Source organism: Equus caballus, chromosome 30 (genome assembly GCF_041296265.1).
Source record: "Equus caballus isolate H_3958 breed thoroughbred chromosome 30, TB-T2T, whole genome shotgun sequence".
NCBI classification, from domain to species: domain Eukaryota; kingdom Metazoa; phylum Chordata; class Mammalia; order Perissodactyla; family Equidae; genus Equus; species Equus caballus.
The window spans coordinates 9,399,515-9,543,693 of record NC_091713.1 but is presented as its reverse complement, the minus strand read 5'-3'; the positions used below and the strand labels follow the sequence as shown (position 1 = coordinate 9,543,693).

Sequence of the window (144,179 nt, the reverse complement as noted above, 5' to 3'; positions counted from 1 at the left end):
TGAGAATAAATAGGATTAAGAAATATTTACATTTTAGACCAGTTGAGTGTTTCAGGTGTCATGTTTTGCAGGTTCCACATTTAATATAATTCTACTTCCGATATTCATTTTTATTACTCCACAAACTAACCAAAAGTAATAAGGTCTTAAGAGCTAGAAAGCATGTATTTGGCTTTTCTCATCTGTTTGAGTCCATGTTAGGATTTCTAAGGTATCATTAAGTATTGATGAAGTCAATCCATAAGTCGTTTGTTGCTTGCCAGTTGTATTGCTTATCAATAATGCTATTACCACTTTTCTCTAAAGCATCCAGATTTCCTACCAAAAAGAAAGCTATGCAATTGTAATGTTCACCTTTTGTCATAAGATTATGGGGTACAGGAAATGCAGGAGCAGAGACGTCTTCAGCTTCCCTGCCTTACTGTAATGTTCCTCGCCCTCTAGGAGGTGGAGAATGTGTGAGACAACAGAACACCTCTGCTCTCCCAGGTGATGATGGGTTTGCTCTGAGCTATTGACACTCATACCTGGGCCTCTTGTGATCAATGACACGCAATTTGGAGACGGCTGACTGGGGTTAATGGTGCAATCTGTGGCTTTGGAACAGAGTTCTTCTCTATGTGAAACTAATTGGCCCATATGGGGATTAAACTGGTAACAGTGTCCTCATTTGTCAACCCATCCATTCAGTGTTTGAATCTGGTTGCGTTTGAGTACTGCCCCAAATTCAACCAATGTATTTTCAAATCAAAATATCATAAGTTCAGAAAGAGGAAGAGGTAGTTTTTTAAATATATAAGCTATTTGTGAACCCAAATCACAGTAAGAAAATCATTAAAAATTAAATAATAATTATCCTGTTGCCAATTATTCTTAAATGGATATCCCCGAGCTGTGGGAAACAGAACAGGAAGCGAGTCTGCTTCCCTGTTAAGTAATTTATTCCATTGCAAATTCCATAATTACCTTCAAAATTGTCAAGACGTGCCTTCAGAGTACCCTACTGACTGCCCAATGACTGCTTAGAGGGTTACCACCCCAACCTCAGCTCTTTCCCAAAATGTCAGGTTTCCAACTGAGACCTGCCTTTCTTTCCGTATTTTTTCTTCGTTTCTACATGCATCAGAAGGCTTTCTTTAATCCTGACCCCAGACTATTTTTAAAATCCATTTACCAGTTACATGATTAATGTCCTGACTTTGAAAAACAAGCCACTCTCTGCCACAAAATAGAGGCCCACTCTTCAATACAAACTTCAATTCAGTTGAGGACCTATCTCAACAATACAGTACATTTAAATTCAAAACTTCTTTTTAGATCAACTTAGATTTTTCTCTCTCAATTTTCTTCTTGATTAACTTGATGACTTTCTCCGATTCAACTGATGCTTAATATCTAACACAAACACATAAAAACAAGCCCCGAGTTGTCAATCAAGTGTGCCATGGTAGATCTTACAGCACAGTGGAAATGAAAAAGTCAAACTTCTAAAAAACAGAGAGTGAAAGGGTGGTTACCAGAAGATGGAGGTTGAGGGGACAAAATGGCTGTTGTTTAAGGGTACAAAGTTGCAATGAGTACTAAATAAGCCATAAAGATCTGATGCACAGTATAATGAAAGTAGATAATATTGTATTATAATTATGTGATAGAATAAATATCTCTACAACAGCAATCATACTACAGCATATAAATGTATCAAAGTAACACATGGTACACCTTAAATTTACACAATTTTGTATGTCAAATTTTTTTATTTTTTTTTTTAAAAGATTTTTATTTATTTATTTATTTTCCTTTTTCTCCCCAAAGCCCCCCAGTACATAGTTGTATATTCTTTGTTGTGGGTCCTTCTAGTGTGGCATGTGGAATGCTGCCTCAGCGTGGTTTGATGAGCAGTGCCATGTCCGCGCTGGGATTCGAACCAACGAAACACTGGGCCGCCTGCAGCAGAGCGTGCGAACTTAACCACTCGGCCCCGGGGCCAGCCCCTCAAATTTATTTAATTAAAAAAAGTAAAGGGGGAAAAACCAAGAAATTGAAAAAAAAGGGGGTCGGGGTTGAATAGGGAGCCCAGAGGGGATGGACAATGATGCACCAGGGTGTCAAGGTGACACATTTCTATGCAGTAAAAAAGCATTTTTTTTCACTTAAACCCTCAGTTAGAAGATATTTTTTTCCTGCCAAAAAGATCTTTAAAATAAGCGGATTTTGAGCAGTTACAGAAATAGAGAACATTTCCCACAAATAGTAGTAAAGACCCAAACATAGGAAAGTGACAGAGCGGGGTGGACCAGTAAGGGTGTGGGACTCGGGAGAGCATCATCAGAACCGTGACAAGCAAAGCCGAGCTGTGCCGACCAGACTCCAAAGAAGGACCTGATTTTAGCCCGACTGGTGAGAGTTTTCACCAGCTCATTAGTGAAGAGAAATGGAATCTAACATCCAAACTCGAATGTCTGTAATGGATAGAAGGATTTATATCTGCTTAAATTAACAGATGATTCTCTCTTTGTCTTCATAAATTCTTAATCAGAAAGGCTACTTTAGATAAATATATGTATAGGATATATGCGTCTCTGCTAATTCCAAGAGGAGACAAAATCAGCTCTACTGGTTTCCTTAGAAAAGAAAGCTTTATTTAGTCAGAGTGCGCAACAGATTATATTTGCACGAGAGAGAGAGAGACTGAACGAATAAGTATGAAGTGAAGAATACACATAGGACTTTCTTTTTAGCCCTGTATTGATTTTTTTATCTTCATTTTTTAAGTTTTGAAATATGATATTTATGCAGAAAGTACATAAAACATATACATAGATTGACCAATAATTTTAAAGCAAACACCTGTGTAACTACTATCCAAGTCCAAAAAACAGAATATGAGCTACAGCCTTGAATCCAGTGTGCTCATCCCGACCATAGTCCCTTTTCCCTCAAGGATAACCACCACCCTGTCTTTTGGAGTAATCGTTTCCTTGGATTTCATTATAGTGTTTCCTCCAATTTGTCAGCCCATAAATAATGTTTTTGTTTGACTTTCTCCTTGTTCTGAATATTATGCATTTAAGGTTCATCCATGTTGTTGTGAGTGGCTTTATTTTTTCATTTTTACTGCTGTATAATATTCCATTGTATAAACATATCATGAGTTTTTAAAAGGAGTTTTCTATTTCATCTAAACTCTAGAATTTAATGATATAAAGTTTTAAAAAAATATCTCCTTATTTTCTTTTTAACATCTGAAGAATCTGTGATGTCCTCTTTTTCACTCCTCATAATAGTTATTTATGAGGTCTCTCTCTTTCTTGATTGATTCTCACCAGAAGTTTGTCAATTTTACCAGTGTTTTAAAAAATAAACTTTGGTGTTAGTTGAATGTGTATTTTATGCTTGTTCTGTAATTCATTAATTGCTGCTACCTTTATTATTGTCTATCTTCTAACTTGCTTTGGTTTTATTTTGTAGTTCTTTTTCTAACTTCTTGAGATGGATGATGAGCTCAGTCATTTTTAACCTTCCTTTTTTTTCAATGGATGTATGCAAGGCCATACATTTTTCTCTAATGACTTCTTTAGGGATGTCTCATATGTTTGAGATGTCATATTTCCATTGTCTTTTAGTTCAAAATAATTTTTATTTGTGTTCAGATTTTTTCTTAGAATTGCATTTCTTAATTCCCCAAAATTTGGGAACATAATTTGTATGACTTCAACCCTTTAAAATCTATTGAGACTTGTTTTGTATCCCAGCTTTTGCTCAATTTTTGTAAATGTTCCACATGTGCACTTGGAAAAGATATATATTCTGCAGTTGTTGGGTGTTGTGTCCTATATACATATCTATGTATGTCCTATATTTAAGTCTTTAAAAATCATATTGTTAAAATCTTTTTGGGCTGGCCCCATGGCACAGTGATTCTGTTCAGTGTGCTCCACTTTGGCGGCCTGGGTTTGTGGGTTCAGACTCCTGGTGCGGAACTACGCTGCTTGTCAACCATGCTGTGGCGGTGACCCACATAAAAAAACAGAGGAAGATGGGCACAGATGTTAACTCAGGACAGATATCAGCTCACGGTTAATCTTCCTCAAGGAAGAAAAGAGGAAGATTGGCAACAGATGTTAGCTCAGGGCGAATCTTCCTTGAAAAAAAAAAAAATCTTCTATATCTTTACTGATTTTTTTGGTCTCCATAGTCTATCAATTACTGAGAGAGGTATATTAAAATCTCTTTACGATGTAAATTCATCTATTTTTCTTGAAGTTTTGTCAATTTTTGATTTATATATTTTAAGACCATGTTATTGGAAACATACAAATTTAGAATTCTTATAGCTTCCTGATGAATTGAACCTTTTATCATTATGAAGACATGCTCTTTATTTCTAATAGTGCTTTTGACCGTAATGTCTATTTTGTGTCATATTAAAGCTATACATGTGTACACACACACATATATGCACACAGAGAGAGAGAAGGGGTTATAGAGTGACACACACATATACATATGTGTATACATATATACTGTATGTAGACATTTGTATATATACATATGTGCACATACGTATATGTATACATACAAGTTTGTGTAGAAAGCTATACCAGCTTTCTTTCAGTTAGTATTTACATTATTTTTTCATCCCTTTACTTTAAATCTTTCTTCAAACCTTTCTGTATACTTATGCTTTATGTGGATTTTTAAAAATCAAATCTGACAATTTGTCTTTTAACCAGAGCATTTAGTTAATTTACATTTCATATAACAATTGACAAAATTGGGTTTTAGAAAAATCTGCCGTCTTCTTTGATGGTTTCTGTTGTTTCCTCCTGCTTCCTGTAGCTTAACAAGAAGCCCACTCAGCAGACCCTGGTTCCATGGGAGGACACGCTGCAGCTGAGGTCAGAGGCATTCTGTTGACCAGGAATTTCCCACTGTTACAGAGCTGACCTGCTGTCCTCTCCCTCCTTCCAAGTTCCTCAGAAACATACAGAGTCGCCCAGGACATGGCCTTCTCGCAGAGCCCTGCTCCTCAGGCCTGCCTCTCCATGGGAGAATATGCACTGGGGCCTGCGGGGTACCTGCAGCTGCTCTGTGCCTTCAGGTTTCCCTAAGAAAACCTGACCCCACATTTATGTCCTGTCATGCCAGTGATATATATGTGCACACCCCTGGGCCCAATGCCTTTCTTATCTTCTTTTTGACTGTTTACTTTATGTCATTTTCTTTTTGGTCCTCTGTTGATTTGGCAATTATTTTCTTTGTCTGCTATTTTAGTAATTATGTTAGAAATCACAGTATTTGAAATTAACATATCAATATCTCAAGCTGATCAATACCTTTATCTTCCTCCTGGAGTGATGAGTGGACAAAAAACAAAAAACTTTGCTTGAACTGAATTCCCTCCATACCCACCAAATTAATATGTTTTTGCGGTTGTGAATCTTAATTAAATATCTTTAAAAAAATTCCTACAGGCCATTATTATTAATGTTTATACACGTTTTATTTATCTAAATATTTACCTTTTTCTTTTCTCCCCATTCTTTTGTGTATCTTGAGTTGTCCTTCCTCCAGAAGCACATCCTTTAGCAGAGTGCTTCTTAAACTATCTGTGGTGACAGACTTGTTTCTTTTTTCTTTTGATGATTACAGACTTTTTTTTAAGTACAATAAAGTGAATTACTGGAAAAATTAAATAAAAAAAGCGAAGACACAAAACACAAGACTCACATTTTTATTATTAGATTCAACAGATACAAAAGTACTCTGTCAAATTGGTAGAAGTTTTCTGAACACTTCCTCCTGGTTCCCGGACTTCTCCCACCTGGACCGGCAGCAATGCTCACGGGCGGGCGTGAGTCACACACCTCGCTTTGAGTGGAGCTTTAACATAAAGTACAGCTTTAACATTTCCTTCATGAGGACCCATCTACTAGTAACGTACTCTCAATTTTTGTGTGTCTGAAAATGTCTTTTCATACCCTCATTTTTAAAAATGAACTTTTTTATGTAGTACAGTAAAACAGAAAACAGCACATATGTGTGTGCTGCTAAATAAGTTATGACAGAGCAGATCCACCTGGGTAATCGCCAACTAGGTCAAGATATAAAACATTACCAGCACTCCTGGAGCACCCTCCCACCTCAAGTCATCACTCTACCTCTCTGCCCAAAGGTAACCACTGTCCTAACTACTAATATCAGAAATTAGTTTGCCTGGCATTTAACTTCATATAAATGGAATCCTACTGTGTGTATTGTTAAGAATCTGGCTTATTTCTCTCAATATTTGTTAGATTCATGTGTTGTAGTCCATGGCAATACTTTTTACATTGTCATTGCTATATAATATTCCATTGTATGAATATGTCACACTGAAAAATAAAATCCATTCCGTTGTTGATGGACATTTAGCTTGTTTGTAATTTGGGGCTGTTATCAATACTGCTTCTATGGCCATTCTGATTCATCATTTGCTTACACATACGCATGCATTTCATTTGGGTAGACACCTAGGAATGGAAATGTGGTGTCATGAGATATGTGTACGCTAGGCTTTCTGCCAAAGAGGTTCCTCATGTGGAAACCCACCTTCATCAGAAACTGGAATTTCTGTTATTGCATTTATATTTTGTAGCAAGAGAATCTTTCTCTTTTTCTAGATTGATTAATCATTCTTACTTAGAAATATATTTGGAACTTCAATATAAATTCTATTAGGTTCCAACGTTGTCTTGAGTGCAGTAACACTGCAGCACATATGTGTATGCAGATTATAAGCATAACAATTCACAGATAAATTGTTGTATTTGTCTTATTAATGAATGTTGTTTTGCATTGTTTTGCCATTTGATAAGTAACTTCTTTTCCAATGACCCACCTTCACTGGTACAGTATGGAGAAGGCGTGTTTCTTCTGGAGATGAAATATTAATTAATTGTGTAACATTTTATGCTTCTTTATTCTTTAGTTAGATCCTGGAGACTAGACCCTCAGCTACCATGTTACACTTGTTAACAGTATGTGATACAAAAAGAGACTGTAATCCTGTGAGTACAAAATGAGGGAAATCGCTAAGAAATTTTTAAGGACAGAAACTTGGGTTAGAGAGAGACAATGCAAGGAACCATTACAAATTCAGTAAATATAAAGGACCCAAGGGAGGTATGCTGATACCAAGAACAATTTTAAGACTATTCCTGTTGAACAAAAGAAAAAAAGGAAATAAATTTAGCTTGGGGTCACTTGCTCATTAATTTCTTCAAAGCATTAAGGAAGAAGAGGCTTAGGATTATTAATATGTTTTCTAGAAAAGCCTGCAAATAAATACATAATAGAGTGGAATGGATAAAGGATTGAAAACTCAAGATTTTGGTTTGAGTCCAAGCTTTGCTATGCACTAGCTATGTGAAATTGGACAAATCATGTAATAAGACTTCAGTTTTGTCATCTGTAAAATGGAGATAATAACAGTACTTAGATCAATGGTGGTTGTAAAGTTAACATTTAAGAGACTTGTCAGAACTTGGTAAACAATAGATCCAGAATTGTGTCTCACAGATGTGTTACCTTAGTCTCATGTGGGTATTTTTCTAAAAGTTTTAATAGCTGTCACATTTTTAAAATTTGGATTTCCAGCTTCTTTTTTTAAATATCAACTTTATTCAGGCATTATTTACATAAAATACAAGTGTGTACAATGGTAAGAGATTTATACAAATGTCTAGACCTCTGTAACCACCACCATAGTCAAAATAACGATCATTTCCATCGCTGCACAATCTCCCTTCTGCCTGTCAGCCGTCAGTCCCTTACCTGACTTCCGAAACCCCAGGTGATTCTGCTTTCGGTGACTGCTGCTTTGTTTTGCCCTTTCTAGAATTTCACGTCAGTGGAGTCACACAATATACACTCTTTTGTATCAGGCTTCTTTTGCCCATCATACTGTTTTTGACTCATCTACATTGTGTATATCAGTTGTTCATTCTATAATACCGCTGGGTATTACCCATTGTATGGATATAACACATTTTGTTTGGATGTTGTTTCCAGCTTTTGGGTATTATGAATAAAACTGCTTACATTCCTGTTTAAGTCTTTGGTGGACATACGTTTTTGTTTCTCTCTGGTAAATACGTAGGAGTGTAATAGCTAGGTCACTGTGCATTGTATGCTTAACTTTGTAAGAAACGGAGCTTCTTTCCAAAGTGGCTGCACCATTTTACATTCCCACCAGCAATGTATGAGAGTTCCAGTCGCTCCACATGCTCACCAACACTTAGTATTATCAATCACATTAATTCTCACCATTCTAATAGGTGTGTTATGTTATCTCATTAAGGTTTTAATTTTAATGATGTAGAGTATCTTTTCATATATTTGTTGCCTATGCTTTTATCTTCTTTTGGGAAATGTCTTATTAAACCATTTCCCAGTTTTTTTATTAGAATGTTTGTCTTGTTATTAAGTTGTAAGGCTCATTATATATTCTGGATGCAAATGCTTTGTTAGATAAACGAATTGCTAATATTGTCTCCCAGTTGGCAGCCTACCTTTTACATTCTTAATGGTGGTTTTTGAAGAGCAAAAGCTATTAATTTTAATGAAATCCAGTTTATCAATATTTATGCTTTTTTGTGCTGTATCTAAGAAATCTTTGCGTGAAGATTTTCTCCTATGCTTTCTTCTACACATTTTACAATTTTGCCTACTAAAATTAGGTCTATGAGCCATCTGGGGTTAAATTTTTGTGTGTAGTGTGAGGCAAGGATTGAGGTTCATTTTTTTCCCCTTAAGGATATCTAGTTACTCCAGCATCTTTTGCTAAAAAGACTATTATCCCCACACCTTTGTCAAAATCAAGTGTCTATGTATATGTGGGTCTATTTCTGGATTCTCTATTCTATTCCATTGATTTATACATTCTTACTCGTGCCAATACCACACTGTGATGATTATGGTAGTTTAATATGTAGTAAGTTTCAAAATCAGGTAAAGTCCTCTAACACTGTTTCTCTTGTTAAAAATTGTCTTGTCTGTTCTAGGTTACTTCAATTTCCATAAAAATTTTACAGTCAGCTTGTCAAGTCCTGCAAAAAAAAAAAATCCTTTTGGTGTCTTGATTGGAATTGTATTGAATCTTTAGATCAATTTGTGGTGAATTAATATCTTAAAAATATTGAACTTTCCAAGTCATGAACGTGGCATACTTCACCACTGATTTAGGTAGTTTAAATTTTTTCTCAACAATAGTTTTTAGTTTCAAGGTAGGATCTTACATATATTTGTTAATTTTTATCCTTAAGTGTTTCATGGTCTTTGAAGTTATTGTAAATGGTACTCTTAAAATAAATTTGATTTTCTTATCATTTATTGTTAGCATATAGAAATACAACTAATGTTTGTATATTGACCCTGTATCATAGGACTTTGCTAAATTAGCTTATTAATTTCTAATAACTTTTGTGTAAACTCCATATGTATCTGATCATGTTATCTGTAAATAAAGAAAGTTTTATTTTTTCTCTCAAATCTCTATACTTTTTAATTTCTTTTCTTTGCTTTATTACACTGGTTAGGACTTCCAGTATAACACTGAATAGAAGTGGCGAAGGAGGTGGGGTGGGGGGAGCATTCACTATTTCACCATTAAGCAAAATGTTAGGCATAGGTTTTTAATTGCAGCCTTTTATAAGATTGAGAAAATTCCCTTCTATTCTTAGTTTGCTAAGAATTTTTATTATAAATTTATGTTAACTTTGTTAAAAGTTTTTTCTGCATCTCTTGGGATGCGTGTTTGATTTTTCTTCTTTGTTCTCTTAATCTGATGAATTACATTTGTTGAGTTTTGAATGTTAAACCAACCTTGCATTTCTTGGCTAAACCTCACTTGGTCATAACGATTTATCCTTTTTATATTTGCTGAATTTGATTTGCTGACTTTTTAAAAAGATTTTGTATCTCTGTTCACAAAGCATATTGACCTGTAGTATTCTTGTAATGTCCTATTTTGTTTTGGTATCAGGGTTATGTTGTCCTCATAAAATGAATCAGAAAGTATTTTCTTTACATCTATTTTCTGAAAGATCTTCTGTAGAATTGGTATTATTTCTACCTTAAATGATTGATAGAATTCAGCAGCGAAGGTATTTGGGCCTGGAGTTTTCTCCAGGGTTTCTTAAAAATTCAATTTCTTCAATGTATATAGGAATATTCAGATTTTTAACTTCATCTTGTGTCAGTTTTGGCATTTCATGTCTTTTAATGAATTTTTCTATTTCATGTAAATTGTTGGATTAATTGCAGTAAAGTCAATCACAATATTCTTTTGCTCTCCTCTTAATGTCTGTAGGCTGATAGTGACAGCTCTTCTTTCATTCCTGTTATCGGTAATTTGAGTCTTATTTTTTGATCAGTTAAGCTACAGGTTTATTTGTTTCATTGGCTTTAGTTTTCATAAAAGTAGCTTTTGATTTCATTAATTTTTCCCTATTGCTCATATGTTTCCTATTTTATTAATTTCTGATCTTTATGATTTTCTTGCTTCTAATTGTGTTGGGTTTAATGTATTTTAGTTTCATAAGATAGAAGCATAAGTCATTGATTTAAACTATTCTTTTTTCTAAAAAAGAGCATTTAAATTTCCCTGTAAGCACCGCTTTAGTGGCATCATACATATTTTGGTGTGTTATGTTTTCATTATCAATCAAAATATTTTATAACTTCTATTATTTTTTGACTGTGGTTTACGTAGTTGTATGTTTAATTTCCACATATTTTGGGATTTTCCAGATAACTTGTTATTGATTTGTAATTTAAATCCACTGTGAGTAGAGATCATACTCTGTATGATTTCAATCCTTTTAAATGTATTGATAATTGTTTTATGACTCAGTATATGATCTATCTTGTTGAATGTTCCATTCACTTGAAATGAATGTATATTTTGCTGTTGTTGGATATAGTGATTTATAAATATCAGGTAGGTCAGGTTTGTTGCTAATGTTCGAGTCTTATACATCCTTACAGATATTGTCTGCTTGTTTTATTGATATGTTCTCAAGCTCAGAGATTCTTTCCTCCGTCGTGTCTAGTTGGCTAATAAGCCCATCAAACGTGTTCTTTATTTCTATCACGGTGCTTTTTATCTTCAGCATTTCTTTTTGCTTCTTTCTTAGGATTTCTGTCTCTCTGCTTACATTGCCCATCTGTCCTTGCATCCCGTCTACTTTATCCATTACAGCCTTTCACATATTAATCACAGTTGTTTTAAATTCCTGGTTTGATAATTTCAAGATCCCTGCCGTGTCTGGTTTTGATGTTTGCTCTGTCTCTTTAAATTGTGTTTTTTGCCTTTTAGTACGCCTTGTAAGTTTTTCTTGATAGCCAGACACGATGTACCTGGCAAAAGGAACTGCTGTAAAGAGCCCTTTGTTTTTTTATTTGTTAAAGATTGGCACCTGAGCTAACATCTGTTGCCAATCTTCTTCATTTTTTTTCTTTCTTCTTCTTCTCCCCAAAGCCCACTGGACATAGTTGTATTTTCTAGTTGTAGGTCCTTCTGGTTATGCTATTTGGGACGCTGCCTCAATGTGGCCTGATGAACAGTGCCAAGTCTGTTCCCAGAATCCGAACCAGGGAAACCCTGGGCCACCAAAGTGGAGCGTGTGAACTTAACCACTCAGCCACAGGGCTGGCTCCAAGAGCCCTTTAGTAATGAGGTGGTGAGGTATGAAGAAGTTGAAGTGTCTCTTAGTCCTATAATTAAGTCTCAGTCTTTTAGGGGGCCTATGTCTCTGGACTGTGAACTTCGTAAGCGTTTCTCAGTTTTTCCTCCCCTCTTCGGTGGGACAGGATGTCTAGAGTGGGCTGGAGTTTGTTATTTCCCTTCCCCAGGTCAGTTAGGCTCTGATAATATGCCAGCACATTAGGCTCTGGTTAACTAGTTTCCCCTGAAGACAGGCCTTGTTAAGAATAGAATGTTCTGGCATATTTTAAGATGGTTCCTTTTCTCCTCTCCCTGCTGGCAGCATGAGGGGATTTTTTCTACTATATTTACTGAGAACCTGGTCGAGCTCCTGGGGGTAAATTCCCTGTGACTGGGTCTTCCTGGAGGTTTAACTCTCAGACCTGTCCATTTGGAACCCCTGGCAATTCATCGAGTCCAGTTTAGGTTTCCCTGCCCCCACGCTGGTTCCCAGGCAGTTTCTGTCCATGAGTCTCTGCTTCGGGAAGCTGTGACTCTGCTGGTGTCTGTCTCTCCAGTCTTGGGGGCAGAGATTTGCCCTGTGTCCTCCCCTGTCTTACAGATCCGAGAAGAGTCGTTGGTTTTTCAGTCTGCTCAACTTTTTACCCGTTAGGATGGAGTGGTGACTTCCAAGATCCTTACATGTGGAGCTAGAAACTAGAAGTCTACTTGTTTTATCAATTGATGAGAGGAATGTTGAAATTTCCAAATATAATTGTGGATTTCTCCATTTCTTCTTTTAGTTCAGCCATTTTTTTCTGTATGTTTTCAATATCTTTGTTATTGGGTGCATACATTCAGGATTATAATGTCTTCTTAACAAATTTATCCTTTATCATTATGAAATGTCCCTTTTTATCCATGGTAGTATCCTTTTTCACGATGTCTATTTTGTCTGATATTAATATAGCCACTCCAGCTGCCTTAGGATCAGTGTTTGAGTGGTATATTTTTATTCTTCTTCTACTTAACAAATTTGTGTTTTTATATTTAAAGTGTGTTTCTTGTAGACAGCATATAGATTGGTCTTGCTATTAGACCAGAAGTCATTAATGTGTAGTCCTTGGACCTCTGGAAGTACCCAAGTCCCTTTCAGGGGTGTTTGTGAGATCTAACGATTTTCATAATACCACTAAGATGCTATTTTCCTCTTTCTCTGTGGGAATGTTTGCACAGATTATGCAAAAGCCATGGTGGATAAAATTGCCTGAGCATGAATCAAGGCAGTGGCATCAAACTGTACTATAGTTACTGGTGTTCAACATGTACTTGCAAACAAAAAAAGAAGAAAGTTTCACTAAAGAACCTCCTTGATCAAGGAGTAAAATGTATCAATTTTATTAAGTACATATCATTTAAATACTCTGTTTATTGAATTGGAAGTACACATAAAGCACTGCTACTACACATTGAAGTATGAGGCCCTCAGTAAAAGCACTTGTGGAATTATTTGAGTTGCAAGCTGAACTAGCCACTTTTTAAATGGAGCACTGTTTTTACTTGAAAGACAACTAAAAAATATGGTCATTCAAACTTGGCTATTTGGCAGCAATTCTTTAAAAAATAAATGTAGTGATTCTATCACCTCAAGGAAAACTACTGATGCATTCTTTGCCAATGACAACATCTGTACTTTCAAGTAAAAATTAGAATTTTGGAAAACTTGCACTTGCCATCATGAACTTGACAGTTTGCCAATAGATAAGATCAGTAGTGATATGAACAATTGTAATTGTTTCAATGTTGCATATTGAAATGTGCCAACGTTTGGAAGATCTTCAAAACTCAGTGACCCAATATTTTCCAGGTGATTAGTAAATGATGTTATGTGGGTAAAGGAAACATTCAAGGTGGTAGATAGACAAATGGATTTTAATGTACTTGACAATGAAAAGTTCATTGATATGATTTCATTTTCTATATTGCAACTAATCTTTAAGCAACTATCACTTGTCAAGTTTTGGTGTAGTATCAGAGATGAATACCCACAATTTCATGAAAAAGCTATTACCATAACTTTCCACCTACATTAAAACTCTCAAGATACCACTAAAATGACAACAAAGGGCAGTAAAGAGAGGAAAATTGTGGGTGAGAGAGAATTCATTCATTCAAGGAATTGGTGGAACAGTAGATATCTGAGTTAGTGAAGCAGAGTCAGCTAAAATGCAATAGTTGAAAGAAGGAGATACCGAGGAGAAGCAAGGAGCTCGGGAACAGATCCTCCCCCAGCTGAGCCTTGAGATGACTACGGCTCAGGCTGGCATGTTTATTGTAGCCTTGTGAAGTCTCTGATCTAAAGGCACCCTTTAGACTGAATTCCTGATGCACAGAATCTGCTAGATAATAAATATTTGTTGTCTTAAGATTCTAAATTTGGGGAGAATTTGTTACACAGCTATTGATAACTAATACATAACAGTTTGTCTATTTTTTAAAATGTGATTGCAAAATCAGCTTTGAATTTATTCTGCTGATTTTTGTTTCTGACATTAATGTCTGCTTTCATTTTTATTAATTCCTTCTTTCTGTTTTTTTTGGTTTTTTTTTTTTTTTGGTCTTTGTATAAGTATTTTGAGTTGGGTTTTTATTTACTTTTTAAAAACTTTTATTGATAATAAGTATTTAATTCTATAAGATTTCCACGACGACTATGTTAATTGTATCCCAGATTTTGATATGTCTTTGATATGTCATCATTATTTAAAATAAATTCTACAATTTCTCTCTGTATTTCCCCTTTGATGCAATTTGACCCAAGTGGTGGTTACTGGCATGTTTTAAGTTTTTCAGAAGGAAAGGACTTTCTGTTTGTTTTTTTAATCTCATTACTTTTTAGTCAGATTTCATTATTGTCAGATAATTCTTTGGAATTTATTGATGTTTTCGTTATGGCCTGAGATATGATCACTTTTCGTGAGTATTGATTTGCTTTTGAGAAGTATGTATATTCTTGAGTATTAGGCTTTAGAGCTCAATATTTATATGTCTTTATCTATACCTACCTCATTGATTTTGTTCTTTAGGTCTCCTGTGTCCCTACTAAATTTTTTATCCACTTGATCTGTCTTGGTTTGAGAAGTATGTTACGTTCTTCTATTATTGGTTTATTTCTGTCTTAATTCTTCTTTTATCATCTATGGTTTATGCTCTGTGAAAATTGTTACTGTTATATTGGGTATATAAATATTAATAACTGTTATATCTTCATTGTGACTAGAGCTTTAGCATTACAAAATGTTTTTCTATATCTTTTTATGCTTTTTGTTTTGAATTCAGCCTTATCAGATATCACGATTGTGGATCCTATCATTTAATCTTAGTTCTACCTGTGAATATTTATGTGTCTAATGCTCAACCCTAGTTCTTGTTTTGACGTCTCGCTAGTCTTTTTGATTCTTTGAAGCTCCAGTAGATTTTTCTGCAAGTCTTATGGCAACAGTATTATGGGACTTCCTGCATGTTTATAACAGTTTATCTGTGACTTCATTCTTGAAATTAATTTTGCCTGGATATTAAATGCATAATTTCCATTTTCTTCTGAGTATCTTTAAGATGTAGCTTCACTGTCTTCTGGCATTAAGCTTTGCTGTAGAAAAGTCGGATGATGACAATCTGCCTTTTTAATCTTCATTACAAGATGTTATAATTTATAATATTATATTATGATGTTATAATTTTTTTTCTTAAAGTTTGGCCCTGAGCTAACATCTGTTGCCAATCTTTTTTTCCTTCTTCTTCTCCCCAAAGCCCCCCAGTACATAGCTGTATATTCTAGTTGTAGGTCCTTCTAATTCTGCTATGTGGGACACTGCCTCAGCATGGCTTGCTGAGTGGTGTTAGGTCTGCACCCAGGATCGGGACCAGTGAAACTCTGGGCTGCCAAAGTGGAGTGCGCCAACTTAACCACTTGGCCACAGGGCCAGCCCCCATAGTGTTATAATTTTTAGCATTTGTTCCGTTCCAATCCTTTTGGTTCCTGTTATATGTATGTTGACTCTTTTGGTCTGTCTTCCATATCTATGTCTTTCTTTTCAATCCTTATTATCTCTTTCTTAATTTCTTTTTTTATTTTTTTAAAACTTTCTATTTTCCATCTTCTATTTATCTTAAAGCGCTATCCATTTTGTGTTCCCCCTGGTTTTTTCTTTATTTTGAAAAATACTTTTCTTTTTTATAATGCTTTCTTGGGTTCTGTCATCTGCCTTTTTAAATATTTGTTTTCAACAATCACCTGATTTCTGAATTTTTCTAATTCTGATTTATGTTGTTTTTTCATAATTTCTATCATGTTTTAATTTTTTAATTTTTTAAAAATACTGAATTATAGTTTTCACATTTTATAGGCTTATTTTGATGGCATGATTTTATTGTCCACAGGGATGTCATTCTACTCCTTCTATTTTTTTCTTATAGTAACTTTATATGAAATTCAACTATGATCTTTTTCTGATGCTCACTCTTTAAGGAAACAAACTTTCCTGTACTTTCAGAAGAGGAGTAGAAGATTTTCTCTTGCTTTATAGCTCTAGAGCTTTCTCTGTGTTTGTTTTTTTTTTAAAGTGATTAGAAGTTTCTGATTTCTGATCTTTGTCTCCTTGCTTCCCAACTTTTAACCAGTTCTTTTTTTATTTGCCCATATCATTCCTATCTTGCTCAATTTGACTTCTCCTTTCAGCAGCTTGTCTTCAGTGTGGGCTTTGTCTTGTAGGGGAGATGTGTTTTATTAATTTTGAGAGTTTATAGGACCCAGACAGCTCCATTGGACTTTATTACAACACGATCCCCTTGAATTTACCCGTGAATTTTGTCCGGCAGAACGTCCTCCCGTCTCAGCTGTTCTCAGGTTGGCTCAGGCTTTGTAGTGAGTGCGACGTGGTGATTTGAGGGTTTGACCTCAGTGCCATTAGAAGCTCGTTCTTCGTTGCTCTTTTTCTGCAACGTAAATGCTGATATTGCTCAGGTCTTGTAGCTGAGGGTGTTGTGTACCTGGGGGATCACAGGAATACTTGTCCTCTAGATTTATTGCAGATATCATCCGTGGGTCTTTTGTTTTGCTATCCTAGTTGCTCTTTATGTTTTTAGAGGAATTTAGGAGATTGGAACTATACTGCCTCTGCTGCCACCTTCTCAGTCAGTCTTTTGCTTCTTAATTTGTGCCAAGTTAGACCAGCAGAAGTGCATTCGATTAGGCTTCTGTTTCCTTTAGACATGATCCTATTAGTCCTTGATAGTTTTCAAAAAGATATTCAAGGCTTGTCTTAGATATTTCCTGCCATGGACTTTGAATCAACATTTCTACAAAGAGCTTTAATTCCCTTTATCCGTTAGATTTTTACATTAAATATGTCCACTTGGGCTGTGAAGCATTATGTTGAAAAACCTAAGTGAGTCCTCTCCAGGAAGGTTCATAATTGTAGAAACTGTCTCAGTTAAGGCCACCTTATCTTGACCAAAGAAATATGTTATGTCAGAGAGAATAGGGGAAAATGATATAATGGAGCCAGAACAGTCCTTGAAACCCAACTGGAAATAAAGACTTTTCAAGTAGTGTAATACAAAGTGAAAAAAAGCAAGAAGGAAAGAAAGAAATTAATGTCTCCTGAGTATTCAATATGTAACCTTGTTTGACCCTTAGGAAAACCCTGTGGGCATGTGAGGTAAGCATAATTATCCCGATTTTACAGCTACAGAAACAGAGGTTCAGAGAGTTTACTCAGGGTCATCTCACCAATACATAGACTGGGTAGTGATATGGAAATATTCTCACCCTAAATTAGTGGCTTTAAAATTTATTTAAAAGAAACAAACAGAGCACCTGACATTTATAGTAATTTTACCAGGAAGTAGATAAATACAGAAATACACACACACACACACACACATACATCTATATTCAATTTTAAAAGCTTTTTATATTGAAAATAGTTGTAGAGTCACAGCAACTTGGAAAGATAGTACAGGGAGTTCTTCTGTATTCACCCAGTTTTTCCCATTGCTTATGTCTTATATAACCATAGTACAATTTCAAAACCAGGAAATTGACACTGTCATGACATGCGTGTACCATTCTACTTCATTTTATCTCATGTGTAGATTTGTATCACCCCCATCACAATCAAGATACAGATCTGTTCCATCACCTCAAAGATCTTGTTTGTGTTACCTGTTTGTAGTCACACACACCCCATTCCCACCACCCATAACCCCTGTCAGTCATTGACCTGTTCCACATCTGTATAATTGTTTTCATTTTAAGAATGTTATATAAATGCAATCATGCAGTATGTGACCTTTTGAGATATGCTTTTTTCACTTAACCTAATGCTCTTGAGATCTATCAAAATTATTGCATGTATCAGTAGTTTGTTCCTTTTTTGTTGCTGAGTAGTATTCCATGGTACGGATTTACCACAGCTAACTCCTGCCAATCCTCCTCTTTTTGCCGAGGAAGACTGGCCCTGAGCCAACATCCATGCCCCTCTTCCTCTACTTTACATGTGGGATGCTTGCCACAGCATGGCTTGCCATGTGGTGCCATGTCCACACCTGGGATCTGAACCAGTGAACCTCAGGCCGCCGAAAAGTGGAATGTGCGAACATAACCACTGCGCTACTGGGCCAGCCCGTTTCTAGTTTTTGACTATTCCACATAAAGCTGCTATCAACAGCCATGTATAGGTCTTTGTGTGCATGTAAGTTTTTATTTCTCTAGGGAAATGCCCAAGAATGCAATTGCTGAATCATAAAGTAGGTGTAGTTTTAGCTTTTAGGAAACTGCCAGATTATTTTCTAGAGTGGTTTTACCATTTACATTCCTACCAGCAATGTATGAAAGATCCACTTTCTTTGTATCCTTACCATCATCACTATTGTTTATTTTAGCCATTCTAATGGTGTACAGTGATAGCTCATTGTGGTCTTTTTTTTTTAAAGATTTTATTTTTTCCTTTTTCTCCCAAAGCCCCCTGGTACATAGTTGTGTATTTTTAGTTGTGGGTCCTTCTAGTTGTGGCATGTGGGACGCCACCTCAGCATGGCCTGATGAGCGGTGCCATGTCCCCGCCCAGGATTCGAACTGGCAAAACCCTGGGCCGCTGAAGCAGAGTGTGAGAACTTAACCACTCGGCCACTGGGCTGGCCCCTCATGTGGCCTTAATTTGGGTTTCCCTAATGGCCATAATGATGAACATTTTTTTCATGTGCTTATTGCCATCTATATATCTTCTTCAGTGAAATGTCTCATATCTCTTACCTTTTTAATTGGATTTTGTTGTTTTGTTTTGTATTAGCTGTTGAGTTTTGAGAGTTCTTCATACACTCTAGAAACTAGTCCTGTATCAGATATGTGATTCGAAAATATTTTCTACTCTTCTGTGGCTTGTCTTGTCATCCTCTTAACACAGTCTTTCACAAAACAAATGTTTTTAATTTTGATAAAGTCCAATTTATCAGTTTTTTATTTTATAAACAATGCATTTTGTATCATATTTAAGAACTCTTCATCGAGCTCTAGGTCGTGAAGATTTTCTCCTATGTTTTCTTCTAAGGATTTTACAGTTGTAATTTTACGTGTCAATTTATGATCCACTTTGAGATAGTTTTGTATCAGGTGTGACGTTGAGCTCGAGGCTCCTTTGTCTGCATGTGGACGTATCTAATTGCTCCAGCACCGTTTGTTGAACAGCTCTCTTTCATTCTTCGAGTTGTCTATTCGCCTTTATAAACAATCCATTGTCTACACTTGCGTGGGGTTATTTCTGGATTCTTATTCTCTTCCCTTGATCTGTGTCTGTATTTCCACTGATACCACAGAGTCTTCTTGAAATTGGGTAGAGTGATTCCTCCCTCTTTATTCTTCTGTTTTAAAATTATTTTAGTTATTCTAGTGCTTTTGCTTTTCCATATAAATCTGAGAACAATCTTGTCTAGATCTTTAAAAGATCTTGTTCATATCTTGATAGAAACTGAATTAAACCTGTGTATCAATTTGGAGAGAATTGACCTCTTTACCGTGTGAAGTCTTCCAATCTATGAACACAGTCTGTGTCTCCATTTATTTAAACCTTTTATTTTTTTCATCATCACGCTTTAGTTTTTGGCATACAAGTCCTGTACATGTTTTGTTAGATTTGCACTTAAGTATTTCATAGTTTTGAAGAGCTTGTAAATGATATTGTATTTTTAATTTCAGTGTCCACATGTTCATTGCTAGTACCTAGAAATACGATTGATTTTTGTATATTGATCTTGTATCCTGCAACTTTGCTGAACTCACTTATGAGTTCTATAGGTTTTTCTGTTCTGTTTTTTTTAAATGAAATATAATAGACATATAACGATATATTAGTTTCAGGTGTACAGCATCGTGATTCAATATTTGTATGTATTGTGAAATGATCACCATAGAAAGTTTAGTTAACACTCATCACCACACAGTTATAAGTTTTTTTTCTTGTGGTGAGAACTTTTAAGATTTACTCTTAGCAGCTTTCGAATATATAGTACAGTATTATTATCTATAGTCACCATGCTGTACATTACATCCCCATGACTTATTTAGTTTATAACTGCAAGTTTGTATCTTTCGACCACCTTTACCCATTTCACCTACCACATATCGCCCACCTCTGGCAACCACCAATCTGTTCTCTGCATCTAGAAGTTTAGTTTTTTGTTTGTTTGTTTAGATTCCACATATAAATGAGATCATATGCTATTTATCTTTCTCTATCTGACTTATTTCACTTAGCATAATGGCCTCAAAGTCCATCCATATTGTCACAAATGGCAAGATTTTATTCTTTCCTATGGCTGAATAATATTCCATATATATATTTATGGAATATTATTCCATATATATAATATTCCTATGGCTGAATAATATTCCATATATACATAATATTCCATATATATATATTTATACACACCACATTTTCTTTATCCGTTCATCCATTGATAGACACTTAGGTTGTTTCTGTATCTTGGCTATTGTCAATAATGTTGCAATTAACATGGGGGTACATGTATCTTTTTGAATTAGTGTTTTGGCTGCCTTCAGATAAATACCCAGAAGTAGAATTGCTGAATCATATGGTGGTTCTATTTTAAAATTTTTGAGGATCCTCCATACTCTTTTCCATAGTGGTTACACCAATTTAAATTCCCACCAACAGTGCACAAGGGTTCTCTTTTCTCCACATCCTCACCAACAGTTGTTATTTTTTGTCTTTTTGATAATAGCCAGAGTTTTATAAGTTTTATTTTCTTTGATTTCTTGGGAATTTCTGTGTAGACCATTATTTTATCTGTAAATAGAGACAGTTTTTCTTTCTTTCCATTCTGTATGCCTTTTGTTCCCTTTCTTTCTTTCTTTAGTTCAGTTCGGCATGACTAGAACTTCCAGTACTATGTTGAATAGCCATAGTGAAAGTGAACATCTTTACTTTATTCTTCATCTTTGGGGAAAGCATTCAGTCTTTCACCGTGAAATATGATGTTAGCGGTGGGTTTCTTGTAGATATTCTTTATCAAGTTTAGAAATTTTTTCTGAGAGTTTTTATCGTGAATAGTTATTGAATTTTGTCAAATTTTTTTCTGCATCAGTTTATGTAATGTCAGGTTTTTTATTCTTTAACCTATTAACATGGATTACATTTATTGATTTCAAATATTGAACCAGCTTTGCATCTCAGGAATTAAACTTTCTTGGTCTTTTCACATATAGCTGAATTCTATTTGATAATATTTTTGTTGAGAATTTTTGCATCTATATCTATGAGAGAGATTCTTCTGTACGTCTCTTTTTTTGTGCTGTCCTTGTCTGATTTGGTATCAGTGTTATACTGACTTCATAAAATGATTTGAGAAGTGTTCACTCCTTTTTAATTTTCTGGAAGAGACTGTGTAAAGTAGGTGTTAAACGTTTGATAGAATTCACCAATGAGTCAATTTGGACATGGATATTTCTTTCATCAGTTTTAAAATTACAAATTCAATTTCCTTAATAGTTGTAGGGCTATTCAAAGCATCTAGTATGTGCTTTTCAAGGAATTGACCCATTTCATCTAAGGTTGTCAAAGTTACATGTGTAGACGTATTATCTTTTTGATGTCTGCAGGGTCTGTAGTTGCATTCCATGTTTCATTTCTGGTTGGTCAGTTGTATCTTCACTCTTTTTTTTCTTTGTCAGTCATGCTAGAAGTTTATCGACTCTGTTCATCTTTTTAAAGAACCAGCTTTTTGTTTCTTTGATTTTCTCTATTGTTTTTTGGCTTTGAGTATCAATTTCTGCTACTATATTATAATTTCCTTCCTTCTGCTTGCTTTGGGCTTATTTGCTCTTTTTTTTCTAGTTTCTTAAGATGAGAACTTAGATTATTGATTTGAGGCATCCTGCCCAACTAAGATAAGCATTTTTGTACTATAAATTTCCCTCTCAGCACAGCTCTAGCTGCATCCCACAAATTTTGATACGTTGTGTTTTCATTTTCATTCAGTTATGTGTATTTTTTAAATTTCCCTTGACTTCCTCTTTGGCCCGTAGATTATTCATTTGTATGTTGTTTAGTTTCTAAGTATTGGGCAATTTTCCTGTTCCCTTGCTGTTAGTGATTTCTACTTTGATTCCACTGTGGTCAGAGAACATACCGTGTATGATTTCAATTCTTTTTTAAATTTTTGAGGCTTGTTTTATAGCCCAAGATGGGGTCTGTTTTGGTATTTGTTTTGTGGGTCCTTGAAAAGAATGTGTGTTTTTCTGTCATTGGGTGGAACATTCTATAAATGTCAACTAGATCCTGTTGGTTGATGGGGTTGTTGAGTTATTTTATATCCTTGCTGATTTTCTGTCTAGTTGTTCCATCAGTTTTTAAGAGAAGTGTGTTAATGTCTCCAACTACAATTGTGCATTTGTCTGTATCTTATTTAAGTTTTCTGAGTTTTTGCTTCACATATTTTGTAGTTCTGTTGTTGGTGCATAAACATTTAGGGTTGCTATATCTTCTTGGTGGATTGACTCTTTTCTCATTATGTATGTCCCTCTCTGTTCCTGGTACTTTTCTTTGCTCTGAAGTCTACTGTAATAAACTTCATAGTTATTTCTGAAGTCTACTCTAATAGACTTAAACAGAGTATTTGCTCTGAAGTCTACTTTATCTGACAGCAATATAGCCTTTCCTGCCTTCTTTTGATTAATGTTTGCATGGTATATCTTTTCCCATCATTTTGTTTTCTACCTTCCTACATTATTATATTTGAGGTGAGCTTCTTGTAGACAGCATAAAGTTGAGGTTTTTTCATACACTTGGCCAATCTCTGTCTTTAATTGATATATTTAGACAATTTACATTTAAGGTAATTATTGATATTTCAGGGCTTAAGTCTACAATTTAATTTTTTGTTTTATGTTTGTTCTCTCTGTCTTTTGTTTTTCTGTTTTCTTTTTTCTGCCTTCATGGGGGTTACTTGAACATTTTTAGAATTCTATTGTGATTTATCTAAGTATTTTTGAGTGTATCTCTTTGTATAGCTTTTTAGTGGTTGCTCTATGTGTCACATTATATACACATAATTTATCACAGTCTACTTGTCTTGACATTTTACTCGTTTGAGTGAAGTGCAGAAATCTTACCTCCCTTTACATCCCTTATACAATAACTGTCTTAAACATTTCCTCTATATACACTGAGAACCAAATCAGACAGTGTTACAATTTTTGCTTCAACCATCAACCACAATTTAGAAAACTCAAAAAGAGAGGGAAAATCTGTTATGTTTACCATATTTTTACTCTTTCCATTGTTCTTCTCCGATGTCCCAAGATTCTTTCTTTTATCGTTTCATTTCTGTTTCAAGAACTTCCTTCAGCCATGCTTTTAGGGCAGGTCTTCTGGGGACAAATTTATCTTCCTTTATTTGAAAATGTCTTGATTTCCCCTTCCTTCTTGAAGGGTCTTTTTTGCTGACTGTAGGATTTGGGATTAACAGGTCCTTTCTTTTGGTACTTGAAAAATGTTGTGCCACTTCCTTATGGCCTCCCTGCTTCCTGATGAGAAATCTCTATCCTTTGAAATGTTTTTCTCCTTTAATATAAGGTGATGTTTCTCTCTTGCTACTTTCAAGAGTTTTTCCTTCTTTTAGTTTCAGAAGCTTGACTATGATGTGTCTTGACAATGATTTCATCATGTCTATTTTTTGGGGGGGCTTACTCAGCTCCTTGAATCTAGTTTTACGTCTTTTGCCAAATTTTGGAAAATTTCTGGTATTATTGCTTTGAATACTTTTAGCCTCATTTTCGTTCTTTTCTTCAGAAATCCAATGACATGAATACTAAGTCTTTTGTTATAGTCCCACAGATCTCTGAGTCTCTGCTCATTTTTAAATTTTTCAGTGTATTTTCTCTTCACTTTCAGATTGGTTATTTATATTGTTCTACGTTCAAGTTCACTAAATATTTCCTCTGCCCTCTGTATTTTGTTGTTGAGCCCATCAATTGAGTCTTTTATTTCGGCTATTGTATTTTTTAGTTGGAAAAATCTCCATTTTTCTTCTCTACATTTTCAATTTCTTTACTGAGACTTTCTATTATTTTTTCATTTATAGGGGAGGAGCTTCTCATTACTGTTGAGGTGGGTGGGAGTTCTGGCTCCCCACTAGGTCTCCTCTGATACACCAGGGCTCGGTGGGGCAGAGGTGTCTCATTATTGCCCCCCCCCCATGGCCTCCACTGACACTGAAGTCGGGGGAGGTTTGCCTTGTTACTGATGGGTCTTAGTCTGTCAGGCTGCCACAATAAAATACCATAGACTGTTTGGCTTAAACAACAGGAATTTATTTTCTCACAGTGCTGGAGCCTAGAAGCTCAAGTTCAAGGTTCCAGCAGGATTTGGTTCCTGGTGAGAGCTCTCTTCCTGGCAGATGCCACCTCCTTGCTGTGTCCTCACTTGAGAGAGAGAAACAGGGAGAGAGAGATAGAGTTCTCTTTGGATCCCTTCTTATAAAGACACTAATTATATCATATCAGGTCCCTGCTCTTATGGCTTCATTTAACTTTAATTATCTCCTTATAGAACTTATCTCCAAATACAGTCACATTTGGGGTTATGGCTTCAACATAAGAATTTTGGGGGGACACAGTTCAGTCCATAGTATGACGGATGGTCATGGAAGTCCCATATCTCTTGTAGGCTTCCTCTGACACAGCCCCAAGGGGAGAGGGAGGAGCAGCTCATTACTGCTTGGTGGGGGGGGGGGTCTCCATTGACACAGCAGTGCCACAAATGTGATAGAGGTAATTACTCGAGTGATTACCCTAGGTCATCTAAGACTCCACCTATTAGAATGGAGTGAAATTCCCCTGCTGCCCTGGAAGAGGTAAGTTGTCACGTGAGAGGGCCTGTGAGGGGACACAAGGCGAGAAATTGTACGTGGCCTCTGGGAGTCAAGAGTGGCCCTGCTGACAGACAGTAAGAGGATGGGGACCTCAGCCCTATAGCTGCAAGCAATGGAATTCTGTTGACAACCACACGAGCTTGGAGGAGGACCCTGAGCTCCCGACAGGAAGCAGCCTCGCTGACCCCTTGACTGCAGCCTTGTGAGATCCTGAGGAGAAGGCCTGGCTAAGCCATGCCCAGACTCCTGACCCGCAGAAACTGGGAGATGATGAATGTATGTTGTTTGAAGCTGCTAAGTTGATAGGAATTTGTAATCATGCAATAGATAACGAACACAGCCTCCAATTCCCAAGTCACATTTGTGATCTCTTCTCCCCACCCTATACACTGGATCAATGACATAAATAAGCAGTAAGTATAAACATTTGGGGCTATGCTTAATGATTTATCTGCAGCAAAAGCTGATAGCTTGATACATTTCTTGCCACCTGAAGAAGTGAGTGGGCTTATTGGAGAATAGTCTCTTTGCCAAAAGTTGGAGGAAACAACAAAGGGTAATAAAATTTAATATCAGAGGAGATGCTAACAGATGGACTGTGGGCTTTAAAAAAACAAATGTTGGAATCTCTAAGGTGAATGAATCCTTTATGACTAAAAGTGGAAGATAGGTTTTATGAGTATACAGCAAAAAGAGTAACCAAGCAAAGTTGAACTATCATGAAAAAGATTGAAAATAAAAAGTTAAAAGGAACAAATCTATGATTAGCATCAAAAAGTACATCTGTGCCAAGAAGTTAATCGAAGAATAAAGCAAAACAATTTTAATAATGAAGATAATAATAACAAAATACCTCATGTTAAGAAACCTGAAAATCAAGACAAGTCACCATGGGTCAGATACTGCCGCTGCTGGCACGGGTGTGGAGATGCCACCAAAGAAACAAGTTTTCAGCGCAGAAGCACAAACATGTCAGTCATTTCTTGCCCATTTCAAAATTCCAAAAGAAGTTGTGTCCAAGATACAGCATGAGTCTCATGCTAGCCAAACATCATATTATTTTCTCCTCAATTAAATCTTCTTGGTGAGCTACAAATGTTTCTTTTGTCGCTAACCGCTCCAGGTGGGCCTTGTTAGCTCCCAGTTCGTTGCCAGATTGTGAAGCCCACTGCTCAACCCAGCGCTGTCATTTCCTTCTCTTCCCACAGTCGCTACCTCCACGCTCTTAAATCACAACTGCTTGCCACTCCCGCTCTCCCCTGCGCTCCCACCTCCTCATGTGCCTCCACATGGCCCTGTGCGGTGGAAACAAAATTCGCTCATCCGCCTGACGTCACCTTTCTCCTCCATCCTCCTCCAACAAAGCTCGCCTCTTCTAGGAAGGTGATTCTGAAACTATTTTAATGACAAATTTAAGAAGCACAGAATCTGCTAATAAAAATAATCTACATTTGATCTCATGGAGGTCCATACTTCCCCCCTTAAACAACCCCCTCCTTTCCATATGTCCCTGGGTCTCAACTGTGAAGCAAATATGAATTACCAGACCAAGAGGCAGAGCCCACGAGACTATATTCTAGGTGGTGTCTCTCTTGCTGTTGGAGAATAGCTTACGTAATTCTTAACTGGCTGGTAAAAAGTGTTTTGGGGAACTTAGCCTCCAGTTCTGAAAATTCTATTGTTTCATCGATTGGTTTAACTATTAATTCAATAAATGCTTCTTGCTGTTGATGAAGTGCTGACAGGGCTCTGTGCTGGATGCACCCTGGGGAAAAGCAGACTTTCTAGTGTGGGAGGTAATCAAGATGAAAAATAAAGGAAACACGCAGATTGTGATAAGTGTTTTGAAGGAAGTGAAGAGAGTTTGGGGATGGGGACAAGGAAGACGGGAGGGAGGTTAGGAAGTCTTCAGTAAAGTTGTTTTCAGCGACCACATTTGACTGTGTCCCTTTTTTTGGCCTCTGCGCTCTTTGTCTCTCTGTTCTTCGTGACTTTCGTTCTCCATTGTATCGGTTTTCTCTTTTTGACTCAGAAGCTGGTACCCACCTGCTGCTTAAAACTCAAGGAAGGAGACAGGTTTGAGCTGTGTCTCTTCTGGAATCGGAGCTCCTCTGGCCTGGAGTTCTGGCGTTTCCACTTGCCAACTGTGCAAGCTTGTGCAAATTTCTTCTCAGTTTTCTCATTTATAAGATGTTGGTAATTATGATTCCTAGATTCTAAGGTGGTTGAGAGAATTAATTAAAATACAATGTGCAAAATAATTAATACAGTGCCTGGCATATAGCACATATCAGCAGATGTGAGCTGTCCTGTTGTTTCATCTGGTCCGCATTTAAGATAAGCTGCCTTTACAGATACGTATGTGTAGGGAGGGTGCTGATTTATGGTACTATGGCCCCCAAAGATCCAAGCACCCAATAAGCATAATTAACAGAGTTGAAAAGCCTATTAGTTGCAGTCTCATACATTTTTATACAAATATATTTCCTTATTGCAATGGCTTTGCACACATGTTAAGGAGCAGGACAGTCAGATGGACTACACTAGAGTAAAATTTAAAGAAATATTAAGACCTAGGCATCTGTAGCATCTTTAGAACCAATCTATTTGTAAGCACTATTTGTCCCAGCCCCAATTTTCCTTTAGGATTCAACCATAGCCAATAGGAGGAAGGAGATCAAACCCATCCTGAACCTCCTTTGGAGTGAGACCTCTTCTGAAAAGTTCTGAGACTTTAAGCCAGGGTGGCATTAAAAGGTTTCTGGGCTACAATACTCAGCTGCTCTAATTAAACGGTGACCTTGTTCTCTCTGACTCCACTGAGCTCGTCTACGTAGGGTTGTGTTCTATACTCTTGGGCTTCGACGCAGCTCCCGAGCTTTAGCGCGAAGTCCCTGCAGCCTCCTTCGCGGTGCTCGTTGTATGCGCTCAGCCTCTGCTTTGCTTTGCTACTAAAGCGAGTCCCTGAGACTTTGAGCATCTTTCCCTGTGGGCCTCAACCTTGCTCTTCGGGAAAAGATCGTGGCCACACTGTTAATCTCCATATGCGGGTCACAAGAATCTCCGTGCTTTTTTTAAATTTAAAGGACAGTCATCATCGGCCAAACTGCCTCTCCTAATTTTAACTCTTTGCCCTTTGAAACTGAAGCCTTTATAATTTCTAATTTGTGCACAATTTGCTCAATGGCTGTTCCCTCAGACTTTCGGGAAGCATTTGCTCTGATGCTCCCGTATCACGTCTGTTTACACGCTACCTCTATTCTGACGCACCTCCTTCAACACACACACTCTGCCTTTTTCTTTGGTCACCACAGCATCGAGAGTAGTGCCGGCGATAGTATTAGTACATAGTACTGTATACTAGTATACTGGTACTAGTACTCTTATAGTGTAATAGTACATAGTAGGCACTCGAGAATATTTGCTGAATAAACAATGCTTACGTATATTCATATGCTTGCTTCAGTCTCTAATGGGATTATTTGTTTTACATAGAGCAAGACCTACTACGCAAGTCTAATTACATGTAAAATTTGACAAGGTCTAAAAAAATAGACATATAACTGGTTTCATCACTGTTTTTATAGTTTAGTAGGTGGTATTTAGATCAGCAGTGCAGAAGTATTTTCCTGCCTTAAAAGTTGTGACAAATATTGAGGTGGACCTCAAGTGTGTCAGTAGAATGTGATGGCCTGTCTGCACTTCTGTGTGAGTTAGAAGACACTGTACCTTTTGTGTATCTGTGTTGTCCGTCAAGGTCCATTCCGCGTCTGACTCCATAGTAGATTTTGAATGTATAAACACCATAGCTGAAGCACTGAAACACATATAGGGGAAACTATTAAAAAATTTAGGTACAAAACTAATAAGCCTTAATAAATATTTTTGAAATAAAATGCAGTCCATCTGGGAGAAGCATAAATTTTATTTCCATTCATTAGGGTGATCCACTCACTGACTCATAGTTCTAACTTCCTCTCCCACTTTGAAAAATTAGTCACTCTATGTGATGGAACATTGCAACTAAAGGTCTATTATATTTTCGATTTGCATAACTTGTGAATACTATCTATAAATACTAGTATTTTCCTCAATTTTGGAAATTATATAATGACAAAAAAACCCTCAAACCAACTATTAGTGTGATGTGTCTCGGTTTATCTTCAGAGGCCTTAAATGGAGGGCTTTATCTGAAATGGATACAAGAAGCAGTGGCAGCTTTTTGCCTGAGCAATGCTTTCCTTAACGACGTTTGTATCAAGATCCACTCTTTTAGCAAAATGTTTACCTTTCTGCATCTCTTACTTGCTCTCCCCAGATAGACTTAATAAGGAAAAAGGTGTTCTAGAAAAACCCTGCCCTTTTTAAACTTCCGGGGGTTGCTCTGTTCCCCAGTCAGCTATGATCTCACTCCAGCAACCAGTGAGTATTCCAGAAGAGCAGCAGTAGCTTCGCGTGTGCTTCTCTTTGAACAGGAGCTCCTCTAATGCCGGCTTGCTTGGAGCAGGTCGGGTGGGGTCTCATCAACCTCTTCGTGTAAGGAGTTTTAATGGTGGGCATAGTTTTTCCTAAACTTTCTATCCCAAAGCTTCCAGAGTACTCTTCTTGATAAATTTACTAAAACTATTCAATGCTACTGCCTCTCAGAAGCATGTACTATCCAGAATATCATTACGGAAGCGGGCAGTGGGAGAAATGACAGAGGGGCAAGCTTCACTGAGCAACTGGGGACCAGGGGACTGGGTTTCCTACAGACAGAGGAGCAGATGGAAATCACAGGCTCATCACTGTGCAGTCTGAGGGTTTGGTTCAACAAACAAGAGACTGCCCGGTGCAGGCTCGTTTCTCTCCACCGGGCGTGGCCGAAGCACGCTTTCTGACTTGGCATGTGGAGTGGTAGTAGTGTGGAATCTGCAGCAAAGGGCTTGTTTGCAAATCTTCTTTGGATGACGCGTTGGGTTTGCAGAGAGCCGCACTGTAATTTTCCTCTGCGGCACTTTAAGGATGTGGAATTGAACGCCTGAGCTAATTCTCTAATGCTAACCGCCTTCCTCTGCGAGGAGAGAAAATACATTGCAGAGCCGTGCTATGAATTACAGTAGCTGAAAAGTCAATCGCCAAAAGGCAGCCTGCTCCAGATCCCCTGGTTTCAGGTTTGAGGACAGAGAGGAAGGCTTGAGGATGTGTGAGTCATGCTGCGCTCTTAGAGCTTTCGCTGGAGCTTCTGGGGTGAGGTGCTTGGTGCCCGTACTGCCCGTCTGGATGCAGTGAGAGCTTTAGTGGTTCCTCAAGAAGGCTTATTAATAGCAGAGGACTGAAGTAGTAAGTGTGCCATGTATAGCACTTGAGGGAATGAGCAACGCCAGAGAAGGCTCATCAGGACTTGCTGTTTGGTTTTTCTCTGGCCCTGGGGAAACAAATGTATTGATCAGATCTTTAGAGAAAAAGAGCGTGCAGTGGGCTTACTGCACGGAGATATGACAGACCAGGAGTGGTTTTTTTGATGAAATATCCTGCCAGAGAGACTCACAAGGCTGCTGACCCGAGTGGCAGAGGGAAAGTAAAAGACGTCAAGGTTGGTTTCTGCTTTAAATTCTCTTAACCTCTTAAGGTAACAATGCTGACTTTGAATATATCTTACTCAAAATCATAAATTCCAAACTTAAGAGTCACTGATGGAAATAGTCTTAAAGATTAACCACCTTTCCCTCCCATCCCTGCTGCTGAGTCTCCAGCACTGGATAATACACCGGGAAGTAAAAACATTTTGTGTAGCAGGGAAACTGAAAAATGAGATATACATGATTAAAGATGTCAAACCAAAACTTAGCGACAAGATTAGTGGCTACAACTTAAGTCACATTATATTTGTATATGTACAAGCTGTAACATTTCCTGGGTTTTTTCCTTGACTGAACCCATTACATAAGGAAACACACATAACTGGGTATAAATCGAAAACATGAATTTATTGGCTCATATAACTGAAAAGTTCAGGGATCTGGCTTCAGGCACAGTTGGATCTAGCTGCTCAAGTGATGTCATCAGGATCCTCTTTCTCCATCTTTCAGCTTTGTGTTGCTTTGCGTTGCCTTCATCCTCAGGAAGGTCTCCCTATGTGATGGTTTCTAGCAGTTACAGATTTATGTTTTGAACTTGGTAGCCCCAAAAGAAAGCAAGTTTCTCTCTACCAATATCACAGGCTTAAGTCTGGGCCCATCCCTGACCCAGTTACTGCAGCCATAGTGCTGGATCGCCCTGATTGGCAGGCCTGTGCTGTCCACCCCCCCAGGAAGCAAATACACTGAAAGTGGGTGAGGGAGTTGTTCCTCAAGGAGATCAGTGTACTGTCATCAGAAGAGGAAAGGGGAAAACAAGTCCTTCAGTCCTTTACACCCAAACGTGAGTGGCCTCCTTAGGAAGCTCCGTGCTTGTTCAAATCATGTTGCCTTTTACTCAATATGTTTGTTTTGTTTTTTGGTAAGGAAGGCTGGCCCTGAGCTAACATCTGTTGCCAATCTTCCTCTTTTTTGCTTGAGGAAGATTATCACTGAGCTAACAACTGTGCCAGTCTTCCTCTATTTTGTATGTGGGATGCCGCCACAGCATGGTGTGATGAGCAGTGTGTAGATCCGCATCCAGGATCTGAACCTGCAAACCCTGGGCTGCCAAAGTGGAACATGTACACCTAACCACTATTCCACTGGGCCAGTCCCAACATGTTTTTTTTAACTCCATTTTTTAATTGCCTCCCGAGTCACTTTACAAACTGTAAAATAAAATTTGTCTCATTAGTTTATAATTACATAACATTTTTACATGAAATATCTAACCATATTAAATAGATTAGGATTCTTTCCACTGTTTGAGAGTGAATATACAAAGCAATGCAAAAGAAAATTCCAAAACTGGATTTGAAAAAATGATCTAAATCAAAGAATTATTGAGTTATTACTAGAACCCCCCGAGGTACCTACATTGAAAGGCACATTACTCATTTGGGTAGATGAGTCATGTTTAACGAGGCCCTTGTCCTTAATGAAAGCTTGGCTTCGCTGAGGTTCTGACTGTAAATGCAAAAGGAGGCAGAACTTTTATGAGCTGAGTCCTCAGACTGAGCTTCCTCCTGAGCATTTGAAAGATGGAATGATTCAATGCTGAGGAGCACCTCTCCAGCACAAGCGTGGAAAGCACTCTGCTCCCCTCCTCAACGATGCCGAGATTCGGGAAGGCGCTCCTGAGCAGATGGCTGGACAGACTCAAGCATTAGTTGCTGAGCCTGCATGCTTGCTAATTAATTCTTCAGTTTACTAGGATTAAAACGACTGCAAAACAAGGCATCCCTTAAAGTCAGCGCCAGGTGAGCATCTCAACCCCGTATCTATTGTGAGGACAGTTATTTCAAACAGCTGAGGGCTGCCGTCAACTCACAGACTTGCCTTACCTGCCCTGTTGGTTTAATTAAACTGGTTTCCATTTGTGAAAGGACCGTCTTCAGCTGTAATACTCCCGTTCTCCTGGCTGCGTTTCCCAGCTCTCCAGCTACAGTGGTGAATGGGATCCATAGGAGGTTTCGTTTGACAATTCGGATGGACAATGCGGTTGATGCTTATTATTGAGAAAGCAGAATTTGCAGGACCGTGGCTCAAATACCCTGGGTTTGAGAATTAAAAATTGTCAATTCTGGGGCCGGCCCTGCGGCCAAGTGGTTAGGTTTGTGCGCTCTGCTTCGGTGGCCCAGGGTTTGCTGGTTTGGATCCTGGGCACGGACCTACACACCACTCATCAAGCCATGCTGAGGTGGCATCCCACATAGAGGAACTGGAATGATCTATATCTAGGATATACAACTATGTACTGGGGCTTTGGGGAGAAAAAAAAGAGGAAGATTAGCAGTAGATGTTAGCTCAGGGCCAATCCTCCTCACTAAAAGAAAAAAAAGCAGTGCATATCACTTAAAAAAAGAAGCTGTAAATTCTAGTCTTGACACAGCTGCTTACTATGTTACCACATGTCCCCAAACTTCTGGATATTCCTTCCTGGGAAAGAGGTGAACTGAATACTGACTGACGTCACTCAGAGCAGGGAGAGCGCACTGAGTATCTGCTGTGGAGGATATTGAGATCAGGCAGTATTTTCACTCTACAAAAGGTTATGGAAAAATCTAAGGCTTAAGATTTTTATTGTATAGAACTCTTCAAATTTGTTAAAGGAGTTTTGGGGAGGGTTCTTTTCCTATTGGAATTCTGATGTTGACAGTGGGTGTGCCGATGTGAACCACACAGCTCTTTGTCCCGAGCTGTAAAGGGACTCTCCAGAGTGGTTGTGTGACAAGACTGGCTCTTCAAGAGCATCATTCCCTAAGAAGAACAAGCACATTTTGAAGGATGTCATAATTCGGACACATTGCTAGGCTATTGTTGTCATTTGAAAAACGAGCACTATAATCCAAAGCCCTGAGGTCTAAAAAGATTCAGGGCACAATCATTTTTTTTATTATGGCATCAGACACACAAGATAAAAATAGGTTAGTGGGTATAAATGAAGTCAAGAGACACTCCTTCTCTTCCTACTCCATTTGCTCATTATCATAAGCATCTCTCTTTGGGAGGGAACTTTAGATGACATTTGTAAAAGCAGATTCTTGTGTTCACTTAATCTGGTGAAATGGGAGGGGTAATGTGATGAGAATATCAAAGGTCTAATTGGGACTAGAGAGAAGGGTATTATCTTTTTAAAAAAATGTTTTTGGTGAGGAAGATTGTCCCTGAGCTAACATCTGTGCCAATCCTCCTCTATTTTGTATGTGGGATGCTCTCACAGCATGGCTTGATGAGCAGTGTGTGGGTCCACACCTGGGATCTGAATCTGCGAACCCTGGGCGACCAAAGCAGAGTGTGCGTGAACTTAACCACTATGACACTGGGCCAACCCCGATGTTATCTTTTTTAAATATAGAAATTAGGATAGATTTTGTAGGCTCACTGAAACTTGTATGTTCTAGTAAGTTATGAAATTTATTAGAAAGTTGGGTTATCAATAAGCAACTAGCAAACTAAGTGCTATTATCGTGATCTAAAACACTAAATTAGCTTCTCAACCATTCAACATTTTATAATGATCACTATATACTAAATAAGAAGAAAAAGTAATTCTTAAGATTTTTATTGTCTAGAATTCTTGAAATGTGCTAAAGAGGTTTTGGTTGGGTTCTCTTCATTTTGACATTCTGTTATCATAACTCGGTTTGCTTGCTGCTGTTTGCCTGACTCTCAAGCTCGGACCCACCTATTTGACCCCCTGTTGGACTGAAGGTCTTGCATGTACTGCCAACTCAGTGTGTCCATAACAGGATTCTTCACCTTCCCTTCAAACCTGCTGCTTGCCCAGGGGTCCTATTTCTATAAATAACATTACCATCCTTCCAGTTGCCCAAGTCTGAAACCTAGAAATTATTCTTGATTCCTGTCTCTCCCTCAACCCCTGCTGTATCAATCAGAGTTCAGTTGGAGAAAAGAGCCATCAGAAGATATTGGTAATTACACATATCTTCATCTATAGATTGATACAAGTAGGTAGACATTTACATACACACACACACACATATATTCAGGGATTCGATTTCACACAATGTGAGCACTGGTTATGAGTCACTGAAAGGCTATTCTCTTTGCATCTGATATTGGAGCTTCAAGTCCACAGGATGGACAGTCAGGAAGGGAAAGTGAATGTAAAGAGAAGGAGAAAAGAAGAATCTGGAACTCATAAGCATGAGCTGGAGAACTTTAGGAGAGACTGAAACCCATGTCAGGTCATGCTGCCTCCGACCTGGATGGTGTGCGTACCCCACCTGAGCCGAGCGCTCTGCCCACAGCTGGACCAGCAGAGGGAGAAGCCGAAGCATGTCCAGGGCAGGGTGGCACAGAGGCCGGCCTGGCCTCTGCCTCACACAACGCTGTGTATGAGCCTGCAGATAAATGACAACATGTGTGAACTAAAAAATTGTCGTTGCTTCACACCATTAGAAGATAAAGCGAAGTGTATTTAAAATTGTAAGAGTTTATTCGAGCACTTCTGAATCCCAACCAGGTAGTGCCAAACCGGAAGTGGTCAGGCGCACTCCACCCCAGGAGCCAGGGGAAAGACATTAGTACAGAGAAAGTGCCACAAGCAAAGACGAGACTATTTGACTGGCTAAATTTTAAAGCCCCGTTGGCTGTTTGTGATTGGCTGTCCTTAGTGGTTTGATTTTGTAACCTGGAGGCATTTATAGGATTAGATTTTGGTTTGCTTGCGTCTGTCGCCAGGGCATTAGAGCCACCTCAGTCTAATGGCCTCCCTGTTTAGTCAACTTAACAACCTCCATCCTCCAGATCTCCCACAAGAACCTCCCATGGAGCTCCCCTTAAGCACACGGGAAAGGGAATGCTCGGGAAGGTGGTTGAGCCCAGCCAGGTGGACGCGCTCCAAAGCCGCACCTGCACGGAGTCGGTCGCATGGGAATCTTCATCTCCCAACTGCACTGGCTTCTCTCGCCTGTGCTCCACCGCAGCCTGCCGCGACTCCTCTACCTCACTTCCTGCCCCTCCCCTCGAATTGGTGCTCAAGCGAGGTGATCATTCAAAATAAAATCTGCTGAAAAGCCATCGCTGCCCATAGAAGAAAATGCCACGTCAGTAGAATGACCGATACAGCCCACAGTGAGTTGACCACTGCCACCTCTGCCATCTCATTGCCTGCCACTCACCTTTGGGCACTCTAAGCTCCAAGGAACTTTCTTTTTCTATGAACTCACTACGCTTTCTCTCACCTTAATGGTTTTACATTTTCTCTGTTCTCCTTGCCTCGAAACTCTTTCCCGCTGAGCTCTGCTCCTTTCCCAGGTCTCATGTGAATATCACTAGTCACCAAGGCCATCCACAAACGTGCTGTTGCCTTCCCTGGTGCCCTGTGCCACCCTTGCCATAACACCCATCACATTGTATTATTTAATGCGGATCTTGCGTGCCAAGCTGTAGGAGGGCAAAGACTGTGCCCATCTTACTTATTGTTGTATTTTCAGAGGCTGGTGGATAGTAAGTGTTCAATAAGTAGTTGCTTAATAAAGGAAAGAATTAAAGGCTTCTAGGAATTACAGGCAAAGCCCTGCCTTCCCATCCTAGCTGGAGACGGACAAGACTGAGGTTTGTCACCATTGACAAAGCACATGATCGCATTCATGGAATTTTATGGAAGGCGCTGTCTTGGAGACAGGAAAGGGGTTACTGAGGGAAAGTATGCAAGCTGAGATTTAACAAATGAGTGAGTCTATCAAGGGACAAGTGGCAGGGATTGCGGCAGAGGGAGGAGGTCTATGGAGTCTCGTGTGTGAGAGATCACAGCATGGGTTAGAGCTCACCGGGGCTGGTGGGCAGACGCTGAGGCCCGGGGAGAGCAGGCGGGACCAGACACCATGATACACTCCGGACTTGAGATTTTTCTCCTGTGGGGAAGGGGAAGCCTGAAAGAACTGTGAAGCAGGATGCACCTCCACACGCGTGGTGGAGGCTCATCTGCAGCCCTATAGGAAAGGGATTGGCAAAGGTGAGCAGTGGCAGGCTCTTTCAAGTTTTAAGGGATAGAGACTTGCTTAGCTCATGGGGACCATTGAAAAGATTCGTGGTGAAATTAGGGAAGACACGTAACCTTGTCAGCCACTGCCCACCCAGACCTCATGACAATTAGAGCAGTGTTGTTCCTGCTTCTACACGGCTCGGGTCCCTGTACTCTCTTGTTGCCCCCTGGGCTCCAGACGCTCCCTGTGTCTCCCCGGGCAGAGATGCAGCAGCTCTCTGCAGCTTCTCTGTGTGTCTCAGCTCCCCAATAGAGAGGACCTGATTGGCAGCTAGTTTTAACCCAGTGTGGAGCACCCACTCCTACCCCAGTTTGGGCAGGTCCTTGATGCTCGACCTCCTCCCAGGCCTGTGATTGGCTGCCTTTGGGTCAGATCCTTTTATCAGCTGTGGCCACTGTGAGGCTTGCAGTATAACATATAAGCAATCAGCCTTGAGAACCTCTAGGAAGGGGGCTGTAGGTGTGGCGGGCACTCCAAGGTGTCTCAGAGAAGAGAGCAGAGCTGCAAGGGCCCTCCCAGGGCCTGTACACTCTCGGGGAGGGAGGGTGGTGGGGGGGCTCGTCCAGAGACAGGAGGTCAGCTGAAAGGCTCTTGCACCAGTGAGAAGTGGTGAGGGCCGGAACTAAGACAGAGACAATGTGTGTGAAGAACAAAGGGCAAATTAAAACACGTGTTGAGAAGGTAACATTGGCAGAACTTGGGGACTCGACTGATTAGGTTTGGGACACGACAATGCACGACTCCTGCGTAGAAATGGGCTGGTTCTGTCTAGTAAAATTTAGTGCGTTAGGAAGCACAGGAAAAGAAGATGCTGATTCACCACGGAAGAGATGGAGTTTGGCTTAGGATATGTTTGCTTTTGGGGCATCTATAGGACCCCCAGATTGACTGGCCTAACAGGCTGCTGGTTAATGCGTCTGAGATGTGGGTTGGTTATATGGTCAGCACATTCAGGAGAGAGTCCACAACAAGAGAACAGATGGATCACCTGAGGAGAACATGCAGACTGGAGGAAGAGCGGCCGAGGGAACAGCCCAATGGAGGTAGACAGCCCAATGGAGACAAGCAACTAGGCATGGACAGCCCTGAGAAGAATGTGATGCAGCCAAAGCATGAATGTTTTAGACGTTCATGAGGCAATTTATCAATTCATCTCTGAACGTGTTTCATACAATGATATTTATATCTCAGATTTCTCTCTGCTGCTTCTTGCAAGATTTGGATATATGTCTGAAAACCAACTGTATCAGATGTTTGCATTGCCTTCATCTTAGACTGTAAAAAATGTGTGTGCAAGAGTGTTGAATGGATGTAGAACAGGAGATTAAATTCAAGTAATTTTTAACTATTCATTTTTTTCCATATTTACCACTACTTGCAGTATAATCAAAGCCTAAAACTCTCCCGCTTTAGTTAGTACTTTTGTGAAGTGGTACTTTTTTAGATCCAAGCTTATCACTTCCATGTCAAAGAATGTCCCATATTTTCCTGTGGTTCATATCTTTCTTAAGGTACATTAGCCTAAATACTCTAATATTATTTTAGTAATGTCTTTTGTTTTTACTTTCAATATACTTCTTGGCAATTTTCTTGGTATCCTTAGCTGCATACTGGCCTATCTCAAACCACTGTCGTTCAACTCGCATGTTGTGACACTGGGCTCGGAAATCAATTCAGGTGGTCCTGTCAGCATTTAAAAAAATTAAATGAAATAGAACAGAAAATGTTGCAGTATATCACAGGTAGAAAGGATAACTTTGATTTGTAAAAATTATGTTTCACTTGAGTGTTTGTTGCATGATTGTTTGCGTGTGTACGCATGAAGGTGTGTATTTGTGTGTATATGAGTACTGAATTAAGATATAAAGTTTATTTCTTACTGTGGATTATAGTAAAAAAAAGTTTTGATTTTGAGAAATACTGTCCTGACCATTTTGGGGATGACACAAGCTAACTCAGATGCTGTTACACCATGAACTCTTTCTTCATTTGGTAATCCCAGAATTTAGCACAAATGCTTTGCATGGAGTGGACATTAAACAAATGTGCGTGGAACAAATGAGTGAATGAACGAATGAAAGAGCATTAATGTAGTATGGGTTAATTTTCCCTGAACTCATTATCCTACATTTGCTAATGTTCAGGATAGGCTGTGATACAGGAAAAAAATAAGGACAAGAAACCAACTCAGTCCCTTCAGGAGCTTTAAAAAAAGAAACCTGATTTTGCCAGAAACAATTACTAGGCATTGCAGCCACTTCGCTGGGCAGAGAACGCCTGGAACACTAAATGGAAGTGCTATGTATAGCACATTTATAAAGTTTTGAAATATTATCGCACAGCTACAATCTTGTTCATTCCATTTATCGGAAATACATCACTTGTTTTAAAAAATTCTTAGTTCTGTTAAGGAACAATTTTTCCTGATTCTTGAGCTTCCTTATAAAATCGTCCAGCCTAGTGAGTATCTGATTATGGCTAGGAAAAACAAAGACAGATATTTTAGTATGTTTTTTCTCTTTCATGATGAACAAAGTTGCGGGACTTTCTATTTCTCAGGTACCCAGGTCGTGAGACATGCTCCAGCGACACCTTTCCATGGGAGCTGTTCTCTCTGAAAGGAGCTAAGTTTAGTTGGGTTGTCAGATGGAACTTGAACGCAGAGGAATTTAGAGCTAATAGAAATAGAAAACAGCAGATGAATTCCACACTCCTGGCAAAGAGCAACTGAAATCACTGGTGCGACATCCTGAAAAATGGAACCTTCCTCCTCCTTCTACCTGGGGGGAAGTGTCCAATGTCCTCTGTTACAAGATCTGAACAGCTTGTGCAATTTTATCAATAGAGAAAATCTGGAATAGGTTTTTTCCTAGTTTATTTTTCTCTTCCTATTTTTCTGTTAGCTATTGAAGTGAATTCACTGTATGATGGTGAATGACCAGAATTTAGTGATGAAAATATCTAACCATTTTTCATCAAGACTCTAAATGATGGCAGAGGCTCTCAAAATTTTAAATTATCCATAGCCTCACAAAGAGCTGGTCACACACTCTAACCGAAAAGTATTATTTTGTGCTCATAGAATAATAAATATTTTGGTTTAATATGTTTTTGTGGTCGCAGTTTCTCAAGGTTGAAAGGACTCCTAGATTACTCCCAAATATTGGCCCAACAACCAGAGCCGGCTTCAGAGGAGGTTTTCCTGGTTTGCAATAAAAAGAAAATCTAGGATAATGTAGTGATTTTTTCCAAAAAGCTAAATGACTATATTTGTAGGACTATTTTTCTTCCTGTGATTTTATAGCTATCCTACTTTTTTTCATGTGGAGATAACCCTTTTTTTAAAAGAATGAAGTTATGGCTATAGTTGATTTTTTTTTTTAACTTGGGAGAAAATGTTGGTGACCCAAAACTGGGAGTTGCTGATCTAGTCCAAAGCTCCATGTAGCATTCGAATGCCCTCCTCAGTTCCTCTCTGGTAATTTCACTCAGCCTCTGCCAGACCACTGCCAGCAACAGGGAGGGAACCACCTCCCAGAGAACATACATCTGAAGAGAATGCTCTTAGAATGCTCTCTAATGCCTCTTAGAACTCTCTTCATTGAGAATAGAACTCTCTGGAAGTCCTCCTAATGGTCTTATTCAACATTTGGTGCCTGAGAGGAGGTAACTAATCAGAAAATGTGTAGAATTGCTTCATTTTTGATGAGACACTTTCAGATGTATTCTAAATATTTTAACAATCCTTCTTACAGTATATGCATTATAAAGCACATTGTTAAAATGAAAAGAGCTTTGTTGAGCCAAATTACTTCCAGCGCCTACTAATGATTTTTCAGTTTTAATTTGTGCAATGGAATGAAATCCCAGAAGGAGAAAATGGAAGCATATTTTGAATTTACTATAATAGTATTAGCTTGTACTTGGGGAAAATACATTGACAATTTCAAAAGGCCATTCTCTGAATTGTGATCCTTAATCCTGACAGCTTGTGCATTTCATAGTCACTGTGTTAAATTATTATCATAGTTTCTAATCCCTTATGTTGTAGGGTATTTTACAGTTTACAAAGCTGGTTCACATCACGGTCTCACTTAATCCTTACAATAATCTTGTGATACAGTCAGGGCAGGATTTTTACCTTTATTTTAGAGATGCTAAACTATAAATCAAAAACAGTAAGTTACTTGCTTAAGCTCAAGCAATTTGTAAGTAACAGGACCAGGATTTAATCCTAGATCCCCTGACTCCAAATCCATAGCTTTCCCACCAAACCAGGAAAACTTTCATTTGGGTACAAGGATTAATACTTTTCCTCTTATCTTCAAGTTTGCTAACATCTGATGTTAAATCCACTAAAGAGAAGGTACATCAGAGAATACATGATCGATGGAGAATCTCTGGTCAACAGACTTTCAGATCAGTTTGTTCTATTTAAATGGAGTCAAACAAATAATAAGATCAGCCTTCTACAGTTCTGTGTACACATGAGCCCCTGGTAAATATTGTTGACAGACTGCTGTGACAAAGTTAGCACACAAAACTTAAATGATAACTAAAAAGTCATGATACTTCTGACTTGGCACAAACCCAAAGGCATTTCAGTAAAAATTCTGGAGATAAATATATTTGGTACACAGAATTTCTCCCAACTCAGCTTATGATTTTGAGTGACCAACCTAAAATAAGCTTTTCTCTCACATTTTTTCTTTCACAAGAGAGATCAGTTCAGAATAGTCACAGCAATTAGTATTCTGTACGCAGCAGCCCATCTTCAGCTGCAATGGCAGGGTCCAAACAGCCGAAGCCAGAATCCATATGACAGAGCTCAGTTCTTTTTATTTATTTATTCTCAACACATGTGGTCTCTGTAACTTGTGGCTTGGGATTGTGATTATAAGGGCAGGATGACAATTTCTGCAAAGGAAAATGGTTGTTTGCCTAGCTAAAGTTTTAAGGCTGCTGAACAGACGACAATGAACATAGGATTAGCTCACACTTTTACCTGCTGGTTCGAGCAAGTCAGCTACGTTCAACAGTTTCTCAAGGACAAGAGAAAATTCGTGCTGGCTTTATATCAAGACGCTAACTCCAAATAGACAAGAGAAACAAAAGCGGGAGCAGGACCAATAGATAAAAGAGCCCTTGTTAGTGGACTGAAGCGGTTGCTACAAATAGGACAGCGGAAGGAGAGTTGGGAGGGGGAAGAGGAAAGCAAGGTCAAAGAAGGATGATATCAATAGAGTATCTCCAAATAGCACAGAATGCAGCAAGAAGTAGCAGCAGATGTCAGTCCAGCCCAATGTCAACCCCCATGGAGCTATGTAGAAAGACTTGGAAAGAAACAGCATCGCTGCAGTTGGTATTAGGAGTAACGAGAGAGCAGATGATACCTTTCTCCCCATGAAATGAAAGCCACGTCTTGCCACTGGCCATAGCCTCATCTCCTTTCTGGCCGGCCCCCTTCAAGCTTTTAGGTTTTTTTCTCTTTATTTCAGATCTTTTCTCCCCTCCTTTTCTTTTGATTTCCTTTCTTCTTCCAGACTCCCTTGCTGCCAATTCTAACTCTGATCCTCACCCCACTGGCTGTTTCTTGCTTATGCCGCCAGGCACTCTGGTTCCAGATGCTTACCCTGGCCTCAGCAACATTCCAGGGCTGATGATGCATAACCAGGAGGATCTACTTACTGCAGCACACAGAAGTTCCCATCGTGATTTCAGACATTACTGGCATGGGTTGACTTTTATAACTGTGGAAGAAAGCCAAAAATGCATAAAGGAACTCTGTTTTCAGAGTTCACATCCCTTAATTTTAGTGAATGGATGTGGGTGTGTTGAAGACTCAGTTTCTTAAGAGTTGCCTAAATTTCATAATTATTTCATTTTCCTCCACTCACAGATGGCCTTGCCCTGGGTGTAAAAATTGAAGAGCCAATATAAAATGATGATACCTTCAGTCTGGCGGTTAAATTTTAAATTTCAAACATTGGTTTTCAGAACCTTGGAGAGCGTCAAGCTCAGCCCTCCATTTCCCTCCCTGGAGTCAGCTCAAGCATAAACTGATTTCTTGTGCAAAAACGTGAAATAAGAAATAATGGGATAAGTTGACTGGGAAACTAGTAAATTTTGTAATAGAAATGCTTTCCACAATAACCTATTTTTATTGTTTAAGTTTCTGTTGTATAGTGTTGCATAGTTCTTAAGAGGGTGGATTTGGGGTCAATAAGACTTGGGTTCAAAGCCAGGTTCTGCCAATTCCTAGTGATACAGCCTTAGGCAATCTCCCTAAGCCTTAGCTCTTCTCTTCGGTAAAATGGAGCTACAAATAGTAGCCACTTCTCAGAGTTGTTCTGATGGTTATGAGATAATGCATATAAAACCTTTAGCACATGGCAGGCACTCACTGCTTTCTCATACTTTTGAATGAGTTCTTTCTGACCTAGTTGACAACAGTTATGGTGACCAGTACTGAGGGTTTGGGTCTCTCCTGGGGCATTCTCTTCCAGTGTTTTCTTGCTTTTCCTTGTGCCGCTCCCAGGGACAACTGAGTCATACCCTCATTTGTTCATTTAGTATATATATTTATTGAATATCTCCTTAGTACCAGTATTATGCTAAATGCTTGAGTTATGGTGATGGATGAAAGGAAATGATCCTTTTCTTCTTTGGAGGAAATTTCTCACCATAGGAATCTTGGTGAGAAATTTCTTGGCAAGAAATTCCCCCTTGGTGAGAAATTAGAGCCCACCTCCCACGATTGAAGCTTAAAGGGTCAGATTACTCATTTCTCAGTCTTCCTTGAAGTTGGGGCCCAGGCATATAACCTAGACTCGGTCAATTAGACTGACTTGCCCCAGACTTCTGATCAGGATCTGGTGATCTGAAAACACAGGTAGAGTGAAAGATTCTTTCTGGTGCAACACCCAGTTTCTAGGGCTCCAAGAACAGTGGTGCTGGCATCAGTGTCTGGTGCCCAGTGCTGGCACTGTTGGGGCTGTAAGTTGCCGTGACTCGTGTCTAACATGACTGTACAGCAGAATCAATCAGACTAGTTTAGTGGCATGATTTGGGCTGCGGTTCTGCCTGCATAGCCTCCTGCATGGCCTCCTTTTGCTCCTGGGTACGATTCTGTGGCTGTTTCTGTAGCCCTCCTGGAAATTCTATAAGTACTCTATTACCCTTTGAATATTTCTTTTCTTTTTGATAATATCAGGTAGTCAGTTTCTATTTTTCCAGCTAAGAATCTTGACTGCCTCACCAGAGACTCAAATCCCAGATCCAGACTTGAAAGCTGGGTGGTCTTGGGCAAGTTCTCCCTAAGCCTCACGCTTTTTATCTATAAAATGGAAACTACAGCAGGTGAAAGAATATACATACTGTGCTTATCATACCGTATCTAGAACACAGTAGGTGCACAATATATGTTAGCTCCTATGGACACATTTAAAAAAGATAAATGAATACAGGAGAAAGGCGGCAGAACTTGTGAGTGAAGCTCTTGACTGCAACATCTGCTACTCAAACATGAAAGAAATTGACTAAATTTATTTTAAATTATTTCAGTGATTGAAAATATGATTGAGCTAAAAGGAGGCAGGCAAACTTTAAGCCTGTAAACTTTAATTTCTTTCTGTGTTCAGAGCATAAAATGAGATTTTTAGAAATCTCCAATAGAGAATACATCAGAATGATTGATTGAATTTTTAAATTTCAACTTGATATTTAAGTAACACATATATACAGATATAGAATCCTTAGGTATAAGGACCCTCAAAAAAGTCGTTACAGGTGTGAGAGGCTATTACAAGCTCTTGCAACCAGCTAGTATGGTCCTAAACATTTGAAATTAGTGTTTACCTCTGCTGTTTTTATTTATTTTATTTTATTGTTTTTTTGAGGAAGATTAGCCCTGAGCTAACATCTACTGCCAATCCTCTTCTTTTTGCTGAGGAAGACTGGCCCTGAGCTAACATTCATGCCCATCTTCCTCTACTTTATATGTAGGTTGCCTACCACAGCATGGCTGGCCAAGCCGTGCATAGGTCTGCAACAAGGATCTGAACCGGCGAACCCCAGGCCGCCAGAGTGGAACGTGTGAACCTAACAGCTGTGCCACCAGGCTGGCCCCAAACCTTTCCTGTTATTAAATGACTCCATTTGTGTTTCTTACAACCTTTCCCCCAAAGAGTGGGCTCCTGACTTTGGATTGTCACTGTCCCAGCCGCTGCTGCAGTGGCCTTTCTCGTCACACTTGTACCTTCATTATCAGGAACTTGCGTCTTCCATCCGATAGCAAATGGGACCAATGTGCCTTGTACTGGTCACAGTCAAAATCAGCTCAGACCAATAATGTCAGTCTGTTGGAGTATTTCTTCATGAGAAACATAAGAGACATAGAGCTAGAATTAACATGATAATCTTTCACTTGAAACCAGCATCCTTCAATACTCTTTTTAAAAAATTCCAAATTTCAGTGCAAATTATTGCTTTACCGTTTGACATGGCTGTTGTGTTTCCTGTATTATTAATGCCACTATGTGGATAGCAGTCATAAACTGTGCATAATTATTCATTATCTAAGTAACTCTGCGGAAACATTTTGGAAGTTCGACAAAAGCCTTGACTTTAGGCCAAACAACGGAAGTGTCCATTACTCTGGAAGCGCCTAGGTGGACGGCATTCTTAGCGGGCACCGGTAGTCTTCACTTAAATTAACTTCCTTTCCATAACTAGCCACCAAACCAAAAGAGCTTGATTAATAAAAGCCCTAATATGCGTAAACAAAACTCAGGGCGTGAAGATCTGAACAGCCGCAGGAATGGGTTGCTGGGAATGAAAGTCCTAGCTTATTGCCCATGTGAAGCTGTTTCTAACAGGAAAGATAATTTCTTTTTTAGGACAGGGAGATGGAATGTGGAGCAGTATTAACAAGCCAACATTAAGCAGTGGAATGGCAAGTGATTAAAAAAGAAGAAGAAGAAACTTAAGGATAAATTTATGTAAACTATGAAGGGTTGCTAAGAAATAAATTCTTGGGGAAAAGGGTTTCATTTAATCAAGAAACTTGTTTTGAGGGCTTTGGTCAACAAGAAACTCCCTTCTAAAGTCAAGATGTGTTTTGAATTCTTTTTAAAAAATTCTATTATCATGAAAACAAACAAACCAAACAAAGGCTGCAGGTCAAAATTGTGTTGGGACACTTGTGGTGGGGCTCACAGATCTTACCTGGGAGCACCAACACATTATTTGGTCCTTCACTGAACAGAATATCTGGGTGATTCACATTTTGGTTTAGTTAGCGGTTAGACTACAGCTTAATTTCTTATCTCTATTTATTTGAAGTTATAATTTTCATTAAAATTACCAATGGAAAATCACCTGCAATGAAGGACTATGTTTGTGTATTAATTCCAGCCATTGGTTCTCATTATCCTGAAATTCTGAAAAAAGGAGACAATTTTTCAAAGGGAGAAGCTGCTGGTTTGAAATATGGCTTTTCCTGTCTCATTAATATTGTCATGTCACTCGGAACTCTCACACCTAGAATGCAGCTATACTCCCATTTTCTACTTTTAATAAATGTTTAGGTTCCCATTTTCCCTTTTTTAGCTATCTCTTGATCTTTTCTATTCTTTTTAGTTTGAGAGTTCTTTTATTCAAGTGCTATCTCTTTTACTCCAAAGCTCATTTTTTCCTTTATTCCTGTTATTTGACATTTTTTCAGAAGTGTGGTTTGAAAATACCCTCTTCCTTTAGACGAATTACTTTCTTAAACACAAAAAACTTCTTCAGGGTAGTGATTGTCAAAATAGTACGCAGGGGGCAACAGCACTCAGGCTATTTATCAATGGGAATTGTGTCGACTTGTGTAGAAAGATTTGAAAATGACCCCTAAAGAACAGTGGGAGATTAAGCTGAATACAGATAGGAATCCTTGTCAGCATGATTACTGGGAAAAGGATTCATTCAAATGCAATGCTGCTAAGAAAGAAAAAAAAATTTATGACACAAAGAAATACTTGGTAAATTCTCCTTGCTTGCAATAGCTTATTCCATGAAGTGTGTGGATTAAAACAAACAAAACTGTATTAGGTCTGACATTAAATATAAAAAATGAGACAACACAGGAGCTCCGTCAGTTTCCTTCAATCTACGTTCTTGATTTTTAAAGGGGTCTTGCTATAGCCGTGAATGAAAATGATGAGACAGGGACCGGCCCTGTGGCCGAGCGGTTAAGTTTGCCCGCTCCACTTCAGCGGCCCAGGGTTTCGCCGGTTCGTATCCTGGGCACAGACATGGCACCGCTCATCAGGCCATGCTGAGGTGGCATCCCACATGCCACAACTAGAAGGACCCACAACTGAAAAAATATACAACTATGTACCAGGGAGCTTTGGGGAGAAAAAGGAAAAATAAAATCTTGTGAAAAAAAGAACATGATGAGACAGAGGGGGTCTGCTCCGTGTTGAGTCCTTTTCGCCTGTCGTGTCTCTTGGCTCCCTCAACCTAGAGAATAGACAACGGCACGGATGGTGTTATCCTGTGCACAGGAAGGACGCGGATGCTCAGGGACCCTGAGGAAGGCGCCAACATGCAAATCTGGAAAGGGAAGGAACCGGGGCTGGAAAGCAGGGCCACCTCCCTCTGGAAGCCCTACTCTTTGTGACTAGCACTTATTTTAATAAACAGACCCTGCATTTATTTTAACTTTGCCCAAGAGCATTTCTATCTGTGCACGCAGTGTCCTCTTCTGTGGTTTAACCTGAATTCCAGCTTATGTTTGCGTCCTCAGGAGAAGACGTCTGTCAGACCCCCGGGACTGTCGGCACAGTGGTGCTGCCCACCAGGAGAAGGGCAGGCGCTGCAGGGCAAGCGCCCCAGGCTCCCAGGCGCTGGGGCCCTGCAGAGGGACGAACTCACACGATTTCAGTTGATCTTCAGAATAGCCACATAGAAATTAGTTGGTTAAATACTTATTCATTCCATAGGTTTTTATTGATTGATTATGTGGTCCATATCTAGGCTCTGGGGATGCAGCTGGGAACAGGCAGGAGCCTTGCACTCGTGGAGCTCATATTCCAGAGGGGAGACAAACAAGAAACAAGCAAGATACACAGCAGTGCGAGTTACAGGTTGTAAAAGACGCTGTCCATGACACTTGAGTTGAGGCCTGAGGATAAGGAAGTGAAAGCTGTGTGAGAATCTGGAGGTGCAAATGGAGGCGGCAGTGAGTTCAGAGCCCCGGAGGCAGAGCAGGCCCAGAGGGGCCAGGGTCAGGAGCCAGTTCTGGGAGGCTGAGGGCAGTGGTGGGAAGCAGGAAGGCAGCGGGTGGCCCGAGAGGCTTGGCAGGTCTAACTCCAGAACTTGGTAGTAGGGATTGAGAGAAAGGGAGGAACGAAGAAGGACTGCTCGGTTTCGGTGTAAATGGATGGTAGGGCCATCTACTGAGATGTGAGTGACCAAGGGGAACAATAGGAGTTGGGAGGAAAATCAAGAGGCCTGTTCGAGATCTATTAACTTTGAGACATTTGTTAGACACTCCGCTAGAGAAGACAGGAGGCAGTTGGCTCTATGAGTCTGGAGCTTGGGGGAGGGGTTTGATAATGAATATAGTTAAAAAAAGATAAGTTTACTATATAGTAGTGTGTGTTTCTTTATTAATGTATTACGCTACAAGATCTATCAGTGAGCCTACAACTACCGTAATTTTGAGGTTGTGTGGAAGCATAAATGCTATTTGGAGATACCTGCAAAACTAGTGTAACACCCAAACATCTGACTTCTACTACTGATAAAGGTAAAAAGTCTTGATAATACCACTGTGGCTGTTCAATTAATGAAAATAGAGATATAATATTTTTCCCATCTAAGTTCACAAAACTCCTGAATTTTCTCCATGGACTCCCTGTGGGCCTGTGGACACTTCTTCCATTGTGACCAGAGAGATAGCAAAGACCGGTACGGATGAATGCTGGTTTGTGGATTTGGTGCCTTCTATTTTCTCCTGGAAGGCAAGGTCATCAGCTGGGAGCAGGGAGGGAAGAGCTGGGTAAGGAGGAACCAGGAAGAAAAGGCTCAGCTCTCAGGGGAAGCCAACTCTCAGGAAAGAGCAGCAGGCTCGCGGGGCTGTGTAGGACTGTCATCAAGGAAGTGGGCTCAGAAGGCAGTCTTCTGTGGTTTGAATCCAGGCTCTGTCACTTTTTTATTGCGTGACCTTGAGAATATTATTTAATGTCCATGTGCTTCATTTGCTCATCTCCCAAATCAGAATAATAATTTACCTAGCACATAGAGCTGAAGTCAGAATTAAAACAGTGAATACAAACAGTTTAAATTACACCTGAGATAAATTAAGTGCTCAATAAATGCTAATCTTTATTTTTAATACAAGGGTTATAGTGGTGGTTATGGAAATAGCTATGTGGGCTCGAAAGATACTTACAAGGCAGAATTGCCAAGTCTTGGAGATTAATTTGATGGGAGTGATGGAGAGGGAGGAGTCAAGACTGAATTATATGGCTGAGTAACCAGTAGATGGTGGTGCCATTTTCTGCCAAGGAGAATAGTGGAAGAGCAGGCTTGTGCTAATGAGTGGGGAAGAAAATGAGAGTAAATTGTCCATTTGTCCACTGAGCCGTCACATAGACAGACCACGGACTCTGGGACCCAAAGCCATGAGGCTAACGATCAGGGGGATTGCCCCACTCTGTGTGCAGAGCACAGCTTGGGAGTTTGTTTTAATGGTTTGGTTGGAAGCACACTCTTTTTTTCTTTTCTATTCTAGTCTATCTTTGTCCAGGTTAGATGTGAGGAAACCAGCCATTGATTCCTAAGATTAACAATTTTAGGAGAGCAAGTATTATTCAGAATATCCTTCATTGAATTGTCCTTTCTTTTCATAATCTGTTATCGTTTCTCTCTTATTTATCCACTTCTAAACAGAATTAAAGGCAATTTTCAGTATAAATAATGGAGACTCCATAGGAGCAAGAAGCATGTCTGTTTTATTCACTATGATTTCCCCTGTGTCTAGCAAGTATTTTTGTATATATAGTAGGAACCCATAAATAGGGTGTCTACAAAAAAGATTAAAAAGTAAAATTCAGGGGCTGGCCCTGTGGCATAGTGGTTAAGTTGAGTGTGCTCTGCTTCAGTGGCCCAGGGTTTGGTTCCCAGGCATGGATCTACACTACTCGCTGGCGGCCATGCTGTGGTGGTGACCCACATACAAAATAGAGGAAGATTGGTGTACATGTTAGCTCAGGGTGAATCTTCCTCAACAAAAATGGAAACCAAAACAGTAAAAATCAGATAGAATGAGAAGAAACTATACACTAAGATCCTAAGCCAAGAGTCCAGGATTATTCTCACACTTAGAAAAAAATTGGAAGCTTTTTCAAGTGAAATATCACCCGGAAACTCAAGGTATATTATATATTAAGGGATACTGAGTACATAAAATAGAACAATAATTTAGAACATGTGCTTTTTCAGGTCTCAAATATTAAGAAATAATTTCATTCAAGCTTTTTAAGTGAATTTTTAATATTAGTCAGGATTCTCCAGAAAATGGAGCCAATAGGATATTTATAGACATTTGTATACTTATATTTTATATATTTATATTATATATATGTTTATAAATATAAAAGGAGGTTTATTATGAGAAATTTGGCTTGTGATGATGGAGCCTGAGAAGCCCCACAATCTGCCGTCTGCAAGCTGGCGACTCAGGAACGCCAGTGGTGAAATCCAGTCTGAGCCCAAAGCCCGGGAACCAGGGGACCAATGGCGAGCATCCCAGTCTGAGGGCAGCAGCAGACGAGGTTCCAGCGCAGGTGGTGAGGCGGAAACCCAGGGCGAGCGCCTCCTCCCTCTGCTGTGTGTTCTCTTCTGGCCCTCAGCGGACTGAGTGGTGCCCACTCACGCTGCGGAAGGCAATCTATTTCACTGGACCCACAGTTCCAATGCCAATGTCACCCAGAAACACCCGCAAAGACACACCCAGAAATGCTATTTAATCTGGGCACCCTGTGACCAGTCAACACACAAAATTAACTATCATACAGTGTTGTCATTAAAGGGAGCTGCTTTTGAGTCATTAACAACATTTTTAAAGAAAATATTATCTTTTCATCTAATTTATTTGGGATATAGAAGTTTTTGAATCTTTGTATGATGCAGTCATTGGAATTTTATCTCAAAATACAAATATCCTTTACACAAGACCAGACAGTTAGTTTTTAAAAATTTGTTCTGTAAATGTGTGTGATGGGTTGAATAGTCTTCCCAAAACGATATGTTCAAGTCCTAAGCCCTGGACTTAGAATGTGACCTTATTTGGAAATAGGGTCCTTGTAGAAGTAATTAGTTAAGATGAGGTCGTACTGGAATAGGCTGGGCCCTATCTGATATCCAACAAGAAGACCACAGGGAGAAGATGGCTGTGTGACAGTGGAGGCAGAGATCCGAACGGTGCATTACAAGCCAAGGACTGTGAACAAACACCAGCTGCTCGAAGAGGCAAGAAACGATTCTGCCCTACAGGTTTCTGGGGGAACATGATCCTACCGACGCCTTCATTTCAGATTTCCAGCCTCCATTCTAGGCCTGTTTCACTGGCACCCAGAAACTTCCAATTGTGAAGTGGTACCTCCAGAAACAGCTACTTAAATCCAAGTTAAATTGCTCTCCCTTCTTTTAAAGCATTTAAGACCAGCTTTGACTGAGATGGTATCAGGCTATGTCCTTCCTAAATAATACTTGGTGGTTAAAGATAATTGGTTCAGTGCCTGTAATGTGAGAAATTGTGACAGGCTCACATGTAACGGGAATTCCTCTTTGCCGAGGGTCAATTTTGGAGGGGGTGAAACTGCCATGGATTTAGCATCTGTGGCTGAACAAGTAAAAGTAGAATCCTCTAGTGGTAGATGGCTTTGGTCTTTTAGCCTCCTCAGCAGCTCCTGGGAGCCGAGTTTAAACACCACCACTAGGAAGGGATTTTATTAAGAGAGACCACACACAGAGGTATTACATAGCATGAAAAACAGCTGCAGCAAAGGAGTTATAGAAAAGGGGTTCCTGAAATGACTATGTCATTTTAAACCCAGATAGAAGCCAAGGGTATAGCATGAAGACGTAACTCAGCAGAGGCATTTCTGAGGAATGAGGTCTGCGTGCGGAGCGCAAGTCTAACTGGTGGGAAGGAGCGTGGTGCTAAGCGCACGGACAGGGCGGCGCACAGCGCGCCCCTTAGACTGTCTTCTTGGAATCGCACTTGTGTTGCATGGGCATTTGCCAAGCTTGGGATAACAGCACTTTCCAGTCAGATTCCCTCGTGAGAGCCCAAGACCTGTGGATGTCCTTGCTTTGTTGATTGAAGGACATTGTTCTGCTTTGGTACCAGACACCTGCGTGGCAAGATTCACATTCCATTATGGAAGTCGTGAAGCCTGAAGAGTGCTCTCCCCCAGCTGGAGGGCCTTCCACCTTTGACTCAGAGGCTGCTCTCACTTTGCTCTTATGTGGGAAACTGAGAAATTTGTTTTCTTCTTAAAAATAAATGTTTTGTTTTACTTCATTACTTATAATACATACTAATTGAAGATGTTAGAAAATATAGAAAAACAGAAAAGAGAAAATAAAACTCATAATCATTAGGCATTAATATTTTGTATGCCCTTCCAGACATATTTCTATAGAATTTTTTTCCAGAGAAAGACATCATGAGATGCACACTGTTAAAATCTGCCATTTTTCTGTTATCCATATACTGCAAGCAGTTTTCCTTTGCTTGGATCACCACACCTGTTGGACATCTAGATCTGTTCGCATTCTTTTGGTGTCATGTCTTTTGGTATATTAACTCTTCCTCTATCCAAATTATTTGGCGTATTTTAAATTATTACCTTAGGATAAAACTCCATAAGTAGATCTGTTGGGTCAAAAAATACACGTTTTAAGGCCTTCGATAAGTATTTCCAAATCATCTCTTATAAATTTACTCAATTTGCATTCCCACAAACTGTACATGAGACAGCACACTCATCTTCCCTAGGTATTATTATTTTATTTTTTTTAGGCCAGATTAAAATTCGGTATCTCTTTGCGGTTTAATTTTATTTCTTTAATTACTAATGAAAGCGAACCCCCCAACACACATATTCAGTACACTTTTCTGACTAATATTGCCCCAAACCTTAACAAATCTGCTTGCACTTTCTGGATTTTGTTCACTGCCTTGTTTTCTGAATTATCAAATTATTCCCAGGAAATAGCGTACTATTTCGAGCATTTTCCAGGATTCCAAGGAGATCACTTGTCACCAATTGAGAAACGCCTGTAGACCATCCTTTCATTCATTTATCTGAAAATGGTTGGGACAAACGGTTCACGTTTTCGCAGCTTGGTGGCTTAGTGGTGAAGACCGTGCTTCTTTAAGTCCAGTGCTCCCAGGGCTAGTTTGTGCCTCAGTTTCCTCATCTGCAAAATGTACCTGCCTCACAGGGTTGTTATGACCATTAGAACAGAGCCATACATTTAAAGCGCTAAATGAACCAAGAGGACCGAAGAGGAAGGGAAGCGTTGGGTGGAGGGTTTAAAAAGTGGGGTGAATCCCGGGTAGAACAGAGCAAGAACTGGCTTGAGGAAGACGACCCACCTCGTCAGTCTCGTGTTTCTCTTAGCTCCGAAGCCTCACCCCGGAGGCCACGGACACGCAGCCAGCTCTTTCCTTCCTGACCTTCCCCGCGCGCCCCGCTCCTGGAGGGAGGCGGTGCCGGCGGCGCGCGCACGTGGAGGCAGAGCGGCGCGGCCGGGCGGGCAGGCGGGTGGAGCCGGCGCCCGGGCCCCGCGCCCCCGGAGCTCGGCGGGCGCTTTGTGCGCGGGAGCTGAATGGAGCTGGTACGTGTGCGCGCGGGCTTGCACGGATTAGTCGTGCTTTCCCATGAACTACAAAAGAACGCCCGAATCTGGGACATTTGTCATCAAGGGGCAGGCTGCTCAGGATGCAAGGTAACCAGAGCCTTTCCCGGACGGCTTCAGTCTTTAGGGACGTGGGGTCACCCTAATCCTTCCTGTTTATGCTGTGAGCGCGTATGCGGCGAGGCTTAAGCTCCGCGATGGCAAATAAGGATCGCGATGCAGGCATTCCTAAACAGCTATGTCGTCTGGTTGCTTTTTAAATTTCTTTTTGGAACGGGCACCGTTCCCTCCCATTTATTCAGTGCTCTCACAGACAGCGGCGCGGCTGAAGTCTGTCCCAGAAGCGCAGCAAACGGGGCCTTTCTGCCCACCAACACTCGAGTTAGCGCTTGGCTGGAGTAATGCTCTTGTTTACACATTTATTTCCCTGTTTGTTTCTTCTTTCTTCATGCAACGACTCTGACTTCCTGTTACTGTGAGGATTTCAGAACTGTTAATAGATACGTGTCCATACCCATCTCATTTAACAGCTAATTCTGAGAAAATGACAACTCTATTATGGTGTTTGTGGAAGCCAGGAGATACGTTTAGTGGTAGAACTCTATCGAAATTTACTCAGAATTCTCTCCAAGTTACATGTGTTTCTCTTTCATTCAAATTTGATATATTTCAGTACCTGGAATCTCAAGTCTGCAATTTTGCACAATTACATGTTTGTTGGTGAAGTTGAATATTGCAACCCCACTCCTGGTCAAAAGGAAAGAAAACCCCGCTGGGAGCTGACCCTGAAGTCCGGGCTCCTGGAGGAAGGGCCATCCCTGTGGGGCTGTGGATTACTCCATCCCTGTGGGGCTGTGGATGAGGGCCCGCCTGAAAGCACGAAGCAGCGCGAAGCAGAAGCGTTCAGCAGACACCTGAGGGCCGGCATCTTAACCTTTTCATCTTAGAGAATAGAGTACCCTTCCTTCCTCCTGATTGGTCCATTTATTGATTTATTCCACAAACCTGCGAGGGATTACAATGTTCTGAGGACTAGGAAGAGTGATATGATGGAGATCTTGCTTTACATATATTATGTGTATAATTTTTTATGTGTTGCTTGGGAGAACAGAGGGGAAGCTGAGAACATTAGGTAGGGCTTCCAAGAGAAAGTGGCACTGGAGGAGGATGTTAGCAAGGGTTTCCCAATTTGCCCATGCTTTGGAATGACTTAGGAAGGTGACCAAAGTTCATATTCCCTGGCTTCATCCTCCGCCTACAGAGTTAGAATTTTTAAGGCAGCTGGCAAGCTGACGAGCTGATTCTGTGGCGATCAGCTGAGCCTTGGGTCCCAGGTAAAGCAGAGCCACAGTGGGGGTGGGAGGGAGATGGTTGGGGGCTCGTGGAAGAGCATGTGCAAATAGAGCGGAGGTGAGAAGGACCTTATTTGGTCAATGGTGAGTGGCTACACCGTTTGTTCCAAAAGCATAGCGTTGGTGTTTCTGCAACAACCAAGTAGAGAGCCTTTGCTTCTAGAATTTATTTGTTCCTTTGGCTCAACGTTTTTATTCTCCTAGTAGAAATCAGTGGAGAAAAACATATTATAGTACTTGATTTAGGGCCCCTCTCCAAGAATACACACACACACGCGCCTGCACACACTCTCTGCTGGAATGTATCTAGTGAATGTGATGAGAGATACCTGTTTTTCTGGGCATTATGAAATACCTGATGCAAAGTCTTAAATAAAAGGTTAATCCTTATTTTAAAAAACTAATATATGAATATTTTATGAGTAAATATATTTACTCTTCAAATACATTATCAAAATATGTAGCCATAAAGGCTTTTCATATAATCAGCGGTGACAGCAGGAGCCTTCAACGTGCTGGTGGGGAAGGTCATCGCCCAGAACTGAATCGCAAGCAACCGGCCATTTCTGTTTTAAGCCTTGTCACTAGCCGATGATATCAAGTGTGGAAATATAAAAATGGAGACATTTATTAATTTTCTCAGCTAAGGAGATATTCAAGCTTGATTTTCTGTTTCATAATGAAGCTTCAAGCCTTCTGACAAATAACTACCACGACACATGTCCCCTCTGGTTATTTTCTCTTCCTCATCCTTAATTCATTGCTGAACATTTTAAAGAAGTCATTCCTTCTGTCTGCGTGACATTTAACTCCACACCTGCACGCAAAGATTGCCTTAACTCGAACCTTCTGGAGGAACTTCTTGTGCTTCATTTAAGGGAACTCGGACTTCCTCTTCAGCTCTTGGGTTAGGTGGCCCTTCCTCAGAGGAGCCTTCCTGGACCAGGTCGCTCAGATCCTGGCCCTCATTAACACTTGACATTCTTCCCTTGAATTGCCCGTCAAATAGTTTTATTGGTTCGATGTCTGTGTTTTCCACTCCCTTGTTCTGCTTGAGGACAGAGACCACATACATCACGTTCAGCAATGCCAGAGTCTAACACATGGTCACTGTTCAAGAATATTTGTCAAATTAGTGAATAAATATAGATTTTCATAAATCGAAAATACCATCCTTTTGTTGACCAATAACTTTTGGCGTGAACATTTCTAAATGTCTTCGCATGGATGCCACAGAAAATGGTCCAGTCCTCTTTTATTTCCTGCAGTAGGTCACCTCCTTTCAAGAGGCCAGAAGACAGGCTTTTGTGTGTTCCGCCGAAGGGTGTGGGGGGCTTGGCAGCCATGTGGTCTGTGGTCAGCCAGCAGGGGTAGACCTGTGCTTTCAAGTCTTCTGCGCCAAAGTCTGTGGCTTGTGTTTCACTCTGCGGACGGCTAGTTCAGCTGAGCAGTTGTCAGACAACATTTGATTTGGTCCCTGCCCTCAGGAACGTATGCTTTCCCTGAGGAAATAATACATAGGTGTATGAAACAGACAGTAATGACTGAATAATAAAATGAATGGCACAGACAGTACATTTAGGAGGACTTCAGAGAAGAGGGAAAAATTAAGATGTGAAATGGGGCAGACAGAAAAGACGTCTTAGGGGTGTGGGGCTTAAATAGCCTTTGAAGAATAGATAGAACCTAGTTAGTCTGAGAGAAAGGAACAGCAAAAAAAAGCTCAGAATGAGGCCTGGCGGTGTGCGGCTGGACTTGGGTGGTGTCGCCGTCTGCCTAGCTGGAGGCTCAGAAAGAGCCTGGCAAAGTCTGGGTGGGAGGCATTGCTTTCAGGACACTTTGCTTCTAAAAGGCCCGAAGGAAGAGAGCAAGACAGATATGTTCAAAACATCTGGCCCAGAGTGATAGTGACTGAGCAGAGTGTGATTGTCACAAACCTTGACGAAATAAAAATAATATCACCATTGGAAGTGGAGGGTGGGGATGGGAGGAGCGTAACTACCCCATCCCCTGGCCCTCTCTGCCCTAACTTCAACCTGTAGTTAAAAAATAAAAGTATTCTAGCTTCATGAACATTTTATTTTCCTCTTTTTAAAAATCTTAGATATTTTAGGAAATGAAATTTTTGTCTAAATTCTGCAATACTTTCACTTTCACTTTGTTTTTTCTGCTGATTAAAATCAAATAAAATTAAGTTTAATGCTTGCAATTATTAAAAGAATAAATAGCATATCATCCTTATTAAACTGTTTCTTCTATCTAGCTCTCCATCTCCATATCTATTCCACATGCATAGTGATGTCTTCAATTATGCTTGTCAAATGTTAGGTTTAGCTAGTTTTGGGCTGTGGGATGTGGGGTGATTTGTTGCCTTTCTTTTTTTTTTGGTCAGGAAGATTGGTCCTGAGCTAACATCTGTGCCTATCTTCCTCTATTTTGTATGTGGGATGCCTCTACAGCATGGCTTGATGAGTGGTCCACGAACCCTGGGCCGCTGAAGCAGAGAATGCAAACTTAACCACTAGGCAACCAAGCCAGCCCTTGTTGCTTTTTCTTTTTTGTACTGCTGATTAAAAAAAATACTAAGTATACATAATGTTGACAAAAACAGTCAAATCATTACTTTAAAAAAGTGCATATCTGGCCAAACGAGAGACAGAAACTTGGGGAGAAGGACAATCCAGAAGGAGGCAAAGGAAACTAACTTCTCTGATGGTCAGCTTGCTGGTAGGAATCCCAGCAGAAGCTCAGCCCTTCCCACCCCATTGCCATATGTAACCATTACGCCTGCTGTTTTATTCGCCCAGCCTCAGCGGTGAAATTGATGGGGCTCTCACAATGTCTTAGCCTGGAGATATTTTGAGTGGTATAACAACCACAATTGTTTGTCTGCTATCTTCCACTGTCCTTGTACTCAAGGAAGAGGGCCCACCTCACTCCTGGGGTGAATCGTGATTGGTCCAAGCCCTTCCTAGTGGTCTCATTTCCCAGTTAAGCATGTGATGCAATTCCAGCCAATTAGATGTGAAAGGAAGATTGCTGAGTGGTGATCCTCTGTGAAAGGGATTTTTGCTTTTCAAAAGAAAATGTTAGAAAATTCCTCATTTTCCTGCCTCTTTATGGTATTGTGTAAGGATAAAATGCTTGGAGCTATTGCAGCCATCCTGAGACAATAAGCCTGAGGACAAAAAGCCACAACACTGGGGATGGGAGAGTGGAAAAAAAGATTCCTGATTACATAGATCTGGTTGCCTATTAATCCCAGAACTGTCCCACCTATACTCTTGTTATGTGAGATAATAAATGCTCTGTGTTTTAAGGTACATTTAGTTTGGTTTTCTGTTCTTGTGACTGAAAGATACATATAGCCCTGGGAAACACTGTGACATGTACCTTAGTCTGGCAATAAGAGCAGAAAAGTCGCATAATTTTTTCTACAGTAAGAGCCCAAGTAAAATTAGAGAAAAGTTCTATGCGTTGCCATTCCATGGATTCCATTTTAGGCCACGTCTACATGCACAGAAGGCTGCCATTTATTGAACACTTCTGCTGTGCTGGGTGATCTGTCTTATTAATCCACATACTAGCTACAGACCTGCCTTACAGATAAGGAATCCAAAGCACAAAGATTTCAAGTGGCAGAGTCAGGATTTGAATCCTTTTCAATAGCTGGCATTGGTTCTCAGTTGTCAGACTGTTAATATCTGCTGTGAGGTGGATTCACAAGTAACTTATTACTAATAAACAAGCACCAGAATTTAAAAGAAACGCACAAGGGCAGATTCAAGGCCCTCCCGACGTAAAGCACGCGCATGAACCTGCGTTCCTGAGGGTTTCCTTTCTGACCTGGAGAGAAAGTGGCAGAGCTCTTGTCAGCCCCCAGGGGGTTGTGCGCATGCTATAGCCTACCTCTTCTGTGCCACATCCCCTGGATTCTGGCAGTCTGTCCCTGTGCTAGGGAAGGTCTGTTCTTCCAAAGGGTCCCTGTAGGTGGGGTCCTTTTTTTTTTTAAAGACAGCCCCAGGCCAGCCCTTTTCCGTGGTTGGTAGAAGTGTATCTTGCTCCCAGTGCAACTCGAGTTAGCCTCTTATGTTTAGATTTTTACCCCAGAAAAGCCAGACACCAGGTCCTGTTTCCCACACATCCCAGAGGCCCCATATCAAGCGGGTGGGTGTGGGTTTCTTGAAGCCTTCTCTCTCTCAGCCTTCAAGGGAGGGGGAAGCACTTCCTCCCTCTCCCATGAACCACAGAGATCACCAAGGACTTTCTAACACATGATCCTTTGCCCTGTCTTCACCTCCCTTACAAGTCTCCAGTAGATGATGGACCAACGGCAGGACCGGGACCACAGCTTCCCCATTTTTCCCCCAAAGGCGGGCTTAACGTCTCTAGGGTAGGTTTTCTCAATCACAGCACCGTTGAATTTGGGCCAGATGATTCTCTGCTGTGAGGCCTGTCCCGTGCCTTGTAGGATGTTTAGGAACCACCTCCCCACCCCCGCTGGCCTCTGTTTATTAGATGTCATTAGCATCACCCCAGTTGTAACAACCAAAAATGTCTCCAGACTTGCCAAATGTACCCTGGGGGGCAAATCACCCTCAGCTGAGAAGCATGACTATAGAGTTTTGTGTTGCTGTCAGCCGCTGGCCCTCCAGAGAGCCCCTGTTTTAGCATTCTGTTGCAAATGGCTTCTGATACAAGGTGAGCCTAGAGTCAGCCTGGACATGGACCCCATTTATAGTGAGCTAAATCATCCAGTTGTAATCACTTCTGTTTATCTCCTTTTTCTTGCCTCTTTGGAAAAGCCTCGTTGATGTGTTGCAAGCCTCAGCTGTGTGTAGCGCAGGACTTCAAGATGAACTTGGAATTGTGGATACTGGGCCTTGGGGGAGGGAGCGCAGCCCCCCCGACCTGCCCCAGCAGAGCCAGCCTGGCTTGTGCCGAGATGGATAGTGCGAGAACAGTCACCAAGCACACCCCTCTGGGCTTCAAGGTCCTGCTGCTCTTCCTACAGGGGGCGTCTCCCTTTGCTAACAACCCACCCGGGCAGATCTGGCTTTCTTTTCCTTCCTTCTTTCCTTCCTTCCTTCCTTCTTAAGAAACCAACAGTTTTCTGATAATGTTCTATTAGGATTGGGCAAGCAACAAGAGCCACAGAGTGTGGGAGTGGAGCTGATGGAGTGCGTCCTGCCTTAGGTCAGGAGGCCTGGTGTGGAGCTGGGCCCTGCTGTGAGGGGAGGGCAGAAAGCAGCTGTTAGTGACTGGGCAGTCTGACGGGAACACTTCTTTCAAAGAAGATTGGCATTTTCCAACTAAATGTATCTAATAGTTGCTCTTGAAAGATAAATGAGCAAGGGACATTCGTGGCCAAGTGGGTTACAGACTGTGCAGTCCAAAGATAAGCACTTCTGTGAGTCCCCATCGCTGCCCTCTGCCTTCGTCTCTGTGGCCATCGAGGGAACTGGCCTAGCTCTTGTCAGCTCTGATCCCAGAGACTGAAGTCACAGCTTCAAAATATAAACCTGAATATAGGAACTACAAGCCGACTCGCCTGAGTTTTTGTTTTCCTGAAATATAAGTAGGTCAGTAGATGCACAAGGGCAAGGTTATTCAAACATGGGCGGTGACAAGGGAGAAGACTGAGAGACAAATCTAAGAGTAACAGGCAGATGCTGCCAGAGGGAAAATACACAGCTAGACCCATAGAAGACTGAGAAAGAGTAGGAAAATGCCTGGGAAGACAGAGGACAGCGCCTTGAATATAATGTGCTATCTGGTGTGCAGCTGTTTGACATGGGCATTCTCCATAAAGTCCAAGGGAGTTCCATGTGATAGGAGAGTTTTTGGAGAATCAGGAGGCTGGGCCCCGGCCCATTGGAACAGACAGTGTCCCTTGCCTCCCCAATAGTCACTTGCCCATATCCCTCCCTGGCGAGCATTGGGCAGAGATTTCATTCTGGGAAGGAACGATGATTGGCCGAAACCTAAAGTTTTCATTCTCACTAATGATTGGTCTCTGAATGGACATGGGCCCAGTTCTGCCAGTAAGATCCAAGGGGAAATCTACAGAGCACTTCCCTTCCTGAGTGGAGGGAGCCTGGCAAGGACAATGCTTGTGCCCCTGCCCTTTCTTCCTTGCTGGGAAGTCAGTGAGAGAGTATGACACCGGAAGCTTTGTTAGCCAACTTTGGCTTCTGAGCTGACAAACGTTAGAATGAACAGTCAATCCACAGAGGGTGATGGAACACAAAAATGGAAAGAGTTTGGGCCCTTGGGCGTGGCTTTGAGCTGCTGGACTACCCAGAAGCCACCCGCCCCTCCAGACACTTGTGAGAGGACAATAAACAGTCCTTGTGGCTTAAGTCATGGCGAATTGTTTCTTCCTCGTGATCCAACTCACACTAAGGGATATACCAACCAATGCTTATATTATGTGTTTTCTATTTCTTTAAATGATCTATCAAACCAAGTTCTTAGGAATGACTCACATTTAAAAAAAAAAAAACTTTTTTTTTCACTCCTGAGAGCTAAGTAAAAGGTTATGGAAAAATGGAATTCTGTACAAAAATAACACACTGCATACATATTTGCTTGATATTGTGAGAACCAGTCAGGCTTAAAGAAACATTTCATAGTGTCTGGTTTTGTTGATCTTGGACATGGTTATCTTACTCTCTGTCAAATGATGGATTCCCACTGAGAGGCAGCCGCTTACTTTTTTTCCCCCTTTTTTGTTCTGATGATGCTAAGATCCCTTGTATGACAGGCACAGAAAAGAATGCAGGCGACAAATGGGGAAAGGCATCCGATTCACATAGGATTTAATGAGTCAGTCGAGATTACAAAGCCCTCACTGGCAAGGTTATATCTTTGTAGTGATCTGTTCTACCTACCTCTGTCATCGTTTACGTTCTCTGTGCTACAATCGTCACAGAGTTTCGAGTGACTTGCTGTTTGTCAATAGAGATTCAGTGGCCTGAGGTTTTGAGCTGTGGCTTTTGTTCCAGCTAGATATTTTCATGTAGTTTAGATTAATAAAACATGAAGGAATTTCTGGTATAATGCGTGCGATCTGCTTTGCTCTTTGAGTGCATACTAATTAGATACATACATCTTCCTTCTGAGAAATAGAATCACATCTCTAAGCTTTAACTTGCTGTCCAGGTTCCTGTTGACTCTTCCTCTATTTTTTTTAAGAGAAAATATGTAGTGAAAATAGGGACAAGCACTTTGGTCTTTGTTGTCACTAATAACAGAAAATTATTAGAGCAGCTCTTTCTTCTCATCCTTCATCACGGGAAGGAGCGATGCTGGTGATGACTGGGACCGAAGGTCACGCCGCCTGGCTTTGTGGGGACAGATGGCCATTGCTCATCATGTTAGCAAGAAGCTTGATGCTGACTTCTGGACATCAGCTGCTCACGATGTGTGTTAAGTGCTAATTTAGCGTCAGGTGGCACCAGTCCTCGTGCTGTCTGGTCTCCTGCCACCTCGATGGGAAGTATTTGGACAGCACAGCCTTCCTTGCCTGTGCTCCATGATGAGACGAAAGCAGACTCTTTAACGCATCTAATAATGCTAATAAACAATACTGCCTTTGATCATTTGGATTTTGCTTTGCCAACTAGGCATTCTGAATTTAGGATTCCAAGGGGTAATTTTGTAAGTTATTCTGAGGGGAAAAATGCTAAACCAAGGGGCTGGCCCAGTGGTGTAGTGGTTAAGTTGACACATTCTTCTTTTGGTTCCTGGGTTTAGATCCTGGGCGCAGACCTAGCATGGCTTGGCAAGCCACACTGTGGCGGCATCCCACATAAAATAGAGGAGGATGGGCGCAGATGTTAGCTCAGTGACAATCTTCTTCAAGCAAAAAGAGGAGGATTGGCAACAGATATTAGGCAGGGCCAATCTTCCTCACCAAAAAAACCCAAAACCAAGCAAAAAAAACTTGTGAAAATAAAGCAACAGGAGTGCTGGGGCTGGGGTCAGGGGAGAAGCAGAACAGGGCAGGGGTCGAGGGAAGACATCAAGAGCTGGGCTGTTACCTGCTTTCAGAAGAATATTAACTTCCTTGGTTGTTGCGGCTTTACTGATAAATTCTCTGCTTCTGAAGTAGCTTAAAGTTCTCCAGAGCAGCTATATCATTAATTCTCATTGAATTCCTATAAGTCGGTGTATTTGCAGTAAACGGTACTGTTTATTAAGGGTCCCAGACAGAGGATTGTTGAAAAATTTACTTATTTTATTTGTTTATATTCCTTACCATGTTCCACAATAGGCTGGATATGGTATCTAGAATATGTATTGCATGATAATAGAGAAAGTATAAGTACGGAATCAGGCTGGAGAAAGTATGGATAGGACCAGAAGACCATAAGCCAGGAAAGTATGGGGATACACAGGTCATAAACTCTGACACTGCTACCAAGACTGACTGATAAATGTGTATCTAAGTTTTCTGGTTACCAGAGCAAAAAGGGAAATATGGTCACTTGGAAAATATTCTCAATTTCAGAATGGACATTTTCTTGGAAAAAAGCATGCCATTTTTATTAAAGATGCAAGTTTTTCCTGACTCTCAGGCGTTACTAAAAGTTTTGGCATGCATCTTCATGGGCCACAGATACCTATATAACAGGTGACAGGCATCACCCCTAACTGATGAGGAACACCTCAGCAGGCGCCCACTGTGCGCAGAGCACTATCCGCGTGTAACTCAAGCAGACCTGGCGTGGGCACCACAGCCCGCCTTGCAGAGTGCCTCTTCCAGAAGCGCTTCCCTGCATGGGGCCCGGCCTTCCTATGCTGGTTCCAGGGCAGTGTTCGCTTTCAGCTGTGTTGCAGAGGTTACACCCCATTTGCAGGCCAGCTGTTATCGGCTGAAATGTGTCCCCCAGAATTCAAGTCCTAACGCCCAGTACCTCAGAACGGGACTGCATTTGGAGACAGGGCCTTTAAAGAGGTAATCAAGTTAAAACGAGGTCATTAGGGAGGACTCTAATCCAATATGAGTGTGTCCTTCAAGAAGAGGCGATTAGGACACAGACACAGAGGGAAGACAATGTGAAGACACTGTGAGAAGGTGGTCACCTACAGCCAAGGGAGAGGCCTGGGACAGATGCTGCCCCCAGAGTGCGCAGAGGGAACCAATCCTACGGACCCCTTGATCTCAGACTTCTGGTCTCCAGAACTGTGAGAAAGCGACCTGCTGTGGTTTTGTGCCCCTCCGTCTAGGGCACGTGGTCATGGCAGCCCTAGCAGACGAGCCCCCCCTGTGCGGCCGGCCTGCCCTCCTCTTTCCCGAGGAGCCTGGCTGGTTCCCGGACGGGTCCCAGACGCTCCCGCATCCAGCGCTTGAAAGCGGAGGTGGGCCCGAGAAGACCCCACAACAGCTGTGGCGGCGGGACCCAGGCAGCGAAAAAAGAGGGAGTTGGTGGCTCTCAGGCTTGAAAAAGAAACTGGGCTCCCTGCCCCCCAGGATACTAACCACAGAACTGACTGGCCGTCTGGTAGTTTGTTTCTAAGTTACAAGGAAATGCCTGCGGGCAGCAGCCTAAAGTCAGCAGTGCGTTGGGACATACCGAGCAAGACTCCGCAGAGGGCACGAGGCCTGCTCGGAAGAGGCTTTCCAGGGTCTGTAGGACGAATGGTGGAGGCGAAGTTTTTCTGAGGGCTCCTGATGGCACATGGGCACCCTTCTCAGGAGATGTTTTTACGCCTCCGCGCTAGGGATGGCCTAGAAGAATATAAAATTATTTTATGTTTGCTAAGTGTCTTCTAATTTGCAAACTACATGCAAACAGTCTCGTTTGATTTTCACAACATTCCTGAAAAGTCAGCAATTATCACCCTCATTTCTGAGAAAGAAACTGGGACTCAGAGATTAAGTGACTTGTCTAAGCCAAGGAGCTCGAATTTACCTAAAACCAGGTAAATTCCCAAGGGCCTGCCAGCCAGCCTGGTTCTGCAGAACAGAAAGCGAGCAGCTTACGGAGGGGGCTCCTGACGGCTCAGGAGCTGGCCTTCTGGCTGGAAGCTCGTGCAGCCGCGAGGCTGCTCCCCGCGTCTGTGCTTCGGCGTCCTCGTCTGCGCACTGGGGATGCTGCGGGGAGGTCCGGTGGCACGCCGGTCCCAGCCCAGCCGTCTAGAGCAGCGCCTGCGCCCACAGCGCTCAGTCACAGGCCGTCGTCGTTTTTGCTGACTAGGTGTTTTCTCCACCCTCCTCTGAATCTCTCTTTTCCCTTCTCTCTTCCAGGTTTTTCTCATCCTTATTTGCCCTGCGGAACCTTCGAGAACATTACAGACCAACTGTCGTTTCAGGGTGGAAAGTTCAGTGCCCCCCCCACCCCCCCGCCTACTGCTATCCCAGGAATTTTGGACCAGTCCTCGGCATCCTGAGCAACAAGTAAATCTGAAAGAGAGGGCTAATTCCCATCCTTTCCCCTGAGACCCGTTAGCGTGGATTCAGCTTTTTTTTTTTTTTTAGCAGCAGAGCCCCGTTCCCTTCCTTAGGGATCCGCAGTGCTTTGGTTTCAAGGTTCGCGTGCGTGCGCCGCCGGCCCGGAGACGGAGACGGAGAGCACTGACGAGGGGCTCGGCGCCCCCGGAGCACGAGGAGGGACTGAGGCCCGGGGGGCTGGGTGCGGGGGGCGGTGCATGGGCTCCGTGCTGCGGTCCCGGCGCGGATCCCAGGCGGACAGCAGCGGCCCCGGGCGGCCCCAGGCCCTCCCCGCGCAGGGAAGTGGGGGGCTCTGGGATCGGTTCTGCTTTCTTTCTGAATTCCTGCTGGGCCAGCCAGCTCCGCAAAATCCGGGCTCACCTCCTGGAGGTTTAAAGCGACTGTATCTGAGGAGGGTAATGAAGACAAGCAAACCAGACAAGTCCAAGCTCCTGTCTGAATTTTCGGAAAATGCAGATGCAGATCTGATAGGATAGGCCTTCACTCTCCTGCAGACCTTTTAATGACTCAGCTTAGCAGGAAAGCGACATTTGGTGCGAGGCACTGAGTGGACTCATCTGTCGTTCTGCAGATAAGAGGACCAGAATAAGAAAAGAGTTACAAGCAGGACTAGGATTAGAGCAGGGTCTCTGGCTTCCTATGACATCTACTAAAGGACAGAATTTGAATGTTGGTGGCTGGGAGCCACATGAGCTCAGGTCACTTTTGGCCTCTGTCGGTGACATCTTTGGTTACTCAGGATGTTGGACTGGGCTAGTGTACCTGGCTGGGAGTGGTGAGCGTGAGAGAGGGGTGTGTATGTAAGGAATGGGGTTCTTAGCTGAACATTTTCACGTCTGTGAGTGGTATGAAGAAAGACAAGTTGGTAACTTCCAATCATTGCATTCCAGTGGGTCTTCTGATTTTCAAATTCCCTTTAGATGGGGAGAGAGGGTAAGGCGGGAGATTGTCGGCTGTGGGCTGCAAGGAGGGGCTGAGCCTGAGGTGTGACCTCCAGATGCTGGGGGATGTTCACTGCGCTCCTCACTGGAACATCTCTGTTCCAAGCTTTCAGGTAAGGAGTAGAGCGCTCCTAGTGAAGTCCAGGATTCTAACTGTGATTTGACTGCTGGCGAATCAGGTGAATAAGAATCTTTGCAATTACTTACTGTGGTTGCACATTACTTACCAAACGTATTCTTACAAGTTCCTGCAGTGGAAAGGTAAATCAGCTAAGTCGGTTGTTTCTATTTAATTCCTTTCAAGAAGCATGTGTGGGAGCCGCTCTGATGGCCTAGTGGCTAAAGTTCCATGCTCAGTGCTCCAGGGGCCCGGGTTCCCTTCCCAGTCGAGGACCCACAGCACCCGTCTGTCAATAGCCATGCTGGGGTGGCCACTCACGTAGAAGAACTAGAACTTACAACTGCGACATACACCCATGCCTGGGCCTTTAGGGAGGACAAAACAAGAAGGAACACCTCTGACATGAGCCAACAAAGTAGATTTCTATCAAGTTAAAAACAAAAAACAAAAAAAGCGTATGGATTGCCTACTGTGTGTCAGGCAATTCCTCCTTTAGCCTCTTTATGGAAGGCGTTTTGGAGGAATTGAACTCTGCTCTGTGCTTTGAGATTAGGAGGGCAAAAATCCAAGATGCTGGTCATGTTTGTATTTACATCCTCACTCTAACCTCTTGCTTTATTTATTGATTGTCTTTTTAGGGTTATTCCTAAGGAGTGCCATGTTTAGGAATGGGTTCAGAGCATCTCAATCTTTGATGCTGCTGGAGGAAAGAGGCGTTTTACTATAAACTACGATCAGTATGTGAAAAAAAGTTGAGTCTACCAGGCAGAAGACTTATGGGCCACTTACCTATATACTCCTCGGTGCACACTGCCAACCAGCAGAGAGGGAATGAGTGTCACAAAGACAGTGGAGAGAGTCATACTGCTTTTTCTCACATGCTGCTTCTGTTTTTAAAGAAGTCTTTCTTAGAATTTACTTTGCATTTTACAGTGACATTAGCAAGACCTATTTAACTCTAGATTTTACTTAATCAATCACCATGATCCTTACACAGTTTGCTTCCCTCTTTCTAGAAACTTTTATTGTAATTTAATTTTTGTTATGCTAGAGTACTTCCTTGAGTGAGTTTTTCAGAAAGAGAATAAAATGGGATACATTTAGAATCCTTGCATAACAAAACTATTTTTAGTTTACCCTTACATATGAAAAATTTGTCAGGTATAGAAATCGGACAACTTTTTCTAGAAAGTCTGAAAACATTGTTCATTGTCTTCTGGTTTTAGAGTTGAGTATGAGATGGTGCCAGAATGATTTTTTTTTTTTTTTTTTTTTTGCTTTAAAAGAGGAGTACTCTCTGAGAGTTGTAAGATTTTCACTGGAAAGGAAAAACTGTCTCTAACCTGATCTGGATAGAACTTTTTGCATGATGCATTTCTCACCTTCCTTCTGGGAAGAAACTAATATTCCTGATAAAATGCTTAAGTAATTTTTAAGTAGACTTTAATGAGCTTAAAGAGAGCTGGCCTCTGGGAGATGAGCTTCCCACCCACTCAGTGGACTGTCAGTCAAGAATCTAATGATCTTTAACCAGAGCTGCTTTTGCATTCCCCCTTTAGTCCTACAAACGTGTCCACCAAGACAGAAATCTTTATGTTGCTTTGCTTCTAGACTCTTCCTGTGAAGCAAGTGCTCATAACTCAAGTTTCTGAAAAAATTTTTCTTTTTAATCTTTGTTTTTGGAGTTCAGAAATCTCTCTGGGACGTGTCTAAGTGTAAAGGATGACGTTGCTGTTGTTAAAGCACAAAAACCAAAAGCATCGGAAATCCATTAATTTGTTCCAGGATTTTTAACCTGCAAGTAATGGGGAGCCATGACGGTTATGGAGGAGAGGGTTTTGGACTGACAGTTCTGGTGGCGGTGTGCAGAGATACAAGCACAGATGTGCTCATACTATAAAATGCACCCCAACAACTGCTTGTCAAGCCCTGTGGACTTGAAGAGCCAGTAGCAAAGAGCTGATTCAAACCACACTTTCGCCTCCCGCAGCGGTTCCGTACTTCAACTCTGCTCCAGACCAGCCCAATCAAAACTCCTTGGAATGGGGTTCAAGCATCCTGACTGTTATTTTTAATCTCCGCAGGTGATTCTAAGGGCCACCAGGGTTGAAAAGAGGAATGCAAATATTTTTCTGCTATGCTGAGTTCCTATCCATTATTCTTTCCAGGCACAATCTCCGCTACTCCGACCTTTGTTCCATTTCCAATCTCCTTTGTTGCCATAGTGTATCTTGGTTGATCTATTTTTTTTACCCACTTTAGTTTATCAACGTAACAACTATTTGTAGAATTTCTTTGTATGTCAGGACCATGCTAAATGACGGAGTGTCTCTGCTGTGGGGATCCCAGACAGTGTGAATAAGTATCCTCTCCCCTTCTTGACTTGGGTCACAAAGGCACCACTCCTGAGCTCTCACTGCCATGGCTGCCTGGGACACAGAATGCCTTGCTTGTCCCTGGGTCCTTATGGATAGTATTGTCCTGCTCTCACCCCCAAATTGTCTGCCACCCAATCACTTGTGCTTGTGGTTCTGTCTCTGCACCCCTTCTTATTGGAGGCAGTAGAGAGGTAGAGGCAGCCAACCCCCCCAAACAGTCCTTTCTTGAGGCAAAACTGCTCTGAGCTGAGACAGTCTTTTTCTTGAGGCAAAACTGCTCTGAGCTGAGACAGTCTTTGGTCCCTGCAGTGCACGGTAACTGCAGACGCACAAGGAATGAAACATCCACCTGAGTGTAGAAGGAAAAAAAATGCCAATAAGATCGATTCTCAGAGCCTCTTGGCCCATATAACATTCCTTCTTTGTCCAGTCATTCCAGTGCTTTCTGCTCTCCTTTCTTTCATGAATAAGGCATTGGGTCCCTTTCTCCTTATCTTCTTTGGATAGTCAGAGCCAGGAGGCACAACCGAGTGACAGGGTATAGAGTGTCTATTTGGCTGAGTATAAAAGGGAACATACAGTTTTGTGGTCAATTTATTTTCACCTCATTCATTCTCAGGGGTCCACGGTTTTCGCCTCATTGATTTTCTGTGTTCATTGACTTGAAGCCTGCTGTGTATGGGAGGCTGATTCGTGTCTTCTCAAGCCATCTTTCTTTATTGCCTTGGCAACTCTCTGCCTTAAGCTTGAACTAGTTTGAACTAATCTCAGTAGTTTACCTACTTAATATGACACTTGTCTTTTAGTAGCAGTATTATAGTTTAATCTGGTACCATCAATTTTAGAGTTTGAAGGGATCTTACAGATCATTCTAGTTCAGCTCCTTCATTAAATATGAGGACACTGAGGACTAGGGAGGTCAAGGGATTTGCCTGAGGTCACACAGCAAGAAAACCGGCAGACCTAGACGGCCTCCTTAGAATGGAGGGAAGGAGAGAAGGAGTGGAGAGAGGAGAAAGGGAGAGAAAGGGAAAGAAAGAAAGAATTTCCTCCAGATATAGCAGTTAGGATGCTTTTGGCTAGAAGTAATAGAGCGTTTGACTCAAACTGGCTTAAAGAATAAAGGTGTTTATCATCTCACGTGTGGAGAAGTCCTGAGGTGGGGCAGATTCTGGGGGTCAGATGACAGGGGCTGCGACTGCACTTTTGGTCGTTCCTTCCCTAACCAGCCTCCACGTGTAGCTTTGTTCTCAGAGTGGCTTCCATCCTGGTGCTGAGATGGCTACCAGCAGCAGCGACAGGACCACTGTGCGTCCCTGTTCACACCCAGATGAGGGGAGATGGAGAGCGTGGATTAGAAGTCCTTGCCTGCGGCCCCCTGGGCTGGCTGAGGTTGTATGCCCACCCCCAGACTAGGAGCACTTGCTGGAGGAAGGCTGTGAGTTTGCGCCTCATTCCTGAGCCAATCTCTGGCAAGCACGGGCTCGCTCTCACTCCTTCAGACCCAGCGGCACCTCCCTCTGGAGACAGGGGTAGGTCAGTCTCTCAGGTGTCACTTGAGCTTCGTGGGGGAGAGGTTAGTCAGGGTTCCCTAGAAAGAAAGAAGGGGGAGTGGAGGGGGTAGGTAGGCAACCAGATGTATCTCCCACACCAGGAACCATTAGGCAGTAATGTTCCTTTGGATAATGTGTGGCAGAGAGCCCACACTTGGTGGACAGCAAATGACCAGCTCTTGGTGCTGTTCTGCTTATTATTTATTAAAGCCTGGTGACTCGGGGGAGGAACTCTACATTTTGAACTTTACCAGTGTCGGGGAGGGGGTTGATGAAGTGGGAGGAAGACCAGCCATGCCTCCTCCTATGATGCGAGTGGCCAGAGGGAAAGAAAATAGGCTTTCCTTCATGCTTTGAAGAGGCAACCCTGTCTGATTTGTAGAAGGGTGCCTGGGTCAGGGTCTACCTAAGTGCCTACCTTAGTGCCTGGGCCACTTGGAAACTCCAGGCTGAGTAGCGATTTTCACTGCCTCAAAAGGATTGGAGCTAGCACAGACGAGAGAGAAGATTAGGGGCTGCACCTGAAAATTTCCTCTTGAATTAACTATAATCCTCTCTTGCCAAAAAGCAATCCTTTTCAGGTGGGGTTGGCAGTGTGTGTCACCTGTCAGAGTCACAGTGAGGCTTCCAACCAGCCATGTGTTTGCCCTATTCCTGGCTTGGGCTTTTTCCTTCTTTCCGAACTTTTTATTTATTACCATCCATGAGTGCTGGTCTCAGGGCAGAATTCCCTCCCCACCACGATGCACTGTTTTGAGTTAGGCCATTCCTAGGACTTTTTACTATTCTGAACACTGCTCATTTCCATGTGTTGTCCTGGCCTCTCGTGGCTGCTTCACTGGACGCGTTTGATGGAGGGCGCTTTGAGGTTTGTGAAAAGCATTTTCGAGACACTTCCAGTTAGATAACATCCCTGGGTCTCAGGGATCCTTTTTAAAGTGTCACCGCCATCTACATTAATCATCCTGTTTTTGATGCATAGACAAAGGATGTGGAAGTGTTTCTGTAGGGCTCGGGAAGGGGGCTGTTTCTTCCAGTCTGGAGAGGCAGCTTCAATCTGAGTTGTGGAGGCGGTGTGGAAAAGCTTTTGGCTCCTGAATTACAATAAGGATTTGAATCAAGAGAGCCCACAAAGATTCTGCCCATAAAGCTGTTTCACTCTTGTATTCTTTTTTTGGAAGCGAGGCCCCAAGTATTAATGTTTTCCCCCACTGAATGCCATTATGCATGTAGAGTACAAAAAGAGAGGGACTCAGAAATTGTTCCATGTCTCTCCTTCTCTCCTTTTTCCCCCCCTAAATAACTTACTTGAGTTCTTACCCTATTGGGGAGTGTGTGCTTATGTGTTCTGAGTCTGGGTGACATTGTTTTATGAGGCCGGGGTGTTTTGTCATTCTCTCAAGCTTGTCACCAAGGCCTTGTTGCCTCTGAAGGCTGAATGTTCTGCCTTCAGAGCTGAATGTTCTGATGTCCCCACTGGCCGGCTAAGTCTAGCCCCAGATCCTGAATCAATCCTGATGATGCCTGCAATCTCAGCCTTATCCGCCATCTGGTAGCTCTGAGAATTAAATTGGACACCCTGCAGATTCAGGATGCCGTGGCTGTGCCATGTCTGCTAACTTTCCATGCCCACCAATGTCCTTTGCTCCCAACCAGCCCCCAGGGGACCCTGACCTATTGTATGCCCCTAGAGTTGTTGCATGCCACCACATCCTGTGATGCTCCATCCATCCACCGCCTGTCTTGTTCCAGCTCTCCTACCTCTAATAGCCTCTGCCAAGCAGAGTCCTGCCCTGAGCCCTAGTCTGCTTGGCGATTTCTTCACACCATACCTGGCTCTTGCTAGTCTCCCTCCCTGGAGCTGATCCACGCACTATTCTTCCCCTAACTCAGTCCACAGTCTCAGCATCCACCTGGTTTCTGATTCCTGAGTGCATGACTACTGCCTAGATTTGTCACCCCATTGAACAAATCCTATTGATACTGTCTGCATCATGCCTGAAGGGCTAGGCCCTTTGCCATTGTGCCTTAAACTCCTGGTGAGAATATGAGGGCTGCAATGCCTGGACAGTGCTGTGCTGTTGCGGGGGTCCAGGTATCCAGATGTCTGTCAGAGACTGACTGTAGACTGAATGTGTAATGTCTCACATAAATATACACATAATGTTTTGAAAATGGATGTGGATGCTTCTGCATCTAATTTAATTAGATATAAATCCATTTAATAGCATTACTGAATTCAAAGCATCTTTTTGTCATTATCTATCTCTCAGTCAATGGATACCAAAGATACAAGTACAACACAATACAATGCTGAGGTCCAGGAAAGGCCTCTTTTGCTGTCCCTGTCTGCACTCACCTGCTAATTCCCTTGGGTTGCAATACTCTGACTGCAGTGCAAAACTCCTAAGAAACTGTTGACTCTGCATCAAATGTGAACCTTTGTGGATGGTTTTTCCTGCCAGCTGCTATACGTAGGGACATCGGGGTTGACACCTTCTGAGCTACGTCCATAGCTATCTCAAGGCACACGGACTACAGAGTTGTACTGGCTTCAGAACCACTAAATATGTCACAGCTGCCTCGGGGGGACTATTTCGGGGGGAACAGTCCATGTTTCTGAGCCTTGTTTTCACTCTAAGTGTCTAAGGATGCGCATATCCTTAAAGGCTAATGGAGGACTTGGGTCCTAGAAATTTCCAAGACATTTAAGGACCCTACTTTGTTCCCATTAATCTTAGAGGTAAGTTCTAGCTTCTAAGATATTCTGAGCCAGCATCCATCTAAATATCCCATTCTGTAGGAATAAACAGGATGAAAAAGCAGCTGGAACAAAAAACTTCCCAGTTAGTATTTTGCCAAGATTTACCCAGACTTGACTAGACTCTAAATTCCTGATGGGGATTCTGAACAGTCCCCCACCCTTTGCCACACTACATTCCCAATGTACCAGGTGTAAGTCTGAGACTGGATCACAAGGGAAAGCCCCTGAGCTCTAGGGCTGAGTGAAGCCTGGCCTTGAACCCAATATACCCTTCTAATGGCTCACTGGACCTCTGAAGTTCAGAAGAAGAGTGGCTCAAAGCTCTAGCAAAGGAGGAGCATGGGGCAGGGGGCTGAACCCCAGAAACCGTGTTCACCAGAGCTCAAGAAGTCCCCTCGCCTCCCTCAGGCCAGGGGAGCTGTCCCTGGTGTTGAAGTGGACCATTGCTCCATCTGTGTCATGGGGGAGAGTTATGTAAATAGTGCCTGCATCTCCTGGAACTCCACTGTCCCAAGTGGAGGGGAGCTCTAGCTGGAACTTGGTAAGACCAGTCAGTCCCATGTGGTGTCAGTTGCCCTTGGCTTGCCCTTTCTGAGGCAGTAAGCAAGCACAGGAGAGCTGGCCTGTTGGGGAGTCCTGGGAGGAGAGGCAAAGGAGGTCCTGGAGATGCCACACCATTACCAGTGACACCTCAAGGAAAACTCCTGATAAGAACAAAGCTCCCTTGTCCCTGTGCTCCCAGGAACCTGGGACAAACATTCTACACCTCTCTTGTCCGGACTGTGAGAAAAGCCAGCACAAGTATGGTGATCTGGCTTGCTGTGACAGCAGTGACAATCTTCCCTCAGACCGTGCTTTGTGCTGTGAATACACTGAAGGAAAAGATGGGCATGGTCCTCAACTTCATGGAGCTGTGGTTTGAAGGAAGACACAGAAAAAAACCCCAAAGAAGTAAACAAACAATATAAAATTGCATATTCTGATAAGGAAACAAAATGTGCAAAGAGAAGAGAGTGGACTTACTTTAATAGTCAGGGAAGATCTCTTTTAAGAGGGGATACTGATTACTGGGTTATGAAGGGTGGGAAGGAACCAGCCTACTCATGAGTGTGGGGTAAGAGTGCTTTGGGCTGACAGAAAAGTGGATTCAAATGCCCTGGGCCAGGAAAGAGCTTGCTTATTTGATGCATTTAAAGAAAGCTTCTACAGCTGCTTCCCTAACATCACCTGAGGGCAGGGAGAAATGCTCAAGCGAAGATGGACTAACTGAGTAACTGAAGTGAACTAGTAATCTGGAATTCAATTCAAGTCGTCATTTCAAAGGGAGGTAAAATTGCTCAGGGATCTGTCTTATCAGACTGACCTTGAATTCTGCTGCCTAGTTTTACATTACAATTTTCAGTAGTGCTGTGATTTTTACTACCAAATAGAATTCTATTTTGTACCGTGACATGTGCCTTTAAAAGCAGGAGAGAACTGTATTCTCAGTGGGGGAAAAATGCCTAGAAAGAGGATGTCTTAGAAAAAACAAAGAAGCGAGCCAAGGCAGAGCCACAGCTCTTATCTGCACAAGCCCAGATTCTGGTCAAGAAAAGCTCAGAGGGATCAGAGAAGTCGTGATCTACGTAAACAGATGGGGAGACACAGAGGGCTGATGTCGGTAGAGGAGCCTGCGAAGGGCCGATGGGATTGGATTTGGGGAATGGAATCTTCTAGGCCAGGTCAGGCTGCCTGACAGCAGAGCCGGTCTGAGAAGGGCTGTGACTGTGCGGGGCGTGTGTGTGAGACGGGGACAGATGCTGGTGTGGGGGCAAAGTTTATAGACTGGAAGTCTAGGTGTGCGTGTGATGTACGCACACATGTGAAGAACATGTCACAAGGACAAATGCAAGATTGCTAAGGAGCCTCCCAGAGCCTCAGGGCCCTTAGTCTTAAACTTCATTGACTTCACGGTACCTCTGCCTGCGTGCAAGTCCCCTCATAAAAGTTCTGACTTAACTTTACTCAAGGTAGGAAAAAGGCACCAAATGTGAATTCTCTGCTGAGTGCTGGCTGTGGTAGAGGGAGAGTGGGGGGAAAGAACAAGACAGGTCGGAGTTCATTGCCGGAGAGGTCACCCAGGCAAAACTGGGGTATGCTGTCGCGGGGAAAGGATGAAGGAGGGAACCAAGCCAGACAGGGTGGGGTCTTCTGTCTCTTCTGCAGAAGGGCAGCAAGGATGCTTTCCTGACTCAGCCTTTGCTTAACCTCATCCATGAAAAGGATTGTCCTCATCGTTGACAATTACCCTGTGAAGGTACCCTACAGGTAATTATCCTGTGAAGGCTACACAGAGTACAACCTATGTCAGATCCCTTCACCCTCAAAGCAGCCTGGCCTGCTGAGAAGACAGGAGAAACAGGCTGAAGTCCTTTGGAAGGTGGAGAAATGCTTGTTTCCAGGGCCCCTCCACGTCTCCATCTTGAAGTCTCTGCCCAGCTTTCTAGGTCTCCAGTGTCCTCAGCTGACCCTAGGGGGCAGCTCCCCCATCCCAACCCTTCATCATACCCTATTGGTGACTGGAATTTGCTGTTAAACCTATAATTTTCCTCAATAGCTCCCTAAATCCTAACTCCTTTCTTTGTCCTGTCCCCATGAAAACATATGCACACAAGTCACATCTCATTCCCTTAGTGACTTGTGAAAAAATAACTTTGATAAACTTCAATACAATGAATTTATACCCAGATTGTAAAGCCAGGCCTCACATACTATCCTTTCTAGAACTATTTCTTCATTGAGCACAAACTTGCTGAGCATTTAGCCTGTGTTGGACACTGAGTTAGGCCCTGAGGGTGCAGGGATGACTAAGAGAAGGCCCCTGCCTGGAGGAGGCCATCAGCAGTGGGAAAGCAGACATGGTGACCCAGGGAGCGCAATGCACAACCAGGGCATTTGGAAAGAGGACCTGGCAGAAAGCAAGGGGTGACGGTTGAAAGTTGAGAATCTCCAACGCTGATCGCAGCTGGCAAAGCAAATACTATGGGACAGAGGACTCTTAGCACGTCCTTTAGAAGACAGCCTGTGAAACGTCTCCTGTGCACCCTGACCAATCAAGGTGACGACCAACGACTGGGGAGGTGTTGCTTGGGGGTTTTGAGTATTTTCTCCCCCGGACCTGATGATCTCTGAGGTCTCTTCCTGCTCTCGGTTGGGTAGAAGTTACGTTGGAACTATTTCGCAGGAGCCCAGAAGAATGGCAGAAAAAGTGACTGCCAATTTATTCTTGAGTCCTCTTGGTGAAGACAGTGCAAGTGTTCTGACTGTGAACAGAGAGACTGACTTTGAGAAGGCCAAGGACAGAGTGGCTTAATACTGTCAGAGTTTTGCTTCTGATGCCCCTGTTGCCCTTCCATTTGCAGTGATTTGTAGGTGTTAGCTGGAGCACTCACATGCACCTGCAGTTTTAGAGTGGCTATAAATCCATTTGTTCACGATTCCAGTATCCTGGGGCTAATCCTCACCCTTTTAGCTCTACGAGAAAATGATGATTGTAAAAGTGACTGTCCAGGCAGGGTGTGGCCTCGAAAAGCAAAATGCTGTAAATTGCTTTGGAACGTTTTGCTGTGATGATCTGAATTGAAGGGTGGCAGAGCAATTTGGCCTTGCTGAAAGGGAGGACTGTGTCAGAGCGTAGCACTTAGAGCGATTCTTCTCAAAGCATTGTGAGTGCTGTCCTTGCCAATTTAGGTCACAGATCTGGTTTGGACATCCACGCCCAGCGTTTGGTTATGCACCCACTTAACTGACACGAGAATAGTCTACTAGATTGCAAATATCTACATACCACTGTTTGCTGACTTGACACGCCATGCTTCTGCACTAGGAGTCTCAAACGTGTGCAATGGCCGATAGTCTCTGGAGGTGCTAAAACTGTCGCTGCCAATATCTAGTCTTTGGGGTCCAGAGAATTGTCCTTTCTTCCACTTTCACGTCTGCACAGTTATTTACCCAACTGCCACCATATGGCACTTGTATCTCTGTAAGTCTTCATCAACTCTATTAGCATGTGCGACTCACATGTTAAAAGTTCAAAATAAAATCAAGTAATGCTAATAACCTTTTCAGACTTTTATGTCTTTTAATTTTTTCGGGGTATATTTTGAAATGTTAAAAATCTCTATTTCCTGTAACTTTAACACATTTTTAAAGAGAATTTGTAGGAAATGGCTTATTAAAAACTGTTTCTATGTCTCCTTTTATTACAAAGAACAAAGGCCAAAAAGCTGCCATTTCCTTCTGCTGTGGGTTGAACCGTGTCCTCCAAGAAGATGCGTTCCAGTCCTAACCTCCATGCCACCTGTGAGTGTGACCTTCTTTAGAAATTGGGCCTTTGCTGATGTAATCACGCTCAGGTGAGGTCATACTAGATGAGAGTAGCCCCTCATCGAGTGATGGGTTTCATAAAAAGAGGAAAATTTGGACATAGATACAGACACACAAGGAGACTGTCATGTGACAATGGAGACGGAGATTGGTGGGATGCTGCCACAAGATGAGGAATGCCAAGGATTTCTGGCAACCACCAGAAGCTGGAAGGCAAGGAAGAGTCCTGCCCAAGAGCTCACTGAGGGAGTGGGGCCCTGCAGACACCTTAAATTGGGACTGCACGCCCCCAGCGCGGCGAGAGAATACATTTCCATTGTTTTGGCCACCTGGTTTGTGGCAGCCCTAGGCAACTACCACAGGGGAACTACCTTCCCCTGAACTTGCACCTGGAGCCTGGGTCTCTAATACGATGTTTGCCTTCTGAGGGTTTATGGATACCCATGCTTATTTCTGAGATAGGCAAGTTGGATCACGTAGATGACTTCTTACCTCATGGGATGCACAGAATTCCAGAGAAATGTCAGCAGCCAAAAGCCAAAGTCTCAGTCTACTGGGCCTTAATGAAACAGCCTAAAGGCTGGGACCGAGACGACTGCAAGGTTGTTACCAAAGGTTGGGAACACAGTCTCATAAAGTTGTGCTGCTGTGTTGTTCATAACTTGGGAATTTCCATTGCAAGGGATCTGATTATCTTGGGATATAAGTGAAGGATATGAGTTCAATTAAGTGACACCAACAAAGGTTTCCTGGTTTATCTCCAACAAAAGCATCTCCTTGGTTTGATCATTGGTTTGATGAGTTCTATAAAAAAGATGGTGGCAGTCAGTATAATTTCATTGTTTTATACTTTGTGGTTTGCAAGTTTCACCAGGTAGGAAGTTAGGATAAGTGATCGCTAGATGGCTCATGGTGGCTTGTCTCACAGTTGAAATCATAAACCATGTGTTTTGTCCAAGATCTAGATTACATTTTATTTTATCTTTCTGAAAAATTAGCCATATTAAAACAGATAAACATACTGGCCATAAAATAGTAGAGTGGATAATCTTATAGAGGGAAATAAGAAAATAAGCTCTTCTGGCAAAAAGAGGAAGATTGGCAACAGATGTTAGCTCATGGCCAATCTTCCTCACCAAAAAAAAAAAAAAAAAAAAAACAGAGAAAAGAAAAAAAAAAAGTGCTTCTGTATAGTTTGATCTTTTAATAAACAGATTCCTAAGCATTAGGCATTTATTTGTCTTAATCTTGTACTCACACTCTCTCCATTTTTTTTTTTTCAGGAAGATCAGCCCTGAGCTAACATCAGCTGCCAATCCTCCTCTTTTTTGCTGAGGAAGACTGGCCCTGAGCTAACATCCGTGCCCATCTTCCTCCACTTTATATGTGGGATGCCTGCCACAGCACGGCTTGCCAAGCTGTGCCATGTCCACACCCGGGATCCGAACCTGCAAACTCCGGGCCACCGAAGCAGAACGTGCGCACCCAACCGCTGTGCCACCAGCCGGCCCCTCTCCATTTTTTAAGCTGTAGGGAACTACTGGCTTGGAGACTATAGGCTGGGATAGTAGGAAACCTCTAGAATTCAGAACCTAATTTAATCAACCATAACAGGAAGATGCAGGATTCCTCCAGGTGCACAGCTCAGGGGCTAGACTACTAGTAAAAATGCCACATAAAGACACAATAACCGGCTAAAGAGACGAGGTGTCCACAGGGGAATATGGTCAAAACAGAAGACAGGACGTAAAGAAGCAGAGTTTCTTGTGAGAGGAACAATGAGCTCCATCCTCAGTTGCTCATTTGAGCTTGATTCGCGTTTAAAATGAGTTAAATTAACATTTCATCCAGGCATTCTGATGAGCCCTCAAATTCAGCATGCCCCAAACTGCACCCTTCTGAGCGTACAGCAGATGCGAAAGACATATCTTTGAAAGATAAATGAATAAACGGCTCATCCGGCCCGCCTCACATATGACCTCTCAGGATTTCTTTTATCAGTTAAGGGCACCGATGTTGAGATTAAGATGTCGAGCTGGAAACCTCTGAGTCGATGGATTCTTCCCTCTGGCTCCGCCGTGGTCCGCCTCGGGCGGCGTGAAGCGCCCTGGCTAGACTCGCACAGCCCTCCTGTCGCTCTGGATATCCCGCTCCCAGCCTGATCAGAACCTCCTCCGTCGGAAAGCCTGTCCTCCTCACCTCTGAATTCCCAGAGCTCAGCCTCTGCCCTGGTGAGACACGGCGGTGGAGGAGGCCTCGGTGGCTGTGGCTGGGGACGCCGCGCGGGGCTGTCTCTGGCCGCATCTGGTCGGAGGCCGTGGGAAGCAGCGGGTCCCGGGAGGCCCAAGGAGCCGCCGAGCAGTCGGCCAGAAGTGGAGGAGCCCAGGTGAGAAGTGTCTGTGATGGGAAGCCTGGGGCAAATCCTTTTCTGGAAGCAGATGAGTGTCCATGTAAAACAAATTGGCCTCGCCGTTGTGATCCTCCGGTGCGCACTGTCCTCGTCTTGCGCGCTGTGCTGCACACCTGTCGCCGGGGAGGAGGGACGGACTCCGGAGTGGAGAGGACCTGCCCGCCGTTACGAGAGAGGCTGCTGCAACTCTTCCTTCTTCCCTCGCCACTAAATGCACCTTCTGGGATGGAGGACAATCCCCTGATGGAGTGGGGGGCAGCACCCCAGGGCCCTAGTCTTCCCCCTGGGAGGAGAACAGTTGGCATCCCACAAAGCGGGCTGAGTGGATCTGGGAGTCCTCTGCCCCAGCGGGGAAGCAGTGGCCCTGCCTGGAGTCTGTCCCCGGCCTGGGCTCTGTAGTCATGCGCAATAATCGTAATGAGCATAACTCAGGAAGTCCCTTGAGCAAAGTCAGGGTACCACCAGAGAGCTTTTTGCTCATGCTTGAACGCATTTCTATTTTATTGTCCACGACTGAACAGCTCTGCACCAAATGGGGCATATAATTAGGGCATTCCTGGCACTGAGCAAGTCGTGAAGCAGGCAGGTGGGCGATGTGGCATGGTGAACCTCCCCCAGACCCCGCTTCGTCTGTGAGCCCTGCTCCAGTCCTCGGGTGCTTGGGAACATAGGGATAGGGAGGGGCTCCTCAGCAAGTCAGCAGGTGCCGACCTCTAGTCTCTTTTTGTTAACTGTTTAGTAGACCTTGGGCCCAGCACATCTTACTGTGATCATAGACAACATCCAGCGTAAGATAAGGCCATTTCAGCCTGACAAATTCACTGGAATGAGCAGCTGCCCTAGTGCCTGGCAATGAACGGCAGCAGAACCTTAGGCCAGTCCTCTGAAGACCTGGCGTCGTTTTCCGGTAGTACCCTTTGTTGGTAGATGGTCTGTGGTGGAATCATTTTTATTCTGTAGGTTGGTGGTTGCCTAATGATGGCCTGTGGAAAGTGCCATTCGGTGACTGTTACTGAGTAAAACAGAGACTATGGAGAGGGTTTCTCCATTAAGTTCAATGTTTTCACTTAGTCTAGATTATATTTTTCCGATATCCAGGAGTTTGAAAATGCTCTTTCGACCTGAATCTGAGCATGAGTAAACAGATGAATCCATACTGTGGAACATTCTACAAGACAACTTGTCTGAATTCTTCTAGAGAGGCAACATCAAGAAAAACACAATTTTTTAAAAACGTGGGGGAACTATTTAGACTAAAAGATACTGAAGAGATGTAACAACCAGATACAGTGTATGGAACTGCATTGAATCTCAGATGGGAAAAAAAATCTATAAAGGAGAGTTTTGAAACGACTGGGGAAATTTGAATATGAGCTGTTTATTAGATGACACTGAATTCATGCTAATTTTCTTAGGTGGGACAACAGCATTGTGGTTGTTCTGGAGGATGTTTTTTTCCTTTGGGGACATGACGAAGTATTTAGGAGTGATGTGGCTTGACGTCTGCAACTTTCAAATGCTTCCACAGAAAGAAAAGTTGGACAATAAATAAAGCAAATGTGGCTGAATGTAAGCAACCGGTGAAGACAGATAAAGCAGATAGGGATATTCATTTTGATGTTATTTCATCTTTTCAGAAGACTAAAAATTTCAAAATAAATATCAGGAAGAAAAATAATCAATTCCTCTTGATAAAATAGTTTATTGGTACTGTATATTTGGGCCACACTCTCTTGGGTGATGTAAACTACTTTAAAGTGAAAGCATTTTAGAAACAACAGCTCAACAATCCCCTTTCTTTTATGAAATGATAGTCACAAGTGAAAGTTGCTTTTTATTGATGTCCAAAATAAAAGCTTGTCTGGAGAGTGCTGCCCCAGTGCTCGGCTCGCGCTGCTCAGGGCTCTCCAATGTTCTTTGAGTCATAGCACACAGAAGATGGTGATATTTGTATGGCCAATGGGGTGAGGCTGCTAATGTCTGAAGGCGACTAGCCCAGAAGCTCTGGCTGCCCCCAGGATGAAGGAGTCACTATCTTGGCACCTCCATGAGCCATGTGGGCTACACAAGTGTGTCATTGTCCACAAGTTAGGAAATTCTGCTTCCATGCATAAAAGTGCTGTGAACTGTTTTAAACATGATTTGAAACATTTGCTTGAGAAAAGCTTTCTAGTATATGTCCAACATACTGGCTTCGTCTGTATGATGCTATGAATGAGGTTTTGGTATCGCTGTGTATTTGCGATAGCACTAAATACCAGCCCAGTGACCTCTCTCTCTAGCATGTTTCCATCTGTATCATCGCTCACCACAACACTCCTGATGATGGATCTTGAGTTGTAACAAGGTTAACGACGAGGCAAACTCCTACAGGAGCACATGCAGCAAAGTCGGGAGGTAATGTCGTATCTCTGGCTTTTGTCATTCAGTCCAACTTGAATGTACTACGATAAGGCAAGAAATGGTCTGAAAACAGAAGGCTAGAAAGGAAAAGTTAACCCAGTTTAATCCAAACCTTTTTAATGAAGTAACATTATAAAGCTCAAAATTCTGAAGTTCTAAATAATTAATTTAAATTTGTTTTAATTTTTCTATGAGGAGAATGCTTTAATGAGGAGAGAGTACTGACTGGGCTTCCTAAAGGGATTCCTGGACCCTCCTGGTGCATCTGAATAGCTTGGTGGGCCTCTTAAAAACACAGATGCCTGGTCTTCATCCCGGAGAGATTCTTCTGATTCAGTTGGTCTGGCATCCTAATCCACGCCCCGCCCCCGCTGATTCTAACGTGCCACCAAATACTGAAGCCTGGGATCAGAAGACGATAGTACCAAACTGAGAAGTATAAAGTGCTTTACAATCGTGAGACATTAGTTTTATTATGTAACAACTGTAATTTCCTTACTATCTCCTCCTAATTTCCCAACATGGTTAACTCATTCCTCTCGGAGTGGAGTTTTTCTTCTGGAATCCCTGTGGCCTTATTCTTTCTATTGCTCAGCAAGGCCCCGTGTATCTGTGGTTGACACAAAAGAGGTAACTGGCAAGTATGCGCCTGAGTGCATGTGAGCGTGCTGTGCATTGAGAATGTGCTTCCTTTCTAAACCCAAATACCACTGTTTCTGTGTCATTTACTGGTTTAATCGAGCCTTTGCCTCCTTCCGTTAACATGGGAATCTTAGAGTTTCCTGCATTGACTGAATTTTTGCATCGTGTGCCAGGTAGGATACAGAAAATCAAGCACTGGGCCTTGCTTAATTCCAGACTCATATTCCAACATCTTTTTTCATAACAAATTTGATGGGCATAATACAAAGATGGAAAGAAGATGATTTATAGTGGAGGATAAAAGTGTGACTTTAAACTGATGCTGAGATTTGCAAGACTGAGCTAGTATGATCCTCAAGAAGTAAAAACCACCCAGATTCAAGTATCCTGATGATGATGATGATGAAGATGATGATGATAGGTAATACACAGTGTTTCCTATCTGTCAGATCCTGTTCTAAATGCTTTATACCAATTAACTCATTTAATCTTCACAACATTTCTATGAGTGACGTACTGTTATTATCATCCGCCATTTACCTGAGGAGGAACCTGAGGATAGGCTGGCTCTAGACTTGATTTTCCCATTAATTAGCTATGTGAGCTTGACTGTGTCACTTAACCTCTGAGGTCCTGAGTTTTCTGATTGGATTAGTGAGTCTCTAAGGCTCCTTTCTATTAGAGATTCGGAAACTTTGTGAGTTGTAAATTCTAAGGATCTCTGCTCTCCTTGTTTCGTTCAACCAGGACAACCCACTTCCAGCTATTTATCTTATTGATTTGGTGCGGTTATTTCTTCTTTTCTATTCTTGCCCAAGTTAGTTTTCTATTGACTGCTTTTCCTGCCCTCTCAGGTTTTTCTACATTTTGACAGACTTCCTTCACTTCCAGATGTAGATCGCTTCTCTGCGTATGTCGACACTGGAGTTTGAGGACTGCCATTTAGGAGCTGAGGACAGCAGCTTGCAACATTAGTGAGTCAAGCAGTGTCATTTGCCTGAAAGTTACATAGTGTCGAAATGAATGAGAAAATGGTGAAAATGACAGCAGTAGTTCCTGTTGAGCCATGGTATCTCAGTGTAAGTGATTGCTATCTTTTATAACATTGTTGTAAACATTGATCACACAGCTGCCGGTCTGCTTGCCAGGCTACATAGTTTACTAATGCATCTAATGATAATGAACTACAAAGGTAAGATTTTCCTTTCTCCTTCTAGATTTGAAAGTGTGGACAATGAGATTGGAGAACTAGGTAGAAAAATACTCAAGAAACTTAAGAGGACTCAGGTTTTCTGTTTACTCCAAACAGCTGAAGGACCAACGGACAGTGTTCTTCTCTATGGTGACATATACATTCCAGAGAAACAACTACCTAGAAGGAAGCTAAATGTAATGATAGCAAATTTCAAAATCATTTGGTTCTTTTTCTCTCCTTTGCCACTGGAACCTTGAAATGTATGATTTTGTATTCTTTATGTGCAAAAATGAGTGTTCTCATGGTCGCCATATTAAAAACTTACGTAAAAGGGGCCAGATAGACGGTGAAAAGTCTTCTCAGCTGTGTGTGTCTACCTGGCACTTCTAACACTCAGTTCTCTATCTTACATGACACTGTAAAGTTTATGGATTCCTCTAAGTATTCAGATGACTCAGCAATGAAGGCGGTAAATGTGTGAGGCCAAAACACCATCAGAAACGTCTTCATCAGCAGGGAGCAGAAATTATATTAATTAAAATGTTCTGAAAATGTAGAGGGTGCACTCCCAACAAATCATAAAACTATTTTAATCCTAATTAAGGATGTTCCCTCCTGGCATCTAGTAACGTAGAGAATTAGAATTTCTGTGGCATTTCTAGAAGTTGGGTCAGCAGCTTCAGACTGGATCCTTCAAGTTAAGAACTGGGCATATTTTGATAGAAAGCCACCATTTTTATTAATTGATATTTATTCAATCTCCTCTCCATGTTCAGAGAAGATTAGGAAAATGTACAGAGTAAAAGGATCAGAAACAGATCAAATTTGGGTAGGAGAATGAAGGACTTGGGATGTTGAGAAATAATCACTGATCCTATAAAGGAAAAGCATGGCTGGATGGAGGGTGCTACACCCACTCAGGAACATCTGTGTGTACTGGAACCGTCACCCATGTGGGTCTGGAACCTCAGCATACAGACCATTGTCTGGGAAGAAATGATGTCACCAGGATTTTTAGCCTAAGACCTAGATAAATTCATTCATTTTAGGGTAATTTGGTGATTCTCTGTGGAAGTTTAGTGTTTCTTCTGTGGATTTTGAAAACTTAATAAGGCTTTTGAGACCTTTCCTCACTGAACCTCGTCACATGTGTAGGCTGAGTAAAAATTTTGGATATAATCATGAGCTGACATTTTATCCATCGTTAAGAACTTCATCGTTAACGCTTTCAAGCCTTAGCAAATAGAGGCAAGTTTCATCCTTGGAGAGGGACAAGCTAAATAACCCAGGCTGAACGAACAGGAGGTAACATAGTGTTCCCTGGACCTCACATTTCTAGTAAAGCATCAACTTTCAAATGACAAACTCTGGGCTCATCCTCCACATTGGAAAATGATTTGAGAGGAAAGAATTTGTGTTAAAATTTAGAGATTAAGTGCTAGTGCTCCTTATAAAAGGATTTCCTGAATGAGAAAAGAGAAAAACACTACCTTTTGGTCTGTGGGGATGAAGAATATTGCAGTTGTGCGTATGAAAATACTTTTATCTTTAACTTTAAAGCTGAAAGAACATGCCCATTCACAGAGTGGTTTGTGTTGACACTGGTAGAATTGACATGTGAGAGAGGAGAGAGAAGCTAGCTCCTGGCTGAGGACCTGCTCCTGAGCTTGCTTAGCTGCACGAGGAAGCAGGAAGGGCAGCGGGTCTGGCCCCACCACCCACGTGCGCCCTTGGTTAATACTCTTTAGAGCAGAACCCGGAAAACAGGAGAGTATGACATACACATTAACCCGCATGTGTAACTCTGTCAATTAAAAGACCAATAAACAGGCAGCTTAATAGCACATTATGCCATAGATTACTGTAATCGGCTCAACATATTGATTTTTGAGCATTCTCAGTTTGTTTATCAGAACAAAGTTTATTCTTTTTTAATTTCTTTGCCAATTTATTGTTGTGTTCCATAGCTTTTGCAATATTTGCTTCTATAGAGTTTTATGTTGTAGGGAATGCCCCACCACAATTAACATTGAACTCGCTGCTGAGAACTGCTTTAATACGATCAAGACGACATTGACTGACTTGAAGTTGTTATATAAAGTTGTGGTGGCAAAAAGATGGGTAGGTAGATGTAAAATCGTTGGAATGGGGATTTTTGCCTGGATTCAATCTAAATACATCTCAAAAAATTGTAAAATAGAATCTACCAGCTAAAACTAATGAGCACAAAACTGCATTGATTTGGCCCAGGGTGGACAAATAGAACATCTGGCATATTTGGCACCAATGACACAGCTGGCATTGTTGGAAACGTTTCTGCAGAAGGTACAGATGCAGAAAAGGGAGAATTGGTACAAACAGTGCAGATGGAACAGTTGGAACAGATGACAGTGGGCAGAGCTGGCGATGCTGGCACAGGTGTCATAACCTCAACAGCTGGCACAAGTTGTGACAATCCTGGGATTTCTTAGTACAAGGCACATGTTCATTTTGGCTTTGGCTGCAGAGAGATAAGAGCATTTTATAATTAGTAAATGTGCCATTTAAAAAAGAACTTTTTCCCCCTCCATCCTTAAGGACATCTACCTCCAACTGTTAAAGCTTGGAATATAAAGCATTTTTGCAAATTAGAATTTCCCTGAGAAAGCCATAATTGATAAATACAGATTTCATAGAAGAGGCAATTAGATATTTTTGTTCTGATATAGATAAAATTCATGAATGGAATTTCTTCCTAGGAGTTTTGTGGGAAATAAAGGTCAGATATTTGGAAAGAAAAGTACACTTTGCATTTAACCCCAAATTTGTTATCAAATTAGAGGGTTATTTGTTTCTGAAATATAGTGAGTATTTCCCAATTCTATGAAGTTTCCTGTAGAATCACACTTGAAGACATGGCACAGAACTGGAAACCTGTCTACAGAACAGGTTGGGAAAAGAGAAAAAAATGCTGGAATCTGTAGGATGGAGAAATCATGGTGTTGCCACTTTCAAATACCAGTGGGACTTGGCTCTCATTTCATCTGAAATGCTATAATTTGGGCTTGAATTAAAAATACAATATAGTATAATCTTTTGGGCAATGATGTTTAATACCAGATGAAAAGTTGAGAGAACAAAGCAACTTGTTTGTTAGTGGCTAGAAATCACTGTTTTCTTCTAATATTTTTATTGTAACAAAAGTCTGTTCATATCATGGGGAAGCCAGAAACTATTACCTACTTATAAAATAATAAAAATATAACAAAGAATTAAATAATGGGTTCTTAAATCTATACGCATGTTCTCTTGAATATAGCAGGTGCTTCATAAACTCTTGTTGAATCAATGAACCTATGGTCTAAGAAATATCAATATTCAGAATTTAAAAAATCAATAATCACTCTTTGTATTAACGACAGATTTTCTATTAGGAAGAAACAAAGTGAATCAGGTCTCAGTCCTCCTTAAAGCCTCAGACTTGACCCGTGCATTTTAGCTTCCTCCGCCAGGGGAATCATTGGTGAGCAAGATGAGTTGGATGTCATCTACTCTATGTCTCCAAGGAAATCCGAAATTCTTTAGGTTTTCCAGTATATCTTGAACTAAAATCAGCATTATAAATCAGCTTCCATTCATAATCAATGCAACACAGTGAATGTTTTATATGTGTTTTGAGACTTTTGGGAAACAATCATAATAAAGGTTAATTATTTCTCCCTGGAAGTCAACTGTTCTGCTTTTTTCTTTTTTGCAGGGAAGGATTAGCCCTGGGCTACCATCTGTTGCCAATCTCACCCCTCCTTTTTCTCCTTCTGCTTTTCCCCAAAGCCCCCCAGGGAGTGGTTGTATATCTAGTTGTAAGCCCTTCTAGTTCTTCTGTGTGAGCTGCCGCCACAGCATGGCAGCTGACAGGCGGGTGGTGTGGTTCCGCGACCGGGAAGTGAACCTGGGCCGTGGAGGCGGAGAATGCGGAACTTGAAGCACTGGACCATCAGGGCTGGCCCCTGGAAGTCAAGTTCTTGACCATTAAAAACATGCTGTCTTCGTTTCCAGATGGCCCTGCATATTGTTACCTATATTTAATTTTTTCAAAACTGCTAAAAGTCATTTAAACTATTTGATTTCAGTTTCTCCATTCCTTCTACTCTGTTATAACCTCTTGTTGAACCCAACCAAAATATTCTTATTATTCAGAACTTTAATTCTATCACTTAACTTTAGTTCATTTCTTGACTGAGATGACAAAAGTGTTTCTGCTTAAAACAGATAAAACACCTTAATTTGTTAACTGTACTTTTGTGACATAGAGCAATGAAGAGCTGGAGGAGGAGGTAAGAGAGCTTACTGTTCTCTCCAGGCACCAAGGTGATGCCAGATGACTCAGTGTAGATGACCAGGCTGGAAATGGCCACCTGTACCTCTTCACCTGGTCTGAGACACCGCCTCGTGGCTGAAACACGGATGAACATTACTTCTAATCAATGCACGCCGTATGAAAAGTCATCAGATCAGGAGAGTAACAATTAGGGGTATTTCTAGGGTTTGGCTTTGGCCCTTAAGAGGTTGGCAAGAGTTTTTATGAAGGAAGAGCATGAAAGGGAGTCATTCCTTTGAGCCTCTGCCGTTCTCAGGAATTAAGTGGAAATTAAACATGGAAGATGCAATCTGCTGCAGCCAACTGATGCTTCTCTCACTGTCCCAGCCACTACCTGTTTCTAAGCACACTGAACTTTCTAATTTATGGCATCTCATCTTATGTAAATATCCTTTTCCTCCTCTTAGCTCCAAGACGTCAGGATGTGCTTTCAGTACACCCTTCCAACAGTTGCTCGCATTAGGCCACTCCACTGTCCCCAGGCACCTTCTCTTCTCTGCACACGGCAACGTGGAATACATTTTTTCCTAGGCTTAAAAAATAATGTCTGTTTTGTTGAAGAGGTGGTGAACAAAAATAAAGCATATCCATTGAAAATAAAACCATCTACAAGAGTGAAACAAAAATCCATGGAAAATTTACATGTTAATTTCAAGAATCGAGGAACTTTTCTATTCAGACATCATCTCCATCTACCTTCCCTGCCTTCCTCTATTGCATCAGCTACAGGCCCATAACTAGACCCGGACCCCAGCTCCTCTTGGGGTCATGAGCATCAACTCACACATTGGGTACAGCACCAAGCTTGTTTGTGTGAAGGCAGTGTTTTCCCTCCCTAGCCCCACCACGGTTGTGCAGTGACACAACCGTAACATGACTCACTCTTGTTAGTCTATCGGAAGTGGGGAAGGAGGGAAGGAGAACTCTTGTAAGAATTAGGTGGGAAATCAGAATGAGCCTGTATGGAGATTATTGAGCTATTATTTCATTGCAACTTAGAATTGACCTATTATTGGTGATTTGTGGGTTAGAACTTGCAAGCAAGTCAAGATTTAAGCTACAATCGATTCCCCAAAACCATTATGCTGGTATCTATCATTGTGTTATGTGAATAAACAATTAATTGAAGTGTAGATACCTGTAGATACTTTTAAACATGTTTTAGTATGAAAACATTTAAAACTTACAAAACAAATAGATAGATGACAATAATGAGCTCTCAGGTAACCATCACCTAGATTTAACAAAATTATTAACATTTTGCTGATTTTGTTTCTTCTTTCCCCCTGCCATCCACTCACACACTTTCCCCCTCCCTTTCCTGGAGTTTTTAAAAGTGTATTCAAACTGTCATTTCACCCTGAACTACTTCAATATTCATCCCTAGCAGACAAGGACAAATTTTAAAATCACAATGGCCAAACTAACAATATTTCTTCAATATCACCAAATTCCTAGTCCATCTCCCGAGTCCCCCACTTTCCTTGGAGGTGTGTTCATACAGTTAGTTTGTTTGAATCACGTCCCAAACGAGGTCCTAATTATGTCTCAAGTTTATTTTACTCTTTCTTTTTTCATTTCATTGATTAGTTGGATAAACCAAGTCATTTGTCCTTGGCATTTCCTACATTCTGAGTTGGACCAATGCTTCCTTGTAAAGGCATTGGCCCTGGCCCCCATCCCTGTGTCCTGTACACAGGCATTTAGAGCTCTAGGCTTGACTAGATTCAGTTTCAAGTTTTAGGCAGGAACATTTCATGGTTGGTGAGCGTCGTGTCGTTACTTCCTATCACATCATGTTATGGGGCATACAACATCTGGTTGTCCCATTTTTAGGGATGCTAAGACTGATCAGTGAGGTCAGGTGTATATATTCTTGATCCTTAAGACTATATTCATCTATTCGCAAGCTTCTTTTCACATATGGATATCTCAATATCTTTGTATAATCCTCAGGAAGTCCTTCAACTGTTAACAAAAATTCTTGTTTCTTTCAGAGAACTGCCAATGGGTGATATCAAGTTTCCATACACACGCACGCACACACACATCTGGAATTTTTCTAGAGCTTACTTGACATGTGTTTTTCCTGCTTTTACATTATTAGAGGCTAAATATAAATTGTAACATGCTTTGTGTGTCCAAATGCACAAGCCATTTGTGAGGTGATCAGTGAATGATAAATTAGGTTATTGATCAGTTGGCAATTGCAGTAATCAGTGTAAGTATTTGTAGTCTTGTTAATTTCAGTCATATTTGTAACCACGGTGGGTCAGCTGCTCATTGGTATGTAGCCGGTCTGCAAGTGATAGATCCAGTTATTTCAGGAGTGCTAATGGCTAGATGAATTCAGCTGTCCTACCGTACTACTCATTGCTTGGAAATTCATCACTGTGATTGTCAAATATTTGATAGTGTCAACGTGGTAGATAGTACATGACTTGCTTTTTACTTCAAATAATTGATAGAGAAATAGAATAAATGGAAATACAGCAAAATATTTAGAAGTACTGAAATGATGGAATAATTCCAAAATATAAACATTCAGATTGAAAGCCTATGAAAAACTGCATACTAAATTTGATTGTTTTAAGTAGATTGTTATAGAATAAATACAGTTAGAAGTCTATGCAATTACATGTTTAATAGGCATTTCAAATGTCTTAATATTTTGAATTCTAAGCTGTTTCCCGGTCTGCTTGAAAATGAGTGTTCCTGTCACTGGTCTAGGGTTCATGAATACAAAAGTGAATGTTTTTCCAGTGGTGATTAACAATATCTATAAACATCCTCAGTAACAATAAAACATTTTAAGTTTTTATGAAAGCTTAATTACGAAAAATGTCTTCTTTCTGTATGAAGTTTGAGGTTTCACTTTTGCTATTTCCTCTGATAATTGCTACAGCCCTCTAGGAGAGCAGATTCGAGCAGATGAGGAAGCTGGGATAGCGAGAGACTGAACGTCTTAAGTAAGGGCACACAACAATTAAGGATGAGCGGAAATCCAGATCACTGCTGAATCCACTTTGGACTTAGACGTTCTGTTCTAGAGAGAAAATACGTAACTTGCTTTCACCAGGGAGCTTCAGTTATTCTGAACCCTAGGCCTGTCCAAAGTGTTATGGAAGCTTCCAGTTTGACTACGCACCATCTGCATCAGTTTCCAGTAAGCTTTTGTGTCCCAGCTTTCCTCAATCTATTTTCTATTTACCTGACAAAGGATATTTGATTCCCTTCATAATTCTCATCTCTCCTGGGCATCTCTCATCTAAAAACATTTTCCTCTTCCTAAAATTCACAAGAAAGCTGGATTTTTATGTGGCTTCCCTTCCTTTTCTTTCTTTTATGAGAACAGAAAAAAAGTTAGAGAGAAATAAGGTACAAGACTTTTGTAGACTATTCATAAGATCCTCTAATGAGATTTTTCTCTCCCTTAAATAAGAAAACGTTTTACCTGGCAACCATCCTACTAGTTTGTTCCCTCTCTTTCCTGGGACATGTGCAGTATATCTTGGGAAGACCTTCTTTATTAAGCTCTGCTAGTTTTCAACATGATTTCTGCTATAGACACAATTATTTTAAATAAATTGCCTTTCTTGTTCTCTTGCTCCCATATTAAAAAATGCATTTAATTAGAAATCATCCTAATTATAAATACATATTTAAGTAGAGATACATATTGTTTTTCTTATGATGTTTTTCTAATCTTATGATAAGACTATGCCCATTAAAATTGAGAAATAACATTTTCTCATTGATTAAGATCCCATTTTTTGGTCTTTTCACTGGATATGGAGAAAGTATATGGTGCTTTTGAGACAATAACTAAAGTGAATGGAGAGAAAGATCAAGAACTTGGAATTACTGAGCCCAGAGGAGAAACAGGACAGGACATCTCTTGAAAACTCTACAGTTTGCAATTATTCACTGTGAAAATGATCTTGCCAGTCATTGTATTCACTTTAAAAAACAAAGTGAAATATGTTTAAATTACAACAAAAATTAATCAGAAAGACATACAGAAATACCTTAAGCATAATTGTTTAAATATCAGAGTATGATGTTAAGAAACTCTTGGAATCTTTAAGAACCACCACCACAACAAAAAGCACTCATTAGTGTCTCCTCACTAAGAGCCTGGAGATGGACTGAGGCTTGCTGGAAAACCGCGTCTGCATTTTCATCTCCTGCAACCTGGGAGTCTCTGCCTTCGAGAGTCCTCCTGTTTAGGCCCCCTCCCTCAAGAGGGCTGAGATCTTTTATCATCTGACTCTAAACTTGGGCAATTTCTTCCTTCCTCTTCCTCCTCCCAGCCTTCATCTTCACAATGACAGACTGCGTTCAGTAATTGCTGTTGTTTGTAATTGTTCTATCTCCAAAGTGGCTGATTAGGGGAGAGACCCAGCTGTCCATCAAAATGGTGCGAAGTGGCTGAAGCAGCCGTCCCTGGAGCTGGGGAGAGTTAACTGCACTCTCTGAGCGGTCCCAGTAGGAGAGGTGCTGAGAAGCGCCCCTGCACTCGCTGTTAGTGCTATTTTTTCTGAGCATGTCCATTTGTGACCTGGAAAAAATGTAGTAAACAGCATGTTAATTAGTTTTACAGATGAAATTAAATCAAGAAGCATTGGAAAAACACCAGTGAATAAAGAGAAATGCCACCCAGGGTTTCTGAGGTTAAAAATATGGGAAGGATCAAACAAAATGAGAATTAAGGTGGACAGGTGTAACCCCAATGCTTTGAAGGGAAAAAACAAGCTATAAAAGTAAGCAGCAAGAGGGAAAGATCCAGAAAAACGGCAATGCCAGAGAGACCAGGGTAGAGTGGACAACAAATTAGACATGTTTGCAATATACTGTGGAAGCCAATGTGATTTGGGGCTGTGTGTGCAGACGCGCCATGTCACGAGGGAGAAGTGGAGTAATTTAGTGCATTTGGCAGAAACACACCTGGAATATCGCGTGCAGGTCTGTGTATCCTGGGAGCAGACAGATTTAGAGGAACCAGAGGGAAGTCAGCATAAAGCAACCAAAGTGATTAACAGGTGATAGGCTGATTTATGAGAAAAATGGACTGTGTGATTTGGCTTAAGAGTATCAAGAATGGAACATTTAAATTTAAGGGTGTTTTCCTGACTTTTTACCTATAAATCAAGAATTATTAAAGTGTAATGAGCCTAAAAGCATTCCCTGTAGTTTAAAGTGGAGGGCTGAAATTTATAAGAAGGAAATCTTGTGAATGAAGGCTGTGAGATTATTAAAGTATCTTTTTAGGGGAGTAAAAGCAGAGCCAGGCTGGAAAAATATGAGTTTACACTTTTATCGTATTCTTCATTCCAAAGCCATTAGATTTACCCTGGCCGTGACCCTTCGACACTGAGCATGAAGTAGAACTGTGCATCTGTCAGGACCCCAGAAATCTCCTGGATGCTCGTTCCTCCACGAAGTTCCACTCAGAGACGGCCGTTTTTAAATTTGGTTTTAGTATATTCCCCATATAAGTGCTTGTGGCAGGTGGTGTACCTTTTCCATCTTTCTGGGTTCTCCTGATATCTGCAAAGACAGTGACCAAGGGCAGCAGTCGATCTGCCGTATTATCTCTATGTGTGGCTGGAGGCTGTCATCTAATCTGAGGGTAGGCTTCTGATGGCAAAGGAAAGATGAATCTAATTTTAAAAAGTCTCAAAATGATAGCTGGAGGAGCAGCATTTTGTTCTAGCTAATGAGGCTAATTTGTTCTTAAAATACAAGTTGCCATGCTTCCTAAATTCAAATTCACTTCTGATGTAAATACAGAAGATATAAATACGGAGAAGAGATGTATGCTGTATTTTTTATTTTGCAATTTGGAGCGCATTCTAAAAGGAAGTGTTAGAAAAGTGATTTTATTCTCTAAAATTTGGGGAGATCTTTATTTCCCGGCTTCAAATACATGGAAGGACAATGAACAGCATTAGTTTTACAAGAAAGAGAAGAAGGTGAGGTGATTTCTTCTTGCTGGAGATGGTAAAGTGCATTGTCTTGGAGATTCTTTCCTAAATCATTGTGATCCTCAACTTTCTCATCTGGAAAATGAACAGGGGGATGTATATTACTTTCGAAGTAATTAAATAGTCCACTGACAAATGCTTTATTAACATTTAGATATTTAGTTAAATCTGCCAGAGAGAATGTTGTTGTTCCTAAATCAAGGGATTTCTCATCTTCCTCTATTCACTGTGGTGGGGAAAGTGACCATTCTCATGTGGTCCTGCCATTGAAGGTTTTCTTATTCTTTTCATTTTGAATGCTCAAAGAGCAGAGAAGGTTAAAGCAGACAGTAAAATGAAAGACCTTAAAAAAATACATGGCATTAATTTTCTAAATACTATTTGATTAGCTATTTAAAATAACAGTTTGAACCACATTCTAGAAGAAATAGGTACTCTCTTAATGGGGCAATAACACTTAATGCATAAACTAACAAATGACACAGAGCTGTTATCTGAGGCATCGTCTCCTAACTGGTTTATCGAAGGGGTTTGTGCTACCCGTGTACTCTCGGGTTTGCTTCTAAACACTGGACTCTGATTTTTTTGGCTCATAACAAAAAAATTAGCTGCCCCAGCCTTATCTCATTTTAAATTCAGATCCAGGAACCAAGAAAAGTTCACGTTATTTATATGAATTAATTGATGTTTTGGCTGGGGTTTTGAATGCATCTGTAACAGATAAACTCTGTCCTTTCTGACACCAATAGTTCACTTTAGAGCAATGAAAACTGCTGCTCAAAGGAACTGACACTGCTGTCCACTGACCAATCTTTGTCTTCGTAACAGACCAGATGAGAGCCCCCTCAGGTTTAAAAATACGAGCACTTGGACTAAAGGTTTATTTTTTTTCCTTTCCATCCAGATTTGGCCAAGTTCTGTGAAACTTGCTTCCTCCCTCTGCTTTTTCTTCTTTACTTTAGTGCTTTTGAAAAATTTGGTATAGCAAGTGGTTGTTAAATTTGGAGGAAGAGGATGTCAGATGAAAGGAAGGAGATGTCTCTGTGTGGAGCCCAGCATGCGGTACAAGTCGCCAACGTGCTGGACGTGTTTTCACCAGCAAGTGTGCGTCCTGCCTGATCTGGTTGCCATCTGCATCTCAAAGCTCTTGATGTACCACTCTCCTCCTAGCTTCAGCCGTGCTAGCATGCTTTCTCTGGCTTGAATATCATGCTCTTTTCTGTCTCTGGGACTTTGCACTTGCTGTTCCTTCTGCCCGAAATGCCCTTCCCCTAACTCTTAACGTGGCTGGCTCTCTCCTCCTTTACGTCTCAACACAAATGCCACTGCTTCAGAAAGGACTGTCCCACGTACTCAAGCTCAAATAGCCCTGGTGCTGCCACCTTTTCTATGATTGACCTGCCCCGCCCTCTGCTGTCATCTTCCCCCTCCTCTGCCTCTTCCTCCTCTTTGTCCTTAGCACTTAACACAAATCACCCTGCTGGTTCGGTGCCCTGTTTATCGGCTCTTTCCTTCCTTGAAATATGTGTTCTACAAGAGTAGAGGACTTTCCTTCTTTGTTCTTTGTATTTTCTCCTGTGCTAAGAACAATACTTGGCCCATAAAGCCAATGTTTCTTAAATGTTGGTCAAGATTTTATACAAATATCTCATGACACATTTTCCAAATATTTCTACTTGTAGAAATGGAGGAGGAAAGAGACACTAAAAAGAACTGTCTTAGAGTGCACCCAGGCATGGGTCTTAACGATGGCTACATCAAGCTATCAGGGTATAATAAACATTGCCACGTTCAGCAAACTCATCTGAATATATTCATGGATGCCAGGGCACTACCATCAGAAAGGCAGCAAATCGATAAGCTGGATCCTTGTAGATGCAAAGGGAATTGGAGGACTAACAAAATGATTCAGGCTGGAAGGTCCTTGGAGGCAAGAGCCTTCCTTTCAGTAGATCTTCTAAAACAATTGTAGGACATAGAGCATATCCATAGCCTGTGAAATGGGCTGAAAAAAAATGGAATATTTTCATGATAGATGCCAGAGAAAGGCCAGTGGGAAGGATGTGAAGTAGGTTCCATTCCCCATCAAAGAGCTTTACTGGCACAAGGCTCCTAGTGTTGTCCCCTTGCCATTCCCAAATATCAGCAGCCTGGAATGAGGACTAAATCTGTGGATACATAAAAAGGAACCCAGGTCTGCTTCAATGGCATGTCAGACAGAAAACAAAAACTGCATTTCCCAAGCCCTTTGAGTCTAAGCACTCACACGGACACCTGGTGAGCCACGCCGTGGTTCCGCAGGAAGTGAGGGGTCTCTCCTGGGGTTATTGCCACAAGCGCAAGGGGAGATCTGCCTACATGGCTTTCTAGGCGTCAGGGGTCACGAAGTGCTGTGTGCCCACTAACTCATTAATTCCCATCACAATCCTGGGAAGTATGTACTGTTACTATTTCCATTTTTACAGATGGGGAGACCAAGACACGGAAGAGGGAAGCAATTTGCCCAAGATCATTCAGCTAGTAAGTGGCAGAGCTGTGTATGGACCTGGACAGGCTGGCTCCAGAACCTGTGCACGCTGAAAACGCTCACGCTCTTTCCTTGGTTTTGAGGAGTGATGATTTCTACAGCCCCCTCAGGTATATCTTCTTATCTCTGGAATCAGGAAAGCCAGAGTCAGACATTACGGAGTAATTTGAGGCTAACAGTGCCTTACGATGCCTGAGGAACTTGCTAGAAGGACTGTGCTGTGATCCAGCTGTACTCGGGCGCCTCTGAAGGCGGTCGATGGAGAGGGGCCTGTTCCTTCTGCGATCACCACCGCTCTATGCAGAGGGCAGGAGGGAAAGCATTTGTGACTGCCTGCACAGGGTCCACTTGGCTCTCCCTTTTGCTGCACTCCTAACGATGCTGATGGCAGCCCTTGTCCCACAGGTCCTGCGCTCACTAAGAGAGGGAGCACAGTGGAGTGAAATGACGTGGACACTGGAAAGAGTCAGTCCTGGATTGAAATCCCTGCTCTGCCACTTACTAGCTGCATGATCACTGGCAAGTTATTTAATCTTTTTATGTCTCAGTTTTCTCATCCACAGGATGAGGTTAGTAATACTCACTTTCCAGGGCTATTGAGAGCATAATCAATTAAATAAGACCTGGGAAAATGTCTAGCATATAGAAGGCACTCAATAAGTGTTAGCTCTGTCTCCTAAAATCAGAGCAAATCCATACCTGTGGGTGATTGAAATAACGTTTAAGATCTTGCACGGTGTCAGAAAAAGTTTCTCAGCAGGGCGTATGGTACACACCAAATCAGTTTATCAGTGCGTTTGCATTCGTGTGATAGAAATGGAGAGCACTGAGCATAGCTCGAATTCTAAGTATTGAAATCCACGCCAGTTTTATTTTTGAAGGTATAGACCCAGGTTTGGTGATGAAGGCATTGGATGAGGGGTGATGGAGAACAATGTTTATCCTGATGGCAACAAGAGAGTTAAGGCAATTAAACTGGATATTACCCCTCTGGAGTCCAACACTTGTTTCTCCAAGTACAGTGAGTTACAGAGATAGCACATCATGTACCAATAATGAAAATAACTCTGTGAACAGCACGGAAGTAAGTTGGGGCTACTTCCACCCACACAGAGATGAATTTTATGTGCAGCAACCCTGGAATATAAATGAACTGCTGTATAGGAGAAATAAGAAACAAAAGGCTGAGACTCTGTGATAGAAGAAACCTGCATACTCTTTCCTCTACCTCCCAGAGTAAGATCATGGACACAGGATTCCCTTCTTGCAGGGGGACAGCTGGTTATAATCAAATGTCATGCACAGTGTGAGTAAAAGCTTGAGTTTGGAGGCGCTCTGTCTCAAGAGTCTCTGGTTCTCATCACAAACTCTCTAGATGCTCTTCTATGTGCCCTTATGCAGGGCACACTTCATAGCAGCAGGTGTTTGCTCATTTTAATAAATGTCAGCTTCTTAACATTCACTTGGGAGAGGGCCAGGATGACAGACACCATCCTGCCCTTGCTGGACTGATGGTCCTTCCACAGTGCGTGCTGGAGGGCAAGCAGGGTGCACACATTAGAGCTACGGGGCTGGAGCTGGCCCAGCCTCCTCTCCCCTTGTCAAGGTAGGGCGACTCAGCGTCGGCAGACATGCTCCAGATGTCCTGCCATCATCTGACTGATGTAGACTCTGGGGAGCCCCCAGTCTCCCATGATATACAAGGAGACAGGAAGCCCAAGGCTTCCAAGTGGGGCCCTGGGGGTTTGTGAAGTGCACTAATGCACTAATTGAGTATCACTGTTCTGTTGTCTGTCATGCTGCTTCCATCCCTGCCCATTCCTCTGTTTCTTAGTTGTTTGCTTTCTGAAGGCTCACTAATCAAATATCCCGCTCTGTCCATCAAACGAGCGTTGAATCACACAACACGCCAAGGCGCTGTCCAAGGTACCACACCCTACAGTTAATTGCTGCAAATTGCTGTTTACTACCAGAGGGTATGTTCCATTTCTGCTTCTGTGAAACCTCCTCCTGACAAATATGAAGGGTAACTATGGATAAAGAATAAGGTGATTAAATAATATTAATTGAGAGTTTTGAGGTAAAATGTGGTAAGATTAGATGTTGTGACTTTCCATGTGGCCGTCTTTCCAACATTTATTTAAAACTTTAAGAGAAGCATCAATTGAGGTGTGTCCAAATAAGTTCTTAAGCAATCAATAATTATTGATTTATTGTCTGCTGTGTCACAGCACTGTTATAAGTCTTGAGAGGGACTTAGAAAGGTTTAGCCATGGTTCAAGCTTCAGGAAGTTAAAAATCAATCTAGTAAGGAAGACAAAAAATAGCATACACATGTGAAACAATCCAAGCAATATACAATGAAGTGGTAAATTTTTTTTTTTAAAGATTTTATTTTTTTCCTTTTTTCTCCCCCAAAGCCCCCCGGTACATAGTTGTGTATTCTTCGTTGTGGTTTCTTCTAGTTGTGGCATGTGGGACGCTGCCTCAGCGTGGTCTGATGAGCAGTGCCATGTCCGCGCCCAGGATTCGAACCAACGAAACACTGGGCCGCCTGCAGTGGAGCGCGCGAACTTAACCACTCGGCCACGGGGCCAGCCCCGAAGTGGTAAATTTTTTTAAGGGAACAGTTACATAAATGCTTTATTTTTAAGCTCTTTAGACTTAAACATAGCCTTGGTTAAAATAAACTCATATTTTTTATCTAATTTTTTGTTGTGGTTAATATACATATAAAATTTACCATAAAAATGTACTATGTTTAAGGGTAAAGCTCTGTGACATAGTAGTAGATTTTGTAGCATGGACTAGAGCGGGAGGGGAAATTGAGAAAGATGGAAGATCAGAGAAGTCTGATGTTCTCGATGGAGGTGTGACTTGAGTTCTTGTTCAGAGAAGATGCCTAGGACTGGGACAGAAGGGGGAGTGAAGACGTGTGTGTGGCACGCCAACAAGATTTAGCTGAACGTCCACGTCTAGGTTGGCATTTATGCAAAACGTTTACTCTTTTGTGGCTGCTTGAATGTGAAATAATGATTTATAAAGTAATAATTCTGATAAATGTGGAATTTTAGAATAAAACATCCTATTTTAAACAAATTAAGAAATTGAAGGTCATTTTGCAATTTGATTATAGCTTTTGTTTTAATATAGCCAATAAAAATTTTCCCAGCGGGCTAAGTCCCAAAGAATAGCTCATTAAATATTGCTATTAATCCAGAAAAGGTCTCAGTCTTTCTATTTTTCTATGTAATAAATGGCCCACTTCTATAAAGGCGACAATTGCTATATCATTTGTTTGCAACTGGCATGGCTACTGGAAACTTCTGATTTTTTCAAAACTAAAATCTTCTGTAGGGGTTGTCTTTCTAACAACAGAGATGACCTGCTGGAGTATACGCTGAGATGCTTCAAAGGACATGCAGATATCATCACACTTAGGAAAATGCAAAGCAAAACAAAATAGAGCAGAAATAAAAACAAATTCCATGATCACATTGGGAACTTCTGATCAGAGTGTATTACAGGGAGTGCCAGGGTAGAGCGCAAAGAAGGAGTCAAAACAGCTGGGTTGCAGTCCAGGTTCTGGCACTTAATCACCTTGTCAAAGAAACACTAGTGAGCCTCAGCCTCGTTATCTAAGCCAGCCCTTAGAGCCACACACCTTCCTCTCCATTAAATGTCTGGTGAATTTAAACAAAATGGAGATAATGCCTGTCCTTCCTCATTTTTTGGTGGGGAAGATATGCCCCAAGCTGACATCTGTGCCAATCTTCCTCTGTTTTTTGTGGGATGCCTCCACAGCGTGGCTGAAGAGTGTTACAGGTCTGCGACTGGGATCCAAACCCCCGATCCCTGGGCTGCCGAAGCAGAGTGCACTGAACTCAACCACTACACCATGGGGTTGGCCCACCTATTTTGCCCAATTTTAAGTATCAAAATGGATCATGGTATAATAATAAAATGTAAGATGTTGTTGTAAATGCAGAAGCTATCCAGAGTAAATGGCACAGATGGATTCAGTGAGCAGTGTTTGAAGAGTTATTCTTGAGGGCACATTTGGATCACAGAGGTGAAGACTGGACTCGTGTTAATTCTGGGCACGATTTAAAAAATTCCACCCATGTGACTTTGGAACTATTTTTGTATCTACCAGAAATCTTGTTTATGTGTCTGTTTTAACCACGGCTCTCCTATTATCTTTCTCCCTGCAAGGCCCCTCAGGTGGCATTTGCATTGAGTGGTGTGATTTTTGTTTTCAAAGAGGGAAATTTTACAAATTGTGCTTCACTTTTATTTCAGCTTGAGCTGTTTTCTCTTGAGAAAACAGCTTTTTGCTTGGCAAAAATGGATGTGAAGCATTGGCGAAAATGAAAGGCCGTTTTTATTGCAAAGAAAACTGCCTTTTGCTTTTGCCAAAAAAAGCAAAACATATGAGACAAAACCACAAATATTTCCCTGTTTGCAAACCCTGTGAAAACGTGATTTTTCACCGGTGGTGAGACTATTTTCCCACACTACTTATCCCGTTTCTAAAAATTATGGTTTCGATGGTAAAAGTCATAATTTACACCTACAACACCTCATTATTATCATTAAATAGCTTGAATATTGTTATTAAACATGTTGACTATATTTTCTGTCGAATGTCATATTGGAAGAGATACAGCTCGTTCCCAGTAAGATTGTTGTTTCAACAAAGAAAATGAAAAAGGTATTGAGCAGCGGTGGACCATTGACATTGAGCAAGAAAGCTTGAAAAGGAAAGGTGTTTGGGTTCAATTTGAATTTAATATAGACGATGTAGCTGAATGAATTAAGACTTAAGAGCACAGCAATGAAAGAGAATAAAAGGGTGGCAATAATAGAATGTGGTAGAAAGAGCATCGAAATGGTATTTGAGAGAATAGGGTTCCAGTCCTGAGTGCATAGTTAACCGGCTGTGCAACATTTGGCAAGTCAGCCTAGCCCTCCTGGGGCATCAGATTGCACTTGTGAAAATGTTAGGATTCAATTAAGTGACCATTCAGATTCCTTTCAGATAAAAAAATGTGCAATAACCAGATTGGAAGTGCATTTGTAACATATAGAAATTGTGAGTATCAAGGGATCTGCACTAACTGACGCTTTTGATTCCAAAATAGTCCACTAAAGTCAGAAGGCTACTTGGCGTCTTTAATGATTTATGCGAAGGTATTCACATAACAAAGTTAACTGGGGATTTCTTTGCATTCGTGGCTGCCCTTAATATCAATGTGCTTTTCCTCACGCCTGCATGAAAACTTGTCTACTGTAATTAAGCTAATTTCTTTTCATTTTCCCTAGTGAAGCAGTAAACATTCATTCACCATTTTTATATTATTATATAATATATTATATATTATTATATATTATTATATATATTTAAAATATTAATGCAGGTGTGATTCAATCAAAACAATAGATTTGCTCAGGAAAGTGGGGTGTAAATAAATTTGTGATATGTGGAATGCTATTTGGAAAAAGATTTAGAGCTTTTAAAAAAATTTTTGGTGAGGAAGAGTGGTCCTGAGCTAACATCTGTGCCAACGTTCCTATATTTTTGTACATGGGACGCCGCTACTGAACGGCTTGACGAATGGCGTGTAGGTCTGCACCTGGGATCTGAACCTGCGAACCCTGGACTGCTGAAGTGGAGCATGCGAACATGACCACTATGCCACCAGGCTGGCCCAAGATTTAGCTTTTAAAGCGAATCTATGGTGAGTGTTTTACCAAGCAAGGAACCATTTTGTCAAACGAAGACATTTCCCAAGATGGATTTATTTTCATAGATATGGTAGAGAACCTTCAGAATTCCTTGCTGTTCTTGACCCTCTTCCTTCAAACCTGGGTCTTCTGTTTTTGTCTTCCCCTAAGAGAGCTGTCTTCAACTGAGGGACAGTTGAGAATCAGACCCTGGACTGGGCACATCCATTCTTCACCCATGGATCAGTTGTTTATTTATGACTGACTGCGCCACACACCGTTAGGCGCTTGAAATGTGTTTTCCCATTCATCCCTTTAGCAAGCCCCAGGCAGGAGTTATTCTCCTGTGTGACCAGGGTGGTCTTCTAGATGGCGTGGGTTGCTGATAAAGTACCTCTAAGCAGCTCCCAGAGGCTGTTCTTTATCTCTCCCTCCCTCATGCTGCTGATCTATTTGTCTGCAAAGTTCTGACCCTATCAGCAGGGTTTTGGGGGAACTGTGGTAGATAGGATGAGGTGGGGGTTGGGGAAGCTCTATGTGCCTTCTCTGCAGAGGGACAACCCTCCACTCTGGGAAGTACATCGAAAGTGCACAGCCCACAGCTCCTGTAGCTGGTTCCAAAGTGGTTTCCTCTACACTAGTAAATTTTTAGGGTTGGGATGCCCCTTTCTTGTTATAGTCGGGGGAATAACTCCAGGCACTTTGAATTAAAGTGCTGTCAACCCCTCACTCTTGTTTGGTGGGCGCCTGGAGCCAAACTGGCCTGGCTCTTTGAGAGGGGCTGGTTCAGGCTTCGCTCCACATAGATGACCGTGTGGAGGGAGAGGTGGGACTCAGAGTGTCTCCCACGTGCCGGTCATTCTCAGTGTTTGGGATAGGGCGCTCACAGGCCGGCAGGGAGCTCACCCTCATGGAGCCTACATTCCAGTGTGGGGAAGAAACAAATGAAAAAAATAAGAACAATATCAGTTAGTAAGGTGATCCCCCAGGATGGTTTAGAGCAGTTGATTCTCAACTCCACCAAAAACAAAGCTCTTTACAATAAAGAAATAGTTTGCAATGCTACCCTGATGTGAAATTCATAGATAACATAACACATCTACAAATATAATTTTATTTATTTATGTTTTTGCTGAGGAAGGTTTGCCCCGGGCTAACATCTGTTGCTAATCTTCTTCTTTTTTTTTTGTTTGTTTAAGGAAGATTGTCCCTGAGCTAACATCTGTGCCAATCATCCTCTATTTTGTATGTGGGCCGCCACCACAGCACAACTGATGAGTGGTGTATGTCTGTGCCTGGGATCTGAACCTGCGAACTGGGCTGCCAGAGCAGAGCACACCAAACTTAACCACTACGCCACATGGCTGGCCCCTACAAATATAATTTTAAAAGTGCACAGTACAATGCACTTCAAATATATATACTTCAAAATATAAAGTGCATTTATAAATATATTTTATGTAAATATATAAATAGGAAACAAATATACAACGTTTCAGTTTATATACGATAAATATAAAATTTTTATTTGCATCTGAATATGTTTTTTGGGCTGGCCCGGTGGCATGGCGGTTAAGTTTGCATGCTCTGTTTGGTGGCCTGGGGTTCGCTGGTTTGGATCCCCGATGCAGATAAGTGCCACTTATCAAGCCATGCTGTGGTGGCATCCCAGATATAAAATAGAGGGAGATTGACACAGGTGTTAGCTCAGGGCCAATCTTCCTCAGTAAAAAGGGGAGGATTGGTGGTGGATGTTAGTTCAGGGCTAATCTTCCTCAAAAAATATATATATATATATTTATTTATATATAATATATAAGTATATAAAATATATTTACTAAATATAAAAAGCAAATAAACAAGGAAGTAATTTGTCAAAAAACAATATGTATTGCAACATGTAAATGCTTGAACTCAACTACACTGGATATTGCTATTTCCCTGGTGGTTCCTCCCAGCTTTATTTAGATTTCCACTTATGTTTATTTTTCCCTATCAAAACTTAAAGCTTATGCATATTTACGTCTCCCTCCCTGAATGATAAAAACTCTTAGTATGCTTTCTGGTCTCTTCTTCCTCCACTTTGTCCTCCTGGCACATTGCTATTGTCTGGAGTTTTAAGTCTAAAATGTTATAGTTATTTTTGGCAGGGGAGGGGTGTAGATCATTGCTCATATTTTTTAAACTGACTTTCCTAATATGTGTTTTTAGTGTATTTAAAAATTATTTTTAAAGTGTACAAGTTAGTGGTGTTTAGTATGTTCACAAACTGGTGCAGCCATCTCAACTATCTGGTTCCAGAATATTTTCATCACCCCAAAAAGAAACTTCACATCTACTAGTAGTCTCTTCTCACCAGCCCCATCTCAGCCCCTGCCAATCACTAATCTACTCCCTGTCTCTGTGGATTTTCCTGTTCTGGACATTTAACGTAAATGAAATCATATAATATGTGACCTTTTAGACTAGCTTTTTTCACTTATAATGTTTTCAAGGCTCACCCACATTACATCAAAAATCAGTGCTTTATTTCTTTTCATTTCCTAATATCTTGTTGCTTCTTTCTGGATTAATTTCCCTTCTTAAAGTGTATCTCCCAAGAAGTCTTGCAAAGAGGCTTAAATCTGTGGCACAAATTTTCCTTAGACCCAGTATGCTTCACAGTGTCTTCATTTTGTCCTCCCATTCAAGTAATAGGTTGGCTGAATAGAAATGTTTAGGTTCAAAGTTCCTCATCTTCGACATCTGAAGGTATTTTTCACTGCTATCAAGAATCCCAATATCAGTCTGGTCCTTGTTCCTTTAAAGGTGATCTGTTCTTTCCCTCTGTAAGCTTTTAGAATGTTCTCTTTAGCGCTGGTGTTTCTAAATTTTGCTTTGATAGGCCTGTACTTTTTTGTCACTCTTTTTGATCTTGTTTAGCAGTGGGTGGTATCTTTCAATCTAAATGTTCTCTTTCTCTAATTCTGGGAAATTATTTCTTCAAGTATTTTTCTCCTTATTTATTTCTTCTCTCCTTTAGAAACTCCTAATATTCAGATAGTGATAGTTTTACTTCTGTTTTCCATACCTCTTAACTTTTCTCTTATTCTTTTCTTTCCTGATGCTATCTTTGAGAGTTCCTTGACCTGATCTTCCAGCTCATTAACTCTTTCTTCAGCTGTATCCATTCTGATATTAAATCTACCCATTGAATCCTTTACTTGGAAAATTATATTTTTCTGTGTGCAGTATTTCTAATAGCTTTATTTCATGGTTACTTGTTCCTCTTGCAGATGTCCAATATCCTCCTTTATGTTGGGGGCTATGAATTATGCTCATCTTAAATTACTGTTCTTTCTCATTACTTTTGCTTCCTCTGGAACAGTTGCTTTGTTCTTTTTCTCTATGAGTTTATCTTTTCCTCTGTTGGGACTCTCAACTGCATTGACTACCAGTGTTTGCCTTGGGGGAGGGGAGAGAACTTGCTTTGCTTCCCAGGTTAGTTTAGGTTTTGAGGCTGGGGCTGTTCCTCAAGGTGAACAGACCCTTGTATTGCACTCTTGTTCAACCATTCCCTGTTTTCCCTACTTTAGATATCATCTGTCCCCCAGGGAATCTCCTAATACTTCTCTTCCAGGAAAGGTGGTTGTAGGTGAGTGACAGGGAGAAGATGCTCACAGTCCTGCCAGCCTACCTCCTCTCCACCATGTTTCCTATTCTGGCGGGTGCTGATGTTGCCCTCATGTTACCGTTCCAGCTCCACCTTTCCTAGGTGCTGGGCTGATGTTGCTGCACAAAATGATCTCCGCAGGCAAATGCAGAGGAGGGAAAGCGAAGGAATAGGCAATAGGAAGGAAGGAATCTGATGGTTTTGGCCCTCTCTGACTCCAAATTACACTCCTCCCATGTTAGTTGTTGAACTCAGCTCTGCGGTCCTCCAGACTCAGCCACTGCATCTCTTCTGTGGTGTCTCCCTCCAGGATTAGACTCAGGGGAGGGAGTCAGCATCCCATGCTACTTTCCTATTTTTCAGTATATATTCATTTGTTCATTTCATACATTCTATAACTATATTATCATTCAGTTCATTCAATCATATGCTCATACATTCAGTTGTATTATCATTTGTCTTTCAAATTTGAAAGAAACGTTAATTTGACTTGAACCAAGGTTATTCCAACATTTTACTGGTAGGGCATTTAGAATAAAATATGCAAGCCATTGGATTTTAAGCGTAATTTAATAGCAATTATATACAAAAAGAGACCATTTCAAAACTCAATCAATGGTTTGACTAATATTTCCCCTAATAGAAGCCCAGACACTGAGCCCAACCAGTAACTCCACTGTCAGTCAGATAGGATTCGTTTGGTTGGTGTTTGGCCCTCAATTTCCAATACAGAAAATGGGCATGTCCTCATGCGGATATCTGTCTGTAAAATTCCCAGCCCTGATTTCAAAGGCAGTCCATTAATACAACTAATGGAAAGGGGGGTTTTGGGTGGGTGAGAATATATTTGAATCATTTCTTCATTCAAAAGATATTAATTGAGCACCTGTCTGTGCCAGACTCTATACTGACATCTGCATAAGACACTCTTTTATGGGAGTGCTAACCAGAGTTTTAAAGTATAAACTGATCGTGTATTTCATGACAATAAACATAAAGTCTGAAGAAGGAGTCCCTATTGTTTTCTTGTTCTATTAAAATTCTGTCCTGTACTAAAATTTGGGCTATGTTATCCATGAGACGTTGTTCAATAGCACTTTGGTGTTTCAAGAAACGCTGTATCAGAGGGATGGCTATTTCCTTAGACTATCTCTTAGACTCTGGTATAGAAAAAGTTGGTATCTTGGCCTGCAGACACATAACTGAGAGCAGAGAATCAGATGAGGGACTCCCAGGCGAATACCGGGGTAGATGCTGTGGCCCAGATGCAGCACAATAAATTATTTGGAGAGCTAGTTAAAATACGGATTCTGAGATCCTTCCATGAGATACTAAACTAGTGTCTCTGGGATTGGTGGCCCTGACATCTGAAAAATTCAGGGCCTTGGCTATGTGTGGGCCTCTCCTGTGATCCTAGGGCAGACCAGATGGGAGCCACCCATGTGGGGAGAAGGAAAGGAGGACGCCAGGGAATAGGCAACATTGGAGGGGCACAGGAGCGATAAAAGAGAATTTAAAAATATCCAGAAGACAGCTGAGTTACTAAGCCCTGAGAAATAAGATTATGTGTTGAGATAAATGCATGAGATGATGGAACTGTTGCCAGGATAGATTCCGAAAAAGAAGGGAAGAGTTAGGTATGGGACGAGTGATATGAATTGAGAACCCTGGACCACAGTAGAACTTAAGTTTTAATTAGAGCCTTATGTCTGTTGTCATGGCATGAAGACCCCTTCAAGACTTCATTGGCGGACAGAGAGGTTTTGCAAAGTCCTAAGGGGAAAGTGGCATACTAAACTACTTATTCATCCATTGATTTATTCATTTAATCACAGCTATATGTGGCATATTCATTACTCAACAAACATTGAGGGTCCCCTTTTTATCAGGCACTCTGTGAATGGTAAGACTAGAGAGGTAGGCAGAGACCAGACTTTCCAGGGCCATGAAGTTTGTCTTCATCTGAAAAGTGAATGGGAGTCATTGAACAATTCTAAGAAGAGATGTAACACAATCAGATTGTATGTTGAAAGGCCACTCTGTTGCAACATGGAGGAGAGATTGGATGGGGACACGCATGGCTGCAGGCAAGCCAGATGGGAGACTATCACAGTTTCCAGATGAGAGGCAATAGTTTGGACTGGAGCGGTACAGAAGTAACAGAAAATGGACAGATGTGAGAGATAGTTAAGTGGTAAAATTGCATTGATAGGACATGATGCTAGATTGACTATGGGAAGGGTTTAAGGGAGAGGAAGGTGCCAGGAATCACTCCTGGATTTCTGGCTTGGTCAACTAGATGGATGATGGTGCTATTCACTGAGAGAGGAAACAATGGAGGAAGTTAGGCTGTGAATTATGATGCTTACAGACAAGCCGTGTCTTCTGGCTACTTCTGTGCCCGTGTTTCCCCTAATAGACCACTTTGGTTATCTCCACAGAGCATGGACTCATTGCTCAGGGCCATGCCCTAGAGGAAAATGTTTTCTAAACTAGTTGATGACCAGTATGGAAAGGTCATCAGATAAAATAACTTAGAGGGGACAGGAGATTACCAAGTCTCATCCCAGTGACGGTGGGAAGGAAGAACCTGGATGGTTTAGTCTTGGAAATCCTTCAGTATGGATTCTGAGCCACTAGCGTCACCTTTCTGGCTTTTGTGAGCCCTTCGCCCACACATTTCTCAGAGTTGGCTAACAAGCACCGCCTGTTTTGAATGTCCTTTCCTTTAGTGTTTTCTGACTCCTTTGGAGCTTATGAACAGAAGAATGTCGCAAAGGCAGGCAGAAGACATTGTTCAGTCAGACAACAATATTTATTGAGCCCACTGTGTACAAAACACTACTAGTTTTTTGAAGAGATAAAGACAAAATGGCTCCCAAGAAAAGAAAAAGTAGAAGCAAAGCATCTATGCAATCCACAAATTGTGCAGTCGACTCCTAGAAACGAAGGGAACTGGTTGGTCATCTGGAGGTCCCATGGGCGGAAGCTGGGAGCTCAGCAGAGGCAGGTGATGGAGCCCATGCTTCACTGTTTTGGAGGGGCTGCTGCCAGACGCTTGGAATATCGTGGAGTAATGAGGCTTGAATTTTAGAGATTTTTATCCACTTCTCTTCCTCTCACTTTTTCTCTGGAAAGGGTGGACCTCTAAAACTCCCAACCAGGCGAGTGAGGTGCTGACGTCCACTGCAAAAGTTGTAAGTACATGCTCCTGGAAAACACACCCTTTGTACGTAATTTTAGAGAAAATGGGATTAATTCCCTCTGTCTAGGGGGTGAGTTGATCAAATAAGACTCTTCAAGTAGAGTGGAAAATAATGTTTAGAGAATGTTACAGTGTAAAATAAGAGGGTAAATGCTTTCCTTCACTTTGAGATTCAGAAATAAGCAAGGAGTCAATCCACATAAGGGGGCTAGTGCCTCAGGATTTTCCGAATAATGTCATAAAACTGTATGGGGAACATTGTGGGAAACTGAGGCAGTGGGTTGAAATATTATTTGCTGGCTACCAGCTGTATACCTGAGTCAGGCGATTGAGGGAGCTTCCCAGATGTGACTTCACTTAATCTTCTCAACAATCCTATTAAATGGGTATTGTACCCCCATTTTACAGAAAAGGATATGAAGGTTCAGAGATATTGGTCCCACAGCCAATATAGGACAGAACCAGACCAAGGAAGTTCTGCTGGATTCCCTGGTCTGTGGCATCATGTCTCCTGTTCTTGCATCTCTTCCCACCCTTTGCTCCTTTTATTGCCTGTAGAGACTCCCTCGGTCTAAACTCCAGGAGCCACACAGGGAAGTTCCCACAACTCCCAGCTCCCCAAAGCATCGGACACCTAGAGCGGTTGTTCTGAGTATGGTCCCCGGACCAGCAGCCTTGGCATCACCTGGAACTTGTTACACATGCACATTCTCCAGCTCCACCCCAGAGCTGCTGAATATGAAACTCTAGAAATCTGTGTTATAACAAGCCCTCCAGGGGATTCTGAGGAAACCAGAGGGATTCCCTGGGGATCTTTGCTAGGGCATCTTCAAGGAGTACTCTGGAATAATTCAAGGAAGTGACCAAGAACTCTCCAGGGCTCAACTATCCATGGGAGCAGATCATTTCCTGGAGGACTGCAAAGGGGCCTTTGCTTCTGGTGCTTCTGCCTGCATAGAGAAGGCCACACCGCAGTCTTTGCCTGGCAACCTAGGGAATCCTGCTGGAGGTTTCCCCTTTCTAGGCTACCTAGCCTCGCCTCTCTCTGGGGGTTATCAACTAGGCCAGCCTGGTATTCCCCCACTGTCGCAGGATAGGACATGGCCCAGCCTGGGCTGCCTTTGCAACATCCCCCTCTGGGTTCGCATCCTCTCCCTGGCCGGGAGACTGGCGCAGTGGAGGAGAGAGAGCTGCTCTGGTGAGAGCTCCTCCAGGCTGAGGTTGGCTGAAGGAGGGCCTCATATTTGAAGGTGTTGTGATCCCACATCTGAAGAAGGCGTGCACTTGCTGAGAAGCAGGTAGGGAGCAAAGATGACAAGTCAGAGAAGAGTCCAAGCAGACGTCAACACAGAGGAGAAGGGCAGGTGTGGAGGGGGATGGTGGCCTGTTCACAGGGAGCCGAGAGCAGAGAGGGGGCGCGTAGCTGGGATGTGTGGATGGTCTAGGGGCGGCACATCAGGATTATTTGGATGAAATGATAGATATTAGAGCCCTTGTGATTTTTTAAAAAGCTCCTTGCTGGCTGATTCTGATGTTGCAAGTCCATAGGCATTGTTTGGAGACCACTGCTGACTTTTACAGAATGATGAGAGCCCGCTCTGTATAAAGGCCAGAAATGGGGTGGGTCCCCTGGGTTTTGTGCACATTTTCATCAGGAATTTTTTTCCTTGTTAGTATGTTGGCCCGGCTATTTTCACAGAGATGAAAAACCGAGGGCTAAAGCAGATAGAAGGGTTATTTCTCTTTTGTATGGAAGTCTGAGCTGGTAGAGCATCCAGAGTGGCTCATTGGCTGTGCCCCACAATGTTATCCCAGAGGCCCAGACCCCTTCTTTTGTGTTGCCTGCCATCCCTTGGGGTGCTGTCCCCGTCCACAGGATCAAAACCCGCTCACAAGCACCACATCAGTGTTCCAGCCCTCGGGAAGAGGGGAAAGGAAGCAGAGTGCGTGAGCCAGCTTGGGCTGCTGCAATGAAATACTATAGACTGTGAGGCTTAAACGACAGCCATTCCTCTCTCACAGTTTTGGAGGCTGGAAGTCTGAGCTGAGGGCGCCAGCAGCATTGGGTTCTGATGAGGACCCTCTTTCTGACTTGTAGATGGCCACCTTCTTGCTGTACCCTCACGTGGCGGAGAGAGAGTTCTGGTCTCTTCCTCTTCTTATCAGGGCCCTAATCTCATCATGGGGTCTCCACCCATATGACCTCATCTAAACCTAATCACCTCCAAAGGCCCTACCTCCTAATATCATCACAAGGGGGTTAAGGCTTTGACAGATGAATTCAGGGGGACACAAACATTCAGTCCATAACCCAGGGCAAACAGCTTCCTTTTAACGACATAACCCAAAGTTGCAGGTGTCACTTTTGCTCACATCCCATTGGCTGGCTTCTGTTCATATGGCCACATCTATTGCCAGGGAGGTGGAGGAAATAAAATCTTTAGCTAGGTTGCCACTACCCAGCTAAAATTTTGGGGAGTTTGGTTATTGAAAGGAAAGGAGTGAATGAATACTGAGAATTAATCAGATGTCTTTCCAAAGGGCTTGGAGTCACTATACCTCCCTTCCCCAAGCTAACTCTTTCTATCATTATGCCCTGTCTCCTGTCCTTCTCTTGTGTATCACCCTCTTTTTTTATGTACTATAGCCCTAGACATTATGGAGGTCGCTCAGAGGTTGTATTTTAAGCTGCCTGGGACTATACTTCTCAAGTGAGGGTGGAGGGGTGAGGATAGGGCTCAGTAAATGGCAGCGGGCCCAGTGGTCCTGGACTTGCTCCTAGCAGCTGCTCACACACCGAGTTAAGACACTTCCCTGGATTCTTAAACAGGATTCCTGGTTTTGTTTGTCTGTAGGCTCTCATTGGATCAGTACGTATTTACTGACACTTCCTACATCATAAACATTTATGTTGCCACATAATAAAATCCAATATTTACCCTACAGCACCTTACCCATCACATATTCTTATCCATCAGAAATTCTTAAATTTAGTGGGAAAATCATTCCACAGAATTTTATGGATTGTGGGCTATGAGGCAAGCACTACTTATGGTTGAATTTCTAGCACCTAACACAAAATAGGCATACAATAAATGTTTTTTCAATGAATGAATGATTAACTATGGGAATCTGGAAATGAAGTAAATTGTCCTAAAAGAGTTCATTATTCAGTGGGGAAAATGAACATACAAGCAAGACCTCACAACACCACTCTGGGAGTCTCCTGGCTCCCTGACTTCACTTTCTTGTCCCACCATGCCACACCAGCTTCCCAGTGTGGGAGGGGGCATCGTCTATCCACTGGATCAGTCCTCTCACCTCCCTGAAGGTGTGCTTTTGAATTAGCTCATTCTGGGAGGTTCTCAACAGCAATAGTGTTGACATTTTGGATCTGATAATTCTTTGCTGTCCTGTAGGACATTTGCATTGTAGGATATGGCGCAGCACCCTGACCTCTGCCCACTTGATGCCAGGAAAGCCCCTCCTCCAGTTGTGACAATCAAATTTGTCTGCAGGCATTACCAAATGTCCCCTGGAGAGCAAAAATCACCTTCCCTTGAGAACTACTGTGGGAAACCCATCAGACATCTCTCCTACCAGGCGCACTGCAGATGCTGACCAAGAACTTGTGCAAGTACTTGAGAGGAGTCAGTGCCTTCCTTTCATTGATGCTGGCTCTCCCCAAGGTTCCAGCCCAAGGGGAGGTTGGACCTCTCACCTGGTGAAAATGTACATGTTTTTCTTAAACTTTCACAACAGAACGACAACTCTGCCTCCCTCACATCTGGTTTTAAAGCATGTGGTTCTCACTCTAACCAGCAATACCAGGTCTTAACACGAAGGCAGTGGTTAGAAGTTCATTCAAGAATTAACGAAAACCAGGGACCGCCGGGGTTCACTATGGAGATCTGCTATTTGAAAGGCTGGTCAATCAACATGTTCATGTCCTCGGGAACATTGTTTTGCACACACCCTACCATGCATTGGAATCATCTGGGGAGTTTGTTTAAATGCATGTCTTGGTCCCATTTGCAGAGATTCTGATTCAGTAGTTTTGGAATAAAGCTTACGAAGCTACATTTTCTGAGTCCTTCCAGGTAATCCATGGGCTACACTTTGAGAAATGGCATTTATTTCTCTACATGCTATTTCTGTGTGAAATTAGACAATCAGAAAGAAAGGCTCTTGCATCATATTATCTCAGCCCCTTTAAGGAATGCCTCAGATGAGCCACAGCTTAATGCTATACGTCCAGATGTTATAAATAAGCTTGGTCTACACAGTGCTTCTTGGTCTTCAAATTCTGGACTCTATCCATGCTTTCTTTTGATGGCCCTGCATAGGGATACATGTCATGAATTTCTTCTGGGGTTTAGTTAAGAAAGTATTTTCTCTACAAAAGATGTGCTAGTGTGTATTTATATTTATATATTTTGGTGGGAGATGGGACAAGGGAAAACAGCTAAACGTTTGTCATCTAATGTGTGTCCCTTCTTGCTTCAGTGTCTCTCAGTCACTGAGATGGCAGCATTGCACCAAAGACAGTGTGTTTTCTCTTCTTTCTCTCAAACTCACTATTAATTTCCCTCTGTGTCCAGCCCTGTTTCCTGAATCAACTTTGAAGTCTTAGTCAGGATTGTTTTAGTTGCAAGTGAATGAAATCCTATCTCAAAGTGACTGGAGCAAAGATGGGAACTCAGGATTCACATAAGGGAGCTGGCGTCAGGCACGACGAGGTGCAGGGCTCAGCGGGCCTCCTATGAGCTGCTGCCCACCCTTCGAGTCAGTTCTGGGAAAGCACTCTCCTCATGGTGGCAAATGGCCCTCAGTAGCTATGGCCTTATCAAGTCTGATCTTCTCAGAATGCTCAGCACAAAGAATTCTCTTTTTCTAATCGTTTCAGTGAAAGTCTTGCAATTGAGTCCCATTTGTTCTAATTGGCCTAGCGTGTGTCACTTGCCCACCTCAGGAGCTGGGATGGGGCCAGTCGCACAAAACCCAGGTGGACAGAATGAGGAGAAGGGTCGATACAGGGTAGGAAGGACCACACGTGTCCATGTGAGCACCAAGAGGGGCCAAGGTTACAGCCTTTCAAAGGCCAGGGCTGAGAGGACGTCATGTCGAGTCTGCCTAATGCTCTGTGCACCCACTAGGCTGAGCCCTCAGGAAGTAGTTGGTTGGGCATCTTGGCTGAGTGTTGCCTAGCCACCTCCAGACCTTTGACTGTGATGGTGCTTTTCCATTGGCTCCCTTGCTGGGGCCCTCTGCTGTCCCGCTGTTCTCCCTTCCAGCTCTCGCTCCAGCAGACATCCTTCCACTCACTCCACATACCTCAAGTTTTTCATGCACTGTCTGTGACTATGAGCCTAGAGTTTCAAATGAGACCACCCAACACTTGCGCTAGTCAGTGTAGATTGTATAAAATCTGGACACGACTGGTATCCAAACGTCATCCACTGGACTCATTAAATGCCGCCACACATCTCCATGTGGAGAACACAAGAACAGGCAGAGCCTTGGAGATTCGAGAACTTACCCCCTGCCCTGTTCTTTGGGCTCCTGCTTCTGGAGGGCCTTAATCGGAAGTGTTGTCTCACTGGCCGTGACCTTCCATTATTTTTAAGTAGCTGTAACCAAACAAAAGACAAATGAAAACTTTCTCTGCTTGACATTGAAAAAATTGCTGGCATGTCATGTGGTAATTCATTAAAGAATTCTCATTCATCAAAACAATTCATTTTTGTTTGAAGAGGCTGAATAAGCAGTTTCTTGCTGATTTCACTGTCAGTTTCTCTGGCCACATGTGGCGCCAGTTCATTTGCAGTAATTTTACTCCTAAATATTAAGAGGTTTGGGGGCATATGTGGAATATTTGACATGAGATTGGGCTGTTCTACTTAGGTAACTCCACACCAGCTCGCTCCTCCTTTTTGCGTTCTTTCTTTGACCATTCTAATACTCACAACTTGACTTTAATCTCTCTGTTTTAGATGGAGAGCTATACACCAAGTGGATTCTTTCTTTTTTCATAAATTAAAATATACCTGATTAATTTGAATCCACTGCTGAACTGATCATAGGAAACTGGTCTCTGGGCTATTTAAAAAGATAATTTTTTTTTCTTTTAAAGATTGGCCCTGAGCTAGCATCCTTTGCCAATCTTCTTTTTTTTTCTTCTCCCTAAAGCCCCCCAGTACATAGTGGTATATTCTAGTTGCAGGTCCTTCTGACTTTGCTATGTGGGATGCCACTTCGGCACGGCCTGATGAGCGGTGCCATGTCCGCGCCCAGGATCTGAACCGGCAAAACCCAGGGCCACCTAAGTGAATCATGCAAACTTAACCACTCGGCCACGGGGCTGGCCCCAAAGATCTTTTTATAATAATATCTCAAACTAGGCGAAATTGTTGTTTCAGAATTTCTTAGAATCCTAAGCCCTAATTAAACTGTAAATGTGTGCTTTACACAATCCTTCATTATAAAGCACTAGTTCGTTCTCTACGTTAGCTGTGTATAAGCACCACAGAAAAACAGCTGCTGAATTTCCCCCCAATTTTTTCTCAGAAATCTTTAGTCAGCATTATTTCCCCAAACCTAGTTTATAGCATTCATCCAACAGATTCTACCTTTTACAAGACTATCTTTGCCGTTCTTTGGCCTGTCAGCTGCTTCTCTTGTGAGCTCACTTCCCTTAGGCCTCTCTCTCGGCACCTTTCTCTCTTCCTTCTCATCGTCTCCTTCCATCCTCTTGGAACAGGGCACGGAAGCTCAAGGTGCTGACTGAGGTCACGCAGGTATTTTATGTGGGTGGACAGGTTGGGAACAACAGAAGGAAATGACAGAGGAGTTGTGGGGGCTCTGGGGAACCAGAGACCCTTGCCTCCGATACTCACACTAGGAAGGCTGCCCCCATTCAGCTCCCGCTGAGTCCCCCTGAGAGAATTCACCACCAGATTTGCCAGATCTCACACTTTCAAGAGAAGTCAGAAATCTGGGTTTTATGTGAAATGCTCCAATTTTAGAAATGGTCAATTACTTTAAAATTTTAAGTTTACTCCTCCTCAAAGTCTGTCTTGTACGCCACTAGAAATCCTTTTATTCATGCTTTAACCAAAGTCGCTTCCACTGAAATCTGATTATGCCACACTGATTTTTGCCCCCCCCCTTACTTCCTCAGTGCTTGGCCCAGTTTTGCGGTAATTTGGTAATATCTGGTGAGGGAGAGCCCTTCTCCTCTCTAGCGGTCATTTGAGGCATTGGGACCAGAGCTCTTCCTGGGAGAGAGTGAATTCCCCTTGGCCCTGCACTTTGTCACTAGCTTCTAGACAGTGACTTAGGATGTAGTTGGTTAGGAAAGAGGTGATTCTGCCCATTGATGCTGGAAAAGAAAAGAGCAGCTGAATTGGAGTCTCCATCCACTTCTCCCTACTTATCACTTGTCACTATCCCCTCAACCTGTTAGTCCAACATGTTCACTGCCACTGCCAGAACCAAGCAAGGCTGGCTATAGGTTCATCCGTTACAGACATGCACACACACACACAGACTCACACACATATAGACACACACACACCACCACACACAGACTGCCTCTCTCAAACACACACATTCACATCCATACATATCCACACACACACATACTGCTGCCGTTTCCTGACTCGTTTTCTTCTTCTCTCTTGCTCTTGATGCTCACCACTTGATCTTATCTATACAAAAAATGTGGTGTGTCTGAGACTTCCAGTGCTGCAAGAGGACTAAAGAAGTGTAGGTGCTTAGCTATATCAATACCCTAATTAGTCCATAAATTTGGATAGTTGGGAGTTAACTTTATTGTAATAATTACAACTTGGATTTATATAGTACTTAAATTTTTAAAAGCGTTTTTGGAGTTATCATTTCATTTTTATCTTTACAAATAAACCCTGTGGCTCCAGTAGTGAGATATCATCATCCTCTTTTACCAGATTAGGAAGCTACTGTCAGAAAGGCTCGGAGACTTGCTGACGCTGGGGATCAGACACGTGAGGGTCTCCAAAGAAACTCTGATGTCAAATATTAAAAAGTGGTATTAGCTGAAATGATTTTCACTGAATTGTTTCTCTTTTCCTGTGCTTTCACTCTTTGTAACAAAAGCAATTCACTACCAATGGTATCTGGACACTCGATTGAATACTTGTAGAGTGGTTGACTATGGCGTCCCAATTTTTGGTCTGGTTAACCTGATCCCTGTATCTGTGATGCCCCTCAGCCAGTTAGCAAGAGGTCAAGAAGCAGTATTCATTTCCTGAGTAGGATGTTGAGGTTTTTTTTCTAATTAGGTCAGGCCAAGCAACACAGACAGAAGGGTAAATGTGAAAATTTCAGGCAATATGCTTGTTTGTACATGCCTTGCTAAAATTTTTAAAAGCACTACACAGCTAACTTATTGCTAACTTATGATCCAGCAAGATCTTCTTTTGGGAAGCTATATCGATTAGGAGCTTTTTGGTTCCAAAAAAAACCCAGAAAACCCAACTAAACATATGCATTAAAACATATTATCTCCTCCTATGGCCAGAGTTGGAACAATCTGAACCACAAAACAAACAAAGTAGATTGAATGATAACGAAAAGTATGAAATAAATATCCATGAGTCCACACTGGTATAAATAAATGATTGAATAAATAAATTAGGCAGAAGAGACAAATCTCCTGTGCAGAAAGTTCTAAATAATTCATGTGACTGCTCCACCTTCAAGGAGGGGAGTGCAGCTCCTCACTCCTTAAGTTTGGGCTGCCCCTCATGGTGGCCTTCCAAAGAGGACAGTATGGAAAGGCGGGAAAAGTAAGTTTACAGGGGAGAAAATTGACAACACGACCTCACACAGGAGGTGCGGGTTACTGTGAGCTGCGTCGGTCATGTGACAGCATATACCTTTGAGATGATGCGGTGAAAATGGCACTTCACCTCTGTGGTCCTCCTCCCCACAAAAGCCATAACCCCAGTCTAATCATGGAAAGAACATCAGACAAATCCCTGTAGAGGGGCGTCCTACAGGATACTTTAGCAGTCCTCCTCAAAACTGTGAAGGGCATCAAAAACAAGGATAGTCTGAGAGACCGTCACAGCCAAGAGGAGCCTAAGAGATGTGACAACTGATTGTGATGTGATGTCTTAGGTGCGATCCTGGAACAGAACAAGGGCATTAGGTAAAAACTAAGGAAACTTGAATAAACTATGGAATTTGGTTAGTAATAGGGCATGAATATTGGTTCACTATTTGTGACAAATTGTACAAATGTACCAGACTAATATAAGACAAAAAATAGAGGAAGCTTGGGGGGGGGGGGGAATATATGGGAACTCTCTATGCTATTTTCTTGATTTTTCTGTATATACAAAACTGTTTTAAAAAATAAATTCTATTTTTTTAAAAAAGTAATATCTCACCAAAAAGAGCAGACAGGTAGGACAGTCCAGAGTTGGTTAATTCAGCAGGACAGCCACATCAGCCACTCTGGTTCCTTCTGTCGTCCTGCTCTGCTCACCTGACATGGGCTGACCTCAGCTGGGGTTGTCTCAAGGTCAAAAGATAACGACTGCAGGGCCTGTACACAGGCAGACATGACAATATCCGACAGAAGGAAAGGAACTATTTTTCTTTGTTTCTTTGTAAGTTTAAAGGTCCTTTTCCCAGAAGCCACCAGGAGATCACTCCTAGAGACCACTGGCCAGAATTCAGTGACGTGTCTGCTCCTGAGCAAGTCACTGACAAGGAAACGAGTTGACCACAAGGGCCCACAGGAACCAGGACTTCCCCTGAATCTCCTAGAGGGGGCATCTGAACCAAGTGGACTCTTCCAGCCCCTAAGAAGAGGGTGACCAACTGGCCGTGCTGCCTTGCAAGGGAAAGCAAAGCTAACAACCTTCCTACTTGTATTGTGTTATGTCTGCTTCCCAGCTTGCATATACCACTCTGGTCCCTACTACAACCCATCCTCTTTGTGTGTCCATCGCTCCACCTTTGCAAGTCATTTTGAAGGTTAATTTTCAAGGATTTTATATCAAGCAGCAGGCATATTATTTTTCTCTTTTCTTTTCAGTGGCCACTGAATGGCTTTACCACTCTCTATAACTCTACTCATCTCTCAGACTGACCAGGGAAGCTGCTTGGCTCCGTTCCCTCCATTGGGCTAGTTCGGGGGCACTGATTTGCAGTACTTTCCTGATAAGCTCTGATAAGGCAAAAATATTTCTCCCCTTCTTTTCATCAGAAAAATGTAGATGATATGTGCATATAAGAGGTCCTCCATCAGAATCCCTAAATGTCTTTCCAATGCCTCAATCCTAGGCACTACTGCATCCCATCAATTTCATCTTCTCCAAATGGGGGAAATGTTATTAGGTTAAGACAGTATATTTTCTGCTTGTAGTAACATGGTTTCTAATAGGTTATGGAGTAATTATTTGTAAATAATTACAACTAGTAATCTGGGTCCCACAGTCTTTTTTCAGATGTGAGGGAGGGGAAAATCCTTTAAAATAGGTAAACTTTTTATATATTCAAGTGAGGACAAATGACAGAAACCACAGTTTCCATCTCCCCTAAAACCAAGAAAAGGCAAGAAATTAGAGTGAGAATAGGACTGAGCTGAAGATCTGGATCCTACAAGTGTCCTTGTCAGAGTGGTGAGGTCCACGGTGACGAGGAGTCACCAGGTTATACTCTGGAGAAAGAATTCTATGCCTAAGAGACCTTGTTCAAGAGGCGGAAAAAAAAAAAAAAAAAAAGACCCCAGAGAAAGACATTGAAAATTCTATTATTTTCTAGTAAAGAGTGTAAGCTGAGTTTGGTAAATGAATATAGACTCAAGGAAACCAGTGGGGTCAAATTGCTCCTTCCCCCAGGCCCCCCACCTCTTAGATCTCTCCTTTATCTGTCAGTGTAGACAATATGTAAAGAAGAAAACAAACAAATAACAAACAATTGTCTAATGATCATTTCTGAAACTTCTCTGCCTCTCTCTTACCCAAATCCTTAGAGAGGCCACAGTGTGGGTATGATCTGTGATGGCCGAAAGGACTGGAGCTGGGAGGGGTGCGTGTGCGCGTGTGCGTGTATCTGTATGTGACTGAAGAGGGGAGCGAGGAAGACAGACAGAGGAACTGCAGAGACGCCTGCCGTTACCTGAAAATGTTATAAGCAAAACATTGATGGCGGGGGTGATCTGATCCCCAGTTCATCTAGAACCCATTTCAAGACCACAGGAGCCTGGCCCACCTCTACAAAGGGTGCAGGACAAAGTCTTCAGGATTACTTAAAGAGGTGGGAAACGCCAGGAGTCAGCAGGCTCCTGATTGCTGAGGAGCAGGTAGACCGAGAGAACCCTGCTTCCCGCTCAGTCCCTCCCAGGTGTGTTTCTTGGGCGCTCCCTAAGAAACTGCGTGCACATAAATCTCTGTCTCAGAACTCATCCCTGACCTAAGACAGTTAGTGCCAGGATGCAGGTCCAAGTGTACCTACTCTAAAATGGGATTTGGGAATTAGATCATCCATGATCCCCTGGCACCACATAGTAGGGCAGCTGTTGAAATTTTTACCAGTGATGAACTGGGATGTTCTCAGGTGTTTGAGAAGTTTACAGTATTGGGGAGAGTAGTAATTAAAAGTGCAATGACATCAGATAGCTCTTACTGACTGCCACCAATGCACTGCAGAAAAACAATGAAAGGCTATGAGTGAACAATCACCAATTTAAGGCAAAGTGTGGGAGTTAGAGGACCTCCTTGGCAGCATATGAAGAGTGATCATCTCTCTCAGTCAGAAGCCAAAAGAAAGGCTGAGGATCAGACCCAGGACTTCATTATAAGGTTAATGGAGCTTGCGAGAAAATGGAATTCTCCATCCTAGCAAGATTGTTATGCCCAAAACATGGCCCTGGTTGGAAGCAAGTGGGAACCTGAGATTTGGGATGTGGACATCTGGGTTGATCACTCAAGCACCCTGAAAAGCCAGGTCCCCCGCATCCTAGAGGGCTGCAGACATGGCCCCTCCTCCCTGTTAAAGGATAGGACTCCCACTTCCATGAGGATGATGAGAGGTCTTCACCCTGCCAGACAACTTGCGCCCCCTCCCCACCTCAGGTTCTACCCCCAAATCAACTCCCTACCAGATCAACAGCTAAGAGCAAGTTAGGACATAACTTTGTTGGGGAAGTGTCGGGCCTGGTAAGTGAGGAAGGGGACCATATGCAGAAGAGGCTGCAGGAACCAGCAAGCATGCGTTAGCAAAAGTTGGGAAAGTATGCGTGATGGTTAATTTTATGAGTCACGTTGACTGGGCTAAGGGATGCTCAGATAGCTGGTAAAACATGATTTCTGAGTGTCAGTGAGGCTGTTTCTGGAGGAGATTAGCATTTGAGTCGGTAGACTGAGTAAAGAAGCCGGTCCTCACCAATACAACCTGTTGGGGGCCTGAGTAGGACAAAAAAGGAAAAGGAGGACGTTTGCTCTCTTTGCTTGAGCTGGGACATCCATCCATCCTTCTTCCTTTGGACATTTGCCCTCCTGGTTCTTGAGCCTTTGGACTCAAACTTACACCACTGGTCCCTCTGATTCTCAGGCCTTGGGACTCGGACTGAATCACACTGCTGGCTTTCCTGGTTCTTCAGTTTGCACATGGCAGATTATAGGACTTCTTAGCATCCATATTGCACGAACAAATTCCTATGATCAATCTCCTCTTATCTCTCTCTATCCTATTGATTCTGTTTCTCTGGAGAACCCTGATTAATATAGATTTTGGTACTTAGAGTGGTTCTAGAGGAACAGAATTTTAAAAGAGTGAGTTTTCTGAATTGGTTCTGTTGTTTCTGGAATTGGCTTTCTAACCTGAATAGATTTAAAGATGCTGGTGACTCTATTTCCAGTAGAGAAGAGAGCACAAACTGTTTATAGAGACATGCAAAGTGTCTGCATTGGATCCTGTTAATCAATCACTTATACGAATCAAGGAAGTAAATGATGTTGTATATGATACTTTTGAATATTTTTGGAAAACTAGGAAATATAATGACATTGGTTGGTTGTTCTTAGTGTTGTTGGACAAAGAAAAGGATGAGCTCAGGGATTGAAATCCCAGCTCAAGCACCGCATAAATGACCTAAGTGCTTCTACGTGTGCCCTTATCTCCTGAAGCAGCAGGACTGAAATTGCTGAAAATCAGATGCAGGACCTCACCCTGCAATTGGCTAAATTACAACTCAAGATGAACTCTCAACCTCGCGTGGTATCTACTGTTAACATGAGGGCATTGGTTGGGAAAGAATGGGATCCTATAAGTTGGGATGAGGATGTGTAGGAAGGCCTTGATGAAACTAGGGATGTTGAACCCATAAATTATGATGAGTCTCCTTGCCAGTGAAAGAGGTTTCCCTAACCCCAGAAGAAGTGGCCTTCCCACATGTGAGTTCCTTGATTAGAAGCAATGCGGTGTGTGTCATTAGAAGTAATGGGGAAAGACGTGAAGATATTTGTGTCCCATGTGAACGCTCATGAAAGAGTGACCTCAGCAGTGGAGGATTTCAATAATCAGGTAGATGGGATAACCCATTCTGTGTATACCAGTCATTCACTTTCCCCAGCCACCCCATCACTGCCCAATGGGCTCATGAACAAAGTGGCCATGGTGGCAGAGATGGAGATTGTGCATGGGCTCAGCAACATGGACTTCCGCTCATCAAGGCTGACCTGGCTACAGCCACCACTGAGTGCCCAATCTGCCAGCAGCAGAGATCAACACTGAGCCTTCAATATGGCATCATTCTTTAGGGTGACCAGCCAGCTACCTAGTTGATTATACTGACTGCTTCCATCATGGAAAGGGCAGTATTTTGCCCTTATTGGAATAAAAACTTACTCTGGATAGAGATTTGCCTTCCCTGCACACAATGTTTCTGCCAAGCTATGTTGGTGGACTTACAGAATGTCTTATCCAACCATCATGGTACTCCACACAGCATTGCTTCTGATCAAGGAACTCAATTGACAACAAAAGAAGTGCAGCAATGGGCCCATGCTCATGGAATTCGCTGGTCTTACTGTGTTCCCCACCATCCCGAAGCAGGTGGCTTGATAGAAAGGTAGAATGGCCTTTTGAAGCCTCAGTTAAAGCATCTTGCAGGTCTGGAGCTAGGTTCTCCAGAAGGCTGTATATGCTCTGAATCAGCACCCAATATATGGTGTTGTTTCTCTGATAGCCGAGATTCACGGGTCCAGGAATCAAGGAGTGGAAATGGGAGCATCACCACTCACTATCACCCCTAGTGACCCACTAGCAAAATTTTTGCTTCTTGTTCCCATGACTTTATGCTCTGCTGGCTTAGAGGTCTTACCTCGTAGTATTTAAGTTATGGGGTATCAGGAGAAGAGTAAACATCACTCAAGGCCTTTACTCTCTTCTGGGGAAGGGATTGGTGTATTTTCAGGTGTACACAGGATAGTTGTACCACGTTAGACAGAATTATGACCTTGTTATTGTCTTTGTTTGGAGATTAAGTATGGTTTAAGGAGATGTATATGGGTGCCAAGTTGTCAAGGGGTGAACTTGTGATGGTTAATTTTATATGTCAACTTGACTGGGCTAAGGGATGCCCAGACAGCTGGCAAAACATTATTTCTGGGTGTGTCTATGAGGCTGTTTCTGGAAGTGAGTAGCATTTGAATCAGTAGACCAAATAAAGAAGATCACCTTTACTAATACCATCTAATCCATTGGGGACCTGAATAGAACAAAAAGGCAGAGGAAGGACAAATTTGCTCTCTTTGCTTGAGTTGAGACATCCATCTCTTCCTGCCTTTGGACATTGGTGCTCCTGGTTCTTGGGCTTTCAAACTTGGCCCAGGACTTACACTATCGGCCCCCCTATTCTTGGACCTTTGGACTTGGACTTACATCGTTGGCTTCCTGAGGCTTCTCAGGCCTTCAGACTTGGGCTGAATTACACCACCAGCTTTCCTGGAAAATGGCAGACTGTGGGACTTCTCAGCATCCAGAACTGCGTGAACCAATTCCTATAATAAATCTCCTCTTACATCTGCATATCCATTTGTCTATCTATCTATCTATCTATCTATCTATCTATCTATCTATGTATCTATTTATCTTATTGATTTTGTTTCTCTGGAGAACCATAACTAATATAGAAAATATGGGGCTGTATCCTAAAGTGCTGGATCTAGAGGGATAGAATTATAGTTGGATAAGGGAGAGTTTGTTGCTGTGGGAGCACTCTCCCATGCTACAGAATTATACACCCTAGTAAGGACCCCGGGAGGTTATTCTCTTGGAAAACACTGTCAGGTTGGCTCTCAGAAGCATGGGGAGGGTGATGAACCATACTAACTAAAGTAGAACTACTAGAACTTTCACAGCAAATGATGGAAGAAGGGATCAAAAGGCTCAGACAAGTGGGCATGCCAGAGTGGATAGACCATGAAAAGCCAGAAAATCCACCAGCTGACAATCTTACCTAGAAGGCCTTGGGAGACACTCCAGAGAGTAGGAGATCAGTTCTATGATGATCCAGATCCATATCAATGAATATACAGGAGTCCAGTACTCTGGGGCATGCCAGGACATCCACTCTAAAGCAATACGCAATATATTGATTAAGAGATTTTAGTAACGTTGAGAAGCTCAGTATTGGCTGTTCTCTGCAGGCTGTGGGCTGATGATGAGAGATATTGTTACAGAACTGGGTTTCCTTAGAGCTTCAAGGATAAGATCCCCAAATAATAGAGGCCAGGTGGTGGATTTAACCATCACAAAAAAAGTGGGTACAATTATTAAAGGGAGCATCAAGGATAGTATTGGGAGTAGGATTAAGTGCAGACAACTTTGGTGATGTTAATAGACCTTGACATTCCTAGGAGAAAGATGGAAGGGAAACCAACAAGAGTATTGCTCCATCTATACATCAAAATAAATCAAGGACGTGTGATCAGGAGACCAAGGTCAGTCATCCCAATAAAATAGCATGATCCCTTGTCCAGTTTCTATATCTGGCCCAGTTTCCAGACCTGGAATCCATTGACTGAAGGAGAAGCTGGGTCTTTAAGAGAAAGGCCCAGCATTACCACACCAACTATATAGGATAATGATTTGCCCAGTCTATCCCCAAAGGAACCTATAACCCTTTACTCAGGTAATCATACAGTGGGTAAAAGGGACTATCCAGACATTTCTATGATTTTGGCCACAGGGTCTGAGTTCACACTAATACCTAAGGATCTGAAGCATCATCATGCTCCTTCTGTTAGAATAGGGCATATAGGGGCTGTGTAAGAAATAGAGATCTGGACCTGGACTGATTCACAGTGGGCCCATGGGGTCCATGAACTCACAAAGTGGTCATTTCCTCAATCTTTGAATGTGTAGTTGGAATGGAAGTACTTGGTCATCAGCAAAATCTCACATTGATTCGTTGGTTTGTCAGTTTGTATAGTGATAACTATTGTAGTAGAGGAGCCCAAACAGGAAGCCTCTGAAACTGGCTCCCCCCGCAGCCAAAATACTAAATGAAAACAATATTGTATCCTAGGGAGAATAACAGAGGTTAGTGTCACCTAAAAGTATAAAAGTATAAAAAGTTAAAGTATCTGGGGGTAGTGGTTCTAATCATAGCCCCCATTTAATTCACCAGTCTGGGGCCTACAGAAAGCAGACAGGCTCTGGAGGGTGTGAACTACTACAAACTCAACCAAGCAATAGCCCCAGTTCCTACTGTTGTTCCAGATACGAGTTTTTTTGCTGAAGCAGAGAAACACAACCACATGGTATGTGACCTTGATTTGGCAAATGTATTCTTTTCCATTCCTACCAGAAGCAATTTACATTCACATGGAGTGGACAACAGTATACATTTCCAGTCTTTCTTAGGCCCTGTTCACTCTTCTGCTCTCTGCAGTCATTTAGTCTGAAGGGAACGTGGACTATCTAGACATTGGAAGAATGTCACATTGGTCTACTAATTTGATGACAACAAGTTAATAGATCCACATTAACAAGACATGGTAAGTAATTAGAGACCTTGGTGGTACATCTGTTCCAGAGGGGTGGGAGATAAACTCTACAAGGATTCAGGGGCCCATCATATCTGTGGACAGTTAGTAAAGGTCAAATTATTGCATTGCATGCCTCCCCTCACTAAGAAGGAAGCGCATCACTTGGTAAGCCACATTGGGTTCTGGAGGTAGCATTTCCCTTCTTGGAAATACTACTCTGACACACATACCAAGTGACATTGCAAGGCTGTCAGCTTTGAGTGGGGCCCATATCAGGAAAGAGCTCTGTGTCTGGTCTATACTGTGACGTAAGCAGCCCTGCTGCTTGGACCATATGACTAGCAGACCCTCTGTTATTAGAGGTATCTGTGGTGGGAAAAGATGCCACGTGGAGTTTATGGCAAGCCCAATAGGAGTTTCACAATGTAGACCCCTAAGGTTCTGGAGCAAGGCCATGCCATCTGCAGCGGATAATTATATATCATTCAAAAAAATAACTCCTGGCAGGGTAATAGGCCCTGGTTGAGATGGAGTGCCTAACCCTGGGACATTGAGTGACCATATGGCCAGAACTGCCCATGACAATCTGGGTTCTGTCCAACCCACCAAGTCATAAGGTCAAGCAGGCCTAGGAGCAATCCATCATAAGATAGAAGTGGTACATCCAGGAGGAGGCATGAGCAGGGCAAGTGGGCAAAAGGAAACTTCATAAGTAGGTGGCCCAGACACTCACGTCACCCACCACTGTTGCACCACCTTCTCTCTCTCAGCTCACATCTATGAGGATCACTTGTGCACTCTTGAGGGCTGCACTGTTCCTTATTAATCAATTGATAGAGGAAGAAAAAGGCAGAACTTAGTTTCTGGAAGAGTCAATCTAGCTTGTGGGTACAAGCCAAAAATAGGCAGTGACTGCTTTATAGCCCCTCCTAGGAGTGGTCTTGAGACACAGAGTTAAGGGGAAATCCTCCTCCACAGGAGGAGCTTTGGACTAGGCACTTGATCATCTACTTTTGAGGAAAAAGAAGTGGCCCAGGCAGAGACTCATGAGCAACGGCAAAGGCTGGAAGAAGCGAGACTGGAAAGATCAGGGATAAGGACTCTGGAGAAGAGGCATGTGGTAGAACTATGGGAATAGGCACAAAGAGTGAAGTCTTTTGTACACCTTTTAGTGCCCACCAGAGAGCATTTACTACAGAAGTGCATGAAAGGACCAAAACACAGAACGATTCACCAGTCGGCGTCAGCCAGCCTCTGTCATTGGCTGCCCAAGGGCTGGTACAATTGGTACATAAACACAGTAGTTACTACCTCAGGGAAGGAGGCTATGTATGGGCTTACCAGCATGGGATCCCACTCATCAAGGCTGGCTTAGTCATTGCCATCACTGGATGTCCAACCTGCAAGCCAGAGACAAACACCTAGCCCCAGATGGAGTGCCACCCCTCAAAGAGACCAAACAGCCCCTTAGTGGGAACTTAATTACATTGCACCCTTCCACCCAGTAGGGGAAGTGATTTATCTTGATTAGAATTGACACAGATTCCAGGTGTCGGTTCAGTGTTCCTGCCTACAGAGCCGAAGCTACTATCTGAAGGCCTACGAGTATTTGTTCCACTGACACGGGAGCCCACATGATATCATACTGGACTAAGCAATCCATTTCACAGGAAAGGAGAGGCCACAAGAGGCATCTGACCATGGGCTCTACTAGTCCTACCACAGATTGCACCACTTAGAAGCTGCCACCTGATCGAGGGATGTAACAGGCTTCTAAAGGAGTGGTTTAGCCACTGATGTGAAGATAATGCCTTTTAAGTAAGAAACGCCACCCACTAGGATCCTAAGTCAACGACCATTATATGGAATCATGTCCTGTGGAGGTAGAATATATGGGCCTGGGAACCAAAGAATGAGAGAAGGAACAGCTCCACTCACCATCACTCACACTGACTCACTTGAGGGTGGGTGTTTCCTATTCCTTCCCACTGGATTCTGCAGGGTCTACACCGGGCTAGAGGTTTTGGTTCCAAGAAAGGGAATGCTTCCACCAGGGGGCAGAGCAAGAGTCTCACTGAACTTTAAGCTGTAGCTGCCACTGGTTTTTCCAGGATTCTTGTGCCCAGACACTATTGGGCAAGGAAAGTCGCCATCCCAGCGGAAGTAATTGACTCTGATCATCAGGAGGAGGTAGAGTTGCTGTCATACAACGGGGCAGAGGAGAATTTGCGTGCCACCCAGGTGATCCACATTGGTGTCTATTGGTGCTCCCTCAGCAAATTTTGATGATAAACAGACAAGTGCAGCATGCACAGCTTGAGAAGTGCACGGTGACCAGGGGCTAAGGGATGAGGCCCAGGTCCGCCCCTCCCAGTAAGCCCCCTGTATCAGAGGTGCTAGCTGAGAATGAGGGGAATGTGGAAAGGGGAGTGGGGGTTGGGGGAGATGAGGAGCAGTTTCAGTCAGGACCAGCTACAGCTATAGGGGTCTTCTTCATCACACCAATCCCTTGGAGTTTCTGCAGGAAAAGAGACCCATGAGCATCCTGGAAGCACAGCTCCTTCCCAGACGGGGTGAAGTGATTGTACAAAGTGCACCAAGTGTGTAAGGGCTGGACTGGAGTGCCTGTGGTGACTCAACACCGAGGCCCCCCTCAGGACCCAGCACGTATCTCCCCAGCCTCCAGGAGCACTGGCTGAAGTCTGCACACACAAGTCCTGAGTCAACACCCCAGCTTCATAGCAGCCCTTGTGGTTGGCTGAAGCCTTTACTGTAACTGCCCGAAAGTCAGCCGCTTCTGCCCAGTCCTGGTCTGCCGCCCTCACTCCCTCGCAGGCTGGGTCCCAGGCGCGGCCCCGAAGCTTCCTGCAGGCATGTCTCTGCCTCCGGGGACTCTGTTTCCCAGGGAACCTTAACGGAAGACAGCCTGAGCTGGACCCACAATAATCAACAAAAGCAGAACAAACATTTCTGGTTTAAGTGGAACATTGACTGTAAGCTTTTCAGGGTTGTTTCAACCTAAATTGGAACATTCAGGTGAATGATGAAGAATATTCGCAGTTTACAAAATTCTTCCAACTCGGGCCCAAACATCTCCGTACTGCCCATTTGCAAACCCTGCGACCCTGCGCCACCCCGCGCCACCTCCCCCCCTCCCCCCCGCCCCCCGGGGCCAGGAGTGGTTTACTACAACCAGTAGCTGGGGCTCGGCGGTTCATTCGTGCTTTCCCAAAAAAAGCAGGAACCAAAACAGAAAAAAACAGAAATCCAAAAACCCAACACTGAGAAGTGCACCTTTCCAGCCGACCATTTAACATCCACGACGAACTCACATCTTTCAGTGGAAGTTACAGTTTTTTTGTATATAAACACTGATCACAAAAAGTGACTAGTAAAATCCTGAAAAGTTAAAGGAAAGGCTCAAATTCTTTTTCCCTCAAACTTGTGTCCAATTCAATTTTCCGTGATTTTAACAGGAATTAAATGCTGGGCAGAACAGAGAAAAAGGATATTATTCGGTTTACACGGTAGGCTCAATGTCACCAGGTGTTTAAAATTCACTGCTAGGTAGACCAGACTCAGACTCAAAACTTGACTTTTGTTAGGTGGCGCATATTTCAGACCTACTTTTTTTTGCTGACAGACCTTGTTTTTCCCCCTCTTTTTTTCTGTTCCAGCAGGAAGGCACAATCATTCTACGATCCTGCCAAATATAACAAACATCTACAGATGGGTTGATCTGCAGCTGGAGGCTTTAACTTTGTAGTATTTATTTGAAATCTCCACGCCAGCAGAGCAGGGCTAAGGCGCAGCGAGCACGATTCACAATGTTTTGGCTCGGGAGCAAATAGCAGTTGAACTTAGTTTTTTCAGCTAAAATGGAATTTATGCAGATGTGCTTTGCACTAAATTCATTAAACAATTACATCCTGGTGCAGTTTTCACATTTTTGTAAAGGATCTGCATAAGCACTAATTAGATCTGAAACAATGTTACTGGGCAAATTATAGTGCCAATTGTTTGCCTCGTCTTGCGTCCCGCATCTGCTTTGCAATGATGATGATAATTTAGGTGCAAGCAATACAAATGCTGGTTTTTGTTACATTTAATAGAAATATTTATTTAAAACATACTATAGATTAATTGATAATGTAACCAGCACTAAAGAGCCTGCAAATGTTTTCTCACGGACATTTAGTGGTGAAATTGAATATGCGAAGATACAGTAGCTGAAACTTCTCACAATTGCTAACTGGCGTTTCCTCAGTGAGGTTTGCTGTTGAAAGGCAACTTTGCATTTCATTTGGCTTCCAGCACAAGCTGGCTTAGCTGAACTACAGCAGAGCCTTTCAGGGGGTGGCATCTGACGTAAAGGCAAAGACTCGTCAACGGCTCCCAGTTGTGGCTCCCCACGCCACCTCCTCTTCTGCAGTCATTGGTTTAAAAGGATGATTTAGGATTGGAAAAGTGTTCAATTCTTAAGTATTTCAGACATTAGAGTATGTTTTCTTTCTTCTGTATTCATCTACTTTCTATTTTACGTATCATTAAATGTAAGAAGGCGTATTAACATTTAAACATCAAATCAATTCTGCAGAAGTGAGGACATTCAGACAGGGTTTCTATGGCAACTTTGAATGTACCAACTTAATTCAGGGCTTGCTCCAACCCAGTCACCTCCATTACTGCTCTCAACCTAGACATTCTTTAACTCGCCTGACTAGGCATGGAGCTGGGAATCTTGAGTATATTCTGCTCTCACCCAGGATAACCGCTACTACAACTACCTAGCAAGATCCTTATCCCCAGGAAGGCAGCCAATGCGGTGAATCAGATTGGCTGCCGGTTTCCTAAAAACCACTCTTGTTGTTTGACTCTTCAAATGGTTACTTTTATTGTTCACCGGAGCCAGCCATAAAAGAGTGAGCTCAGTGCCAACGCCAACAAAGATTAAGAGGCAAAATTAAACTCCAAATTTAATCAATGCAAGAGTCCCAGTTTGGAAGTATCTCCTCTACAGGCAGGAATACTAATTATTAATGCAAAGCACAGCAAGCATGAATGGTGCTCTCAAAATTTAGCTTGCAGATTCCTTCACTTTGCTGGATTGCTAAACTTTGTGTGGGCCTTTCCATTTCATTCTGCCAGGTAAGAAGGATGGCAACTAGAAGGGGCCTAATGGGTAAGCCTGAAAATGCTGTGCTGGTTGAACCTGAGGTTATATCCTCTTTGAAGGAAAACATAATTTAGCACGGAGCTTTGAGTTGTTTAAGGTAAAATGTCATTGTGCATGTGTAAAAAGGTAAAGTAAAATTTGTAACAAAAATGTTATATTTTTTTTCCGAGGAAGATTGTCCCTGAGCTAACATCCATGCCCACCTTCCTCTATTTTGTATGTGGGACGCCTGCCACAGTGTGGCTTGATGAGTGGTGCATAGGTCTGCGCCCAGGATCTGAACCAGTCAACCCCAGGCCGCTGAAGCAGAATGTGCAAACTTAACTGCTATGCCACTGGGCTAGCTCCCAAAAATGTTATTTTTGAAGAGTCAGTAAAAGAGAATAATTAATATTTCCTAACTTGAAGAATCCCAAATTCATACTGATTCACCCTGTGAAGATACTTGGTTCTATATTTTATTTTCATTTTGTATTTTATTATAAGGGGGAAATAATGAGGATTTAATTTTTACCAAATTAAAGCTATTGTGAGTATTATTTCTCAAACTTCCAAAAGTTTGCATCTGAGAGCAAATGGAGAAAACTAGCCAAAATGTTGAAATTTTAGAAAGTTATGAGTGACTGGAAAAAGGTTATTATGACAACATTTTCCATTATAACAGTGTTAATTGCTCCTGTAGCTGATAACATGTACAACAGTCGATGCAACTTCTGAAGAGATTATTAAAGGAAACGACAGAGCTCTTGGTTTTACTGATTTGATTCAACTGTTGTACCTTTTAGCCAAAGGGAATTCTGTTTATAGTTGGTTGGCGCAGACGATACCACTTACTGTTTCTAACTTCCTCTTTAGGTCCCTGAGTAGTGGCCATCTACCGTCCTAAGGGGCCGGAAGTAACGCTTCGGTTTTATCCCGCACCTTCTTTCCTTGCCTTCCTTCTTCTATTCAACAAGAAGTTCCGGGTTCTTGCTCTGGGCCAAGCACCGTTTTAGGTGATCTAGATGCAGAGATGAATGAGCCTGGAATTCACAGCATGGTGGGGAACAGTCATGCCTCTTTATCCAACATGGCACATACTTGTCATTTTCAATTATCTTAGGCTGCACATTGGGGAAAACCTAGAGATTAGGTGTCATGTGGCTACAGTCTGAACCGTATTAGTCAGAGTATGCTATCCACCATAGTATTACATATTATTATTTAGCTGATATAATATTACATGTGTAAATGGACCCACTAATGCCCGTCCAGGAAAAACACAAATTAGCTATAACTGGGGATGCTAAAAGGCTCCACTGGCCCCCAGAATGTCTCTCTGATACAGCTTTATCCTTCCGTAGGGCTGGCAATTTTCTATTGCCAGCATTAAAATTTCCTCTTAAATGAATTTTTCTTAGGGAGCTTATCTCTTTAACCAGTTTCACTCTATACTAACCAGATAAACTTGAAATCATCAGAACTCTCAAGTACTTCTGGTAGGAATTTGTCATAGTCTGGATAGTGCTTCTGCACTGGGTGAGGGGCCAATTCTCTGCTTGCAATGGTGTCATCTCTGTATCCCAGCCAGGAAGAGCTCCTTATTATGTATGCGAGGAGAGAATTTCACATTTGGACTTCTGTGTCAGAAAGGGTGACGCTATAGAAGAGGAACATAGGTTAAATTTTAGGCTATAAAGTGTTAAATGAGTTGTTGTTTAATCTGAAAGGAATTAATTTATTCAATAAAACCATTTCTATCCATGCTTTGCAACAGAAGGAAGGAAATAATTGTGATAGAGAGAGAGCCAGGAGCCCGTGGGTAACTAAGATAATGCTGAGTACCTGGACTGGTGGCCTCACAAAGTACTGGAGAAAGCTTAAAGGGTGGGTGTGTGCCTAGGAGATACCTAATTTTTATCTGGAATCTATCCTGCTCATTAGCCCCAATTCCTCCTTTAAAACACTCAACAAAACACGTTGGGAGGAAGTTGAGTTCTGGGCTAGGCTGTCCTTTCTCTACACATCAGATTCTGGTTGGTTTGACAACATGTTTAAGCGCCTGCCATGAGCTAGGCATGTGCTATGATTTGAGGTTCTAAAGAGGCACCAGACATATGGTCCCTACTTGCCTCCAAACTCTTCTTAGTGGGGGCAGGGACCATATTTGTCATTCCTGCTTATGCCCTCAAAGCATAGCACATTATCTGGCACATATTAAGTGTTTCCTGCTTATCGGTGGAGACAGACACCTAAACAGAGCATTTCAATACAAAGGAAGGAAGCAATGAAACTCCATAGGAGAGGCCCTTAAGCCAACCTCTTGGAGTTCTGAAGGATCAGCACATGTTAACTGGGCCAAGAAAACTGGAAGGGCTTCCAGACAGAGGAAATGGCAAGAGCAAGTCATGGAAATATAAAATGACATGGAGGGCTGGCCCCATGGTCTAGTGGTTGAGTTTGGCATGCTCTGCTTTGGTGGCCCTGGTTCAGTTCCTGGGCGCTGACCTACATCACTCATCAGCAGCCATGCTGTGGCTGCGACCCACATACAAACTAGAGGAAAACTGACACAGACGTGAGCTCATGGTGCATCTTCCTCAGCAAAAAAAAAAACCTAAAAAAACCCCAACATGGTGTTTGGAAAAACTACAAGCTGCGTGGTATTAACAACGCTGAGAGCCCAAGGTGGATTGTGAGGGAGGAAATCCAGAGTAGTAAATGCAGACCAACCTCGTGCCCTGTGGGTCACACAGAGGACCTTGGGTTTTACTCTGTAGGCAATAAGAAATCATTTGAAGTGTTTTAAGCACAAATCACTGTTATGTATGATATTATCTCACCCTCTAGTAATAATAATAACTAATATGTGTTGAATGCTTACTGTTTTCTAGATGCACATCTAAGTGCTTTACACACCTTTTCTCATGTTATATACAGACTTTCTCATTTTTCTTTTTGCATTTCTACCTTGCACAAAGAGTACAGGGAGACCATTAATTGTGAATTCCTTTCCTTCTAACACCTCTGTAAGAGTTACAGATACAGGCATTAATTGGACCACCTAATAGACTGCATTTTCTCTTTTTATGAATCATTTAAGAATGAAAATACCACTTTCTTCTCTCCTGTCTCCCTCCAGCCCACACTGTGAGCACCCAGTGGTTGTTTTACTGGACACACTGGGGCAGCACTGTCCAGTAGAGCTTCCTGTGAGGATGGAAATGTTCCATATCTGTGCTATTCAACAGTAGATACATATATAGCTAATGGAGCAATTGAAATGTGCCCCGTGTGTCTGAGGAACTGACATTTAAATTTAATTTAATTTTAATTATTTTAAATTCAAATTTTATTTATATTAATTATCTTAAATTTAAATATCCATGTGTGGCCACAGGCTACTGTTTTGGACAGTGCAGATATAAAACATCTCCATCATCACAGAAAGTTGTTTTGGACAGTGCTGCTTTGAGCATCATTTCACCCTTCTTAACCAACAACTGGCACCTTCAATCCTAATGGTTACTTAATCTGTGAGACTCATCCATAATGACCTATTAGCTTTTATCTTGGAGTTCTCATTGATGGTTTTTAGATTTTCTTCACCTTTTCAATCAGCTTTTGGGTCTCATCTTATGATCTACAAAGGTAGTAAATTATTCTCTCATGAGATCAATGATTCTTCCACAAAATCTAGAAGGTTTAAAGTTCTCATGCTAAAGCAGCCACTAAAGGGGCCGGCCCCATAGCCGAGGGGTCAAGTTTGCATGCTTCGCTTTGGCAGCCCAGTTTGGCTCCTGGGCACGGACCTAGCAATACTCAGCAAGCCATGCTGAGGCAGTGTCCCACATAGCAGAGCCAGAAGGACCTACAACTAAAACATACAACTACGTACTGGGGGGCTACAGGGAGAAGAAAGAAAAAAAAAGAAGAAGATTGGCAACAGGTGTTAGCTCAGGTGCCAATATTTAAAAAAAAAAAAAAAGAGTCCACTAAAAAAACCTGTTAGGACTAATGAATGAGTTCAGCAGCATTGCAGGATACAAGATCAATACACAAAAATCAATTGCATACTTATACACTCGCAATGAACAAAAAAATCCAAAACTGCAATTAAGAAAATAGTTCAAGTCACATAGTTACAAAAACTAGAATACTTAGGAATAAATCTAGCAAAAGAAGCGTAAAACTTATGCTTCAAAAATTACAGAGCATTGGGGCTGGCCCCGTGGCCGAGTGGTTAAGTTCGCACGCTCCACTGCAGGCGGCCCAGTGTTTCGTTAGTTCGAATCCTGGGCGCGGACATGGCACTGCTCATCAGACCACGCTGAGGCAGCGTCCCACATGCCACAACTAGAAGAACCCACAACGAAGAATACACAACTATGTACTAGGGGGCTTTGGGGAGAAAAAGGAAAAAATAAAAAATCTTAAAAAAAAAATTACAGAGCATTTTTGAAAGAAGTTAAAGATCCAAATAAATGGAGAAACATCCCATGTCTATGAATCAGAAGACTTACTGTTGTTAAGATGACAACACTCCTCAAATTAATGCATAGATTCAACGCAGTCCCTACCAGAATTCCAGCTGAATTCTTTGTAAAAATTGACAAGTTGATTCTAAAATTTATATGGAGTTGCAAGAGCCCTAGAATAGTCAAAACAATCCTGAAAAAGAAGAAAAAAGCAGAATGACTTACACTTCCTGATTTCAAAACTTACTACAAAGCAACAGCCATCAAGACAGTGTGGTTCTGGCACAAGGACAGACATATGAATCAACGAAATAGAATTGAGAGTCTAGAAATAATCCGGACATCTATGATCAACTAATTTTAAACAAAGGTGCCAAGACCATTCCGTGGGAGCAGGAACAGTCTTTTCAACAAATGGTGGTAGAACAACTGGATAGCCACATGCACAAGAATGCAGTTGGATCTTTATCTCACACCATATATAAAAGTTAACTCAAGACCTAAATGTAAGAGCTAAACTATAAAACTCATAGAAGAAATCTTCATGACCTGAATTTGGCGAGGGATTCTTAGACATGACACCAAAAACATCAACAACAGAAGAAAAAAATAGATAAGTTGGACTTCATCAAAAGTAAAAACTTTTATGCTTTGAAGGACACCATCAAGGAAATAAAAAGACAGCTTGCAGAATGGAAGAAAATATATGAAAATTATATATATGATAAGAAATGTATTTAGAATATCTAAATAACAACTCAATAATAAAAAGACAAACAACTCAATTTAAAAATAGGCAAAGATCTGAATAGACATATCTCCAAGGAAGATATACGAATGGTCAATAAGCTTGTGAAAAGACATTCAGCATCATCAGTCATCAGGGAAATGCAAATCGCAACCCACAAGATACTACTTCATACCCACTAGGATGCTAGAATCAAAAAGTCAGATAACAACATATACTGTAAAGGATATGGAAACATCAGAACCCTGATATATTGCTAGTGGGAACATGAAATGGTTCAGCCGCTTTGGAAGGTAGTCTGCCAGTTGCCCAAATGATTAAACATAGAGTTACCATATGATCTTCCAATTCCACTCCTAGGTATACATCCAAGAGAAATGAAAACACATATCCACACAAAAATTTGTACACGAATGTTTATAGCAGCATTATTCATAACAGCCAAAGGGGGGAAACAAGCCAAATGCCCATCCATGGACAAATGGATAAACAAACTGTGGTATATTCATACAATGGAATTTTATTTGACCATAAAAAAAGAATGAAGCATTGATACATAGTACAACACGGATGAACCTTGAAAACATTATGCTAAGTGTAAGCAACCAGTCACAAAAGACCATATACTATATGACCCCCTTCACATGAAAGTCTAGGGTATGGGAATCCATAAAGACAGAAAGTAGAGTGGTAGTTGCTTAGGGCTGGGGGGAATGGTTGGGGGGGGGTAAGAGGTAATAGATAAGGGGAAAAAAGTTTCTTTTGGAGGTGACAAAAATGTTCTAAAATTGATTGTGACGACGTTTGCACATATCTGTGGACGTACTAAAAACCATTGAGTTGTACACTAAATGGGTGACTTTTATGGTAGGTGACATATTTCAATAAAGCTGTTCTCTTTTTTTTAAGAAGCTTTAATGTTCACTGAAAGGAGTCAAATTCAGAAGATCCCATGATTCAATCAATTTTTAATTCCCTTCAAATGGGTCAACTTGATTCAAAAAGTATTTTTCTTATCAAGATCCACCAAAACTAGGGTCAAAGGGCAGGAGTTAGATTACTTGGATCACATCCCAGCTGTACAAACTTTGTAACGCTGGATAAGATAACCTCTCTCTAAGCACCCTTTCCCTTGCCTAGCCCACAGGAACAATATAGCAGGTCCCCACTCTGCAGGGTTGTTGGGAGGACTGAGCAAGAGGATGGATTCAGAGGGCACAGCACAGGGCCCGACTTCAGCAGGTGCCCACTGCGTATTATTATTAGCAATAGCTCACGGTAGTGTTGATTATGGTAGCAAATAGAACAAATAAGTCAGCGAAATAGTCTCTGTAGATTCCAACAAAACGAATAGTTAAATCAGTAAAAAAGATCAAACTACAATTGTTTTTACTTGACTTTATCATGGAGACAAAAAGCAATGATTCCTCACATCCATTACGATGAGTACATAAAGAACAAAAACCCAGAGAATAACAAGTGATGGTGAGGATGTGAAGAAATTGGAACTCTTATGCACCGTTGGGGGGAATGTAAAACAGTGCAGCCACTGCGGAAAACACTATGGCGGTTCCTCAAAAAATTAAAATAGAATTACCATATGATTCAACAGTTTCACTTCCAGGTATGTGCCCAGAAGAATGGAAAGCAGAAACTCAAACAGATATGTGTACACTCATGTTCATCGCAGCGTTATGCACAACAGCCAAAAGGTGGAAGCAACCCAAGTGCCCATTAACACATGAATAGATGAACAAAATGCGATATACACATATAATGGAATAATATTCAGCCTTAAAAAGGAAGGAAATTCTGACACATGCCACATCATGAACTCTGGGGAGATTATGCTGAGTGAAATAAGCTAGTCAAAAAACAAATACTATCTGATGCCACTTCACGCGGGACCTGGAATAGTCAAATTCGTAGAGACAGAAAGTAGAATGGTTGTTGCCAGGGCCTGATGGGAAGGGAAGCAGGGAGTTGTTTACTAGGTATAGAGTTTTAGTTTTGCCAGATGAAAAGAATTCTGAAGATTGGCTGCACAACAGTGCAAATGTACTCAACACTACCAAATGGTCCACTTGAAAGTAAAAATGGTAAATTTATGTCAAGTCTATTTCACCAGAATGAAAAAAAAAAGCAGCAGTTTCCTGCATTATTAACTGGATGTCTGAGAGGTGACACAGGGTCATGGTGAAGAGCAGGCTTTGGACTCCGGTAGACCTGGATTGGACCCTCCCTCCACTGCATATTAACTGGGTGACCCTGGGCAAGCTCCTCCATAGCCCATTTCTCTAAGATGGAAACTCTGTAAGGTTAGGAAAGACCTCTTTATCCAACTGTGAAATAGTGGCTAAGGAAGACTCTACCTGTGTTACATGTTTGTTATTTTTTTTCTCTCAATGCTAATTCAAAAAATATATATTAGGCATACATTAGCACAATGACCATACAACTGCAATTGCCAGATAAAATACAAGACACCCAGTTCAATTTGCATTTAACATAAACAATGAAAACTTTTTAATAATAATTTTGTAGTATAAGTATGTCCTAAATACTGCATTATGTCCCATGCAATATTTGGAATATACTTATACTAAAATTTTATTTTTTATCTGAAATTCACATTTAACTATGTCTTATATTTTACTTGCTAAGTGTAACTCCTCTACATAAACATTATTGTTTTGTTTTGTTTTGCTGAGGAAGATTTGCTCTGAGCTAACATCTGTTGCCAATCCTCCTCCTTTTTTTGCTTGAGGAAGATTCACTCTGAGGTAACATCTGTGTCAATCTTCCTCTATTTTGTATGTGGGTCACCACCACAGCATGGCTGACAAGTGGTGTAGGTCCCCACCTGGGATCTGAACCTGCGAACCTGGGCTGCAGAGGCAGAGTGCACTGGACTTACCACTATGCCATGAGGCTGGTCCCAAAACATTATTGTTTTTATTCTTCAAATAAGTGACAAAAGTTAGCTCAATGGGGGAGGAAAAACTGTTTTTCCTACTGCCGTGACAATTCTTCATTTTTGTCCCAATTCTTGTGTTTCACTCTTATCAAAAAGGCATGATGGACATACGACTTGATGAGTACAATGCCAACTGATAATGGGCCTGATTTATTAATCTTCTGTTTTGTCTCCTAATTATAATTGGTTTGAAACAAACAAAAGGATGAATGGGTTAACTGCTTTGTTGCTTTCTTTTCTTTAATTGATTAAATATCTATGAAATATCCTTTACTCTGTGCTGTGCCCCCATTTCCCTCAGAAGCAGATGTTTATCTGTGAAGGTGGTGGCCCTGAACCACTAGAAAGAAGCCCTGCTTTGATAAAAATTAATAATGTTAAGACAGCCATCTAACAAAACTTTGACGAGGGAATTCCCTTTCCATCCTGGGGCGTCTGTGATGTCTAACGTGACTTAAACGCTGTCGGCCCTACTTGCAATCACCTGACAGTCTCCTGCTAGGGACAGCGCTGTATCATTAAAGTGGAATCTGCTGAGAGAGACAAGAGTCTCATTCACTGAACAGAAGTACGAAAGCCACGTCAAGTATTTTTCAGGCCTTATCTCAAGATGTCCATGTCATACACGCTTATGGGTTTGTTCACTTGCCTAGAGAGGACCCTCTGTTTCTCCATGAAAGCTTATGCTTTCTTTCTACAGTGGAGTGTGCTGGTGACGACAGTAGAATCAGGAGCCAGCAAGCACAGATCTCAGCTCAGGTTCTACTGCCTGTGGCCCTTGGACTTGAGTGTGTGTTATAGACTGAATGTTTGTGTCCCTCCAAAATTCGTACGTTGAAACCTAAACCCCAATGTGATGGTTTTAGGAGGTGAGACTTTTGGGAGGTGATTAGGCCATGAGGGTGGAGCCCGATGAGTGGATCAGTGCCCTCATAAAAGAGACCCCAGAGAGCTCCCTCGCCCCTCCCACTGTGTGAGGACACAGTGAGAAGACAGCCGTCTGTGAACCAGGAAGTGGGCTCTCACCAGACACCGAATCTGCCCGTGCCACGATCTTGGACTTCCTGGTCTCGAGAGCCATGAGGAATCGATGCTGCTGTTTAGGCCCCAGGCTAAGGGACCTTTGTTGTAGCAGCCTGAATGAACTAGGACAGGACGTGACTGATGCGGGGAGCTGTGGCTGCACAGCCGCGCAGGTGGAGCTAGTGAGGGTCCTTGAGAGCCGACGAGAAGCTGCCGCAAAGGAGCTCCAGGGACGAGGTGAAGCCCAGGCACGTGGAGAAAGGCCCCTTTTGACAGAAGCCTCTCTCTGTTCTCTGGACTCCTGCCCCTCGAGGTTGAGGGAGCTGAGTGGCCAGCTTTCCTCTGCCCCACCCTCCTCCCTGCCTGCTGGCCCCTCTCCTTGCCTTCTTATGGCCTCACCAAGCTGTCATTCACGCTGGAAACTTCCTGACCGTGGTCTTCTTTGAAAGACTCCACTGTGTAGAGGCCCAAAAGGGGACTGTCATTGATGCCTGCGGTGTTAAGATGGCCACCCCTTCAAGGAACACAGTAGACCTGGGGGTTTTAAATAATAACCAGTTTACTACAATTACACATTTAAAAGCCCAGTTTCCTAAAGCTTTTAAGTTTATGTTACAAATCAACTTATTCTCTTTATAAATTTAGTGTGTTTTATGTAAAAGAAGAGGAAACACCTTTGATTAGTTTTTGATCTACTCAGGTTGAAAGGACCAAATTCCCCTTAAACTATTAGCGTCATTGACATTAATTATTAGCTTCCCTTAAACATTTGAAACTTCTGTGATAAATTCAATACATTTAATTTTCTTTCTAAGCAACTTCAAATGCCTGATCTGGCAAGTTAACGACTCTGATAAACAAAGCCTTCCAACAATGTTAAGGCTTTGTAAATCTAGTAAATTGGGATTTATAAATGATGTGACTCACGTTCCATCAGACATTTGAATAGTGTTTACAAACTTAGTAAAATTACCTTCAAACATTCAACTTCCTATTAAAAGTCTTGAAATTACACTTTTAAACTGGTAGTCAAGAGGGCATGATGACTGGTTGGATGTGGCCCAGAGCTCCAGGACCAGAGGAGACCCATGCTCAGGGTTCACAGAGACAGCAGCCTCAGAGGTGCTGGCATGTGTACTGGCCATGGTGAGAGTCAGGCTGGGAGGGGAAGGGACTCCAGCAGGCAGCTGGGGATGCAGGTTGAAGGCCAGAGCGCAGATTCAGTCACTAGAGAGGGTGTAGGGAGAGAACAGATGGACGGGCCTACTGAGGCCAGGACTTTGGAGGCCCGACAGAGGCTAATGATGGGCCCAGGGGAGCAACCAGGAGAACCAGTCAGCCAGTCCCCAGCTCCAGGCCCTGTGCCCCTCGCTTTCGGAGCTGAAAGAAAACCTTCAGGATAGTGCGCTCAGCTGCGCTGCCACGGCCTTACTGCCCATCTGCGATAAAGCTTTAACTTTGGGATTGAAGTTTCCTTATCTGTCAGATCCTGATGATAATCATAGCTTCTAATGTAAGAGGAGAAAAGAAATTGCTGTTGGACGCCCAACTTACTTCTAAGGAAAGTGGCTCTTTTAAAATAGAAATTGACTAAGCAGAAACAGGCCCAGGATATAGGAGCAGAAACTGGGAAGGGCTTCACACAGTTGAGAGGAATTTAGAGTTCCCTGGGCGTATTTACAGAGATGGGAGGAAGGTCACAGGAAGAGAGGCGGTCGTGGAGGGAAGACCTGGTTAGCCTGGCTCAGCCCAATAAGGCAGCTACAGCCACACGTGGTCACTGAGCACTTGAAATGTGCAAGTCCAAATTGAAATGCGCTGTAAGTATAAAATATACGTGTTGGAAGACTTTATGAAAAAAAGAAAGTAAAAGATCTCATTAATACTTTTTTATATTGATTACATGTTGAAATTCTAATATCCTCAACAATAACATTCAGTTAAGTAAAATATGTCAAGATTAATAAATTGACTTTTAAATGCAGCCACTAGAAAATATTGAATCATATATGTGAATTCTTTTTCTGTTGGGCAGTGCTGGGGCAGGATCATTAGTAAGATGAAGAGGATCAGCTAAGTGTGTCCCTATAATGGGGTGGGATGATTTTATTTTTAATGCACAATGGTGTCTCATATTCAGTTGAACTTGTTTGAGCTGCAGCAATGTAAACATCCCTTTTGCCTCCCTCCAGATCTTTACAGACGTCTACTACATACTTAATTTGCTCTGTGTGAGTGTGTTTTCTGTGAGTAGAAATTGAGTTTCACACGTGGGTCACTGGTACACGGCAGAGCCAGCACATGTGGGAAGAGGTTCTCATGAGCAAGACAGGCCTCCTCCACCAGGAATTCAGAGATGCCTTGGGGAGGGATGTTGACTTCTACAGAGGGTAGACTTCGAGCTCTGAGTCTTAATCATCTAGGTTTCAAGAGGCAGCAGTGCCCCTGGGGTTATCTGGGTTACATCATTTTGTAGAGATTGTAGGTTTATAGGTGAAAAGCTTAGAGGCTGTCTGGTCCAACCCCTAAAAATTATCAGTGATGAGTGGATGCAAATCCCCATGATGAGCAGGAGGATTGGGCTTCCCATCATGTTAACGACTTGGTTGCTGTCTGGGATGTTCCAAGTAAGCAAGGTGGATGAGATTGGAGAAGAGCTTAGTGATCAGATGCAAACGCAACATAGCTTGGGTGGCAGCAGAGTCTTTAGACTTCCGTGTGGTCCCTGTCTAGCCAATGTTCTCTTCACACTCGTCCTCGGAATGACCCTCTACCTCCTTCAGGCTGACTCACAGCCCGCGGCTCACCCAGGAGGGAATGCTGCTGCTGCTGAGCCTCTTGGTTTGATCATTCATGCTTTCTGTGTTCTGGTCCCCATCCAGCCGCCCCCTGTCAATCTTTACAGCAGACCTCCTGGCAGGAGTTCTCGGGAGAAAAGACTTCGCAAAACAATTCTGATATTTTGTCAAAGACTGTCTCTGTCTCATTGGAGGCTCCATTCTTTTGCCCACCTTCTGGCTTTGAGGAGATGAGGTTC

The 144,179-nt window shown here is 42.1% G+C and overlaps 1 long non-coding RNA gene across 2 annotated transcripts; it reads left to right on the top strand.

Annotated features, from left to right (window-relative positions):
* Positions 1-53,545: 53,545 nt before the first annotated feature.
* Positions 53,546-91,441, top strand: LOC138921486 (uncharacterized). Of its 2 annotated transcripts, none has more exons than XR_011434107.1 (5): positions 53,546-53,765; positions 77,493-77,584; positions 78,892-82,415; positions 83,955-84,142; positions 87,995-91,441. It is a non-coding gene; the product is annotated as an uncharacterized lncRNA (long non-coding RNA). The 2 variants fall into 2 exon arrangements; XR_011434106.1 differs by having other exon boundaries at positions 78,892-83,484.
* The last annotated feature ends 52,738 nt before the right edge of the window (positions 91,442-144,179 follow it).